Consider the following 144179-nt stretch of genomic DNA (forward strand, 5'->3'; position numbering starts at 1 on the left):
GAAAAAATGACACCAACTGGAGCTTCATTTTGTTTTTTTTTTAATCAGCCCCAGAGTTTTCCTTTAACATACTAAATGTAGAAAATTATTCAGAAATGTCTGCAGTACCATCTATGTCACTCCTTTATGGTGCGTTCACACCTACAGGATCTGCAGCTGATTTTCTGCAGCAGATTTCATTTAAATAACTGAACACAGCATCAAATCTGCTGCAGATCCTGTAGGTGTGAACGCACCCTTAAACTAAAAGGAAGTATACAAGCCAAATATTATCAATATGTTGCTAATTCCGATCAATGTCTCATTTGAATACACCACTTCAGTTATGTAAGATATATTTCCCTGTTTACTGGCTAACAGGAGGTTTTCTATTGGAGCAACACATGCAAAACAACGTCAGTGCAGCCCAAACATATAGTTATAGTACATAAAGGTAAATTGTAACATGTTACTCTCTGGAGAGTTATGTCAGGTGGTTAGCACTGATGTCAGGGGTCCGCAGTTCTAATCTGACCAAGGACACCATCTGCCAGGAGTTTGTATGTTCTCCTTGTAGTCTTTTAAACTCTAAGGCCATGTTCACACTTTGTAAAACACAGGCCGTTTTGTGACCCGACCAGGTCACAGAACTACCGGTGTATAAGATCATCGAGATCAGGAATGAAATAAATTAATAGTTCGTCCGATTACACATGCGGCGATACCAAATATATTTATTTATTTTTATTTATAAAATGGGGAAAGTGGGGTGATTCAAACTTTTATAAGTGGAGGGGATTTTTTTATTAATATTTTTTTTTTTTACACACCTACTAGAAGTCCCCCTGGGGTTAGGGTTATTCCCCTTCCACTTCTAGTATGACTGCTCTGATCTCTCATTAAGATCTATGCAGTGTAGATACACTGCATAGATCCATGAGATAGGCATTCTATTGCTTTCAGCTGCTGCAGCCGAAAACAATAGAATGTCGAGCCAGGATTAGCGCCATTATGCCGCAGACCCTGGTTGGTGAGGATGCGGGGAGGCGATCTCCCCCACTAGACACCAGGGAAGGGGAAAAGCTGCATTTAAAAGTCTTATTAGGGTGCACGGCAATCGTACTGTGCCCGCTAATTGCCGCAGTCCCAGGCTGCATATAGCACCCGGGATCACGACGGTTTAGAGCGGGGTCGCCACTTTGAACAGCAGCCCCCCTCTGAACTCCCCCACTCGCATGAGGACGTACAGTTACGCCCTCATGCGGGAAGGGGTTAATACTATATGTAGACACAGGGGGCACTATTACTGTATGGGGGCACAGCAGGGGGCATTATTACCATATATTACAATTAATACATGTAAAATTTACAACGATGTAAAGTGCTGCGGAATCAGTTGGCGCTATACAAATACCAGCAATATTACTGAATGGGGGCACAAGGGACATTATTACTGAACAAAAGTACATGGGGGCATTACTACTGAATGGATGCAAAAAGGGGCATTATTATTGAATGGAGGTACTGAGGAGCACTATTACTGTATGGGGTAACGGGGTATTATTACTCTATGGAGGCACAGGGTATTATAACTGTATGGGGGTAATATTACTGTATGGGGGCACAGGGTATTATTACTGTATGGGGGTATTATTACTGTATGGGGTCATGGGGGTATTATTACTGTATGGGGGACATGGGGGTATTATTACTGTATGGAGACGCGAGGGTATTTTTACTGTATGGGGGCATGGGGTATTATTACTGTATAGGGGATATGGGGGTATTATTACTGTATGGGGGACATGGGGGTATTTTTACTGTATGGGGCCATGGGGATATTATTACTGTATGGGGGCATGGGGTATTATTACTGTATGGGGGACATGGGGGTATTATTACTGTATGGGGGACATGGGGGTATTATTACTGTATGGGGGACATGGGGGTATTATTACTGTATGGGGGGCACAGGGGTATTTTTACTGTATGGGGACATGGAGATATTATTACTGTATGGGGGACATGGGGGTATTTTTACTGTATTGGGACATGGGGATATTATTACTGTATGGGGGACATGGGGGTATTTTTCCATGCACATACACACACAGCTCTGCTCCATGCACATACACACACAGCTCTGCTCCATGCACATACACACACAGCTCTGTTCCATGCACATACACACACAGCTCTGCTCCATGCACATACACACACAGCTCTGCTCCATGCACATACACACACAGCTCTGCTCCATGCACATACACACACAGCTCTGCTCCATGAACATACACACAGCTCTGCTCCATGCAAATACACCCATAGCTCTGCTTCATACACATACACCGACAGCTCTGCTCCATGCACATACACCCACAGCTCTGCTCCATGCACATACACCCACAGCTCTGCTCCATGCACATACACCCACAGCTCTGCTCCATGCACATACACACACAGCTCTGCTCCATGCACATACACACACAGCTCTGCTCCATGTACATACACACCGTTCTGCTCCATGTATACACACACAGCTCTGCTCCATGTACATACACACACAGCTCTGCTCCATGTACATACACCCAGCTCTGCTCCATGCACATACACACAGCTCTGCTCCATGCACATACACACAGCTCTGCTCCATGCACATACACACAGCTCTGCTCCATGCACATACACACAGCTCTGCTCCATGCACATACACCCACAGCTCTGCTCCATGCACATACACCCACAGCTCTGCTCCATGCACATACACACAGCTCTGCTCCATGTATACACACAGCTCTGCTCCATGTACATACACACACAGCTCTGCTCCATGTATACACACACAGCTCTGCTCCATGTACATACACACACAGCTCTGCTCCATGTACATACACACACAGCTCTGCTCCATGTACATACACACACAGCTCTGCTCCATGCACATACACCTACAGCTCTGCTCCATGCACATACACACAGCTCTGCTCCATGTACATACACACAGCTCTGCTCCATGTACATACACACAGCTCTGCTCCATGTACATACACACAGCTCTGCTCCATGTACATACACACAGCTCTGCTCCATGCACATACACACACAGCTCTGCTCCATATACATACACACAGCTCTGCTCCATGCACATACACACAGCTCTGCTCCATGTATACACACACAGCTCTGCTCCATGCGCATACACACAGCTCTGCTCCATGCACATACACACAGCTCTGCTCTATGTACATACACACAGCTCTGCTCCATGCACATACACACAGCTCTGCTCTATGTACATACACACAGCTCTGCTCCATGCACATACACACAGCTCTGCTCCATGTACATACACACACAGCTCTGCTCCATGCACATACACACACAGCTCTGCTCCATGTATACACACACAGCTCTCAGGGGCGGATTAACTTTACCATAGGCCCCGGGCTGTTCACCAAGCCTGGGCCCCCCAACCCACTGTAACTATGGCGGCACTAGCCTGGCGTTCATAGTACAGGATAGATAATGTCATGATGTCCTGATTTATGCAAAATTGCCATTAAAAAAACTGTGATTTTTTGCAAATCATGGCGGAAGTGTAGCCAGGAGACAGTACACCACTGAAAGTATAAGTCTTTTTGGGTGGTCATGGGCCCCCCAGGAGCTGAGGGCCCCGGGCTGCCGCCCGGAACGCCCCTGTTACAATCCACTACTGACAGCTCTGCTCCATGCACATACACACACAGCTCTGCTCCATGTACATACACCCACAGCTCTGCTCCATGCACATACACACAGCTCTGCTCTATGTACATACACACAGCTCTGCTCCATGCACATACACACAGCTCTGCTCCATGTACATACACACACAGCTCTGCTCCATGTATACACACACAGCTCTGCTCCATGCGCATACACACAGCTCTGCTCCATGCACATACACACAGCTCTGCTCTATGTACATACACACAGCTCTGCTCCATATACACACACACAGCTCTGCTCCATGCACATACACCCACAGCTCTGCTCCATATACACACACACAGCTCTGCTCCATGCACATACACACAGCTCTGCTCCATGCACATACACACACAGCTCTGCTCCATATACATACACACAGCTCTGCTCCATGCACTTACACCCACAGCTCTGCTCCATGCACATACACCCACAGCTCTGCTCCATGTATACACACACACAGCTCTGCTCCATGCACATACACACAGCTCTGCTGCATGCACATACACCCACAGCTCTGCTCCATGCACATACACCCACAGCTCTGCTCCATGCACATACACACAGCTCTGCTCCATGCACATACACACAGCTCTGCTGGCGGGATCCGATACACAGGCTATCACCCACTATGCTATTTCCCTGCTATAACATCACACTCCGCTCTGCGCTCTCGAGCTGACACTTCCACACCAGCGCAACTTTCCGCCTGACTCCTCCCAGGCATGTGACTGGTCACATGGCCCTGACGTCATCAAAGGTCCTTTAGCTGCCCAGGATCTAGCATCTACCGAGAGTTCAGGCAGGGAAGAAGAAAAAAAACCAGCCAGGCGCTGGGCGGTCCCCATTATCCGCGGCTGCAGCAGTGAGGCGCTCCGGAGTTTCACTTTGTCCGCTCCGCTCCCCCGGCACCAATGTGCTGACCTGGACCTACAGCCCCGCACCTCTCCGGACCTGGGACTGGGATTGCAGCTGTAACCCCGCGGCCGGCCTGGGAGGAAGGAGAGAGAGAGAGAGAGAGACATTAAATATTCAGGCGGCTGGAGAAGACGAGCGACATGAACAGCAACATCATGTACGCCAGCAGGAAGAGGCGCAAACCCGTGCAGAAGACGTGAGTGCGACATGTCACTGATCCGGGCCTGACACCGTGCGGAGCCGCTGCGGCTTCTAGCTGCGGCTGTTGTGTAATGGCTATGGGGAGGCTTGTTTACATGGCTGTCAGTGTGCACAGGGCTGAGGGAGGGGGCACGGCACTTGGCACTGACAGGGGTGCTGCATGTTATCTGTCTGCGGGACTACCACTCCTATCAGGCTGGGACTTGTAGTTCTGCAGCCACAGGTTGGAGAACCCTTCATTGTCTCCATCCATGGCTCTCCATACAGCTGTCAGGGCATGCTGGGAGTTGTAGTCCTGCAACAGCTGGACAGCCACAGGTTTGGAGAGTGCTCCATGCAGAACATGCTGGGAGTTGTAGTCCTGCAACAGCTGGACAGCCACAGGTTGGAGAGCGCTCATTAGAAACAATGAACTCCATCCATGGCTCTCCAGATGTGGCAGAACATGCTGGGAGTTGTAGTCCTGCAACGGCTGCAGATTCTTAGGGTGTAGAAAACTGACGTAAAGCAATAATCCCCCAACCCACGGCACTCCAGTAAGCTGCCAGGACATGCTGGGAGTAGTAGTCCTGCAGGTGAGGCACACATCAATGGTCTAAGGTAGTAATCTCCAACCCAAGGCTCTCCTGAAGGTTGTCAGAGCATGCTGGGAGTTGTAGTTATGCTGATCCAGAACATTGTGGCGTCTGATCCCATAGATTGTAGATGACAGTGATAAGCGGCGCCCCATGCACGTGCGGCTGCTGCCGGAGATGTGACCTATTTCACGTTTTTCACATCTGCATTGGGATGCTGAGGCTTTGGCTGCAGCCTGACCTGTTATGTAATGGGTTGCTGGGTGGCCTTAATAAAAAAATAAAAAAATTGCTGGGAGTTATAGTTCCACTGCTGGGTTGGAGAACACTAAAGCAATAGTCTTTGACTTGTGATTTTCCAGAATACTGATTGGCGCATGCTGGGAGTTGTAGTTCTGCGGCAGCTAGAGAACCACATATTGGAGACTCTAATACAAAAGTCTCCAACCCATCGTTTTAGATAACAATAAGGGCATGCTGGGGGTAGTAGTTCTGCCCCAGGTTGGGGGCCAGTGCTGTAGTCACGCTATGTCCCTTACTGACATTTTCAGCATTTTGTCTGCTGTTTTTCTAAGCCTGCTCCACCCCTTATTGTTTGCAGCCACCTTTTTTTTCCCTCTCCCTGTTGTACTCCAGTTTTTCCACCTTATTCCCTTACAATACACGCTGCCTTTATACTATATATTATTTAGCGTCACGTCCGCAGCAACGTTCAGTCCGACAGGACGTCGCTGTATTAGCTAAAAGTTGGTGACCTATTTGGAGGTTTGGGCTCTTGGCTATCTCTTGTGGTCAGTCGTCCTCCTCCGTGCCACGCTGATAGAGGAGTAGCCGCTACACAATGGATCCCTGAGAGGAGCAGGGGCGTAGCTGCTGGGGGGCATGTGCCAGGGTGGGTGCCAACAAGCCATTGCCTTGACCGGGCTCTCTAGATACTAACTACAACATTGCCTAGAGATTGGCCGCAACGGATAGTGATGTTTGGATGTAGCCTTTATGCTGCATATGGGGTGTGTGTGTGTGTAATATATATATATATATATATATATATATATATATATATATATATATAATATATATTATATATATATATATATATATATATATATATATATATATAATATATATTATATATATATATATATATATAATATATATTATATATTATGTATATATATATATATATATATATATATATATATATATATATATATATAAAATTTTTGTTTTTATTATTATATTTTTTGTGTGGTTTTCTTGAGCATTTCTCCGACTTTAAGATGAGTCATGTAAATATCAGACCAACGACACAAAGTTCCGTAGTGTACACGCATATTTTGTCTATGGTCGGGAGATTGCATCCATTCCAGTCTCAGATTTCTCACAACCAAAGCATGGAAGCAAAACCCGCTCCTTCCCCTCTGACACAAAACATTGCAGGAAATGGATGCAGCGGGGACGTCTTTCCTTGTTAAAAAATTATACTAAAGCGCAGTGGTTTATGTCATGAAATACAGACGTTTGGGGGTCGTTGCTGTTGCATTGTGGGAAATTCCAAATTTTAGAATTTGGGAGAGACAAACAGGCGAGGTCTCGGGGAAGAGACAAAACTTTAGGAGCGAGGGGCCTCCTCTCTGCTATTCCGTGCCACTGCTGCAGACGGTGGTGGGAGCGCTGCTTGTTGGGACCTGTAGGATGATACTACTTGGGCTGTTTGTCATCCTAACATTAGGGATGGTGTGTCGTTTTATGGGAGGTGGAGGGGGGGGGCTGACGGGAAACGTGACAAATCCCCCTTCATTCTCCTACATCACTGGAAGTAACAGAGGCAGGAGCCGAGCGCTGAGATGGTGTAAGGCACCGTCCTGCCCCCCACCACTGCAGCCTTATGGCTTTTAAGATATTGCAAAACTACAACTCCCATCATGATTGGTCCAACACACCGGTGTAAGGAGTATTATACACCTAGATGATGGTGATGAAACATAACAAGTATTTGTCTACAGATGTAAATATTTAGCCAAATTTCCCAAATAATGACATTACTAGTAGGATATATTCACACACCGCATATACGCTGCTGTTTTCTATTATACTAGAAGAAAAAAAAATGGTATAAATAAATAGATGAACGCATCCTAAAACAGCAGTGTATATGCATGTGAACTTACCCCTATAGGGATTGGATGTGATCTGATAATGGTACAAGAGAAAAAAAATCACATTCAGAACACGGTGCTTAGAAATCTGCAACAAATAAACCCACATGTGAACGGCTGCCTACAGTTCAGTCAGGGTATTGGATCCGACCAGACTAGCTTCTTCTCTGTTAGAATATGTTCTCGTTCAGGGGTAGGGAACCATGGTTTTAGCTTTGGCTGTGCAAGCATGATGGGAGTTGTAGTCTTGCAACAACTAGAGAGCCTCGGTTCTACTACTACAGTACTGCTGTATTTTCCCATTAGCTGTCGTTTTTCTATCTTCTGGAACACAGACTACCACTGATGATGATTGTTTTATCTGGTTTTTGTGTGTATGTATTCTGATAGATTACATATGGATATTTTTTATCTTTAATTTTTCTTGCTTGAACTGTTAAACTATTGCATCTATGTTTTTTTGTTTTTTTTTTTCCTTCTAACCTGCGGCTGGCTCTGACGCTGCTGTAGATTATAAAGCAGCGATTTTAGGTTGGGTGTGGGGTCACACTGTTTTCCATTTGGATCCACGCTGCTATCATCATCATCATCATCATCATCATCTCACATACACTGCTCTGTGTGTATTTGCTTGATACATTATAATGATTGTAGCATCTGCTTTTTGCTCCAGGCAGCGAGGGGGTTAATGGTGACTTAGTGGTATGTTACAATGCAGCAAGGGTGGGCTCCATGCCAAATCATATGTCAGAGGACAGTGGGAAGACCTTTGGTCTTTATTTAGAAAGATCTTCAGCCTTTAGAGCCTTAAAGCAACAATGACTCTTATACATTGTATCCTGCACTAAGCACAGGAGCTTTTCACAGGCTTCAGACCCGGCGTCTATAGTGCCTTTTCCTGAGTTCCTGCACTCCATTTATTCAGTGCCTTGACATTGAACATGACATGAACTTGCTTGATGCCGAGAGCCCCCCCCCCCCCCTTATAGAATGAGAGGCTTTGCTTTGTGGCTGGCTAGTCAAGGGTGTGGGCAGCAGCCGAGCTTCCACATAGGAGATACGTGCTGTTTGATAGTTATGCACGCACATGACTATTGCTTCTTCATGGTGGCGTAACTGGGAAATCTAATCGTCGCGCTGCTTACGGTATATAGATGCATAGTTCTCGCCGCCATTGAATGTCTCCATTCTTTTCTGATGTGAAGTTTTATGTACTTGTTGCAGGAACTGCGCGGTGAAGAGGCTTTATATTACGGATGGAACGAGTTAAAGGGGAATAAACGCCATAATGGTGTATAATTTATGTTTAACTGAGAGTGATTCAGTTCACACCCCTATCCGGGATGAATTATAGATGAGGTTTATATGTTGTGCCGACAGTTTACAATCATTGCAGAGAGATGTGTGCGGCGGCAGCGCTCCGCTCCCTCTCATACAGGGTTTCGTGTGACTACAAATGTAGGTGGCCAAATCACATTATCCCCGTTAATTGGTTAAACGGTGTCACCTCTGTGGACTCTCTAAAACTGTCCAGCTTAGTATTGGGTTAGAGGTTTCCAGCTTTACAGGTTAGGAATAACCCCCCCCCCCTTCTCTCCCACTATCCTATTTGCCACAACACTTATGGTGAAGATGATGATGATCCCCGTCTATGTGCTGTTTTCATTGGAAGCAACTGTTTTATTACATACGCCGTATTATTATAAGTGACAGGCGTGTTGTTTTGTTGGAGAGCCTTATAATTTTTATAACACCCTAATATGCATTGTAAAACTCACCTTTTATAGTTTTAAAGGGGTTTTCCGTAGTGCCAGTTTGTATATGTTTGTTTTACTGTATAGTAAACAATTTGCCTTAATTTTAATATGTTAACATTTTTTCCAGGATATCTAACTGTTCTATAGGAGCCTTACAGCCGGGTGTGATCATGTAGGACAATGTAATGTCACGGGACTATAATGTTTACTGATGATGTCACACTAGATGAAGTGTTATTGGATATGGCTACATACGACTAGGGTTCTATAGGTTGGTTAATGCCATAGTTCACTATAAGGACACAGGTGAATGATTGTGTAAATAAGCTTTAACCCTTCAGGCTGCGTCTTGTGTCTTTTGTTGTGATTGGTTATTTCATTGAGATACATGGGAATACATCAATTAAAATAGGCTTCATTCATACTGTGGGGGGTTTTCTTTTTCTTCCTTTTACAGTGTGTTTTTTTTTTTTTTTTAGTTCATGTTTTAACTTTAACAGTTTACATTTTTCTGTCTTGAAGACATTTAGCCTTTTTTTTTTTTTTTTTCTTGTCTCTTCACCAGAACCAAAAACATAAGAGCAGAAAATTCTTCCTCCGTGTTTGTGGCCAGTTATTGGCTAAATACTACAGATTTAGAGTACGTGCACACTATTCACTATGGAATTTCCGCAGAGGCTCCAAGTGGATTCTGCCGGATGGCGTCCGCTTGAAGTTCCGCCCGTTTCATAGGCTCACTGATATTTTCTGGCGAATTTCGCTGTCTGCCCAAAGAATTGACATGCTAATTCTTTGGGTGCACTGTGGAATTCATTGACAAATATTGAGTCTATGGAACGTGCGGAATTTCAAGCGGAATCCACTTAAAGTCTTTGCTGAAATTCTGTAATGTGTACGTACCCTAAGGCTATATTGATTTCCATTCTTAGGTCTGTAGTTTCAGCCCCCCCCCCCCCCCCCCCCAAAAAAAAAAAAAATAAAAATAAAATAAATTTAAAAATAATGTCATTTGGTTTGTTTTTGGCATTATTCTTTAAGGGCCAAAAGTGTGAAAAATGTTCCAAATGAGAACAGAACATCAGGGGGGAGATTTATCAAAGGGTGTAAAGTTTAGACTGGTGCAAACTGGCCACAGCAACCAATCACAGCTCAGCGTCCAGCTCTGGTGAAAGGAAAGCTGAGCTGTGATTGGTTGCTGTGGGTAGTTTGCACCAGTCTAAATTTTACACCCTTTGATAAATCTCCCCCCTGATGTTTTGGGCCCATATATGGCTAAAGAAAAGGACCCTACACCGCTGTAAAATGTTAAATTGATTTCAACAGCCCTCAATAAAAAAAATAAATAAATAAAAATATCATTACACACACACAAGCCCATTTTGGGACGTTTTCTAAACCGTAAAACCTAGAAGTACTGGACAACAAAGACTGAAAATATCATTATAAAATAGTAAAAATTCAGATCAGCGAACCGGCGGAGGTTCGGGTTCGTATGAACCTGAACTCTCGGCTTCTGACTGCCGCTGTCTGCCCGCTCCGTGGAGAGGGTGGATACAGCCGGAGGACCGCCTGGAAAAAACTGGGATACAGCCATAGCCATAGCCTGTATCCCAGTTCTCCAGGCGGTCCTCCGTCTGTATCCATCCTCTCCACGGAGCGGGCAGACAGCGGCAGTCAGAAGCCGAGAGTTCAGGTTCATACGAACCCGAACCTCGGCAGGTTCGCTCATCTCTAGTAAAACTCTAAATGCTGATGTTAATTTTTAAAACTTAATTAACAAAAGTGTCTTGTGAACCGTCCGGCAGTTTTGCTCTACTGTATATGATGAAATCTACCAGACATGTTTCACGATTTGTTGGGCAGACTAGACTGTTTCATCACCGGAAGATTTACTTTATGGTGTTCATTTACAGACTGGAAAGCAGCTTGAAAGACTCAATTGTGCTTTCCTTGCAAAAACTTGGTGTGGCTACCTCAGAGCAGTGCTCTCCAGCTGTTGTAAAACTACACCTCTCATCATGCCTTGATTTAAATGGGCACTGTCACTACAAATAACCTTTGTCATGTCATCAGTCACGTGATCGTGTGTCATGCGTCAGTGTCATGATAGCCGCACTCTTATTCCAGTTTTTATTCTTCATGATCTAGTGTGATGATTGGTTGATGTGGGCAGCACTGATACGTTTTGCATGAAGGCTTTTCACTTAAAGGGGCACTCTAAATCTTTCAAATGGTGTCTGGCTGCTGCAAAACGCCTTAATACCGGCTGCTCCAACGACAGCGTATTCCCCGCTATTACTTGACCACCGCCAGTGACGTCATCTTGTCACTGTCATTTTTTTACTTTAATGCTTTGCTTACTCCCATCCTGCACTGCGCCACAAAGTGTCCATTAGTGTCCCTTGTGCCGTGAGGAGTCAGATTGTTGTAAAGCCCCTATACCTTTAGGTTAGGACTACATGGTGTCATGTAAGTTGCGTGACCAAAATAATTGACTTGTCTGTGACTTTATCATAGTTGCAGAGAGATGGTTAGAGGGTCATAGTTACACATGACTTGCATTTAGGCCATTGGTGGCAAAGTCAGGTGCAATTTGTGACCTGCGACTAATAAGCCATCAGAGATGGATTATTTGCGACTGTCACATAAGTCACGCTATGTTACAACCTGGCACCATTCACTATCATTGTGTACAAAACAGCATCCTTCATGTGAAGTGAGCAAAGTTACCATGTAGCCCCGTCTTTGTTCGCTTTAGGGCCATTTAGAATGGATCTAGGCTGTGGTGGTGGCGACACTGATGCAGAAGAAGAACATGAAATACAGGGAGATCTACACAGTATATATTGGTGCACGCCACATCTTATCTCAGCAATGGTGATGGTTGGAAAACCCCTTTAACAACCTGTAAATAAAAAATACCTATGTAATGGTTGCTCCTTCAGGACTGGAGGAAGATGCTGTGTGTAAAGGGTGTGTGCAGAGCTGAGGAACAACACAGGCGGCTGAAGATAAAATATGACTAATTCAAATGAATTATTCATGGTATCTTCATATCTCCAACAGACGCATGTTGGTAGGCAATAGTTTTATATGTGCAGTAAAAACTATTTGCAGAGACCACCAAAAAATTACATTGAGAACTTTGGGGGGGGGGGGGGTCTTAACAAAGAAGGTGATGAGTATTCTTAGTACAAGAGCAAGTCAAGGTATCGTATTCGCCGGGCAGCTCTGGGATAGGTGGGAAGGGGCTTTAAAGCGACTCTGTACCCACAATCTGACCCCCCAAACCACTTGAACCTTCAAATAGCTGCTTTTAATCCAAGATCTGTCCTGGCGTCCGCTCGGCAGGTGATGCAGTTATTGTCCTAAAAAACAACTTTTAAACTTGCAGCCCTTTGTCAACTGGCCGTGGCCTAGAGTGTGTATGCATTAGGCTGGCACAACCTCTCTGTCCCTCCTCCCTGCCCTCTTCATCATTAGGAATGCTCCAGGCAGATTGTCTCCTATTCATCAGTTGTGTGAATACCGCACATGGGCTGGATCGTAAAGGCATCTGTGCAGTATTTACTGCAGAGGAATAGGAAAAATCCTACAAGTGGCATTCCTAATGATGAGGAGGGTGGGGAGGAGGGACAGAGGGGTGGTGCATAGTTAGGGCACATATACTCTAGGCCACAGCTGTTTGGCACAGGGATGTAAGTTTAAAAGTTGTTTTTTAGTTCAGTAACTACATTACCTGTCGAACGGACCCCGGGACAGATCTTGGAGTAAAAGCAGCTATCCGAAGGTACAAGCAGTTTGGGGTGGGACAGATTGTGGGTACAGAGTCGCTTTAAATACTTTAAATACTCAAATGAAAAAAATCCGCTGTGAGTATGTAAACCCATAGAAAATGACAGTACCGGGAATATTTGCGGAACTCGCAGCGTGAATTCCACTGTGATCCGGTACGTGTGAAGGTGCCCTAAGTCTACATTTAGTCTAGTGGTAAGAAAAGGGTATCGGGCTGTGTTCACACAGTGCAGGTTTAGTTTTGATGAACTCATTTAGAGACCTGGAAGTTCACCAACCAAAACAGGAAAAAAGTTATCAATGTAACAAAACCAGACCTTAGCAATGAAGTAGGAGACAGCACGTCCAAGGATAAAGTTGAAAAAACGTATTTAATGACACACCAGTGCGCGACGTTTCGGCTGATTAAGCCTTTCTCAGCCGAAACGTCGCGCACTGGTGTGTCATTAAATACGTTTTTTCAACTGTATCCTTGGACGTGCTGTCTCCTGCTTCATTGCTGGATTTTTCACCACCCTGGGCCAGGGTGGAGAGACGGGCACCCACTTCTACCATATTGGGTTTGTGCTGTTGTACAATTTTCTTGTTTCTGGTAAAACCAGACCTTAGATACTGCTGTGAATGATGTGATGTTATATGCAAGGGGTTTCACTGTTGTAGCAGGGATATTCAGGGACAGACATGTAGGGATTCCCATCCACCCGCCCACGTATAGTGGTATGAGGCTTCATCTCTATGCTTGAGTTGCTGTAAATCCACCCATTCAGGACAAAGTAACATAACTTCCTGATGCCATCATCTTCCTTTGTGGAGCCGGCTTCCATCCAGTAGGATTGCACCCCCCCTCCACCAGGCCCAGCTCACATTACATTCATAGTATAGGCTTGTTTCCCTTTAATCCATCTCTAACGTGTCTCTGCTTTCTTGGGTCTATTTTTTGTTCTTTAATGTGTTAATCCTTGTTTCTGCCTAGATAATAAGACCTTTTGAGGGATGGAAAAAAAAAATCATGTTGCTTCTTGCCCAGTAGATCCGTAACTTGCCCTAATTTGCTTGGGTGCAATTTAGAGCCGGGAACAGTTTCATTAGTCTTTTAAGAATGTTCTGTGTATTTAGGGATATTTGCAGCATTGTCTATAGAGGTGGAATAGTGACAGTATTCCTCAGCAGGATAGAACAAGTGCCACCATATCGATCAGAGCCGAAGACTTGGATAGGGTCTCTTACAATCAATAGAATTATACACAATATCATAGTGTCCATGTGATTTATGTTATCACATAGTAGGAATGGATAACAAGAACATTTAAAAGGTTTTCATCCATTTTGGATGGCAGCATCTTAAAGACGATCCCTTTTCATGGGTTGTGTATAAATGTTTTATATGGTTGTCCTTTACTGACAATTACAACAGATTCTATAGCACGCTGTCAGAGCATGGAGGTCATTATATGGCAGTACTGAGCAGTGTAGCTGTGGATTCAGTATAACAGTAGGGGGAACATCAGCGTCTGTGCTGCTTTCTTTCTCCGCAGTTGCTCTTTCCTCCTCTTCATAGACCTCTGTAACCTGATTTCCTTGAGCAATTCATCTAGTCCTTGCCAAAAACACATTTTACTAGTAACTTGATTGACCACCAGGTACATCCTCTTTAATCTGAACCAACGGATCGAATGGCGCTGTCATGGGTAAGCCGGTGCTGCGGTTTTTCAGGCCGCGGCCCGGTTTCCGTGCATGGCGCCGTTCTATGCACCAGAATCGACCGGTGCTCAAGCACTGGAAGCCGGCCTGCCCACCCTCAGTGGGAGGGAATTCCCTCCCCTGTATGACGCGGCTCCATTCATTCTAAGGGAGCCGCGTCATAGAGGGGAGGGAATTCCCTCCCACTGAGGGCGGGCAGGCCGGCTTCCAGTGCTTGAGCACCGGCCGATTCTGGTGCATAGAACGGCGCCATGCACGGAAACCGGGCCGCGGTCTTAAAAACCGCAGCACCGGCTTCCCCGTGACGGTGCAGTTCGATCCGTCGGTTCAGATTAAAGAGGATGTACCTAGTGGTACATCCTCTTTAATAGTGCATGAGGCAGAGGGGGCAGGAGGTGGTCATACACCTTCAATACCTGATTAGTTATCCCTCCCATCTTCCCTATGTCCAGGAAAGTTCAATACGGCCTATATCTATTGACTTTGGTAGAGTTTTAGGAGAGCCCCTTGACAGCCGAAATTTAAAGTGTTAAGGGGACCTGAAAGGGGTACTCCAGTGGGAAAAAGTGTTTTCAAATTAACTGGTGTCTGAAAGTTATGTACATATCTGAATTCTTTCTATTTAAAAAAAAAAAAAAAAAAAAAAAGTCCTCAGTACTTATAAACTGCTATATATCCTGCAGGAAGTGGTGTATTCTTTCCAGTCTGACACTGTGCTCTCTATTTCCATCCCTGTCAGTTTCAGGAACTTGCAGAGCAGTAGGGGTTTTCTATAAGGATCTGCTCTGGACAGTTCCTGTCAGGGACAGCAGTGGTAGCAGAGAGCACATATATTACTTCCTGGAGGACATGCAGCAGCTGATAAGTACTAGAAGACTTGAGAATTTTAAATAGAATTAATTCAAAATTATGTGTAGCTTTCTAACACCAGTTGATTTTGAAAACATATTTATTCACTGACGTACCACTTTAAGACAAGTTTGATAAGTAGAGAGAGGAGTTTTTGTGAAAGATATATTACTAGAGATGAGCGAACCTCGAGCTAAACTTGGATAAAGCTCTAAGGTTGTCTGGAAAACATGGATACAGCCAATGACTATATCCATGTTTTCCACATAGCCTTAGGGCTTTATCCAACTTCAGCAGCCACCGCTAATCAAATGCCGAACAATTTGATTTGGATGGACTCGAGCATGCTCCAGGTTCGCTCATCTCTAATTACAAACTCTATTATCGTTACTTGTACTTTTGTATTTGCACTTTAAGAAAATATAAACAATGGTTATGTGCATTAAATGAGACAATCTTGCTGGAGTATTCCCAACTGGCAAAGTTATTTCCCCCCCCCCCCCCCACAATCCCCAGCGGGCAGACCCCCATGTACTCCATAGTTTACGTGGCTATCTCTGGCAGGATCCGCCTGCATGTGCCAATTTAGCCCACAGTAGCCTTTTTATGTTTTTTTTTTTTTTGACCAAAAATTGCTGTCAAAGACCCTGTTACCCTGAAGAAGCAGTCTAGACTTCTTTAGTAAAAGCACCTGCACCGAAAAGTACACTAAGGCCTTACTTACACACCCTGTAAATATGGGTGCAACGCAACAGTGTTGACGGCATTATGATTTATTATGATGCCGGGAGTTCAGAAACTTTAAATGTTTGTGCTGCTGCACTGTAAAACTAAAGGGGGAATTATGATGGCGCTCAAGCAGTGCAGAGGGCAAATAGTTGTATAATATATGTTGCACAAAAACTATGTGAATATTTGTCTTTTGCGCCATAGAAACGGGGAGTGAATGGGGCCGTGGCCGCTGTATGCCCTGCATTTACAACAGAAAGAACCTTGAACTTAGTTATATGGCTATTTATTAATGGGACTTAGTCTATTTTTCAGGTCTATGGGGGAGATTTATCGAATATGGTGTAAAGTGAAACTGGCTAAGTTGCCCCTAGCAACCAATCAGATTCCACCTTTCATTTTCCAAAGAGTCTGTGAGTAATGAAAAGTGGAATCTGATTGGTTGCTAGGGGCAACTGAGCCAATTTCATGTTTGATAAATCTGTCCTCTATGTCCCCAAACTCCGAGTGTGACCATGGTCTAAAACAAGGATGGGGAACCTTTGGCCCTCCAGCTGTTGCAAAACTACAATTCCCTTTGGCTGTTTAGGCATGATGAGAATTGTAGTTTTGCAACAGCTGGAGGGCCCAAGGTTCCCCATCCATGGTCTAAAAGCTTATACTTGTAGTATAATGACTGAAGTGCTAATCTGGATGGTTAGTCCCATTGTCCTGTGGCTCCATGGTTACCTGTAGAGATGAGCGAACCTGGAGCATGCTCGAGTCCATCCAAACCCGATCGTTCAGCATTTGATTAGCGGTGGCTGCTGAAGTTGGATAAAGCCCTAAGGCTATGTGGAAAACATGGATATAGTCATTGGCTGTATCCATGTTTTCCAGACAACCTTAGGGCTTCATCCAAGTTCAGCAGCCCCAGCTAATCAAATGCTGATCGTTCGGGTTCGGATCGACTCGAACGCGGTTCGCTCATCTATAGTTAGGACATATCTGTCTGCACAGAGGTTGTAAAATGTTTGTCTTTACTATGTGTACAAAATGGACAAAATGTCAGTTTTAAGCCAAATCTAGAGCCGTCCTGGCATGATGGGAGTTGTAGTTTTGCAATAGCTGTAGGGCCGCAGTTTGACCCCAACTTCGAGACTCTAGTATCAGAAGTATTACCAAATCCATCCGAAATAAACTCAGTTGTGAGGTGTATTGTTGTGCTGAAGCCCGTGGAATCGGCATGGTATGTTCATGTTGTTCCCATCTTTGTGATTACATGAATTCATCTGAAGGCCGATCAGGGCGCATCCCTTGAAGATTATATAACATGAATAGCATTGTGAGCAGTGGTCCGGTCTCCATCCTCATCTGTATTGTGCCGTCTAGTGAGTTACCAGCTCGCTGTAGCCTGCGTACAAGTCTTCCATGTCTGTTCTGTCAGTCACTAGCTGGGCGCCACTTGTATGAGGTGGATCCTCACTGCGTCTTCATCTCTCTCCAGTGCTGGTTGGCACTGTCATTTATAAACTAGTACACACTTGCAGAAGAGCCTTGTGAAGCCCCAGCTCATACTGCTCCTCCGCGGTGAGTTCTCTTCATTTCTTCATGCTGTACTTGCTGTGTGGAATGATACATCATCTATGTACTGTAAAACTAACTATGATATAAAGTGCCCATAACACGGCTCTATGGATGTCTGTGTACTCTCGGGATGTCGAGGCGATTTCCTTTTGTGTTTCGTTCAATAGGACTCCATGAAAGCTAATGTAAAGATCTGTACGCAAAGGTTTTTTCCTAATCCGGAATGCCTGCCTTGGTTTACAATTTCTTTTTTGTTATATTCTTTTTAATGTTTTCTTTTTTTTCTTGTTTTCTTGACTATTATATGTAGCAATTTTTATTAAACTTTTTAAAATTTAGTGGGATTTTGTCTTAAGTTTTTTTTTAAACAAAGTACAGTAATAACTTTTGCAGATTGTTTTATGGGATGCCATTTTTTTTAACACATTTTTTTGAAAAATCTGTATATAAGTAATATCTCTAATGCTTACAAAGTCTTGGTTTTCCAGTTTTGCTTTTAAACGAAGCTCTAACTTTGGATCCACCTTGATGTATCTGCCAAGCTTGGCAAATCCCAGGAGTCAGGTAGCCAATGAGTCTAGACATTTGCAGCAGGTCTCTATATTTTGTTTTCTATAGTTAACCCATTAATTCCTGAATACATTATACTTGCTATATGTTTGAAAATTACTTTGTTGACCAAAGTTACTTCTACATGGATTTAACCACCTTGCCCCTCCTTCCGACTAGGAACATGGCAATGACTGTGTGTCACTATCTCTCACTGTATGACCATGTGTTTTCTACAGAATACAAACCTTGGTGTTTAGATCCTCTGGTCCCAATGTATGACTCCAATTTGGCAGCAATACAGAGCGAATTGGCTATTTTTACACTTGCACCGTGACTTTTGTTGATAAGAGAAGCTTTAGTGCTCTACAATGGATATGACGGAGCCCATTGACTTAAAATGGGGTGTATTGTGTTCAATTGGCTGTCTTGTTGTTTTTATGGGAAAATAGCACTGCCTGCATCACTGTTATTCCCATCCTATATTGCTGGAAATGCGATGGAGGCTCTGTTTCAAGTAAGATGTGAACATAGCCGCAAGTAAGAGTGGAGAGTCGCAACCAGAATCCATTGATATAAATGTACATCTACAGGTCTGCTCACATATTGATCTTATTTAGAGCTCTGTACATTTTATAGGAAGCATAGTACTGCATAAAGCGCCGTCCTTCCTGGCCGATATGACTGAGCTTCTACTTGCCAGTGACCATTGTATTGTTTTACATCATTATGCGACATTAATATAAATACGGTGATCGTTTTAGGCATCACAGGGGGAAAAGTCTAGGAAATGGTAATATTTATTTAGCACCATTGCATGCCGAGGACCCATGGTAGTGGTTGCTTGGTTAGTTTTTGTGCGTCTTTTAGAACTTTTACTTGCAGCCATCCTAACCAGACTCGAGCATGCTCAAGTTGCATTCATCTCTAATCGTTCGGCATTTGAATACGGGTGGCTGAAGAAGTTGGATGCAGCCCTAGGGAGCCTATATCCTATGGCTGTATCCATGTTTTCCAGGCAGCCTTATGGCTGGATCCAATCTATTCAACTACCGGTAATCAAATGCTAAACGATCAGACCTGAGCACACTGAAGTTGTGCTCATCTCTAAACCTAACCACATGGATACCTGTATATTTTTTAATCTTTGGACATGGCTACCTTTTGAAAGCTTTGAACGTCGGATCTCAAAGTTGTGTACGGTTGTGTCACATTTGGTTAGAAGTTGTTAGCCCCAGCGTGAGATGGTTTCGGTATTCCCAGGGCTGGATGTCACTCGGCGGAGCGGATGTATTCTGTTCTGTAGTTACGTGCAGCTTGCATGTGTGCCGGAGAAGGGGGGAGACTTATTTCATAGTTTGTTCAGAATCATTTCTTTAATCAGACAAGTGCGCCAGGATTCATTTAGGCCATTTAATTGAGCCCTTCAAAAAATAAAGGAAAAGGCCTTTGCGCTCCTAGAACTGCACTTCAAAGGCCAGAAATAACTGCATTGGCCGCGGTTTGTTCTTATCAGTAGGCCTTTTCATCTCTCATTATGTTTTCGCTTGGTTGACTCTTGCTCTCGGTAGCCAGTTTTGACTGTCCTTAAAGTACTTCTGGATGAAAAAAGTGACTAAAGCAAACTGTGTACAGAATAAATTGGGCCATGTAATTGAGGGCACAGTTTGTTCTATAGAGTGTGGACGATTAGCACCAACCATGTACCCGTCTGGGAGACGAGACGAGTCTGTCACAACTCATCACATTAGAGTAGGCACAAGCTATTTCTTGCTGGCAGGTTCCAAACATTTAGATTTTGTTGCCTTTTTTTTTCTAATTTTTTTTTTCCCCCCTTTGGAATAACTAATTTACTATTTATTTTAATGGTCTTATAGTGGACTTGATGGGAATATGGAAATATATATTTCACTTCACACATTTTCTTGGTCATATTTTTTATAGGTTAAGGTAAGACTTAAAAGGGTATATAGAAGAGAAGTCTGTTTATTTTTTTTTTATTTATTATTTTTTTTCCCCTCACATCTATGAGGACTGTAATATCAGACGCACCCTCGCGCTTCCTGTATTGTATGAATGGACGCTTCAACAGTGTGTGTGTGTTAGTTATGGTGGCTGCTGTGAACATTAGTTACAAAAATGGCCATCACCCCTTACAGTATCTAGGACAGGGGTGTCAAACTGGTGGCCCTCCAGCTGTTGCAAAATTACAGTTCCCATCATGGCTGAACAGCCAAAGCTTTGGTTGTCCAGGCATGATGGGAAATTTAAGGAGACTCTGTACCCACAATCTGTCCCCCTCAAACCACCTGTACCTTTAGATAGCTGCTTTTTATCCAAGATCTGTCCTGCGGTCCGTTCGGCAGAGGATGCAGTTATTATCCTAAAAACAACTTTTAATCCTCAAGCGCTGTGTCTAATGGCCGGGGCTTACATTTGTATATGCATTAGGCTGGGACCACCTCTTCGTCCTTCCTCCCCACTCTCCTCATCATTAGGATTGCTCCAGGAACATTTACTGCTGTTTGAGCTTTGCACAGGTGTATTAACGATCCAGCCTATGTTCATTATACACACAGGTGGGGACTATGAAGCAATCTGCCTGGAGCATTCCTAATGATGAGGAGGGTGGGGAGGAAGGACAGAGAGGGTGTGCCAGCCTAATGCATATACAAATGTAAGCCCCGGCCGTTAGACACAGCGCTGCAGGATTAAAAGTTGTTTTTATGACAATAACTGCATCCCCTGCCGAACGGACCCCAGGACAGATCTTGGATTAAAAGCAGCTATCTGAAGGTACAAGTGGTTTGGGGGGTCAGATTGTGGGTACAGAGTCGCTTTAAGTTTGCAAGAGCTGGAGGGCCACCAGTTTGAAACCCATGATCTAGGAAGAGTCCTCCCCCTCCCCTGTAGTTTGGGGAGGGATGGGGGACATGCATGCAGAGCCTTGTCTGTGTATTCATCACTTTATTGATTCCGTGAGGTTTGTTTGTGTTTTGTTTTTTTAATGGCTACTGAAAATAGAAACTGATTAAAAAAAAAAACAGAAAAACTGATGCAAAGTGACATAAGTTTATGCATCAGTTGTGCAATCAGTTTGCATCAAAAAATACAAAAAGAACAAGAAGATGGTGTAAACACCTCCTGTCATGCAGCCAAAGTGAGCTATGTGTGGAAAGGCTTTACACGCTAAACTTATTCCCAATGATTATGCAACATGATCGTTCACTCCGCGATACACAGAAATTGATTTATTGGGTTTAGTGATGCAAACGACATTAGTCTCATGGCTGAGCAGGCATGGGAGAAATATGAATGTAGATGGGTATGGGGGATTTCAATGACCTTTTTTTATTTTATTTTTTTTTTGGGATCACACTTTTGGTGTAGGTGAGCATGTATGAGTGCTTGAGTCTTTGGATTTTACCGCGTATAAAAAGAGTCTGCTTTTAGGGTTGTGGGGAATACATACTTGTGCACAAGGCTGTTGGATTGGTGACCCAAGCGTCACATATAATAACAAATTCACTGCAATTGAATGGTAACATAAGGCTTTTTGTTGCTGCTGGGAAAACTAACTTCAAACTCCACACTTTAAAGTTGTGTGCACACTCAGGTTTTTGGTCCTTCACCCTCGAAAAGGTTATTTTTCATGTACAAATGCCTGAAATTTTTCGAAAATTTAACATATATATATATATATATATATATATATATATATATATTATATATATATATACACATATACACATATACACTCACCGGCCACTTTATTAGGTTCTAATCAGCCAATCACTTGGCGGCAACTCAGTGCATGTAGACATGGTCAAGACAATCTCCTTCAGTTCAAACCGAGCATCAGTATGGGGAAGAAAGGTGATTTGCGTGCCTTTGAGCGTGGCATGGTTGTTGGTGCCAGAAGGGCTGGTCTGAGTAGTTCAGAAACTGCTGATCTACTGGGATTTTCACGCACAACCATCTCTAGGGTTTACAGAGAATGGTCCGAAAAAGAAAAAACATCCAGTGAGCGGCAGTTCTGTGGGCGGAAATGCCTTGTTGATGCCAGAGGTCAGAGGAGAATGGGCAGACTGGTTCGAGCTGATAGAAAGGCAACAGTGACTCAAATAGCCAACCGTTACAACCAAGGTAGGCAGAAGAGCATCTCTGAACGCACAGTACGTCGAACTTTGTGGCAGATGGGCTACAGCAGCAGAAGACCACACCGGGTGCCACTCCTTTCAGCTAAGAACAGGAAACTGAGGCTACAATTTGCACAAGCTCATCGAAATTGGACAGTAGAAGATTGGAAAAACGTTGCCTGGTCTGATGAGTCTCGATTTCTGCTGCGACATTCGGATGGTAGGGTCAGAATTTGGCGTCAACAACATGAAAGCATGGATCCATCCTGCCTTGTATCAACGGTTCAGGCTGGTGGTGGTGGTGTCATGGTGTGGGGAATATTTTCTTGGCACTCTTTGGGCCCCTTGGTACCAATTGAGCATCATTGCAATGCCACAGCCTACCTGAGTATTGTTGCTGACCATGTCCATCCCTTTATGACCACAATGTACCCAACATCTGATGGCTACTTTCAGCAGGATAATGCGCCATGTCATAAAGCTAGAATCATCTCAGACTGGTTTCTTGAACATGACCATGAGTTCACTGTACTCAAATGGCCTCCACAGTCACCAGATCTCAATCCAATAGAGCATCTTTGGGATGTGGTGGAACGGGAGATTCGCATCATGGATGTGCAGCCGACAAATCTGCGGCAAACTGTGTGATGCCATCATGTCAATATGGACCAAAATCTCTGAGGAATGCTTCCAACACCTTGTATCTATGCCACCAAGAATTGAGGCACTTCTGAGAGGCAAAAGGGGGTCCAACCCGTTACTAGCATGGTGTACCTAATAAAGTGGCCGGTGAGTGTATATGTATATATATCTATATATCTATATATATATAATATTTTATTTTTATTTTTGGGACAATAATTAATAAAATAAAAATCCAACAAAAGTGTTAGGCGCTGTAGACAGCAAGAAAGTAAAACTCTATTGAATGGGATTTTTATTTTATTTTTATATATATATATATATATATATATATATATATATATATATTTAATTGGTCGGAACTCAGTACCAAAATAAAGTGTCACTGTCGTTATAACTTTCAAAATGTAAATCAACAGTAATTTGTAAAACAAAGCTATACTTACCAGAAATCCAGGTCCAGTCTCCTGAAGGCAGATTTTTAGTCCTGTGTTCTTTTAAAAAAAACAAAAAAAAAAAACTAAACACATAAAATCTGACCAGTACTGATAGTCACGGCTCAATGTGTCCATCAGTCACATGACTGCCCTCTTTGTGAGCACAGATGACCTGGGGAAAACTGGACTTCCTGTGTTTAGTCAGAACACAGGAAGTGCCGTGTTTTCCATGATAAAAATGAAATGACTGTAAACTGCCAACGTGCTTTATGTCACGTCACAACAGTGGCACTTTAATAAAACCAGACAGACCCCATTAAAGTCAGTGGCATCCATTGGTGTGCATTTTGCAGCAGACGGTCTGGCTTGGTTTCTATACGCTTAATAAGGCCTCTTTCACGGATTAAAAAATCCACAGCAAATCTGCGCTGAAATCCTCATCAGGTCCTAAATGCGTGAACTTATTATATAGTGTTTTTGTTGCATAGAATTACCCATCAGCTTAGCTCCAATCTCTTTATTATACAGTACATGTTATAAGAGCAAGAAAATTAGGAATTTTATTATCGATAAGTGCAATTCATTCTACACTTGGTGACACATTTTTTTATCTGTGATAGGTCTGGTTATATTCTCTTTAGTGCCATGTATTATGGTATTGTGTACTGTGTTGCCTTCTGATACCAGTATGGCTCGTGCGGTAATTTATACTGCTGTACACTTGTGGTTTTCATGTTGCTATATGGCTTGTCTTTAGGGACTGTGCATTCTCTTGTCAAGGGACCGCTCTCTGCCATGGTGTAACAGTTGCTAAGTTTCCTCCAATTATATAGCATGTATACTTTCTGAAGTCCAAAGTCTACAGTAGAAATTATTTACATATAGATGCTTGTAGGCATGCTTGTTTCTATATGTGTACTATTCATTTAAAAAAAACTTTTTTCATAAGTGTTTTATTACCATGAGACGCATGTTTATAACCTTATAATTATCGTATGTGCTAAGATGGACAGCTCTGATTGAACTAGTATTACAGTACAGTAGAACAAGCTGGAGGAAGGGAGATCTCTTTACTGTAAGAGCTGGGAGACCGTTAGAGGAAGTGATCATGGTAAACAGGATCCTAAATACATTTTTTAAAGTGTACTTGGAATCACAACTTGGAATTGGAATTTTTTATTTTTATTTCAAAGATAAGAAAAATTGTCTCTTGCCTTATGGGGTTTTTTGCCTTCTGGGTGAACCTTACAAAAAAGAACTCAATTGGATTGGTTTGTAGTTTTTAAGAGTAAATAGTATTTTAGGGTCTCTTAGATTCTCCTCTTCTGGACCTAATAGTCTGATATCTATCAAATATGATCTTTTAAAGAGGTTATCAGCGTGTAAAAATGTTATACTTACCTCTCGTCGCTCCCACGGTGTTCTTAGGTGGCCTCTCTGGTGGGATAGTACCATGGCCATTGACTGTCACTATCACTCCCGAGACAAGTTAATCTCGGAAGTAACGGAGCTGCATTCAGCAGGGCACCGGAGAAGCCACATTGGGACACCGGGAGAGCGTAGAGAGGTAAGTATAAGAGGTATATTATGTTTACCAAGAGTCCGGCAATATATAAAAACTTTTTAAATGCTGGATAACCCCTTTAAAGTTTACTTTTATACAGAAGAATTAAACCAGAGCATTGGTATGGCTTTAAAGAAGTAGTCCACTGCAGTAAAGTACACTATACATCAGGTGCGGAGAGTGTTGTAAAACACACCCAAGGGATCCAGATGTCCTGATCAGCAAGATTTTATTTTATAGTCTCTACTCGAGACAAAGTATGCATTTTGTGGTCTAAGAACCCCTTTTGTCAAGTTACAAGAGTTTCTTGTAACTTGACAAAGGGGTTCCTGGACTTGCAAATGTATAGATTGTCTGGACGCTGTGAAACAAAATCTTGCAGGTATATAGACATCTGTTTCACTCTTTTATGAAGCTCTGTGCCTGGAGTATACCCCACTTTTCTGCAGTAAAATACTGCTTGGATCTGTACTAGTTCCGATATATTACTGGCATTCATACCTGATGCTGTTTGGAGTACCAGAGCAGTACGAGCATGAAATTAAAAAAATAAAAATAAAATAATAAAACATGTAGTCTTTCAGCTGTAATTGTAAGTTGTACCTTCACACTGATGCACTGTTGTCTGTGGCCCTTTTGCCAGTAATGACATCACTCCTTTTACATAGGGGCATAGCTGTAGCATTGCCTTATGAACAGCTTAAAGCGAGTACCCACAATCTGCCCCCACAAACCACTTGTACCTTTGGATAGCTGCTTTTAATTAATATTATATTTGGACAGTTATTGTCCTAAAAAAATACTTTTAAACCTGTAGCCCTGTGCCAAACGGCCATGGCCTAGAGTGTCTGTGCATTAGACTTGCACCAGCCCTCCATCCCTCCTCCTCACCCTCCTCCTCACCCTCCTCAGCATTAGGAATGCCCCAGGCAGGTATTCTCCTATTCATCACCTGTAAGAACACGGCACATGGGCTGGATCGTTAAGGCACCTGTGCAGTTTTCAGACAAGTGATGAATAAAAAAAATCCTGGCCAGGGGTATTCCTAATGATGAAGAGGGTGGGGAGGAGGGACAGAGAGGCGGTGCAAGCCTGGGCACAGACACTCTAGGCCATGCCAATTTGACACAGGGCTGCAAGTTTAAAAGTATTTTTTTAGAACAATAACTGCATCACCTGCCGAACGGACCCCAGGACAGATCTTGGATTAAAAGCTGCTATCTAATGGTACAGGCGGTTATGAGGGGGCAGCTTTCATGCTGACCATAACAAATCGGAATATTGTAGAAAGCTGATATGAGGTCAGGGCGAGGCTGACTGCTTAGGTCTGTAGCTGTTTCAGGCTTTATTGTTGTCAGGAATATAGTGGTATACGATGGAGAGAAGGGAGGTTATAGCGCCACTCCTGAAAGGAATTACAGCATGACATGATTTGATATAAAGCTATTAACCATACATTAGCAATACAGAAACTGACACTCTTTTATTTTTTACCATCTTTTGTTGACAGCTTGACTTGTCAAAACCTCAATCATTGACACCTAGTTCTAAAATTATACCTCTACCCATGTAAACTAATCCTTTACTGCCTGTGAGTAGATCTATGACTCTCGGTTATGTATCTGAGCCAGGTTCTGCAAAGCTGAACTTCCAGAATTGCAGGTTACTATCTGAGCTATGATATCTGCTATGGCAAACCTCTATATAGTGCAAAGTGGGCCTCAGGTTGGAGAACCAGGTTGTACAAATCTGTACAGCGTCCATTGCCTACTATGGGCCCCCATACTGTGCCTTTTTTTTTTTTTTAATGGAATCACATAAGTATTTCTCATGAGCGTCTAGATAATGTATATGCCATATTACTGAGAAGCTTAAGTAGTATGAGGAGACTAATCATAACTACAATAATGATAAAATCCTCACTATCAGAAGACTGGGAAACCATGTGGACAGCTGGTATGTAAAAGTGCCCATATACCATCTGTAGCTGTCAGACGAAGGTTAGTTCAGTTTACACCTATCTCTCCCAATCCGTCTATACATATGAACATTCACCTTGGGGAGGTAAGCTGCTGCCAGCAGATCCAGTGGTGGGTTATGTCCGGAAAAAAACAAAGTTATGCATTGACATCCAACATGCATAATCCTTCTCTCACCCCAAAGTTCCTAGTTTTAAAGAATACCTTATGTTTTTAAAAAGGCTTTTGACATGTCCTAGATGGGTGATAAAGTTTTCATGGTTAACGGTCTTAAGGGCCTCTTACATGGGTCGATTATTAGCCGGATTGTCGCTAGAGACGCTCCTGTGGTTGATAATCGGCCCACGTAAAAATGATGGCGATCGGCTTTACCGACCGCACATGTTCCTGTAAGCAGGGGTTTGTGCACCCGATAAAGAGAAACTGACAGCACGGATATGTATATATCCATGCTGTCAGTTTCCAGATCATAAGCAGTGTATATTTACCAGCCATGCAGCTTGTGATCCACTATCTGGTTCTCTGGACCTCCGGACACTGCTGTAATTTCAGGCCGCTGCCTCCTCTGGAATGATTGAGTCGAAGGAGGCGGAGCCTGAAGATACAGCTGGCGCCAGATACTGGATCATAAGCAGCCTGGACGGCAAGTATAGACTCTAGTGATCTGGAAACTGGCAGCACAGGTATATGTATATCATTGCTGTCAGATTCCCAAGCTGCACAAACGATACATAGATCATTCGTGCAGCCTGGCCCCTTTATATTTTGGGCCCTGTGAAAGCAATGCAAACCAGCGCTGATCTTGCTGGTCGGCGCTCATGTGAACGCACACGGCTGACAAATCTTCATGTCTAAAAGAACCCTTAGTGTTCAGACCCCAAGGAATCACGAGAACAACCTGGAAGGAATACAGGCACCTGCACACATCTCTCCCTGCTCTGTCTGTAAGACCAGGACTAATATGTGTCATTATGACATTATGAGTCTATCCTGTCATGTGATACAGAGTCGGAAGAGAACGTACCTAAGTGTGGACTCCTTCCGGCTCCTGGTAAGTCGCGGTGTGAACTCTCAGACCCTGACCGATCCAAACTTCTGATATGACATATGAAAAGTATAACATGACAGCGCCCATTTAACTTTGCTGAAAATGTCCATCACAATGTGGTAAAGTAGAGCTAAAATCTCGGGCTTGCGGTCTTCTAGTTTTGGGGTATATGTTTCTAAGGCTTTCCGAGGCCTTGCAGTGTATCTGTTGTTGGGTAATGTGCAGCACATTTCACGGCTCTGTGGTTGCTACTTCCCTTCGCCCACATGAAATAGAGTAAAGTTCTTCTCTATCTGGTGGGATTGGTTGCCAGGCGAGGGTATTTCTGGAGCTGTCGCTTTGCTTGTTAAAAATTTATTAAAACATATTTTATATAGTGTATTTTTTCACAGTTTTTTTTTTTTTTTGTCTTGACTAAATAAATTCCCTAACTGCAGATCTGGAGAGCTGCTGTCGTCTTTGTGTAGCTGGAAATTCCCCCATTTTCGTGGAAGTCCCTTGGAGGACGTTATTTTACAAACATAAATGAGGACATGAATAACTAATCTTTGTTCAAACACCATATTGCTGTGTCATTGCTCACAAGCGTGTGAGAGGAGGATTGCAGCATATACCATAGGCCTCAGTACTGGAAGGAGTTCTGTCCTAGTTCACTTTAAATAGTAAAAATATGGTGGCTTTTTGATGGTGTTTTATAGTGTCTATAATACTGCCCCTATAGGCTCTCCACCACTTTCCCCCTGCAAATCTCTATGTGGCTTCATAGTGCATAGACGTATAACAATACTGCTCATTGTCGGCAGAAAAAGACCACCTGGTCCATCTAGTCTGCCCTTTAGGATACATACTGTATGTTTTATCCCAGGCAGGTTTAAATTATTAAATGTTTAAATTATTGTAGATTTACCAACCACATCTGCTGGAAGTTTGTTTCAAGCATCTACTACTCTTTCAGTAAAGTTATATTTTCTTATGTTACTTTTGATCTTTCCCCCAACTAACCTGTCACTGTGTCCTCTTGTTCTTAAGTTCAGTTTAGGATATTGCGTAATAATATGAAAATGTGCCTGAACCTTTCTAAATACTGGTAATTTAAAGGGGTTATCCAAAACAGTCCCCAAACTGGAGACAAGTGGTGCTGTTTCCGAAAGAAAGTGGCCATATTTTTTCGAATCCTGGATAACCCCTTCCAATGACAAGCATATTTAGATTAAAGGAAAACTACCCATTCTGGTTCCCCCGCAGCACAGTGTCACAGGCTTTAGGTCTCTGGTTTCCTGTTTCATCACTACCCACTGAGCCAGTCAGTGACTGCAGAGCTGTCCTGCCTCAGTCACTGATTGGCCGAGCAGGCATTTATGAGTCCGGGTCGTGACGTCCTAGCATTGGTAGCTACAGGAGGCCAGCGAGGGACTGTGAGCGGTGACTCTTTGCTGTGAGGGCACAGGGACAGGTAAGTATCGCTGCTTTATTATGTTGCAGATGCTCATTGGTCAACTGATTGGGGCCGTTTTGGCCTGTCAAAAAAATCATTGAGCATTTGAGGCACCTCTCCCCATGTAATAGTGGTCATGTGGCTGACAGTTGTTTGCCGTATTACTGATCGTTTCTGCCATCCTTTCCATCCAACGGCCAAGCTATGTAAAGACTGTAAATGAGATCAGCATGTCTAATGGGGTCCTAAGGAAGCCCAGCTATCCAGTGCTTGTATCTCACCTTGGGTTTGGACATTGGCAATAATGAAGCGTTTCTGTAAGAGGAGTAGACGGGTCTTTCTTGATTTCTTAGTAACTTGATCTATGTGAATTAGAAACCTACTATGACTTATAGCATTGTACCTTTACAGTTTTTATTTATATATATTTTTTTTCTTATACAGAGCGAAGCAAACGCCACCTGAAGGGGTTAAGTCCAACCCATCGAAGAGGCACAGAGACCGTCTGAATACAGAACTAGACAGACTGGCCAGCCTTCTGCCCTTCCCACAGGAAATCATATCTAAGCTTGACAAGCTTTCTGTGCTCCGGCTCAGTGTCAGCTATCTCAGGGCCAAGGGTTTTTTTGAAGGTAAGATATGAATATGCTGTTTCATTTTACGGGGAATTTCCTTACTGATCAGAATATTGAAAGTCTTCACGGCCCTTGTTGTGGACTTTGTGATCATTATGTTACAATTTAGATTGATTCACTGTTTCCTGTGCATGTGCTTTAGCTATATAGCTTGAGTTTAAGAAAAGAGGAATGATGGCATGCTGGGAGTTGTAGTTGTGACGTTGGAGAGCACAGATGCCAAACTTGGGGCCCTTCAGCTGTTGTAAAACTATAATTCCCATCATGCTTTGGCTGTCCGGGCATTATGGGAATTGTAGTTTTGCAACAGCTGGAGAGTTGCAAGCTTGACGCCCATGACATAGAGCTTGGGTCTTCAAGCTGCGGCCCTCCAGCTGTTGCAATCCTACATTTCCCATCATGCCTGGACGGCCAAATCCAAAGCTTTAGCTGTCCGGGCCTGATGGGAAATGTGGTTTTATGGGCCACAGTTTGCTGACCCATGCCGTAGACTAACAGGTTGGAGGCCTCTGACGGCAGCTTTCATTATTAAACCTGTTATTTGCTGATGGAATCTTTATACCTGACTGGTTGCCGTCTTGTGGGTTTACTGAACAAATTGTTACTTGACGATTAATTTAAAAATGAAAACAAACATTGGTTTATGGTGTTATGTTTGCATCTATGGGTGTATGAATCCTTTCTAATAGGGAATTTTGGATATTTCACAATTGTCTTATCTGGAAGTTTCTTATCAGACTAAACCTGCCTTAAAGATCAGGTTCAGCTTCTTTAAAGGGATTCTCTGGAGAAAAAAAGTAGTTTTTAAATCAACTGGTGTCAGAAAGTTTTATACAGATTTTGTAACTTTTATCTAAAAATCTTGTCTTCCGGTACTCATCAGCTGCTGTCTGTCCTGCGGGAAGTGGAGTTTTCTTTCCAGTACGACACAATTCTCGATGCCGCCACTTCCGTACATGACAGGAACTGTTGAGAGAAGTAGCAATTCCCCATAGAAAACCTCCTACTCTTCAGACTAGAAAGAAGTGCTCCTTTAATGGTTTAACAATGTAATGGGTTTCACTTGAATGTATTACATGCACATTTTTTAATGGAAAAAACGCATGCAATTGTGTGTCATCTGTTTGGATCCATTTTCAGTTGACTTCCATTATTAAAAAGAAACGGATGCCTTTTTTTAAGCGTACAGAGAAGTAGTGTTGACACTACTTTTCTGTATGTTAAAAAAAAAACGCATCAGTTTCAATCCTTTTTTTTAATAATGGAAGTCAATGAAGAACTGATCCAAACAGGTGACACACTTTTGCATCTGTTTTTTTTTTGTTTTTTTTTTTGCATTAAACGTATACGTTAAACAGATTGCTAAAACGCAGTGTGAACCAAGCCTTACTAGAAAAATTTTGCGGGACCTAACAGGAAATTGGAAAACTGAACAGAATCATGTGCGAATGGTTTTTTATCACTTTACTATGATTTGTATTTCAGCTGTGCGGCATCTGCTACAGCCTACCCCTAGACTGTGCTTCTACATCAGCAGCTTTGTTGTGTTTCTTTGTTTACTTTACGTTATTGTTAAAGTATCTGCTGTCGTCCGCAGTATTGCATCTTACTCGTGCATTGCTTGTCGCTGCAGTTGTAGCTCAATAGTTAAACTTCGTAGCACTGCAGGAAGTTTTAATGTCGCCAAAGGCTATGTTCCCACACATTATTCTGGCCTACTTTCTGTGCTGTAAAAAAAAAAAAACAGCTGAGGAAACTGCATAAGGACATATCCTGAGACTGCATGTGATTTTTTTTTTTTTTTTTTTTTTTTTTTTTTTTGTAGGCCAGGTTCACACGTCTGTAATTTTTGTTTACCCATTTATTTGTATGACCCCATTCACACACCCATTGGAATTACGGGGCCATGATCTGTGCTAAAAAAAACAACAAAGGCCAGCTCTAGTACGACACTTATAAATGCACATCTGTCCATAACTGTGCGTTTGTGGCTACGGAGAGCCCTACGGATGTGTGAACGAGGCCTGATCATAGTGCTAGGTAGGGGTTAATAGCCCCTTCACAAGCTTACCATCAGATGTGTAACCTTCTGCTTGTGAGCTGCTCGTTTTGCATTTCTCATAAATGCAAATCTGTAATAAGTGTTTACAGATCGCCTCAAGTACTCTGCATTTCCATCCCCTAAAGCACAGAACTGTCCGTCATGTAGAAGGAGGAGGAGGAGGAGGAGGAAGCAATTGGCAACAGGGTATGGAAATCATGGACGTTTGAAGTGAAGGGGCTTTATAGTGAACCTGTCATCTGAAGATTGAGTACCAAAGTGCTGATGGTGTTACATAGTTCTTGGAGACAGGATACATAGATTACCTTTCTGTGACTGCAATGTGCTAAACAAATGCTTTTTTATGCTGCAGTGATGTGTCAAAGTGGCGTGGCCCAGACAGATCAGGGCTTTAAACTTCCTTAGCCACTCCTCTTTGACACTTTGATGCAACATCAAATTGTGTTTTAAATTTTTTTTTTTTTTGTACTTTACAAAGCGAAATAAAAGGTAATACATGTATCCTTTCCCTAAGAACAATGTAAGAGTGTTGGCACTTTGGTACTCCTTTTCCAGGTGACAGGGTCACTTTAACCCTTACTGTTGTTAGTTACATTATGTAAAACCGTCTGATTCCCTTTGAAATGTCTACTGTAAGGTAATTTTATTAAGGTCATATTCTATACCAGGGGTAGGGAACCTTGGCTCTCCAGCTGTTGCAGAAGTACAACTCCCATCATGTCTGGACATCCAAAGCTAAAGCTTTGGCTGTCCATGCATGATGGGAGTTGTAGTTTTGCAAACAGCTATAGAGCCAAGGTTCCCTACCCCGTTCTATAGTGCAATTTTACATTCCGTATAGCTTATGTATGTTAGGTATGCGAATAGGAAGGACAACATACCTTATGTAATAGGAAGTATCCTTGAAGGAACTGGAAGGCATTACCCTACGTCACATGTATTTAACGCAGTGTACTTATGTTAAGTATCCTTATGCTTCCCTTGCTTTGGTGTCTCCTGTGAGAAAATTAGGATTGTATATAAATACAGATAATAGTAATAAAACTATGGCTGGTGCTATGAGTAAGGTATAATTACTGAAACACGTTGAGTACTCTGGAGTGTGCTCTTTTGCTGTTCTGAGCTGTTTTACTGTGGATTATTAAAGAACCTTCCGGGACTTTCACAATGTCCTTTGTGCTGGATGTTTCTCTTAGTATTAAAGCTGTGAAGGATAGAAGGTAAATGGTATCCCTATTCTCTTTACTTCACTTCTTAATAATACACCACATTGTACAATATACATTGTAGATTTTAAAAGGAGTAGTTGTTTGCAGCATGTGGACTACTTCTTCAGATGAAGATAGTGGAGGGGACTTGTCAAGGCAAAGAGAAAGGGAAGCCATTTCAAGCAGACCCTCATGCAGCGACGATAAAGGGAAAATAAAAGCTATGGCTACTGGAATGTGTTGGTTAAAATAACAAAGAAAAATAGCTTGATCTATAAATGGGCGCTGTCACTTTGTCTCTAGGACATGTCATTTATTTTTTTTATTTTTTCTTTAAGTTATGGTTTGGATGTTTAAACCCTGATTGTTTAGAACAAGCCTGGAGAAGCTCTTGGCTAAAGGTCTCCATACACCTTTTATATCAGTCAGCCTGAAGACCACAGATGTCTGTGAAGGTAGGGCTTGGACGTCATGAAAAATCCTGTCTGACCTCTTTGTTCTGGGAGAGATAAGCCGCAGCCAGAGATCTCCCCATAGGGAACACAGGAATGCTCGGCCGTGACAAATGTTCCTGTGTATGGGGAGGACGGAGGCCGCGCAGGGGAGATAACTGAAGGGGTATGGCCACCGTAAGCAATTTCTTTTCCCGCCTCACTCCCCTTTCCATCTTGCTGCAGAAGAAGTCTATGGGTCTGTCTTCTACAGAGAAGCGCTCATCCCATCGCCTCTCCTGAGTGCTGGATCAAAATTGACTGATCAAAATTAGGACACTCCATAGTGACAGTGTGCACAATCCCAGCACCTGGCAATGTTCAGAATTTCCATAGATGAACAGAATGATGGCCACGCGTGGGATTTGCCAATCCATTCCTTTGGGGGACAGTTGTCCTCTGTTCTCAGGATTGGAGGGTGGGGGGAACTCCCCATCAACTAGCTAGTTCTTCAAACATTTATTCACTTAACACACGTTACAAAGTTATACAACTATGTAATGTGTGTTATTTAAGTGAATGGCCCCCTTCCCAGTGTTCCCCCCCCCCCCCCCCACCCCGGAAATGTTGGTGCATTATACTTACTGAATTGCTGTCGACCCAGCTCCAGCCGTCCCTCATTCCGGCCCCCCTCTGCCGCGTCATCAGCTGCTCAGCCGCGATTGGCTGAGCATATTCCGGTCAACAGCAATTCAGTTCGTATACTGCAGCACAAATCCGGGGTGGGGGGGACACAGGAAAGGGGGCCATTCACTTATATAACATAATTACAAAGTTGTATAACTTTGTAATGTGTGTTGTTTAGTGAATAAATGTTAAACGCCGCACTACCCCTTTAACTTTCTGCTTTGATGTGGGCCCCTTACCCCACCCCCCAAGCTAGCTGCATCACTTTGAACACTAGAAGTAAGTTACATTTGCATAGTCAGCATATCCTCTGTAGGCGGCTCACAGTAACATGGAACTGGGTGGACACTGTACTCGTACTTAGAGCTATAGAAATGTTGTAACATCCTGTAATCTGGACGGAGTATGCAGAGTTTTAAATGGAGCTATTATGTATGGGATCCCTACAGAAAAGCCCTTATAGGAGGCGGCCGATAGCCCTTAGAGGAGGCGGCCGATAGCCCTTAGAGGAGGCGGCCTTAGAGGAGGCGGCCGATAGCCCTATAAGAGCCAGGAGGCACCTTTTGGCACTTTTCGGGGTTTGATGGGAATCTCCTATAAATAAATGCTATACATTACCCCTAAGTATAATCCTTTCCCCCATAATTGCTGCCATGTTATGTAAGGGTCTGTGTATGGGGATCCACTGAGTAAAATGTTTAATTTGTCAGTCGGAGCGCACTGCTTGGATGACTGCCTCTATTTATTGCTAAAACCGTAGCTGGAGTTAAGATGAAGCAGTCTGTGAATAACAGGATGCGAACAGGGGGTGTGTGAATTCCTGAGGAAAGTAAAATATAAATGTGCAATCATATCATCTGGCTTGGAAGGAAGCGGACTTTTCTGCCAGTAACAATAGATATCTTTAAAAGAAAAACATTAATCCGAGTTGAAATAAGTTGAAGGCCGTTATTTAACTACCTATTATTTGCATCGGCGGTGTTGGTGATGTTCTTTAATGGATTGCGATCACTACCGTCTATATTCTGTATGCTTTCATAGAAGGGAATGATGCCGGCTGTGTCTCCTTACCTAAGTAAAAAGTGATAGCAGAGGGGGAAGAGTCATCTGGCATTGTACCATTGCCGGTGCAACCACGTCTCGGCTGCGGATTTGTAATGCAGATATATAGACTGAAAATCCTTATTGCAGTACAGCACAGTACTGGAAATCTAAGCTGTTATAGCCGCACCTCCTGTAGACATACCTTCTGTAGGTAGGCTTTGCAGACTGGTTGTACAATCTCTTGCAGGGAGACAGAAAAAGCAGCAAGTGGGGGAGAGAAGTGCTCCACTGTGCGCTTCTCCCAGCTCATTCAAGTGATCGGTGGGGGGTCTGAACACCCAGCCCTTGATTGATTGATTGATTGATTGATACTTTTGACATATGTCAAGCTTCAGCAAGACAGCAGTGCCAAGTGGATTCCTTAATACATTTTTTAAAGGGGTTCTCAATTTTGGGTAATCTCTACTAGTAAGCTAGTAATCTGTCTTTCTGCAGCACCTCCAGAGGTGAAATGAAGCATTACATCAGCAGGTTGTCTGTGTAGTGCAGGACAGGTCCTCCAGAAAGAGATGCTCTTTATAGCCACTCTACACCTTGGTCTTGCAGAAGACATTTTATTTGTATGAATAGGGGTTTTCCAGACTTGACAACCCCTATAAGACCTAGGTGGAACATTATTAATAAAAGGCATTGTTCTACAACTTCTTAGCAGTTAGACACTACCTGTAGAGAGTGCCACTAAATCCCAGTGTGTACCACCACAAAGCATCCTGGTCCAGCTTCTATGAAATATATATATTATGTGTCACCCATAAGTTCAATGTTTATAAATGCTCCTAGACCGTTCCTTCTAACAATAGACGTATTGTTGGAACAACTCCGGGTACCAGCTGCAGACTGTCCCCTAGATTTACATGCTTGCCTTGGTTGTTTCAGTGACATTGACATCACTGCAATAGATGTCAGCACTGGAGAATTGCTCTCTGTTCCATGGGCGCCGCTCATATGCAGCTGTTGACATCTCTGCAGTTACATGTATAAAACGCACAACTCGCCTTTTGTTTCCCGGCTCCAAATCAGCAAACTTGCTAAGCCTATGTGTCGTCTGTGCATACAGTGAATATTATTTGTCTGGTAATGTCCGTACAGAATCAGAAGCCAAGTCACAGGGAAGGACTTGCAAGTAACAATTTTCTAGCCTTCAACTTTCTCCATTTTCATTTGGTAGCAGCTGCCTCTTAGCCAGAGCCTCCAGAGGATACATGACCTGGTTTTCTTTCTCCTGCTGAGAGCTATGAAACAGACTGGTGGCGTTTCGGAGACTTTGAAGTACAGTCCAAATATTTATCAATGAAAGCTTCATTTCTGAGCGCCGCTCTTTAGGTCCGTATGAAGCGGAAGAAATTTGCAGTCATAACTTGACATTGTTTGACAATATTTAGAATTTTTTTTATTATTATTTGGTGAATCAAACTGTGTTCACGTCTGAAAATTGTCTACATTTGCAGGATCCATTGATTTTCAATGGACCGGACGTAGTCTGGTAGTGACTGCATTGAGTCTATTAATTTCAGTAAAAATTTTTGCAAGACTCAAAAAGCGTAGAACAATAATGTGAACATCATACTGTGCATTGTTTAAACTAAAACCTATAGATTATACCCGTGTTGCACAGCCATCTCAGTACCAAATGTAAGGCAGTGAATAAGACCTGGTAGGGATTTCTATACCTTTGACCTGGTAGTGACGAGGCTTCTCCTCTAAGGAAATGAAGAGTGAAGTATAGGCATGATCATATTATGTTGTTCACATTGTCCAGTAGTTTTGCCTGCGTTGGGCTTGTGAAGTCATCGAGCTGCTTTAATCCGTGGAAGCAATTTACGGCATGAGTCATAATAATCTCAGGAGGTCATCACATCTCCAGCCTTTACAGGATCTAACATAAAATGAGTTAGTCCAATGTAAGTATCGGATGTTTTCATTCTGGTTGCCATGGCTATGCCCAAGGTCATATATATGTGTGTACATATAAGTACCAAAGCTCCTGTAGCCTATTTTACTTATAATAAGGTCCAAAACGGATTCCATCTGTTGTGGGTTTTTTTTTTGTTTTTTTGTTTTTTTTAGTAAGTTTGGACACAAGTTTTATTTTTTTTGGCATTTAGCTTATTCTTCAAAACCTTGCAGGAAACACAGCGAGATTATGTGATGACCAAATGTAGCAAAAAATAAAATAAAAATTAAAGGACATGTTCCACAAGATTTAAAAAATCAGAGGCAGGCTGGGGGTGTTGGAGTATAATAAAGAAAGTATACTTACCCATCCCCATGCCCCGTAGCACTGCCTTACTGATATCTCCCCGCCTGCAGCAGCTCCTGCTGCTGCATCATCATTTATCCCCAATCGGTGACTGCGGAGGGACATCGCTACAGTCCCTGAGTGGCTTAAAGGGCGATCCATCAGCGGAGCTGTAACGTTTCAGGGTCTGGGTAAGTGACATACCTAGATGCAAAAATGGCGTGATGTGGCTGCCACGGACAGAAAAGAGCAGTGCTACAGAGGCACCCGAATGGGTAAGTGTATTTTTTTTTTCATTTCAGTGATTTTTTTACATTTCATGTGAATTCTCCTTTAAGTATTGTTTGTTTTGCATTCTTTAAAGTAGATGCTTATGCCCATTCCTGAATATGTGCGAGTAAGCATACAGGCTCGTAGACCTTCTATAAAACTTGTTTCCTGATGCGCTGACAAAGCCGGGAGTGGACACACTTAGAGTTCATTTACACAGATTATCTGACAGACTATCTGCCAAAGATTTGAAGCCAAAGCCAGGAGTGTAAATCTTAGGCTTTCCTTTATGACCTGATCACTGTTTATAGTCTGTTCCTGGCTTTGGCTTCAAATCTTTGGCAGATAGTCTGTCAGATAATCTTTCTGTGTAAATGGACCCTTACTGTGCCATTTTTGTTTTGAGATCAATAAGAGTCTGAATGCCCAGACACCAACCAGTCTTTTTTTTATTTATTTGAAATAACTATGCCCATTTACCTTTAGTGACTTTAAGCCTCTAATAAATATGTCCTTGGTAAACAGTGCTAAGCCAGCAGATCCTAATATTACTGAACTGTCCTAAGGTTAGGTCTAGCTCGTATAGACTCTCCTGAGCAGGTGATATGGAGATGTCTGCTGCATAAACTCACTGAAGCATTTATTGATCTCTAAACTTAGGGGCTTTTAATAGGCGATTTGTCAGGCTGTTGACCTAGTTAACGTTATCCTGTACAACACATGTAGCATTGCTTTTCCTTTGGGGAACCTCATGAGATTTTACGTACAGCTTTTAGGCTGGATGATCTTCATTTCTGCCGAATTCAGAAGCCGGCGCACCCACATGTTCTGTGCTGCCACTATTCAATGAATAGCAGCCCCAGAAAACTGACATGTCAGTTTTTCGTGCGGCTGGATGGAATCCCGGCCGGAGCATATACTATGTGCGTCCGCTCCGGCCAGGATTCCATTCATAAAAATGCAGCGTATGTTTTGCATAAATCCTGGCCGTTGTTGCAAACGGATACTTACCCCTTCTAGCCAAGTCCCGCTCCTGGAGACTGTCCTGGGACGGAAATATCCTTGTCGGAAGCCCGGCGCGCACTCTGCAGAGGTGAGTCCAAAGCCCATAGAGAATGACTGACTGCTCCATTTATTCTCTTTGGGCATCAGACTCCTCTATGCAGCGCACGCGCCGGGCTTCCAACAAGGATATTTCTGTCCCGGGACCGTCTCCAGGAGCGTGACTTGGTGAGATGGGGTAAGTATCCAGGGCTCTAGCGGGTCGGGCGGCTCGGGGGTGACATGTTTCCTTTAAGGTATTTTGGCACAGGAGTTGAAGAAATGTTGAAAGTTGATGCCCTTCATTTCTAAAAGTGAGGGTGGACCGCCATTTATCTTTGTGAGGTCTAGGCTTTTTTTTTTATTTTCAAAGCCATAACGATTTTGGACCTACCCTGCCTTCTCATAAAAGCATTAACAGGCAACACAATCCCATAAATGACCTTTCAAGAACACACATGTACCATATGTGCTTGTATAAAGTGATGACCTAATCTTTACTCTTTACCATCTTCCACCTCCCAATTTCACTAAAGATCTTAATCAAAACTCCCCTGAAAAACTAGAAAGCATAACAAAAAATAACATTGTTACTGTGCATTCTTACTTTTTTTTTTTTTTATCATAATTTAACCGATTTTTGTTCGTCGCCACAAAATATTGCATCTATATCCAGAACAAATCATTAGGGGGCAGCCACCAATGTCTCCAGGCTTCATTACCTCTAACTTTCTGTATTGTTGGAAATGGTTCTTGCCTTTCTGGGGTGTCCTTGGTCATCCTCTTATACTTCACTTTACAATATCCCTTACCTGTCCTCCACCCCCCCCCCCCATTCACAATGTAGCCTTCACAAGCATGGCTTCCCCTTGTCCTACTTGTCTAATCCTTTAGGCCAGTGATTTTCAACCTTTTTTGAGCCGCGGCACACTTTTTATACTTAAAAAATCCCGGGGCACACCACCAACCAAAATGGCACAAAATGACACTAAAAGTACATATTATACATATAGTTAATAATATAGATTCTAAATGTATTTATACTCACTCAGTGTGAAACCTGGGCCTGTTTTCTTCTCCCCCCTGTGCTTCTCTCCTGTGCTTCTCTCCACCATACTTCTCCCCCCTGCTTCTCTCCTGTGCTTCTCTTCCCCTGTGCTTCTCTCCTGTGCTTCTCTGCACCATACTTCTCTCCCCCCTGCTTCTCTCCACCAAACTTCTCTCCCCTGTTTCTCCCCCATCCCCATGTTTCTCTCCGCTGTTTCTCTCCCCCATCCCCAGGTTTCTCTCCCCCATTGTTTTCTCCTGTTTCACAGGGGCACCATAGTTTGGGGAACTTTCCCCGCGGCACACTAGTGTGCCATGGCACACTGGTTGAAAATCACTGCTTTAGGCTATGTTCAAAAATATGACTGTAATTTTGAGGTATGACCGTATTTTTTGTGGGTTCCATTGAAGTCAATGAGAAATTCGTCAGCAGTGCACACATCGTATAGAATAACGTCTGTAATTGATTACATGAACATGCTCATTATTTACCCCCTGCTTTTGCAAAATACAGGTGTTTTTTCCCCCCACCTATTTGCACATCGTTTTTCTTTCATTCAAAATTACCACTGTGTGTTAGCTTTTATTTTATTGTGTGAACATGGCCCAATAGTAAAACGTTTTTCAATGTTCAGTGCTTTCTTTGAAGAGACATAGTAGTATATGAAGACTTCTTTTCAGGCAGTTCTTAATGGGGGAAGAGAGCTCTCTATTATAAACACATTGCAGATAGTTTGCGTTAAAATTTATGTAAGAATTCTGAATTATTTTTTTGTCATGTAATTCAGAGGACTGTTCTAATGAGAGACGTCCTAAATACTATGTAAAGCATTAAAGCCAGTATTTTTTCTCTAATTTCAGACGACCTCTATAAACCCATTAGTTCACACTTTTTTTTTTTTTCCTAGCAGACTTTAGAGTTGACTCCCCTGAATCGGCTTTAGAATTCCAGTTGTGATTTTCGGGTTGGACACATGATGAGATGGTTTATGAAACGCCATGGCTTTGTTCAGAAATCCCACAGAATGCGTCGCTGAAGGAGCACTTTGTGCAGTGAACCGGAAGCGCTGATTGTGTCTAGGGATTGCTGTTAAAAGAAGAGATGAGGAATATGGAGTTATTGACCTCGGTGCACAATACTTTTAAATGCTTTACAATCAGCCCTGTGTTCAAGAAGAGACATTCTCATACAGGCATCAGAGAAATCTGAGAGATCTGGGCAAACAGCAATGAGTTGTTTCTTGCTGGCAGTGAGCGGCCTGCACTTCTGTCTGCGGAGAAGTCATTACAAAGAATTCTTTGTTTAACATTCCTCCTTCGCATACTGTAACTGCACGTTGTAGCATGTTGGTGCTCATCACAGGGTTTCATTTGTCTCTAGGACCACTACAATACTAGATCTGCCACTACACCGCGTTTTACAGCTTCTGTCCTTCCCATAAAGAATGGTCTCCTGCCGCTAAGTTGTCCGCCATTAGCTGGATGTGTGACGCTGCTAGTGGGCTTAGTCATCTTTTATCAGCTTCATTTGTGGACCTGTTATTATGGTAAATCTACTCACCCATAGGTTAGTCATGCCTTTAACAGAAATACATGCAAATATCACGTATGAAAAGCAGCCCGACTGTATATTTCATCTAGTCGTGTTTCCTGCCCACTAATCCGCTTTATAGAGGTGCACCACATATGTAAATGCTTTATTCAAAAATGATATATACGAAGCTGTAACATTAAAACCACCTGTTTAATAATGTGTAGGTCTCCCTAGTGGCATGAGAATAGCTCTGCCTCACCAGCATCAAGTCATGGACTCTATAAGACCTTTAAAGGAGTCCTGTGGTATTGGCCACCAAGACATTGGCAGTAGATTGTTCAGGTCCTGGAAAATGTGTGGTGGGATATGAAATGAGAAAAAATAATTTCAGCATGTCCTACAGATTGGCGCTATTGGATTGAGGCCAAGTTGCCACCTTGAGCTTGTTGTTATGTTTTAGCTTTGAGGCTCTGCCATTTGGGCATACTGTGCCATGAATGGGTTTTCTTGTTCTGCAACAATGTTCAGGTAGGTGATACATAAACATCTATATGAATAGATTTCCCAGCAGGACATTGCCTAGAGCATCACTCTGCTTTTGTCACCTTGCCTTCTGCCCTTAGGGCCCTATTCCACCGGACGATTATCGTTTGCATAATCGTTAACGATTAACGATCTCAAACGACCGCTATTGCGAAAGACCTGAAAACGTTCGGTCATTTCCATGGAACAATAATCGTTACTTATGATCGTAATTGCGATCGTTTCTCTTCGCTATTTATTCGCTATTGCGTTCGTATCTATTGCGAACGACCGAACGATGTCTTATTCAATGCGAACGATTTGCGAACGAGCAACGATAAAAATAGGTCCAGGTCTTATAAAGCGATCAACGATTTCTCGTTCGGTCGTTAATCGTTAACTGCATTTCAACCGAACGATTATCGTTCAGATTCGAACGATTTAACGATAATCTGAACGATAATCGTCCGGTGGAATAGGGCCCTTAGAGTTGGCCACTTTCTTCCATTGCACAATGGTCCAGATGGATTGTCATTGGCTTTTGGTAGGTGCGTTCGGTGGTGTACAACACCGCTGTCAAACTTGTGGCCCCCAACTTGTTGAAAAACTGCAACTTCCATCATGCATGGACAGCCAAAGCTTTAGCTGTTTAGGCATAATGGGCATTGATAGTTTTCAACAGTTGAAAAGAACCCTAAGCAGTCCGGGAAAACATGGATCCAGCCTGTGGTTGTATCCTTGTTCTCCAGACAGCCTTAGGGTTCTTTTCAACTGATAAACGATTATCTCTTAAATTCGAACGTTTTAACGTTTTTTTGCATGATGATTTTCCCGTGTGATAGGGCCCTTAGGGCTACATCCAATTTCTTTGGCCACCGATAATCAAACGCCGGATGAACCCCAGCGTGGTCCGGATTCCCTAATCCTTAGGGTGGTATTACACAGGCCGATGGGGGCCCGATAATACCTGTAAATGAGCAACGATCTTAAACAAGTTGCTGCAGGCACATCGTTACCGATGTCCTTGCAGCCCTTGCTTAACTTTATACAATACCTATCCACGTTCCAGGGCTGCTGCTGCCGTCTTCTTCTCCACGGGTCCTGCGCGCTCTAACTTCAGAGTGGCCTGTCAGCTGGCAGGCCGCTCAGCCTATCAGACCGGGACCGCCGCGGCCCGCGGCCTGTCACCTGACAGGCCACTCTGAAGCTAGAGCACACAGCACGCAGGGAGAAGAAGCCCGCAGCAGCAGCCCTGGAACGTGGATAGGTAATGTATATCGTCAGTCGCCGGCCGCACACTGATATTACATGTAGCGGTGCGTGGTCGCCGCCCGGCGAAAATAGGTCCAAACCTATATCAACGATCAGCCAATGATCGTTGTCATCGGCTGATTGTTGTATTTATTACATGGAGTGATAATCGGCCGATCCGGCCGATTATCGTTCCATGTAATAGTACCCTTACACTTGTCCATTTCCCACCTCCTAACATACAACCCTCAAGAACTGACTTCTCATTTTTTGAATAATATATCTCCGACCTAGGCGAGTTAATGGCGACGTAATTTTATTCACTTCATTTGTTAGTATATATATTTATTTGTGTGTATGTATATAATAAATATATTGCACTAGCCTGTAGGTCATCCGCAGTAATATATATACTGTATATGACAGGGCACAGCTGAGGTCATACACATATCAGATGCTTTAGGTAGTGAATGTGTAAATGGATTGCAGTGAAAATGGAATGACACCATTTTTATTTTTTTTTAAAACCTTACTTGAAGTCTCCATTTGGTCATGAAGACCTTGCTAAACGTAATCATTACTGTGTCCTTATTATGGATTAACCTTGGGTTTTTGCATCGTGTCATGTTTTTTTTTTTTTTTTTTTCTTGTTCATCCAGAAAAAGTGGATGAGCAGACAAAAATCTCGATTGGCTAGGCATCCTAGCTAAAACAGAAATTTGGATTAAAGTATCACCTTAATATTGCAAGGCTTTGATGTAAAATAATGAAAAGAGGCATTGAGAAAGATACCCTGTATTTCACAGCGGCCCCTTGTAAGTCGTGCTTAGACTTCTTCTTTGAAGGGACACTCATTATGGCTTCCTGTGTATAAGTTTAGCTTGATGATGGAGAAGTGTTGCCATTTTCTCTTTTGAGGTTTGTGGAAAGATGTTGTTTTCTTTAGCTATAAATGTGCTGGGAGGAGGATTTGCTGAAAATCAATCGCCCTATGTGCCTCAGTACCCATCACCACAAAAGTGACTGTTTGAAGGGGCAGTTGACTTTTTTTTCCCTTCTCATCTGTTATTTTTAGACAGTTGTCCATTTTGTACTCTTATTCTATTTCCTTGCCATTTAATATAGGGGCAGCTATCTACGTGGACTGCTGCACTGCATTCAGAGCCATCCTTTACAGTACACATGGACCATAGAAAACTGCGGGGGGGTTAAAGGGTGGGGTCACATATCCACAGCGGAAAGAAAATTAATATAGAAAAACAAAAAGAAAACTATATAGGAAAACAAAAGAGCATGATAAACTATAAAGCTAAATAAAATGTTGTACAATAATAATATAAAAAGTAATATGAATGGATAAAGCGAATCTGTACCCACAATCTTACCCCCCCCCCCCCCCCCCAAACCGCTTGTACCATTAGGTAGCTGCTTTTAATCAAAGATCTGTCCTCGGGTCCGTTTGGCAGGTGATGCAGTTATTGTCCTAAAAAAATACTTTAAAACTTGAAGCCCGTGCCAAACCGGAGTATCTGTGCCCTAACTTTGCACACCCTCTCTGTCATTATGAATGCTCCAGGCAGATTGCCTCCTATTCCCCACCTGTGGCAGCCCGGCACATGGGCTGGATCATTAAGCAGCTGTGCAATGTTCAGCATGGAGAAAATGTTCCAGTGGCATTCCTAATGATGAAGAGGGTGGGGAGGAGGGACGGAGGGGTGGTGCAAAGTTAGGGCACAGATACTCCCGTTTGGCACAGGGCTTCAAGTTTAAAAGTATTTTATTAGGACAATAACTGCATCACCTGCCGAACAGACCACAGGACAGATCTTGGATTAAAAGCAGCTATCCGAAGGTACAAGTGGTTTGGGGGGGTCAGATTGTGGGTACAGTCGCTTTAAATAAACATTTTAATATGATATAGCAGCCATTAATAATAAAGATTGATCCTACTGATCCCTTAAAGCATGAAAAATAGCTTGGAACAACCACTTAACAGGGAATTTTTTTTTTTTAATGAAAGCTTGTTCCCATCACCCCCATTTATTTCTATGTTGAATTCAGTTATGACGTATTATGATTTTCACCAGTTGTTAGTGTTGTATAGAAAATATAGTAATAAACACAAATGATCCTTGTATATTGTAATTATCCTGGGTAATATCCGCCCTTGAACACTATTATGTATTTTTACTTGCTTAGAAATTAACGCTGACTAATTTTTTAACTATCTCTTTATAGCAATTGGGATTGTTTTGCTGACGCGCTGCTCAGTGCTTTCCATAGGATGAGGTTAGGTTCTCCTCCTGTTTAGCCTCAAAAGGGCTTTAGTTACAGGCAAAAAAGTCAGCCTTTTATTCCATATGGGTCATGGAGTGGCCCTTTTTCTAATACCATTTTCTCAGTTGTGTTTGTGGTTATTTTTTTTATATTTTATTTTTTTTTTTGCAGCAAGAGCTATAGACCAAAATATGTTTTTTTTGTTGGAAGTTTAGACTTTTTTTGGGCCACCTAAAAAAATCAGGTCGATCAGACCAATTATTTTAAATGTATTTCTATCTTCAATGTTCAATTTGTACGATTCCATTGAAAAACAAATTTATATAATTTAGAAGGGGGGGTGTCACAATTATGAAAACAAAGTTTTGCTTTGTTAACACCCTCTTATAACTGGGCATGTGGTTGTGTTCAGAATTAGCCAATCACTTTAAGGGTGTGTGCACACTACGGAATCCGCGCGTATGACCTGTGGATTCCGTCGCTCGTACCCGCACGCGGCGGTGCACATTCCGCTGAAAGAATTGACTTGTCAGTTCTTTCGGCGGAATTCGAAATTCACCCGTGCATTGAATAGTGTCTATGGCACGGGTGGATATTTGCTGTTATCTTAAAACAACGGCTGTTGTATTGAAATATTGGCAGTTACTTACCATTATATGGCGGCCATCCACTCAATTTCAACATTGTGTGAACAGATCCTTTCTGTGATTTTAATCCACTCCTGGTTTTGGTTGCCATGAGGACCTGACATGAAGACCAAATGCTGCCTGAAATATACTGTGTGTGTGAACCCAGCCTAAGACTGTGTACCCACATTTGCGATGTTGGCCTGTATTCACACAATGTAATTTTGCTGCCATGTTTTTTGGACAGCTGTGATTTTGTGGTGATGCTATTATGGCAGTGATTATCAAAATTCTTTTTCCCCCAAAAATTCCCCTTGATGAAAAATTACATTGTGTGAACATAGCCTTGTGTTTCTATGATTAAAGCCTAAATGATTGTATGCTCTGCGTTTTGACTGCCTGGGCTTTGCTATGTGATTAGCATTACCAGGTATAATCAAATTGTTTAGAATAAGAAAAACATCTGCAATGAAGCCTGGTAGTGTTAAAGCCCAAACAGGTAATTCAGACATTTGGGGCCATTTTGTAGCCATAAACAAATGAGGGGGCAGGGAACAGCAAAAGAAAAAAGCGTCTGAAAAAAAACTGCATGGGAACAGATCCTCATGCAAAAAAAATGGCTGAAATTACAGACCAAAAGACTAAATAGTAGCATAGCTGTAATTGAAAATGTAAGACTAGATTCAATAAAACGCATAGATAGATAGATAGATAGAAACAAGATAGTCCACGGCACTCAGAGTTAACTGTGTAAAAAGGTTCAGTGATGTATTAAGTCTTCATAACACAGCACGCCAAACAAGACACGACTTTTCGGTAAGCTCACACTACCATTTTCAGATAGATAGAAGCATACTTACAACAATAGACTCAATAATAAAACTGTATGCAATAAGCCCCTAAACTCCTCTTATTGGGGGCTGCAAGCAGAGACAGTGTTTTATCATTTACCTCTGTGCAGGAACCAGGGAGTATTCAGGCAGCTTGACCCAAATTTATCACCTATTTCATATAACCAATCCCAGCATGTTGTATTTAATTTAGAATTATATTGTCATTTGTTGTGGGTTTTTTTTTTCTTCTTTTTACATTTGTACTATAGCAAGGAGTGGATAGAAAATAGAGCATTTTTTTATGTTGCAAGCGAACATATTCTTCCAGTAGGATTAATAATAAAAAAATCATATGGAATGTGCCAAGGGTTTTTGGACATGTACCTGCAGCCTAAAATCTGCCTAGTGTTGCTTTTTTACAATAAAGCAGTACATTGTCTCCATGTATTCTATGATGTTTAGCCAAATGCGCGGCTTCTGATCCCTCCTCCATCTCTAGTGGCATATCACAGTTGTTTTTTCCCTGTATTTTGCACATTTGGTTCTTGGTGTTCTCTGAGCAGGCAGCGGTGCTTTAACTATATGTAACAAAGGAAATGCCATAAGTCATAAAGTCATTTGCCAACACCTATAAAACATGGACTCATAAAGGCAACATCCGTTACAATAACAGGAACTCATTAGGATAGAGCTTCAGCAGGACAAGTAGATACAAGATATATTATGGAGTGTTCCATAACACTGAGATCATATGGATCATTTTGTGGCTTCTAAGTATGTTCTAAGGTGACAGAACAAGGAAATATTGGAATAATTTTTTTTATTTTTATTTTTTTTAAATCTAAACTATTTAAAGAGAACTCATCATGTTAAAAATGCCATCCAATCTGCGGGCAGCATGATATAAAGCAGGAGGAGAGCTCAGCAGATTAATATACAGTTTTATGGAAAAAGTTTCAAGCTAGGCCAAGTAGTCAAATGGGAGGTCCTGCTCAGTGATGGCTATCTCTGTGTAATCAGTGACAAGAGAGCTGTCAGTGAAGGGGTAGGACCGCCCACGTGACAACTTGGCCCAGAATGAGCAGAGGTTTATATGATTGAACTACAAGTTTTCATGGAATTATTACCACAAAATTCTACATCAATCTACTTCATTTTTTCTGCTCTATTACAATGCTGGTGAAGTGGAAGCATTCTCATGAAGACAGATTCCCTACTATGTGTTCTCCTGCCATATATACAATTTTTTTCTTCTTTTTTAGAATTTTAAACATTTTGTAAAATTGCATTCGTGAGCATTGCAATGTCAAAAACAAACCTCATGTGAACATGGACTAAGGCAGATGCTTGAGGATTAGCCAAACAGAGCTTTATTATAGCCGTGACCTCTGACATTACAGATGTCATAACTCATAGCGTACCATCCAGGGTTCACCTCTTCCTGGTTCTTGTCACTCCTCCTGTAATGTGAACCGTCACGGGCTCCACTAGAACTATGTCTCACTTCCCGGAGTCAGCGTTACCTTTATGACACTGCCGCTCGTCTCGCTCTGATGTCACATGACCTTAAAATGAGTGGAAGCATAAAGCAGCTCGTAAAAATGTCAGTGCATTACTTAACATATGTGGGTTTATGTTTTTGTAAAGACTATAAATATGGTAGATGTTATTACAACCCGTCTTCTAAAGTGTGGAGCAATGACTGTTTCCTAATAGAAGGGAAGATCCCCTTGTGGTTTAGTGCATAAACCCTCAGATACATGTGCTATAAACCTGATTGGGAGCTATGAGTGTCTATTACATAGATTTTACAAGCAGTGAATAGAAGCCAAATTTCCGATTTATACAGGAGTATGGTATTCTGGGATTTATCCGTTCACACGTTTTATATTGGTCACAATGAATTCACACCTGGTACAGGCTTACAGGTGACTGACGACTTTCAGGTTTTACAATTCCCCTTTAAATGATACTCACTTTTTCATTTTTTTTTAAGGGAGCGGCCATTTACTCGTCTTTTGAAGCCGAAATAGAAAAAGGAAGCGTATTAAAGGTCTATATAAAGAACGGAAAGCAGCAATGCTATATGTTCCTTTATAACCTTGGCAAGGTTAGCTACTGCATATAATGTAGGTCGAGTGAGTTCAGTGGAGTAGAAAAGCACATTTATTATTTATAGGACACAACCAATGCATACTCTAATGTTAGAAAGGATTTTTTACAGAATTCCTGATTCAGAGAACTGTCTAGCTGCCTCCCTTCTTTTTTTTTTTTTTTTAATTCCTTTAGAACATAAAATTGTCCTTTTAATGTGGAGGTGTCTATAGAGTATAAGATTTCCCAAGGTCAGATGAAACGTCAAATGTGATTCTGATTCAATGTGGGCAAGCAGGACATTTTATATAATTCCTTTACATTTACAATTGATCACTGGCAGGTGATCAACAATACAATCTTCCAATAACATATACCCATAATACAACTCGTACACCACCCATTCCCTGAAATCCAAAAGGAAATAAATAGGTCCCGAGATTCGATAAAAATTCAATATTTTCCTTTAAATTACGAAGCTTCACATGAAGTTTAGCTTGAAAGCTGATCAATTAGTTTTTGGACAACTATAAGTAGCAGAGTTGAATTTATTTTTTAGGATCTATTAGTAGACATTCTGGGATCTAAAGGAACCACTATGTAACATACATCTTTTAAACATAAAGGAACATATTACAAGAACATTTTAGGATATCTCTGTCATAATGGGAACAGAAAGCTTCTAAATCATTTGGGAAGACTATGGGTGTTCCATTTTCCAGTCTTAAAGGGGTTATCCAGCGCTACAAAAACATGGCCACTTCCTTCCAGAGACAACACTGCTCTTGTCTCCAGTTCAGGTTTGCAATTAAGCTCTATTCACTTCAATGGAACAGACTTACAAAACCCCACCCAAAGTGGAGACAAGAGTGGGGCTGTCTCTAGAAGAAACTGGCCATGTTTTTTTAGCGCTGGACTGTGTGATCCTTTGGTTATAAAATACCAGTTCTTGGTACTCCTCTGAGGTCCTCAGCCCATAATAAACTGGAACAATTCTGGAAATTGTAGACACAGCCCCACAACTTATTAGCTATGTATATAATATAATTTGTCTAGAATTAGAATTGCATATATTGGCATGTAAATATCTTACATATATTGTAGCATATTGGTACAGAAATAACTTCAGAAATGATTTGCATAGAAAAAGAATGAGAAAGGAAGAAAACATGGAATGAGTGAAGTATAAGGCTATGTTCACACTACATATATTTCAGTCAGTATATTTCATTCAGTATTGCAACTAAAACCAGGAGTGGGTTAAAAACAGAAAGGATCTGTTCACACAATGTTGAAATTGAGTGGATGGCCGCCATATAACAGTAAATAACTTCCATTATTTCAATATAACAGCCGTTGTTTTAAAATAACAGCAAATATTTGCCATTAAATGGCGGCCATCCACTCAATTTCAACATTGTGTGAACAGAGCCTTTCTGTGTTTTTAATCCACTCCTGGTTTTGGTTGCAATATGAGGACCACAATACTGACTGAAATATACGTAGTGTGAACCCAGCCTAACAAGGGATAAATACAGGGGTATGGAGGAAAGCTGCCTCTGCCGCCAGTAACCCTTTTATAATATGGCTTACACGTAAACAGCCTTTCTTTTTCTCATTGTGTAAACTTCAATCTAATGAACTCTAGTTACAGACTTTTTATGTTTATTTTGGCCTTAGACTGTATAAAGTTTTTCAGTGCATTAATTCAGAGATAAACCGCATATATGCCAAGGATTGGTTGAGGAATGTGGTTTACGACTATTTGGCCTCGCTTATGGTATTAGTGTTATTCATTGTCTGCCCGGTAACTGCAAATAACAACAAAACAACATGTTATAATGACATATTGTAATTTATACACAGGAGGTACTGTGTTCAGGACATGCAATACTGGCATAACAGGACAGCCCAGAGTTTCCGGATCTTTAGTCTACTACTCATACAGTGTATGACTGACAAACAGAAGGGACCAAGCATCAAAGTACTTGCAGTGCAAACAGTGGAAAAACAAACATTTAGGTTCAAGTCACTTTTATTTAGCAAAAATGACTGTTTTTCTACATGATTTATTGACTGTATTTTGGAAACGGGTAGCTTGTTACTTTACAGGCAAATACTGTAATTGCATTATATACAGCGCTATGCAAATTCAGCAGCGATTTATTGACTGTGCATTGAATCGTACAGTGTTTGAAAAAAGCTCTTACAGATTGTTTTCAAAGGATACTTTTCTGAAAGTATATTATTTTAGTAGGTCTCAGAGATATAGTGAACTTGGTTATTCAGTCCCCCAAGAAAAAAAAACAGGTAATGTAGCCCAAAATATTCGAATGGTGCCTTAATATTTTGCTACATGGTTCTGGAAAGTCCTCAAACTCTGAAGAACTGTTCACTGCTGTGCCAGATCCTGAGCAGGTAGTTCTCCTTATGACAATGGGCACAACAACAGCTGTTGCCCTATGTGAACATACCCTTTAATTGACTAATAAACCAGATACAGGGCATTTATAGCAAATTGTGGGGAATGATAAAAATTCTCACTAGTGTGTACGTCTGCGGTGCTGTATTTGCCTTATATCTTTTAGTACTTGTCTCCGTTGAGTCTACAGAACAAAAACCATGTGATGGGGCATTGATTATCCTCGGGTTATAGAAGCAGTCATCGTTCCTGTTTCTAGTAACCTTGCCTAACCTCATGATCTCAGGGCGTTAGACCAGCTTTCTATTTATGTTACTCCAGTAACCTTGGAACATCACTAAGATAAGAGGGGGGGGGAAGCCTATAAATCGTTCAAACAACTCGTGTTCTCTGGTTCAACTTTTGTGTGGCTTTATCCAAGTTCATTTTACTGGACAATAGGCTATATATATCTTTAAAGTGTTTTTCTACATCCTTTTCTTTTCTCTTTATACAATAAAATGACATGGTGACACATTGCCTATAGTAATTAACAGGGTGTAAATAGTGGAATAACATTAATGTAAGTATGCTATCATCTTTATTATTATTTTACAGGTTTTTAATCCAAACCCCAAGTTTAATAGAAAAGGAAAAGCATAAAGTAATACTTTTGTATCCACCAATGCTCAAAATACTGAACATAAAACTAAACCAAAAACTGCAAAGAGTGCCTTCTAAAGAGGTTCTTCGAGGAGCAGAAACGGTCCTGTCCCTGGCGCCTATTTCCACTCTCTGCTTGTCTTGGAAGTACACCTTGCGAGATGAGAGGGGGGTGATTGCATGTCATGAGCATTGCATGTGGAGAAAACCACGCCTACACCCTATGTCCTATAGCCGCACAATGTTGCGTCCCTCTATTGACTTTTTTCTGTTCCAACTAACAGATGAGTATTTTGCAGAAGGGACTGTTGTCTGTCCAGTCAGGATGTCCTTATAGCATACATGAAACAGTTTTTCTAAACTAGATGGCCCCATGTAGTGAACAGTGCAACTATGCCAGCTGAACATAATCAGGGCAGATTTTCACAGACCATCTTAAATATCCTATTTTTGTAATATTTTATTTACCCTCTAATCTAAAATAAACTTGTTCAGGTAACAGGCTTTCTCTTTAGGGTGCCTTTACACGTAAAGGATCTGCAGTGGATTTCACTCTGCAAGTTCCGCAGCAAAATCCGCTACGATTGCCATTTTCTGTGGCTTTACATACTTGCCGCTGATTTTTCATTCTGCTGCGAGAATGTACAGCCCCTTCCCACTTAACCTGGCAGCTGCCAGGCTAATACGTTACCTGCCCATGCTCCACTTGCTTCTCAGGCTCCTGGTTTCCTGGTTTCCCGATCTGCCAATCAGTGCACTGCCCTGCCACAGCCACTGATTGGCTGACTGGAACTTGGGCAGGAACTTGGGCATGGGCAGGTAACGTATTAGCCTGGCAGCTGCCGGGTTGAGTGGGAAGGGACTGTACATACTTGCTGCGGAATGAAAAATCCGCTGCGAGTATGTAAAGCTATTTAAAATGACAGGACATGGGGTCGCAACAGATTTCACCGAAGAATTCCTGTCTGAAGTAATGGCAACTCCATGTCCCTCTAGATGAATGGAGCGGTGGTCGACCAAGTGCAGTACCATAACCAAAGAAACAAGCGTGGGGTATAAAAAAGTATGCACATCCCAATGTAAAATTGTAATATACTTTATTGAAATAGCAGACTAAAAACAAACTGTATACAGAATGTAAAAACGACCTGAGGAGGGACACAATATCAACCCTACCTGACTAGGCAAGAACACGCTTACATGCCGTGTATTGCCTCCCCCAACCTTCTCCCCTCAATATCAGAAATTTAATGTTGTGTGTTCTTGCCTAGTGAGGTAGGGTTGATGTTGTGCCCCTCCTCAAGTCGTTTTTACATTCTGTATACATTTTGTTTTTAGTCTATTTCACTAAATTTTCTTACAATTTTACATTGGGATGTGCATACTTTTTTATATCTTAGGCTTTTTTCTTTGGTTAGGAATATATAGCTTTTGTAAAATAGTGTATTAGGTGAATATACATGCGTATTACCCAGGGGCGGATTAACTTTACCATAGGCCCCGGGCTGTTCACCAAGCCTGGGCCCCCCCACCCCACTGTAACTATGGCAGCACTAGCCTGGCGTTCATAGTACAGGACAGATAATGTCATGATGTCCTGATATGTGCAAAATTGCCATTAAAAAACTGATTTTTTTGCAAACCATGGCGGAAGTGTAACCAGGAGACAGTACACCACTGAAAGTCTTTTTGGGTGGTCATGGGCCCCCAGGAGCTCAGGGTCCCGGGCTGCCGCCCCTATTATAATCCACTACTGGTATTATCATTTCATTTAGAGCCTATGGAAATGCCTGAGCTAGCCAAGTGCTGTTTGTGTCCTTTGGCAGGGTATAGTCTTTGAATGGGGAAGTGGTACACATGTTCAATTGTAGCTGCATTTACATGGTGGGATATTTGGGTTGGGTTGGGGGAACCAGAAGTCGAAATTATACAGTTAAGCTGCCCACACAGATGACTTAGCTGTCGGACAACTCTGCCATAGCAGGTCAACTAAACATGAATGCGTATGTCAACAGGGTAAGGTGAGCCAGTGCAAGACAATAAACCTTTCCAGTTCTTCTTTACACCAGTGGTAGACATTGGATTGTTCTGCCTGTGTACACAAATTAAGTTCACCAGAAGTCATTGTGTAAATTGTTCTAAAGGTATCCATAAACTAGGCTCTGTGCGCTCTGTTCTGCACATAACTAGTTGTCAGGAAACTAGATCCATAGCCACGTTCAATACATAGCCAGCAATTTCATAACCCAAGTGATGTAAGTGCTGCTAACCCATGTATGTATGCTCCATTTCTCATGAACAATCCCGATTCTCCTTCATTGCATTGCAACAACTCATGTTTCCTATTAGTGCAAAAATTGTGCATTGTATCAGGAGATTGTGAGCTGGTGTCAGGAGATTTTTATTTGTTGGAGAATTCCACATAACCTTTGTTTAACATTGGTCCTCTGATCTGTTTATTAATGGAGTAAGAGGAAGGTTGCGTGCTTTGTCTAGAACACATTTGTACATTTGTTGAACTTTTGACTCTGGAAATTTTATGTTTGCAATGCTAAAAGTCCAATGTGTTTTGGCAGAACGGTCAGAGCTATGCCCAGTGTTAATGTAACCCCCTTTTTCAATAAATGCAAATAGATATTGAGCAACTTTATTACGGGTTCTTCCAGTTTTTCACTTTTTTTTTTTTTTCACTTAAATTTTTTACAGTCTTTACAAGCAGTTGTATATCTTTTGGATACGACACTTGTGATCACCCATGATGATCAGAGCTATTGATCTCAGTATAAACCTGATTCAGGAGTTTTGTAAACATTGTAAAGTTTATTACAGCCGTAATCACTGTACTACCTGTATTATGGAGGCGGAAACTTTCCATACTAGAATTTATGAATTCGAGCTATAAACTATTGTTATACTAATATTTCTATATTTTCCATATATTATATAGTTTCCATAATCTCAGGATATTAGAAATATAACTTCAGCCTGGTTCTTAGAAAGGGAACTCTTACCTGTAATCCAACAGTCTGTAATACATTACACAACAGGCTGCTCCAGATTATGGCACATGTAATTCCAACTGCTGTATTCTTAAAGAGGATATGACAGCAGACACGTTTTATGTTAAAAATAGCCTATAAGTATCTTAAGTGATACACACACACACACACACACACACACACACATTTTTTCATTTTACTATTTATACATTTTAAAATCCTGCAGTTTTCCTTCTGGCCACTAAGCCTAATATAAGCTGACACTTCCTGTTCTGTTAAGATCATCTATATCAGTTAGGGTACCTAGTCACCTTTATTGCTTCCTAGGCATGTTGTATGATTGGGTAGGGGCTGTTCCTGTTATGGCATTGGCCTAGATTTGCCTAGATTTGCTTTATGGTGTCTGGCAAACAATGGGAAGGTGACAGGAGAGAGATCTGTCAATTAAGGCTGGAGGTACGGGGAATCCCCTTAGAAAACCTCACTTGCTCTGGACAGTTCCTTTCTCGGCCAGAGATGTCAGCAGAGAGCACTGTCTGAATTAAAATAAAACAACACTTTCTGCAGGGCATACAGCAGCTGATAAGTGCTGGAAGACTTGAGAGTTTTAAATAGAAGTAAATTACAAATCTATTTAACTTTCTTATGCTGCGTTTACATGTAACGATTATCGTGCGAATTTGCCCGATAACGATCGAATTCAAACGATAATCGTACGTGTAAACGCAGCGAATGATCAAACGACGAGCGAGAAATCGTTCATTTTGATCTTTGAACATGTTCTCAAATCGTTGTTGATCGTTCGCAAAAAATCCGCAGACCGTTCCGTGTGAACAGTCGTTCGCCGATTTAACCAATGTGTTAGATAGGCTTTAGCGAACGCAAAACGAATTTCCATACGATATATCGTACCGTCTAAACGCTGATCGTTATGAAAAACACATCGTTACTTCGACATCGTTAAACGTACGATCGGGCGAATTATCGCTTCGTGTAAACGCAGCATTACACCAGTTGATTTGAAATAAAAAGATTTTCATAGGACAACGCCTTTAAGTAGTATGGCAGTACCCCAGTGATTGGATAGTGCTCGGTAAATTTCCTTACTGCTCTGTGCACGTTCTTGCATCAATAGCGAATAAATGGGAGTTCCCAAGTTATCTTAACTCATGCTAGGTTTGTTCTGCTAATACCAACTCTTTGAGTTCTACGAACATGACGGAACAGCTCAAAAGGGAAATCTGAATTGCAGAGCTGGAGGAAATATCTGTCATTTATATTATATCTTTGCAACGTTTCAGATAATGAGCAGAGTTAAAATCGGAATTCGGAAATGTAAGTTTGCCTTGATAGTTGTGGAGCTTTTGTATTTATGCTGCACATAGACTACATTACAGGAAATGTGGTGGTTTTTTTTGTTTTTTTCCCCCTGAGGAGAGCCAAGTAACCTTTAACCCCTTCACAAATCCATTTCTCTCACTGTGTGAATGTTTACGGTTTCCTCTCGCAGTGCTATGCACCACTTATCTACTATGTTGTTATCTGGGAATATGCATGGAACACACCTTTTGATTTCACTTCCGTATTGACACAGCTACGGGCTGATCCTCTATTATTGTATTATTTCGAGAAATTGTTTAGCGTAACATATTAAATTCAGAATGTTTTAAATATTGCTTTTCAAAGATGTCTATAGCCTTTATGGGTTAGCAGGGTTTAGAAGAGCATGGCTACTTTCTTCCAGGAACAGCACCACTCTTGTCCTAAGTTTTTGTAGATCATTCAGAAAAATATTGAACCATATTGAACCATATTGAGTGTATAGTGCTGTGCAATATATCTCTGCCATATAAGCAAAATAAACTTGTATGTGTGTGTCTTTCTGTGTTTTTCATGCAAAAAAAAATATTATATATTTATCTAACAGATGATAACCCCCATATGACTCTTAAGACCCCATAGGCATAGAATGTACATGTAGCTCACAGACTTTGCAGTGGTTGTATGCAGCTCTAATGTGTTTAGCAATAATTATTTTATAGAATTAACAATGGTTACAATGTGGGTGGGGTTGTGACTGGTTGCATAATTTTTTATTACTGTGTAAAATTATTATCTTTCTTGCTCCTATGTGTTATTACAAAACCAGCTTTGTTGTAGCTGTAGAATTTATTCATAAAGTATCTTCCAATTCCGCTATTTTTCATAAAAATTTCACTTTACTTTATTTCACTTTACTTCTTCAAAATATGATTGTACATATAGTGAGTGAGTCTTAATCTACATCCCCCCACCCCAAACTCACAGGTACATATATATAGCTGCCATAAAGTCCTTTCCTGTTATGGTGCTCAGGTTGGTCCTGATGCCTTCTTTAGAGTAAAACCCCCCACTCATTTGTAATCTGGAGGAGTGGTGTCAATGGGGCGGGGCCTGGAGCCTCTGTGCCCTAGGCCTGCAACACCTCTTGAGTCTTCTTTCCACCCTCCTTATCTTCAGCAACGCCCCTGGACGGGATTGTTTTCTCTGAAGCACTGATTGCTTTGGCACATGCGCACAATTTTAAGTACTTCAGAGGAGAAATCCTACACTGGTGTAGAGGAAGACGCCAGAGGTGTCTAAGGCCTAGGGCCTGGATGTTCTAGGCCCGCCTCATTGACACTGATCCTCCAGATTACAAATGTGTTTTTTACCCCAAAGAAGGCACTTAGATCAATTAAACCCCACAACAGGAAAAGACTTGATGGCAGCTAACCAATGGTAGCTGTAGTTTGGGGAGGTTCTGGTTGGGAACATACAGATTAGACTTTAAAGATAAATATTGAGGTGGAGATTTATCAAACATGGTGTAAAGTGAAACTGTCTCAGTTGCCCCTAGCAACCAATCAGATTCCACCTTTCTGTCTGTGAGTAATGAAAAGTGGAATCTGATTGGTTGCTAGGGGCAACTGAGCCAGTAGCACTTTACACCATGTTTGATAAATCTCCCATGTTTGATAAAGCTTCTAATGAAGCTGCGTCATAGAGGGGAGGGAATTCCCTCCCACTGAGGGCGGGACGGCCAACATCCAGTACTTGAGCACGGCCCGGTACCGCTGGATAGAACTGGGCCATACACGGGAACCAGGCCGCGGTTCGAAAAACGGACCGCGGCATCGGCTTCCCCATTGCGGCGCCGTTATATCGGTCTGTTAAATTCAAGAGGATGTACCTGGTGGTACATCCTCTTTAACACTGATCCACAATCACATGACTAGCGAGCTAGGGATTTTTCAAAGGAACTGATTACTTAATAAATGTCTAAAACATTACGTCCATTATAAAGCCAAATATGAGAAATTACAGCCTCATTTATGATCTATAAAAGAACTGCTTAATTCCCAGCATATTTTATGCAGCGGTTTCCAACATTACAATTTCCTGAGTGGAATATGCTGTTGGAAGCTTGGAGGAAGGCTAAGCTTATCTTTATTCCCCTAAGTCTTAAATAATTTATAGTGTTGATACAACAATATTAAGAGTCTGTCGCTGCTACAGGCCCCGGCTACAAATCTTTTAAGTCTGCCTCATATAATTTTCCAGCTATGTTGGCACACTTCAGTCTTCTATATTTTATAATCTGTGGTTCCAGCTGAAAACAAATGAAAGCAAATTCTATCAAGCAATGGATTTCTGGAGTGAGTAAAAAGCTCTTAACGGGGAGCCTACAACCTGGAGAGACGTGTAGCCTGCACTTTATCCTCATGACAGGGCCCTCTAATTGACACCTGGCTGTCAGGCCTCGAGGGTTATGGGATCTTTCACTTGGTTCTACCGTATAAAAAAGAGAAATCATGCTGTTGAAATCAAATAGATGTCACCCCCCCCCCCCCCCCCCCTTTAATTTAAGGCATTCTCCTGCTAAATGTATTTATTTCTAGTAATGTGGTGTAAGGTGTTGTCCAGGCTTAGGAAAACATGGCTGCTTCCTTCTACTCTGGTCCTTTGTTTGAGTTAGGTTTTTGGAGCTTTGTTCCATGAAGTTAATGGAGCTGAATTGTAAAACCACGCACAACCTGAGGATAGGTGTAGCGCTGTTTTTACAAATAACTTTTGCAAGTGTTTTTTGTAATCCGGGATAACATCTGTAATACAGCAGTTAGATAGAGGCAGCACTTAAAGTGGTATTCTGTGAAAAATTTACTTTATCTTGTAGGAGATCGCGGCGTGGGAGGAAGGGGTGCGACCCCTAAACCCCCTTGGCGATCTCCGTATCAGACCCCGCCGGCTTTGCTATGGGTTGAGCCCTGGGTCAGCACACGTCCTGCGGCTCTATTCATTCCTATGGAGCGACGGGAAGAGCCGAGTACATCGCTCTTCTAGCGTATTCGGCTCTTTCCGTTGCCCCATAGGAATGAATAGAGTCGTGGGCCGCGTGCTCATAACAGAGCTAGTGGGGTCAGATACAGAGGCTGGACGCACCATAATCTCCTACTTTTCCCCTGTCTTGTGGATTCTCCACCCTTGGTTTAAGGGCACAGTTAATTTTATCTGAAGTTTGATCTCAAATTGTTTATAAATAAAAAAAAATGTATATTTTTCCTTGATTTGTTTTTGCTATATTCCCCTCCTGCTGGCTAGAGTTGCTATAAAGTACTAACCATATTGTGACAGGAACAGTATTTCAGTGTGCAGATTTAGAACATATATAAACTATACTATGTGTGATCAGCTGTTTTTGTATTTTTTTTTTTTTTTTTAATCTGTTTATTTTTCAAATGTCTATTAGTACATTTTCATAGTGTGGTAAAATACTTGCCAAAATGCTTAATTTTCTTATAATTTTTTCTCATGTTTATGGTATGGATCCAAAAGTATGTTGGATAGTCTTCAGTTTCAGTGGTTAAGACTGAACAAGTGCCAAAGCCTAGTGGACCAAGCCCACTGTCCATCCCCTTTTCTTAAAGGGGAACTCTGGATAAGAAAAACTTGTTTTCTATTAAAAGTACATTAAAAGTTAAATATATGTGTCTATACAATGTATTACCGTATCTGTACGGTTCTGCCACACTGGTAGCTGATAGAAATCCAGGAAGTGAAAAAAAATGGCCCCTGTGCTAATCCACTACTTGTCTCCTGCTCCTTCTGCTCTCCCCCCTTAGGAGACAAATCTTCCATGCCTCTGTCTCACATTGTGTGTGTGTTTGCTGAGCACAGGCTGGTGATGCAGACAGCGGGGCAGGGTGTGATGTCACAGGAGGCTTGGCTGGATCCTCCAATCCCCTGAGTGATTCGCCATCTCTGACCAGCCAGAAGCAGGTGTTGCACTGATTTCTCTGATTGTGCAGAAGTGTGCAGTGAAATTAGGGCAGTACTGCAGCGTAATTACAAAAATGATGCAGTAACACGAGTATATGATGCTAAACGGCAGAGAGGATCAGAGCCTTATTGTGCGGCTCGACTTCAAACATAACAGATGCTTGATCATAATATGTGCGTGGAAATGGAAAGAAAAAAAAATTCAAAAAGGTTCTTTACTTTATTCCAATATCAGCGTTACAGGTAGAGAATACAGCGTGCTGTGTGGTGTTACAGGTAGAGAATACAGTGTACTGTGTGGTGTTATAGATAGAGAATACAGCGTGCTGTGTGATGTTACAGGTAGAGAATACAGGGTGCTGTGTGGTGTTACAGGTAGAGAATACAGCGTGCTGTGTGGTGTTACAGGTAGTAACAGTGCGCTGTGTGGTGTTACAGGTAGAGAATACAGTGTGCTGTGTGGTGTTACAAGTAGAGAATACAGTGTGCTGTGTGGTGTTACAGGTAGAGAATACAGTGTGCTGTGTAGTGTTACAGGTAGAGAATACAGCATGCTGTGTGGTGTTACAGGTAGTAACAGTGCGCTGTGTGGTGTTACAGGTAGAGAATACAGTGTACTGTGTGGTGTTACAGGTAGAGAATACAGCGTGCTGTGTGGTGTTACAGGTAGAGAATAGTGTGATGTGTGGGTGGGACCACAATGAAATCATAAATTACTGCAAATAATTCAGTAACACAATGAAACTGCAATGTGTGAACACAGCCTAGATGTTCTGCAACAGCTTTGGGCGGGGAATAGGCAGGGTGGAGGACTGTGATGGAACAGCTGAGGGAAAGCATTGCATTCTGGAACCTGTAGTACTGTGTACAACTGATTAAACCAGGAAGTGCAGAAACACAGAACAAACCGCCCCAAACAAATGGATTTTTGGTAGTTTCAAAAATGGTATAGATAGGTAAGTAATGCTTTATGCTTCTGCAGAAGTTTAACTTTTTTAACCTCTACCTGGAGTTCCCCTTTAAATGGTTGATGCGATTTCTAACAGCTTTCCTCCATTCAATAGCCTATGTCATTCTTAGCATTTTTTTGTAAATCACTTCATTTATGAACAATGACTCCTCGCCTTACGCAAAATGCTGTCCACTGCTGGGGCTGTATTGGAGATTGCTGTCCAGACCAGTTGGAGTGGCGTGGTGCTTTTTCTGGATGTACAGTAATACCTCTGTTCTCAAACTTATTGGTTCAGGGGAAGCAGTTTGAGAACCAAGCAGTGTCTTCCCATAGGAAATGTTGTAAATTTGTTTAATTGGTTCCAGCACCCACTAATAATTAACTATAATACCCATTTATTTAATTGGTAAGTGCTTAGTTTAATCACTACGGTACAGTACAGAACAGCACTATACTGTACAGCACATTATACGCAGAAATAGTTCAACAAAACCAGCAATTATAGTACAGTAGTCACTAAAGGCCCTTTTCCACAGCACGATTATAGGCCATTACGACTGATAAACGTCCCGTGGAATAGGAGGCAACGATCAGCCGACATCGTTCATGTCGGCTGATCGTTAAAGTCGTTTGTCTTTCAACATGTTGAAAGACAAACGACTTATATAGCAGCGATCTGCTGCTGTCACACTGTGGCACAGGAGCGGTGGAAGCAGACCGCCGCTAAATCCTATGGGCTGCCCGGACGATCAGCAATCATCCAGGCAGGCCCCCCCCCCCCCCCCCCCCCCCCCCGCAGCTCCCCCCGGACTCACCCTCTCGCTGCTGCCGCGTGGAATAGCGGCAGCAGCGTGCGGGGAACGAGGAGCAAACAAGCGCTGACAGCGCGCGTTTGCTCCTCATTGTCGACCTGTGGAATAGGGCCTTAACTCCTAACTCATCCTTTACTGTATAGTGCCCCCCCATCCCAGCACTGTAATAGATGGGAGATGGTGGTGCACTGACTGTACTACTACTGTACTGTACCTGCACTCCAGCCGTCTTATACAGTTCTTTACTGTATGTAAAGCCTCTCCAGTGCTAAATTGACCAGGTACAACCCACCTTCAGATACCAAGCAAAATTTTAGTTCTGAATTCTACTTTTGGGTAAATTTTTGTTTGAATACCGAACAGTTCAAGGAAGCGTTCAAACAAAGATGTGAGCGACTTCCTTTCCTTCCGTATCAGTCACATATCAGTTTTATATTAGTTCCATAAATATATCTGGGTTATCTGCTTATGCCGCTGATACAAAGATATCTGTGGTGGCGCCATATGCCGCTATTACACAACTGTATTGATGTTATCGGCTTATGTTGCCATGAAACATTAGTATAAGTACAAGTACACTAGTATAAGTACATTACAAAATTACAAAAATAAAATTTGTTGTGTCAATAGCTTGAAGTGTCTATTTTGTTTTCACTCTTCGGAGCTGTAAGCGGCTTTCACACCTTATTTATGGTGTATTTTACACCAATCTTCAACTTCCCCCAATTTCTATCCACTGTGTTTTACACCAGTTTTCACTTTCACAAAAAGCTTTTCACTGTTTTTATACATATCCTGTGAATCGAGTCCTTTCACATAACAAGGTCAGTTGTGGATGTAACTTTAGGAGCGGCTCATGTTAGGGGAAACCTATTGTAGGCATTTTGTTCACTTGCGTCTATCACCTATAAAACAGAGACGTCTTTCTTACTTAATGAGCCAAACTAATCATTTATGAGCCGCTTTGATCTTCTAAGACCTTGTGAAGTTGTCAATAGTCACAGTCAAGTGACACATATAATTAATAAAATATGAGGTTCAGTAAGGCTAAATACATTAACTGGGTTTTCCCCCATCTACCGTGTGTTGCCAGGTTTCCTGAGCTTTTCCGTATGTATAGCAGTTCCTTTTAATAGGCTCCTCCAGCTCCATTACATTCTTTTACAGACAGCTGACAATGGTATAAAGAATCGAGAAGAGGAAAACTGGCCACACACATAAGATAATGGAGCTTTTAGACAGAGAGCTTTATCTGACAGATTTTTGAAGCCAAAGCAAGGAATGGATTTGAAAAGAGGTGAAATCTCAGTCTTTCCTTTATGACCTGTTCTCTGTTTATAGTCTGTTTCTGGCTTTGGCTTCAAAAATCTGTCAGCATAAGTCAGCCGTCTCTTCTGATACTTATATACACACACACACACACACACACACACACACACACACACACACACACACACACACGCACGCACGTTGGACTAGATGATTGTCTGGTTTGGCCAACACATATCTAATGTGCATGGTTAACTTTATACTCTCCTTAGCAGTATTGTGCCACCCTTAGGATGGGCTCACACTACGGAATCCGCGCGGATAAGTTCCGTTGCTTGTACCCGTTTGCGTCGGCGTGCATGTTCATCCATGCCACAGACCCCATTCTATTGCTGGGCCGATTTCGCCGTCCGCCGAATGAATTGACGTGTCAATTCTTTTGTCGGATGGCGAAATCGGCCCAACCATAGAATCGTGTCTATGGCACAGGCAGAGATGCGTGCCAGTACGAGCGACGGAATCTGCCGGAACTTATCAGTGCGGATTCAGTAGTGTGAACCCACCCTTATACTAGGCACCACCAGGCTCTGGTGGTGATGGGGCATGTTGATATGTGACCTGCAGGCTATCACTGGCTTCAACCTTAGGTACACTTTAAGCCACAATCGCGGCAGTACCCAGTCATGAAGCAGGCTGACCCAATCAATGTGAAATTCCTTCTACCGCCTTAAGTTTAGGTATCCATGGTTATGACCATGCTGAGTCGGTATTGCACATGTCCCACATTGCGCTGCTGTTCTCACAGCGTCTCTTCGCACTGAAGAATGAACATGTTCATTCTTCAGCGCGGACAGAACAGGAGCCGGCGCCTCCATTCGGAATTCCGCTAGTTTTGTTCACTGTGAACCCGGCCTTATAAATAGATTATAGGTTATTCCCTTATCACATTGTTTCCTTATATTTCCCTATGATTCCTTATCTAATAAGCTTATTATAAATCTCCTAGATGTGATTTAATATTATTTGGTTGGGTAACCAAATATTCTGATGGTTTTATGCGGTAGATTTGCGCTATTTAAGAATTTCTCAGATTATATAATACTGTATCTTATTACAATATATATGAACAACAACACCCATGATTCTTCATCTGCTTTACTTGTATCGTTGTTCCTTTTTACTTCATTTGTGGCTAAACAGGGTGAGCAGTTGGCTATGGCTTAGTTTTTGCACTTACATCTTTATATGATAGACCTTTTATGAGTGATCGGGTGGATATTTATATACTTCATTACTATTCAAGAAGTTGCTTATAAGTTATTCTCGGTGTCCCCCAACCAGTTGTTCTCCAGATGTAAGCAATCGTAGGTATAAAAAGTTTATGTAAATGGTCAATCTGATTAAATTTGGACTTGATCATAATGTTAATGTTTTATTTTGTTTTTTATATTTGTGGCAGTTGCACTACAAAATTCCAAGAAAGATGGCAATGGAATCAGCGACAATCGAAGGCCAATTAAGATGGGAGAGGACTTGCGTTTACTGGAAGGAGAACTTCTGTTACAGGTATGGGAAACAGTGATCCATTTAGAGCAATTGTCTAGTAAATAGTTTCACCCACTTGGTGGTGATGGTTCTGAAATGGCTACATTCGGAAACAAAGATGGTTTCAAAATGAAGAGAGTAGAATACATTATCAATAGGAAGATGCTGTTTCTATGTAGAAAAAAAAGTCTTCAATCAACCGGTGTCAAAAGGTTATACAGATTTGTAAACTACTAAATCTAAAAATGTAAAATTACTTTAAATAATAATTTTTTTTAAATCCAGTACTTATTAGCTGCTGTATGTCCTGCAGGAAGTGTTGTATTCTTTCCAGTCTGACAAAGTGCTCTCTGATGCCACCTCTGGCCATGTCAGGAGAGGTTTTCTGTGTGGATTTTCTCCTGTTCTGGACAGCAGCTGATAAGTACTAGAACTGGTACTTCTTTTGTTGTGTTCTATTCCCTTTGTATCTTTATCTACTGTTAGTCAGTCATGTTTTTGACCTTTTTAATACATCATACATTTATCCATATAAATCCTTATCAAAGAAAACACCAGCAAGACATGTCTTACCACATCTTTACTTGGAGAGGAGTAAAAAAGACAAAAAAAAAGCCTTTACATACCTGTCTGCTCTCAATCAAAGCTCTGATTTTTTTTTTTTTTTTTTTTTTAAATTACTCCCATGATGCCCCTGAGCATTTGCTGCAGGCTCAGATGTTCAGTGGACATCATTGGAGCTTTTCCACTGGTGGAATTTTGGAGCAATGGCACATAGATGGGGGAAGACAGGTCACCTTTGTCCTCCTTTTCCCTGCCCCTCAAAAAATTTACAAAACAATTGAAACCCCTTAATGTCTCATTGCTGTGAGGTTTCCATCCCACCATGGAGCTTTTCTTCATACTAGTATAATGTTTTTCCCCCTCCCATTGTGCTATTCTGTTTCTTTACTACATCCTGAGCAAACAACACTTAAGTGTGTAGGTTATTTTTTTTATATAGTAGTCAAGGCTCATATTTGGCAAAAAATGAAATTAAGACGGGAACAATGGATTGTATGGGTCCCTTTAGACTTCTCCAATGAGCCACTCTGGTACATGTTTCAACAATTATGAGTTGTATGTCATTAAAATATATGGTTTATGGGTACATTTTCTTGTGATGGCCACATCAAAGAGTAGGCTTTCCTTTTATGAAGTTCAAGAAAGCCGTTGCCCGTCCTCTCCTACCCGTGTAGATTCGCTCAGTATGGTCGCACTGTATCAAAGACTTTCAAGTAATTAAGGAGATTGCAGTTTATATTTGTCCTTGACGCAGCACACATTAGTTTTAACTTTTTTTTTTTCCAATGACTTCTTCATGGAAGTGGTTACAATAAGCAGCTTATTGTAAGTAAATTGGCATATTTAACAGGGTCATGTGCCCCTGGGCAAGTTTAAAATGAAGAAGATTGCTGCTTTCTAAGTGGCTGCCGAGTTTTCCGAAGCTTTATGGGAAAACAAGACTATATAGATCATAGACTCTGTGGTCATTAAGTGGTCTGGCTGTCATAGACACTGAGGGGTTTTAAAGGTCTTCTGGATGGAGACTACATTTACAAGATGTCTGCTCTTTTGCAGACTGTGATTTTGATGCTAACTAAAACAATCAAAAAATGTATTTCTGCAGCTTAACGTTTGAAGCAAACCATCAGATACACAAAAAGAAAATCCATGTCACTACTAATGGGAATTCGGGATCAACAAAGTTCTAGAACAATGGTATCCATTCACGTATCCATGTAACTACATCCTCAGAGCATTTTAGTTAAATATGTGGAAAAAGTTAATCCTTCAAACAAAAACATAAAAACTATTGCAAAGTTTCAGCCCATGCAGAGTTTTTTGCTAAAGATGTACACCTTTTTATATGGAGAGATAAGCTTTTTATCACTTGGTTAATTTAAATTCCTTGTGGATGCAGTTACATGCAGGGGCGGACACAGACTACATAGGGCCCCTGTGCAGAAAACTTGCCTGGGCCTTCTCAGCAAACCATGCCACCACATTCCTGGCTGCCCCCCATCCCTACACTACCCATCCTGGCTGCCCCTTATCCCCACACACAATACTCCAACCGGCCCCCGCAGTGGTCCTCCAGGTCATCAGGATGCTGCGATCGCCAATGTATGACCGTCAGGTGACGTCACTGGTGCACGCGTCCCAAGACAGGGCAGGAGAGTGTCACCACTGCTCACATATCCAATAGACGATTGTGGTATGTGGGGCAGGGCCGCAGCTGTTGGCATCTTGGTGCTGGTCGGCCACAAGTGGCAGGGATGGACAAAACATATCACCTATGCGGGCTAGGTTGAGGCTCAGAGTCCGAGCCTGAATGTCCCCTCTGTTTGCCTGTGCCCCTGTGCAGGGGAATCGGCTGCACAAGTGATATGTCTGCCACTGGTTACATGTTTTACAAAAATAATAAATTGGTGCACTGTTCACCTATTGTTTTGGTCTTTCGCTGGGGTGTATGTTGTGAGAATCCCCAACATATTCTTCTAAGCTGCAGCTTATCCCACTTTAAAGGGGTTGTCCAGGGAGCTGGCCAAGATTACTGAAGGCCTTCTGCTTCCCAGTGCTCACTAAGGGCGGGTTCACACTACGGAATTCTCGCGGACAATGTCGGCGGAATTCCGTCAGCTGTTCGCCCGCACATCTGGGCGCCTTTCCGCCGGCTCCAGTGTCATGTCACTTCTTTTAGCGGATCGCAGAATACGCCGGCCCATAGAATGGTGTCTATGGAGCCGGCGGAAAAGCGTGTGCCCGTGCGGGCGAACAGCTGACGGAATTCCGCGGACATTGTCCGCGAGAATTCCGTAGTGTGAACCCGCCCTTAGAGATCCCAGGTCCTAAAAGTGAGTGCCAGGGAGCATAAAGCTTCAGCCATCTTCTGTGCCCTGGACAACATAGACTCACAGATTGTTGGCAGAAAAAGACCTCTGGGTCCATCTAGTCTGACCTTTTTAATATTTCCATTCTTATCTTAGGATAGATATATGTTTATCCCAGGCAGGTTTAAATTCTGTTATTGTAGATTTAACAACCACCTCTGCTGGAAGTTTGTTCCAAGCATCTACTACTCTTTCAGTAAAGTAATATTTTCTCACGTTGCTTCAGTTTTTTCCCCACAACTAACCTCTGTCTGTGTCTCCTTGTTCTTCAGTTCAGCTTTTTATTAAAAACACTTCACCTGTCCCCTATTTCGCCTTTTAACATATTTAAAGGTATCTATTGTGCCCCCATTGCCTTTCTTTCCTCCAGACTATACAGGTTCAAATCCTTGAAGGGAAACAAGCAGCAGTTTGACGGCTCTAACCTGCTGGTATGTCCCAGCTGCGCATGGGGCGCTTCATCCTCTGTGCCATTTCTGTGCAGTTTGTAGTTAGATTCATAGACTAATAAGGCGGTTTGGTCCAGTGGGGGTGGGATTACCACCCCCATAGTACTGATCTAGACCGTCCCGCTGATGTTCAGTAGAAGGGGTAGGCCGGTCGGGGGTACCCACCCCCAGTACGCCAAAATGCTTTATTAACCTACGGATTTAACTACAAAGTGCATTGACAAAGCACCAAGGCTGAAAATAAGAAACGTACCCTAATCCTCAGCGCCTCGTGCACAATCAAGACATATCAGCATGTTAGATTCGCCTAACCTGCTGATAGTTTCCTTTTAAGTCTTTCCTGATATCTTTTATGCCTCACGCTGTCCAGCCCCTTTAAAAGATGCCTTCTTCTAAAAGGAAGCCCTTGTGAATCTCTGATTGAAGTCTATATGATTACATCATTGGAGCTTTTCCGGAGAAGACATTTGGTCATCTCCTTTTCCTTTGTAAGCTCCCTCCAGAATGGTAGCACTCGTAACAGCCACCCAACACACGTTGTAATGCAAAATGCCTCTCAAGTGTCCGTCTGCACTACCAAACCCTCAAACAAGCTCACGAGAGAACAGGCAACCTCTTAGGGTATGTGCACATAGACATATTCTGCCCCGTGTGCTGCACTGCACCGCGGCCTTCTGTTCTGTGCAGTTGAAGTCAATGGGAGCCTTAGAATGATGCGGTGCAGCACTGCACACAGGCGTGGAATATGATACCGCATGGTTTTTATATGGAAATTGGCAAGATTTCTGCACCAAAAAACTGTATGGACATGCCCTTACTGCTTCATGTTGCATTAATGTATCTGTAGGGATCTATGACAAATGCCTTACATTCACTCTTCTCTCACCCATAAGTTTATTTTGTATCCATTTAATAACTATGCATTTTTATGCCATTGTGTAGTCTACTGCCCTTTTCTGTACACCGGGTGGAGGCCAGAGGGCAGTGTTTTCACCTCTCTGACAATGTACTTCTCAATGCTATGGGCAGCAAAGACCACCTCAGGTCTCCATAGACTTCTGTAACACTTTCTGACCCCAGTTTCATACCGCAGTTTGTTTCTGTTGGATTTTCTATTCTTACCCATATGTAAATGTGGCCGAAGTTTAAGACGTGTAATAAACATAGAACAGACAATCTAGAAAGCGTCTCTTGTTTTTGTGGCCATGGTTAAATGTGTCGGTATCCATAGTAGTGATAAATATTTGTAGCAGGTCTTTTCCCACAATGCAGCGGTCTCTGGTTTGTGGTTGGGCACCTCTTTTGTTCTTTTTCCAGTCATTTGAGGAATGTGTCCCATTAACTAGGATCCATGGATGTTTCGTCTTAAAATGACTGTATTCTCAATTCATGAAAATTGTGTCAGACACACTTAAAAAAGCATGAACATTGGCCACGCTTGGAGACCGTTTCCCGTGCATGAAAAACTTAACATTTAGGTACTTTTAATCGATTTTCTAGTTTCACACTGAAATCCTCCACAGTCATCTCTAAAGACTAATAGAAATGACCATTGTTCTAGTGGTATGGATTACATACAAGTGTATTATATGGAACAAGTGCTACAGTATATAGCACCAGTGAGAGCTTCTATATGCTCACATGACCTGCTCTTTCATCTTTTCTGCATCTAGATGCTGATGCTTTCATATACAATATATTGTATTTTCTGGCTTATAAGATGACTTTTTAACCCGAAAAATCATCTTAGAAGTGTGAGGTCGTCTTATATGCAGGGCCGCATCCACTTTGTATGGGGCGACCAGTATAAAAAACAAACAGTTAACTCACCTGGGGCCTGTTCCCGGCAGCCGCGCGTCTCCTGGCCTGGATCTCCGAAGCTCTCCCGAGCAGCCGAGTTTCTCATCGGAGAAGCTCTGCTGCCGTGAGATCTTCGGGAGAATGACAGAGGCTCTGGAAGTCCCCGAAGCCTCTGTCATTCTCTCAGCTCTCCCGGCAGCCAAGTGTCTCCGAGCTTCTCCGACGAGACGCTCGGCTGCTCGGAAGAGCTTCGGGGATCCCCGGTGCAGTCAGTGTTTGTCCCACTGCCTGCGCCGTGAATGGGCTAGAAGATGCGCGGATGCCAGGAACGGGCCCCAGGTGAGTTAACTTTTTTAATTTAGCTGCGGTTAACCCCTGCCTGACCGCAGCAGGGCTGCAGTCAGGCAGGGGTTAACATTTTCTAGAGTATAAGGCGAACCCTGACAATCATCTTAAAAGTTACGGTTCGTCTTATACGCTGGAAAATACGGTAATAGTAACATAATGTAATGTATTGTGTATTGTACCAGCCCAACAGCTTGTACCATCAGATAGCTGCTTTTAATCCATGACCTGTCCTGGGGTCCGTTTGGCAGGTGATGCAGTTATTGTCCTAAAAAACAACTTTTAAACTTGCAGCCCTGTGTCAAATTGGCGTGGCCTAGTGTCTGTGCCCTAGGCCTGCGACGCCTTCCCACCCTCTTCACCATTAGGAATGCCACTGGGTAGGATTTTCTAGGGCACAGATATTCTAGCCAATTTGACACAGGGCTGCAAGTTTAAAAGTTGTTTTTTAGGACAATAACTGCATCACCTGCCAAACAGACCCCAGGACAGATCTTGAATTAAAAGCAGCTATCTGACGGTACAAGTGGTTTGGGGGGGGGTCAGATTGTGGGTACAGAGTCACTTTAAAGCGATACTGTCACTAAATAAACCTTAGATATGTCGCATAGACATGCCAAACAGTAGTCCCAACGTATAAAATCAAGGAAGTCCAAAAGCACCCAAAATAGGGCAAGAAACGTCAACGCTTTATTGCATTATCCAGTTTTTTGGTTTTCGTACTACTTTAGGTGCTGTTGGACTTCCTTGATTCTTTATGTCGTACAGACATGTAACAAAGTTAAGGTTATTTGGGGCTCTGTGCTTGGACCCCATCCACTTGTTAGATATATCATAGTCAAAGCCTCGACTGTGGGCTTCACTCCTCAGATCTACGCTCTATCCTAACTGCAGGATACAGTTTCCATAGACCTGCAATGGAGCTCATCACCTGCAGTCACTTGAATTATGTGCGCAGCAGCTATATCCATCTGAGGGGGTCTCCCCATTGAGACTCCAGTCAATACGTTTTTTTGATGTGTCTGTGCATTGGAAGCTCCAGCGGGCAGCTGATTGTTGGCCTGAAGTCTGGAAACCCCTTTAATAATATGTTATTAATTTCTATTCTTACTTGCTCCTGCAAACCTTTCCCTTTGTCTTTATTGTCTTATATTCTGAAATGGATGATGTTTTATGTCTAGACATAAGCACTTCTGTAATTGTTGCTTCATGCTGGGGAATCTTAACTACCTTGGCAAATGATTATATTCTGTTCACTGAAGCTATAGACGTAGTTACAGTACATTCTGATCAGCTATTTAATTTCCCAAACAGCCCAGCTCCAAGTTACAAAGTAAAAGGCAACCCTTTATACAAGCTGTACGTCTGTTTAGCAGTGTAGCCTATTCTCTATCTGGCAGAACAGCCACCATCGGGTTGGAGTCAATTTTCCTTATTTAAAAGGGAAAAATTATGGCCAGACTTAAAATCTGGCAATCGGCATAAGTCCCCAGATCAACAATCCTGTGCCAGTAATCTAGTCTGCGGCCTGTAATAGGTCTAGTAGTCTAGACTACAACCTGTAAAATATTGTGTGGATGGCCGCCATTTAAATTACAGCTGCTATTTCAAAACAAAGGCCGCTATTTGCCATTAAAGACCAATAAAGAAACAACTGAACCTCTGACATATTATAATAATGATATGTAAATTTTATTGTTAAAATTACAAACAAATGACGAAATAACAAAATACATACACAATGAACCATGGCTGACAAAAAATGTTAAAAACGGAAAACATACAATGAGGGGGCTGCTGCAGGTGGACACAAGTAAATAAATAAGTAGTTAAATAAATAGTTAAATAAATAAATAAGTGAATAAATAAATAAATGGTAGGCTAAAAGTGCTGAATATAATACCAAGAGAACTATGCGTGGATAATATATGTTGGATAGACTAAAAAAGTGCAATAATTAATGCATAAATCTCAATAAGTACAAAGGATTACTAGATATCCTACCATAAACAATAAGAATCAGAATCAAGGTGTCCACCGGCGGCCCCCACCCCAACGCACGTTTCGGCGTAGCCTTTTTCAAGGGGTACCTATCTGCTGGAGGGTCACACTATAAATACCTAAAATGCCACTAGGAGGACCAATCACCCACCTGCCCCGCATGTGTGGTGAATTGCATGGAATCGATGCGAATACCGCTTCCGGGTGCGACAGACGTCCGCGCAAACGGCGCGATATGATGACGTCGTCCATATAGCCGGTCACATGACACGCTAGTCACACGTGACACCTACATGACGCGAACACGCGCCGGTCACATGCACAACGTGGCGACGTCCGAACATGGTGAATCACATGATATGCAGATCACATGTGATGCCCGTGTGACGCGGACGTGCGCCGGTCACGTGGTAAAAGTACACAGCGTGCCCGCGCGCATGCGCGTCACACCGGCAGAAAGAAGAATATAGTCTGCTGCCATCTACAGACAAAGCAGACACATAGCAAGTGGAGAATAATACAATATAATAGCCAGTATATGGACACAAGAATCAATGGGCCATCTATGTTTAAACATGTTAAAGGATATACAGACAAATGGACAAATGGACAAGTGCAAAAAGAAAAAGAAGGAAAAAATGTATAAAGGAAAATATATATAGCTGAAGAGTAGTAATAGAAAATAATACAAAGATTAAATACATAAATAAATAATAATAAAAATAGTTGAGGAAAAGATAAAAATAAATATAAATAAAAATAATAAATAAAATATGAGAAATATAAAATCAATAAATAATCAAGAGAATATATATTAGAAAACATATAAAGAAATAAACAAAAAATAAAAAAATAGAAAAATATAAAATAAAAAATAAATAATAATAAATAAAAAATAAAAAATATATATATGTATATGTGCAAAAAGAGACAATGAATGAGTGAATAAATAAATATATGAATGAATATTATTAAATATTAATTAAATATTAGTACATAAGTACATCACCACCCAAATACCCAATGCTAATATAAGTAAATAAATAAATGAATAAATAAACATAAAGTGCGAATATGTAATATAAGAAGAATTAAATATACATAAAACATAAAACATAGACACAACCTCGCTGGCCATAATATATATAGTGCACGTACACACAAAACATATATACACAAAAAATAATAATAATCAATGAGAATAGCTGATGAAAAATAGTTAAGAAATAATTATAAGAAGAAAAAGAAAAAGAAAGAAAGAGAAAAAATATATATAAAAATATATAAAAATAATGAATATGTAAAGAATATATGAATATATAAAAAAAGAAGAATATATAAAATTTAAAAATAAAAAAATGAAAAATAATAATGGAAAAAGTAAGGTAGTGAACCTGATAAAGAGAGAGAAGCATGATTGTGAACCAGAATCTGTAAGTGCCAAATAAACATACAATGACAACAAGTAAACAGCATAACAGATGAGATGATAATCAGTGATCAAGTGCCAAAAAGGTAGAAGATACATACTGTACAAAAAAGTGATAAGTGATGAAGATAATGAGTGATAAAGTGCAAGTGCAAAAAAGTGCAACACGCGTGTACTACAAAATATAACACACCTTCTGATAAAGCGATGAAATAACATCACGTATCAGAGGAGTGATGTGAAAACCGTGTATACAAAATATGTAATAAAAAAGGTGCATCACAAAATGCAATGGGTGTAAAAAAATTAGTAAACACAAAACAGTTTAGATACAACGAAAATATCTGTATATGTATGTCGTCCTATATACGACCAGCGAGGCCCCAAATGAAAAAATGTACACAATATGATTATACAACAAAGACAAGAAAAATAGACGACCCAAAACATGTTAGCAAAAAAAGGTGGTTTGACAAAAAGCAACAATAATGTAGAAAATCACAACCGTAGAATGAGCGTCCACAATGGTCAGGTTATACAAAGGTGTAACGGTACTTAAGAGAAGTCCATGTAGGAATATCGCAGCAGATGTATCCCATAGTATAGAGGAGTCAAGGGGCGATGTGATGGACGGACGAAGCATGGCAGAGACGAAAGGACTCACAAGCGGCAGATGTAACCAAATGTTTACATGACAAAATCTAGAAAAATCACAAAATTATAAATTAATAAAAATAAAATGAAATAACAAAACACAATACAAATGTAACTATTAAAATTAAAAACAAGACCCACTCCCGGGCGCAGCGGTCAGAGAAAAGGTGCATAACTCAAAATTTCGTTCAAGCCATTGGGAAAAACAGTCCTGAGTTTCCAAATCCATCGACTCTCACATTGGGCGAGGCGTTTTGCGTAATTGCCTCCTCTCAGTCCCATTTGTATTCTGTCAATGCCTCTTACTTTGAAACCCGTGGGGTCGCAACCATGAAAGCGCCAAAAATGTTTTGCCACGGGTTTCAAGCCCTCTGGACTCTCCATGTCTGAAGCTCGTGAGATATCCCTCACATGTTCTCGGACTCTCGTCTTTAACTCCCTAGTCGTAAGTCCGACATAAATTTTGTCACAGGGACATGTTGCATAATATACCACCATCTTAGTTGAACACGTTATATGTTGTGTGATCTTGTAATTACGTTCACCTGAACTATCCAAAAATTCGGTTGCCCTCTCCATGTTAGGACAGGCAATACAGTTGCCACAGGGAAAAAAACCCCATTGAGGACCCTTGGACCCAAAAATCTTACCTGGAGGTTTTGCTTGATGTTCGCTCTTGACTAGGATGTCCCTAAGGCTCCTAGCTCTACGTGCAGTAATTGCTGGTTGAGGGGGTAAGTAGACACGAAGTGTAGGATCTGCAAGTAGAATAGGCCAATGTTTAGCCAGACAGTACCTCATTCGCTCCCATTGACAATGATAGTTGGTAAAAAATCTCACCACTGTATCCGATGATTGATGACTGGCTGGTGATAGAAGTGTGTGTCGAGGGGTATTTTTGGCCCGTACATATGCTCGTTTTAAAGATCGATGACTATATCCACGATTCAGGAAGCGCTCCTTCAATTCTTTTGCTTGTCTCTCGAAGTCCTCAGTGGAGGAGCAGATTCGTCTTATACGGAGATATTGCCCCACTGGAATGGCTCTGATCGTGGAAGAGGGGTGTGAAGATGAGGCATGCAGATATGAATTCGCTGCAGTTTTCTTCCGGAACACATCAGTCTGTATGTACCCATTAGTGTCTCTGCGGACAGTAACATCCAAAAAGTCAACGGAATCATGACTATGTGTGTATGTGATTTTGATGTTACGGTTATTATTGTTCAGATCTTGAATGAACGAATGTAGTTGATCCGCACGCCCTGCCAGATCATGAAAATGTCGTCGATGTAGCGCGCCCAAAAAAGGACGCGGTCCATCGACGGCAGTCCATGATCTGACAGGAACAGGTCCCTCTCCCACAACCCCAGGAACAAATTTGCATACGAGGGCGCACAAGACGCCCCCATAGCAGTGCCCTGGAGCTGTAGGTAGAGGGACCCCAAAAATGTAAAGAAATTGTGGGTAAGTGTGAACTGAAGTAGTTGACTTACCAAATTACCCATCCGTCTTTCGATGGAACTGCTCTCCAAGAAGAACTCCACAGCGGCTATGCCGTCTTCATGTCTTATACTTGTGTAGAGAGACTCTACGTCACATGTAACCATCAGCATGTTGTCCTCCAATTGGATCCCTTCTATTTTACAAAGGAAATCAGATGAGTCCCTAACGTATGATGGCAAATACTCCACAATTGGTTTGAGCAGATGATCTATATACTTACTCACATTTTCAGTGAAACTGTTGTTCCCCGAAATTATCGGTCTTCCCGGCGGTTTTGTTATACTTTTGTGCACCTTCGGAAGAAGGTATAGTGTAGGAATGGTGGGGTTCTGGACTGTTAAAGCAGCATGAAGGTCCTTGGAGATAATCCCCTCATCCTCCGCCTGAGAGAGAATCTCTTCTAGGCTGCAAGTATAAGACAGCAACGGGTTAAAAGTCAATTTGCGATAACACGTATTGTCACGTAACTGGCGAAAGGCTTCAGCTTCGTACATATGTTTGGGCCATATGACAGTGTTACCGCCCTTGTCGGCTGGCTTGAACGTAACATCGTCCATTGATCTAAGTTTTCGTATACTGGTTCGTTGATCATGAGACAGATTATCATGCTGAATACTGGTTGGAATTTGTGATAGTTCTTGCTATTTCAAAACAAAGGCCGCTATTTGCCATTATATGTCGGCCATCTACTAAATTTCAACACTTTGTGTTTTTAATCCATTCCTGGTTTTGGTTGAAAAACTGACCAAAATACTGAGCAAAAATACTGTGTGGGAACATAGCCTAAGGGGTGCCTTTACACACACAGATAATTGACCAATTTACCTGACAGATTTTTGAAGCCAAAGCCAGGAATGGATTTGAAAAGAGAGGAAACCCCAGTCTTTACTTTATGACCTGTTTATAGTCTGTCCCTGGGTTTGGCTTTAAAAATCTTTCAGATAAATTGGTCATTAATCTATGTGTGTAAACGCATCCTAAGACAGCTGGTAGATCAAGCAGACACATGGTACCTTTTATTTATCCGTCTGTGCTTCCACAATGTAGACAATTAAGTCAGTATCGGTCACTGCACAAAATTGGGATTTTTAACATGTTGAAAGACCACGATCAACCGACATTGTGCATGTCTGCTGATGGTGGGCTTTCTACATGCGCTATTACGACAAACTATTATTGGCCAGTATTTAGCTAAGGGTCCATTTACACAGAAAGATTATCCGACAGATTATCTGACAAAGATTTGAAGCCAAAGCAAGGAATGGATTTGAAAAGAGGAGAAATCTCTGGCTTTCCTTTATGACCTGATCTGTTTATAACCTGTTTCTTACTTTGGCTTCAAATCTTTGGCAGATAATCTGTCGGATAATCTTTCTGTGTAAATGGACCCTAAGTAAGGCCGATAGTGGTTTAATGTAATCGGGCCTTCAGACCTAGTGCTGTAGAATTACATTATGCAGGGCATCACGCCAATTTCAGGTGCTCTGTCTCTATTGGTATTTCAGTGCAAATTAAAGTTGCACTAAAGTAGTTTTTCATAAACCTTTTAGGGTGGGTTCAGACGTAACGGAATCGCAGTGGATTTTACGCTGCGAGTTTGCAGTGAAATCAGCTTTGATTCCCCCTCCTGTCAGTTCCAATAGGATTACATCCTTGCAGTGGAATTCTCATCCTGCTGCAAGTAAGTGAGCAGCCCGGTGCATATATTACCCGGTTTTGTGGTTCCTAGAGTCCTGACATCCCGCTCAGCCAATTAGTGCGCTGTCCCGCCACAGCACACTGATTGGCCGAGCGGGATGTCAGGACGTTTGGATCCACAGAACAAGCTGGGGTGCGGACAGGGTAATATATGAACCGGTTAAGGGGGCTGCCGCTAACTTATTTGCAGCAGGATTACAATTTCGCTGGGAGTATGTAACCCTATTGGAACTCACGGGAGGGGGAATCGCAGCGGATTTCGCAGCAAACTCGCAGCCTGAAAACCGCCGTGATTCTGTTATGTGTGAACCCACCCTTAGAGCTACACTTTTGCAAGTGCGTTCCTTGTGTAAGTTTTATATGAATATTTATTATATATTTTTTTTTCTCCATTTCTACTTACCCTCATCCTGCTTTTGGCATCTCAAAGACTAAGCCGCGATTCATGTATTTGTTGTTGTATAGTCCGGACACAATGTACAGTCATATACAGACTAATTGTAGATTATGTTTTCCTTTCTGCTTTGTATAAAGAAGAAATTGGATCGCGAAACAGCTTCATTTATTTTGGCTTTTGTTAATTCCTTTTACTGGAAGTTGATCTGTACAAGTACATGCGCTGCCAGAATTTACATGTTTTGTTTGTTATCAACAAGGCATAGGCCATGTTGATTGTACGAGCAGATAAATGCACTTTCTGTGAGTTATCACAGAAGGAGGCGTTTTGTCTGCTTGTTTACTGAGCGATGGTCCCATCCAAATCAGATTTTTGTCATTTTGCTGTTAATTAGGCAAATGAGACTTTTAGTAGCTTCACCTTTTTTTTTTTTTTTAGACATTGGTATATAATTTTACCTGATGTAACACTAGTTATATTCATACATATTTTTGTCCGCAGTAGAAATATACAGCATATAATCTCTCTGATTTGTGCCTACACTCAAACCCAAATTTTATCCTACCTGACCTTAACCATGAACCTAAGAACCTTTTGCCCCTGTGGCCACAGCTGCCTGAGAGCCCTTTTATAAGGACTTATCCCTGTGGCTGATCCTTGAGATCCAGCCCACATTTACTGAACTTTTAGACTGCTCAATTAATCAATGAACCATGCGTCTCTAGTGGTCGCTTAATTGTCCTTGCAGCCATTCAAAGGGAATCTGTCACTAGGTTTACGCTGCTTTAAATGAAGACAGCATTAACTAGTGACAGGTCTATTACTTCTATATTTCTGTTCAGCCGTTCTCCTAATATGCAGGAGAATAAGATTCTTGCCACACCCCCAACCCCCACCCTATCAGCTGGTGGGTGGAGTTTTCTGCTTCTCATGAATGTCCAGGACTACTGGGCTCATGCACATAATGGAGAGGACTACTTATTGTCCATGTTATTCAGGAGGATATCTTTGGATCAGCTGCACAGAACAATGTAAGTGATACATCATTCTGTCAAAGGGAATGTACCATCAGGCCTGGGCTGAAGCACTAGAGGCGGGCCGACTCACCCCCAGTGGGAGGAACCCCCCACCCCTCTTTGACGTGGCTCCAATAGAATCAATGGAGCCATATGATAGAGGGGCGGGGGTTTCCTCCCACTGGGGGTGAGTCGGCCCGCCTCCAGTGCTTTAGCCCAGGTCTGATGGTACATTCCCTTTAAGCTTCTCGGTCACTAGTTTATGCTACCCTTAGACAGGACAGCATAAACCTGCTGTGATAGTCTCTTTAAACATCATGATCACCTGTGCATCCCGTGTTTTATACAACAGATGCAATCAGCTGACAAACAACCATTTCTTGTTCATATTACATGGGCCAATTGTCGGCAACGAGCGCTACTACGAGCGCTTATTTAAGCAATATTCAGCCCATGTGGAATTTGTTGTTTTTGAGCACATATGTGCCTAGAATGGTTTCCACTTTCCTTTAGTTCCATCTGATAAATAAATGCTCGATTCAAAATGGTTAAAATGTGAAAGGTCTCTTCTTCTTGCAAAAAGTTATATAAATATTTTTTTGTCAAAGTAAATTTTTCTTTTAGGAATCACATTTGAATTTTTCACATTTTTGTTCTATCGATGTTCCTATGTTCTTTATGATTCTTTAAACCTGGAAAAGGCATTGTGTCAAGACAATATCTTATTACATGGAAAAGGCTCAGCATAAGTCTATAAAACCCATACCTTTATGTTGTGAAACATAAAAGTCAAGTTTTTAATCCATGAAGTAAATGTGATAGAACATTCCAATAAATGTAAGGGGTTTATTGACCTTTTCCACATGACAAGTCCTTTTCTCATGAAGCCTACGAGTGGTCCAGACATTTGATACTGTTGTGGAGATGGAAAATTTATATTGGTTGAATACTTTTAGTACCTAGATTTATTGATGCTATTAGATGCTTTATAATGTAAGAGATCTTATTGTTCTCCATTTTCCTCTTTCAGGCCCTTAATGGATTTGTCCTGGTTATTGCCTCAGATGGACTTGTCTTTTTCGCTTCATCCACTATTCAGGATTATCTTGGATTTCAGCAAGTATGTATTTCTCTACCATAAGTATTAAGAACATAGGAAACTATCAGCATCTAACCTTCTGACATGCCTCTATTGCACACAGAGTGCTGAGGATGAAGGTAATTTTCTTAACTTGATCCTCAGCGCTATTTTGGGGATTTTATAAGCTAATGGGTCTTTTTGTGCACTGGGGACAGGGCTACCGCTCACAGTGCACTGATCCGCCCCTCCCAGCCAGTCCCTCCTAAAGAATATTGTGGTGGCGCTCTGTTAACATTCGTTAGAATGGGCGGGACGGCCAGGGTGGATTAATACAGGATGGAACCCCTACACACAGTGCATCAAAATGTTCCATTAGCATATCCCGAAATATCCCAAAAATGCCACTGGGCGTCAAGGTAAGTAAATTACCTTCATCCTCGGTGCCCTGTGCACTGCTGCTAACATGCTGATAGTTTCCCTTTAATTAATTACTTAGTATTATTAAAACATAAATATGGTGCCTTTTCCCCCCTACTTTTGGGGTTGTCTCATAAATATAACATCTGTCAATTTCCAGTATATGGACATCATAAGTTGGTATGTGACATCTAAAAGTAAAAACCTCTTCAGATGCGGCTTACCTATATAGTACATGCTTGGCTATTTAGTGGGCTGGCCAGTAGTCTTGAGCGGAGAGCCAAACCCGAACAGTTTGGCCTTTCCGCCCAACACTACTGGCCAGTATGTAATACTACATTACAAACAGATGACCAGCCAGTGCTTCCTCCGCTAGGGACAGATGATCTACCGGACTATCTGGAGATATGTTGCTAGAATCATACAACACCCTTAGGTGGTTAAAAATCTAATTGACATTTTTGCCAAGTTTGTATATTTATTAGAATGTTGAGAGAGCCAAAGTTTAGTAAGCATGGCCAGCTTAGAATTTTATACAGAATTGCCTTGTGTGAAAACACTTTGCAGCCTAAGGCCCCGTTCCCACTGAGCGCGGACAGGGCAGGAGCGCGCGCCTCCCATAGACTCCCATTATGAGTGGGAGGCTAACGGCTAACTGGTATAACCAGTAAGAGGGACATTGTGATCCCGCTGTATAGAGCTCCAGTGAGACCACATCTAGAATACTGTGTCCGGTTCTGGAGACCTCACCTACAAAAAGAACAAATCCAAAGATGGTGGAGGGTGTCAGGCATAAAACATATCAGGAAAAACTTAGGGATTTAAATCTGTATAGTCTGGAGGAAAGAAGAGAAAGGTGGACATTACAAAAACCTTTAAGTATGTTAAAGGACTAAATAGAGTTCAAATGGGAAGTGTTTTTAGAAACGAAAAAAAAAAAAACTTGGAAATAAGAGGACACAGTGAGCGGCTAGTTGGGGAAAGATCAGAAGCAACAGGAAAAAATATTAATTTACTGAAACAGTAGTAGATGCTTGGAACAAACTTCCAGCAGATGTGGTAAGTAAATCTACAATATTAGAATTTAAACATGCCTGGGATAAACCTACATCTATCCTTAGATGATAAGAAGGGAAATACTAAAAGGGCAGACTAGATGGACCAAGTGGTCTTTTTCTGCCAACAATCTTCTATGTTTAAAGGATGGTTCATGGTTTCCTGTGACTTTTTTTTTAAGATCTATATACCCTGATGTGAAAAGGGATTGTCTAGATAGGAAAAACCCCTTTTAAATCAACTAAGTATGAAGGCATCTAGAACACATAATTCATGAAATCATGAGAATTAGTTGCTTTTTTCTGGCCTGATATTTATAGTTGGACTTTCCTTTGTTTTGCTGGCAGACCTGCGATTATAGGGTTAAAATGCTTCGTGCCCTATTATTCTTCCGGCTGCAAGGTCCAAGGCTTGCCGGAAAAAAAAAATAATTTGCGTGTGAAGTTCTAATTAAATACTATGACTTTGATTACTTTGGTATTTCCTTAGTATCAGCTGGCACAGATGATGCTTTCACAAGCCAAACACAACAGATTATTTGCTGGTTTTGTTTCTATTATATAAAAACGGTGTCGGCAGAACAAAAGGGATTGAAATGTTATACTGTGTGGAGAGTACCGATCCCATTTAAAGACCTCAGAACTAAAGCTCCAATCTAAAAGAATTATTCACTAGCCGAGATGTAAGGGAAAAACGTGATCTGTTTATTAAAGTGGAATCTATTTTATTATTTCTCGTGGTATAAAACAACAGACAGAAGTTATTATAGAAGATGAGTTCTGACCAAAATCTACTAATAAAGTAGAATACGGAGAAAAAAACCAACATTTAGTGATTTATAAATACAAAGTCTTTTTCAGTTATTAGGATTTTGGTGTTTATGTTGTGATGGTTATTTAATGTTAACAATAGGCAGTGCAGCCTTGTTGGCTGTCACCTTTAAATGGGCTTTTTAGAAATGGACATCTTGGGATTTAATACCACATTCACACCTCCGCTCCTCCCTGCTGTGTTCACCGCACCATAAAGATAAAACCTGTAGTGGGCTGATATATTACGATGGTCAAACTTTATTATGCACAGCGCGTTTCTAGCCCCCACCAGCTCAACACAAGCTGCAGGGGAGGGAGGAGTGGTAAGACGATGCACAGTAGGGGACATTGAATATGGGGGGACGGAGGGTACATAGGCCAACTACAGATGGGAGAGGAAGGTATACAGTTTGGGGACTACCTGGATAGGGAGGAGGTGTACAGTACAGGGGAACAACTACAGGGGGGAGGAAGATATACAGTATAGGGATTACCTACAGAGGGAGGGGGTATACAGTACAGGGAAGCAACTACGGGAGGAAGGTATACAGTATGGGGAAACAACTACAGAGGGGGGAGGAAGGTATATAGTTTGGGGGTCTTTACTGCAGATGGGGGATGTAAACAGTATGGGGGACCTACTACAGAGGGGGGAGGAAGGTATAGAGTATGGGGACCTTGCTACAGAGGGGAGATGTTTACAGTATGCGGGAACAACTACATAAGGGTGAGAGGGTGTACAATACTAGGCCTAACAACAGTAGGTCTAATAAATACCATTTAGAGTTGAGCTACAGTATACCACATTTTTCTGAAAATAAGACCTACCCCAAAAATAAGCTGCAGCCCATTTTTTTTTAAATAAAAAAAGAATATAAGACCTTGCCTTATTTTCAGAGAAACATGGCACAGAGATGGATTTCTAAATTCCTGAAGTTGCAAAAATACCTGTTGATATTAAGGAAAAAATAAATAATCTTTTCTTTATTCTTTTCTATATTCATCCAATTGTAGTGACTTCATCCAGGCTCTGAACAGGGTTAGCTGGCTCATTGTAATTGTTATTGTAAAATATATATATTTTTTTATTTTTACATCACTTTTTTTTCTTTTAAGTTGAACCAAGACTTAGCTGCATCCAATAAAGTTTTATATCCAAGTATTAGCTCACGCTAAATAAACCACCACATAAGAGTTCCCTGTCAGCTCTCACCTCTTTCCATATGTTTGCTCAGTGTTCTACAGTTGCAGTTGCCATAATAATAATATGTCTACATGGAACACCCCTAAACATGCAGCACTATTTGGCTTTAACAGGGGGAGGAGCTTTACATGATTGTTTTAAGCAATTTACAATATAACTGGTAGAAAAAAATGGTTTTATAGAACCTCTTTATACCATTTACCAAACTGTAAAGAGAAAAACTGTAAATGAATCATCTCTGTCTTGGAATTCTACAAATCAGCTGATTGGAAACCCCTAATATTTCGGGGGTGGCAGTATCCATCTAGGGCAGAGATTGGGAAACTTTGGCTCTCCAGCTGTTGCAAAACTACAATTCCCATCATGCCTGGACAGCCGAAGCTTTAGCGGGACTGCCCGGGTGATCGCTAAATCATCTGGGCAGCAGATAGCAGCGGTCTGCTGCCGCTGCTCCTGTGGCGGGGAGCGATGGCCGCAGATCGCTGCCTTATGAGTCGTTTGTCTTTCAACATGTTAAAAGACAAACGGCCTGCCTACATTGTTAATGTCGGCTGATCGTTGTGTTCTCTTACACAAGACTATTATCGGCCGTAACTATTTTGTGTAATGTAACTTTTTGTGTAATAGGGCCTTAAGTGCAGACTCACTGAAGACTGGTTCTATAGTGTAAAGTTTTCAGAAATGTAAGGGTAATAGTAGAAAGAATTGGTAATTCAAAATTTTCCCTTAACATTGCACAATTTTTTTTCTTCTTTATTTTGCCCTCTATAAAGCTATTTGACAACTTTTTAAAAAGTTTGCGATTTTAATAACGTTTGTTTTGAATTATTTAAATTGGCGCGTATCTTGCTGAAATGATGATATGTTGTACTACCCTGTAACCACTCCAGCCCATGACAACAAGAGATGCGAGTGTGCACAACACATGATTGTTACGCTTATATAATACTCCTGTGCACAATGATCAGAGAACAAAACTATAAAATGTCTTTCTGTTTTTTCACCAGTCTGATGTGATTCACCAAAGTGTTTTTGAGCTGATTCATACAGAAGATCGGCCTGAATTTCAGCGTCAGTTGCACTGGGCTTTAGACCCTGCCCAACCTTCAGAGACTCAGAGGTCCCCAGGTAAAGTATTCCTCCAACTTGTGGAATGTGATCACTGCTGTAATTCTTGAGGATACGTTCACACTTACCGGATCCGCAGCTGCTTATCTGCTGCGGATCCTGTAGGTGTGAACGCACCCTAAAGGGGTTATCCAGTGCTACAAAAACATGGCCACTTTCTTCCAGAGACAGCCCCACTCTTGTCTCCAGCTTGGGTGGGTTTTTGCTGCTCAGTTTCATTGAAGTGAATGGAGCATAATTGCAAACCGCACCTGAACTGGAGACAAGAGTCGTGTTGTCTCTGAAAGAAAGTGGCCATGTTTTTGTAGCACTGGATAAGCCCTTTAACATGTTTGTGTCTATGGGGTGTAGTTGGTGTCTATGTAGAACTAGCAGATCAGTGTAAATGATCTTAAAGTGTATTTTTATATATACAGTGTGTATATATATATATATATATATATATATATATATATATATATATATATATATATATATATATAAATAAATAAAATAAGAGCAATGATGAACATAAAGTAAGTTTTCATCTTACAAATTCAATTTAAAATGAAGCAAGCTTGGCTTTTCCAGCATAATCCGGTGTGGATGCTATTTTTATGACAGTCGCTGAAAGTCTACATGGTAATTGTGGTTAATTACATGCAGCAAAGCCGGACTCAAGCCCCGCCCTTTATGTAATCTCTTAATTTGGTAATTAGACACTTGCATAGGATGACATCATACGGGCAGTTAATGGATAATTGTTTGCGGCCTATTTCTCCTATGGGTTTTATGTGTCTTCCGTTGTTTAAAAATGTGAAGAGAGACACAAACATTAGAAAAACACAGTGCTTATCCTGTAGTCCTGATCATGCTGCATTATGGGAATACCAAACCTTCCAATAAACAGGAGAAATTGTCTCCAGATTCTGTCTACAGAACAAGCCCTATGTTCAGTTCCAATTCCAAAGCAATTGTAGAAAATGACCCATTGTTTATATCATGCAGTTGTGAGCCTAATAAGAGGCTGCAATTTCATGTTCTGTAAGGAAAACTTTTAATCTCAACTTTTGGTATCACCTTATGCAAGGAAAAAACTCAACATTAATATGTAAATAAAATAAGATTGCACCATTCACAATGGGTTATGGTCACGGCTCACCTCCTTCCCTCTGTGCACAATGAACTTTGCACAGGTCACAAAGTATGCTTGCAAAACTTTTTCATAGATGTTATCGGGTCCCCTCTTGTCTGTTTATTCCTATGTCAATGTAGAAGCTGTAAAGCCTCTACACTGATCAATGATCTCTGGGAGACCAGCCAAAGATAACGCTGTTGGTTGCCAGCTAAAGGCCTAAAGTGCAGTAAAATCCTAAGTGCATTGCTCCCTGGGAAATATGAAAATGCAAAAAAGAGCTAGTGGAGCCTCATTTAGCGCTTTAGCCGGCAGCTGACAGTGTTCTCTTTGGCTGGTCTCCCTGAGATTGGTGACCTGTTTCTCTTATGGCTCTACAAGGCATTGCTCCCACCTAGCCAGAATCCTGCTCCACGCTGATGAGGGGTAACATTCCAAAACAGCTGTCTGTGGATCGATATCTGGCCTTGGTTTTTCCCTTGTCATTACATTGACTTGTAGGGCCATTTAATATGGTGGTTTTGGTGGTTTCCCTACAGGAGCCACCCCTTGGCTAGTCCTGTGTTTTGAGACTCCTACATGAGGCTCCACGGGCTCTTCTTTTTGCATATTAATAAAAGAACATGGTATCTAGCTCTTATCTGTAAGAATAAATATATCCCCTCTGAAGTATCTTGGAAGAGGTCAAAAGGAGATCAGTCTCTTTGTTTTCTTTTCACTTTGCCTTGCAGACAGTTTTTGGGGTGGGGCTTAGCTAAACAGGAGGAGCTTAACGTTTAGGTCTCTTATTACAGACAAAGCCGGGTGGGGGGGGGCACGGGATTGTAAAGGAGAACAGAGGGAAATTACTAATCTACTGGGACGCTAGAAGAATTTTATATCCATGAATGATTTATATTTTTGTATCTGTTTTGGTTGAGTGTCTTTTTATGTTCCTTTTAAATGGTAAATATTTACTGTGCCAGAATGTCCTAACAAAGCTCTGAATACACTTCTCACCCTCTAAGAATTTGCTCAAGAAGAATTGATTGAAGTGTGAAGAGAGTATTCCTTAGTGGTTATATTCCTGTATGACAAGCACAGATTTATCCTCCTGCCTTCTTAGTACAGGTTGTTCATGTGTCTTGGCTCATACTGATAGTCCATTTGTTTAGTCTGCTTGTGCCTCAGTATACAATAACAGATTTGCTTCACCTCTCACACCTGCTGTGCTTAATATTGAACACATTTTCCTTCTCATGTTACGGCAAGAAGTCATGAACTTGGTCAGATTTTTGTGAACCTGTGTGGTTACGTAAACACAAGCTTCGTGGCTCACATGTAATGTATTTAGCACTAGTAGTCATATTATATTTATTACCATTGCTTTCAGTGATCTGTTTCACAATCCAAAATATGTAATCTTCACTGTTAAAGGGTGCTTACCCATATTTTTTAGAAGAATGGACCCAACTAGAGAGTTATCAATTAAAATAAAGGATAATAAAACTCCTTTCAAGATGGAGAACTGACAAGAAGTATTGCAAAAGATGTTGGTTGTTCCCTATCAATTGGGTGTATGACATTGGTACACCTATAACATGGCAGAAGAAGATAAGTTTACAGTGGGGACGATTGGATAAAGGTCATATTCAATGACCAATCAAAATTGTCCAAAGATATAATGCTGGAACTTTTGTTCTAATGAAATATATATATGAACATGTCACCTAAAAAATAAAAATTCTTAAAAAAAAAATCTTGGTTAATATTTGGGTGTACACGTCAAGTTAAGGACCAGGAGAGAGTACAGTGTTTATGTCCGCAGTTAATAGACAGATAAACATATAAATATGGACTAGAAATAAAGTAAGTTTATTATGTGCGGAAAGATAATAACCAGACTATAGATCAGTTTAGCAAAAGGCTTATATATAGTCAAGGAGGGTGCCCTGTTAGGCCCTCCCTATCATAACTGGAGATGGCGGGGTTAGGCATCCCTATGCTGGGAGATGTCACTTAGTGTAGGGTCAGAATGAGGTAGAAGAAGAAATGGAGTCTGCCACCCATATTGTGTACACAAGTGTATGTTGGGGGTATTGGGCATCGATATCTGCCTAGGTTCAATACCTATCAGTGATATGACTGGGCAGTTGGTATCACATGCCGATCACGGGAGATGTGTCAGTGCTGATGTCAGTCGGTGTGTGGTGAGAGCATGCGATGAGCGGCCTGGACGCCAGTAATGTTTTAAGATTTGTCTACCACGTCAGTCATTTTTTGGAGATTTACCTTTCTTTATCTTGCAAGATGCATGGGGGACCATAGTGTCATCATGTCTGTCGGTATATCTCTCCCTATAAGATTTATCACACTGATGGAGCCTCTTTGTTACTTTTGGTGTATTCTTGGATTCTATGGTTGTAGTGAAGTCTGGAGGAACCTTTGAGAAATCTCCTGGAGCCAGATGGATTTTATTAGTGACTAGACAACAATAAAAACAATTCATAAAGTTACTGCCAGTAATACATCTCTATGGCAGTACTTTAGTATCCATAAAACAGCCTAACCCCCGCACCCCCTACATTGCTACTGACTGGAACTTAGATCATGATATTGATCTGATTTGAACTGAGGGGGGGGGGGGAGTTTATGGCTTTATCATAGCCCTCTAAACCAGGACCTGGGTTGTATCTTGGTAAGATTGCTCGCTGTATTTCTATTTTCCAGGCAGTCCTGCCGTCAGCATCCATCTTTTCCAGCCACCAGGAGACAAATGCTGAGCATTCAGGGTGTTGTGAACCTGAATTTACTGTAAATTCGCTCATCTCTATTCCTAATGGTTCTTGGTTCTGTGGCAGAAAGCATAATGCTATGAGGTTGCACTTGTGTTTTTGCATTGCACCACTTATCTCATTTCTGTTAATGGTACCCAGCAGCGTTTAGAAGAATAATATTTAATAATATTTTTTCCCAATATAAATACAGCGTCATAGATAGAGACTATAACTATATGAACAATTAGGTCAATGGACGCAGCCAAATTAAAACCTACATAACTATATATTTATGGCCATGTACTTGAGCCTTTAGATTTAGTTGTATGTACCGAGCTTTCGGTCTACACAGAGTGTAATGTTTTACACTAGAGGTGTGCTTCAGTGCCTTCGGGTGTCTATGGAAAAGCTGAACACAGCCTTGTGTTTTTCATCGATTAGTAAAGGTTGCAGGCGGTAATGTTACTATATTATCCTGGAATTTAGTCAGCACTACAAGGAATAAATATTTTTCCTGGGTGGTGACTGTTTATAGCTGCTGAATGTCAGATAATTGTGCGGTGAGCCAGCGTGGGCGTTATTTGATCTCCGAAAATATATAATTTGCTAAGCCAATTTTACTGAACTTTAGAAAATGGTAAATATTTATTCCCCCTGGAAACTTTTTCTGCAACTTTTTCTGTTTCACACAGATATATATGTGTATATGTGTGTGTTTATTTTTTTGAGAGGTGTGTGAGTGTTCAGTGATTTCAGTATAGGCCACTAGTTTTTCAGAACGGAGAGCAGTATCTGATATGATGAGTAGTGTTGAGCAGAGAGGCCATAGGCTGTATCCATGCTTTCCTGGACTCCCTTGGGCTGCATGGAGGCAAATTCAGAGCATTCCAGTTTGGAGAACGTTGCTGATCCCGAACAGTTTAGCCTCTCCATTCAACACAAATGATGAATGGTTCCTTTTCAGACACTAATGTCTCACCTGTGGTCGGAATCCATGCCAAATTTAAGAATTTTAGTTTGTTTAGTTGAATCCAGTGTATAAAAAAAACACAAAAAGGAGTCCATTATTTTGCTGAAAATTTGCTGGACATTTACTGCAGAGACTTTTTAAGCAGCATCCATGTTGACCATTTAGAGGGTCAAGCTAATAACATCCACAGGATAACTGATGGGTATCTTGTCAGGGCAACTCTATTGACATCGATAGAGGAAAGTCCATTAGCAAATGTGGTCTCAGCCAGGATGCCACCTGAAGATGGGTCTAACCCCTTTAGTTATACACTGGCTTTAAGGGTGTAACCAATCAAAATACAACTCCAGTTGGTCAACTTTAAGACATTGCTTTTGATTTGCTAATTTTCATTCCATTCTTTACATAAATGACTAGTTGTCACCATGAGCACATCCTTATCTTAGTCCAACAGACAGGTTACATAAGGCTAAGGCTACCAATTTCTGTACTTTTGCTAATCATCCATGTTGGCAGGCACTCAGTCGCCATCTTCTTATCTTCCTTCTACATACTTTTACACAAATTCACACTTAGAAATTTAAACACAATGCAGTCTGCAACTCAGTCCATAACTATAGGGGTTTTAGTTCACATTGTAGGACTGACTATTTGCACTTTGAGCAGACTTCATTGACTTCAGATGTGAACATAACATTAACGTTTTTGTTGTTTTGTTTTTTTAATGGGGGAAAAAAATTACTTAACCCATTGTTTCCCAACTCCAGTCCTCAAGGACCACCAAGTTGTCTTTTCAGTGTATTACTTCCCTTTCCATTGTAGCAAGACCATGTAAATTTAGAGGAAATATAAGAAATGTTTTGCGGAATTTATTGAATCTTCCTACTTTTTCCCACAGAAGGCAATGAATTTGCAATGGTATCATCCTGCTACAAACCTGAACAACTTCCGCCCGAGAATTCCTCTTTTATGGAAAGAAATTTTGTCTGTAGATTGCGATGTCTACTGGATAACTCCTCTGGATTTTTGGTATGTGATATATGTCATGTATATGTGGAATATCGGGGGAAACCTATAGTATTATTAACTTTTATGTTTGCTTATCCATTCTAAAACCTTATACCTGTGAAGTTTCCTTTTACTATCTTGATGATAGAAGTCACATCCCTGGGCCCTCTGGAGATTTGTTTGGTTTCTATAAAACCCATATCGCATAAACCCACAGTGAGCAGCTCCGAAATGCATCAAGTATAGGGGAACTGGTCACTGTGTTTGGGTTGCAGCATTTAGTGTGCAGTGAGTTACATTTACCTTGAATATTGACTTCACATTGCTATGAATCTCTGAATGTGGGAACAATATAAAACACCCAATAAAACAAATTATTTGGCTATGCCATCACTTTTATGATTACTGGGAGTCCAACCTCTGGGACCCCTTAATCATGAGCAGGAAGGGATTATAGCATTGCATCCTGTTACATTGAGGCCACATTCATGTGATGACGAACCATTGTGCCAAAGTGGGCCCATAGCCACACCAGTGCTGTGTTCCTGCTATTCTTAGTCGGTCACCAGTGATAAAGTGATGGCATACCCTAGTAGTACGCTATCACGTTATGCAATGAAAATACCCTTTTAATACATGCAAATGGAATGCATACATCTCACATGGTTCTTGTTCTATTTCAGGCCATGAATTTTCAAGGGCGTCTGAAGTTTCTTCATGGACAGAATAAGAAAGGAAAAGATGGATCCATAATACCCCCTCAGCTTGCACTCTTTGCCCTGGCTACTCCGTTACAGTCTCCTTCCATCTTGGAAATCCGAACCAAAAACTTCATCTTCAGAACGAAGCACAAACTAGACTTCACACCTATAGGATGTGATGCAAAGTAAGAGCAAGGCACATGTTCTCTAGTTTAGTTGGTGCTAGATAAAAATGTAGTGTATTTCAGTTACACCCTAGAATACATGTTTTAGATTAGAAACAAGGTAGTTTTCTGTCTGCCCGTATCAACCACAATAACCACCTTCAGTCTTGTTTCAGTATGATTTGGCTTATTATAATAATTCATCTCTCTCCACAGAGGAAGCATAGTGCTGGGATACACAGAGGCGGAGCTGTGCATTAGAGGAACTGGATATCAGTTTATACATGCTGCAGACATGCTGTACTGTGCAGAGAATCATGTCCGAAGTAAGTCCTAGCAAGCGTTACTTTCCTTATATTGTAAGGTGAGGTACGTCTTTAACTGTTTAGGCGCAGTACTCACTAGTATACCTTAGGGCTTCTGTATCTATGTTTGCTATATTTGCTCGTTGTAACTACACAAAGTGATTGCAACCATCTATTTATTTCCGCTGTACAGTGTTATCTTACAGACAGACATTTTATATATATATATATATATATATATATATATATATATATATATATATAATTATTTTATTATAATTTTATTATTATAATTAATTAATTTATTTATTTATTATGAGTGTGTTCTTATTTTTCTGTTCTTGTATGCCATACTAAGAAAAAGAAAAAGTCAGAGAAAGTGGTGAAGTAGTTGGCAAGGTAGGCGGCAGTCCGGTCAGCCTTGCTTAGGACTGTGTGAATGCAGACGGCTGGTTGATATAATGACAGCTAAGCGCTTTATCAGGGTGGGGATGTGAAGTGTGTTCAGAGAGATAATACTGAACTAAAAATATTAGTCAGTTTAAGGTGAGTGTAATACTCTCTTGCCTTTGGACCTGTTGTCTTGGGTTAAGGCTAATGGTAGTCAATATAAAGATATGACAACAAGTAGGGTCCCTTTGTCCTTGATAAATTGTTCTTTACTCTTAAAATACAGTGATCAAGACTGGAGAGAGTGGCATGACAGTTTTCAGACTTCTTTCTAAAGATAGTGGATGGATTTGGGTTCAAGCAAATGCACGGCTTGTTTATAAGAATGGAAGACCCGATTACATCATTGCAACACAAAGACCTCTTACGTAAGTTATTCTTCTATGCGGTACTTTATGTTCAGATGTTATGTTGCTTTATGAAGAGTCTACTTTACAGGCTATCATAAGATCCATTCAAGGAAACCCTGGTATTAGACATGAAGAAGAAGTGGGGATCAGCTTTGCAGTGTTTTTGATATTTTGCTGCATGTGATCATAGTAGTGAGTCATTTTTTCTAGGGCTCCGTTCTCATCATACAGGAGCCTTATATATAAGACATATACAGTGTCTACAAGTAGTATTCAACCCCCTGCAGATTTAGCAGGTTTGATAAGTTGCAAATAAGTTAGAGCCTTCAAACTTCAAACAAGAGCAGGATTTATTAACAGATGCATAGATATTACAAACCAAAAAGTTACGTTGCTCAGTTAAATTATAATAAATTTTAAACATACAAGTGTGGGTCAATTATTATTCAACCCCTAGGTTTAATATTTTGTGAAAAAACCCTTGTTTGCAATTACAGTTAATAATCGACTTCTATAAGACCTGGAGTTATCTTGGCCCACTCCTCCATGCAGATCTTCTCCAAGTTATCTAGGTTCTTTGGGTGTCTCATGTGGACTTTAATCTTGAGCTCCTTCTACAAGTTTTCGATTGGGTTAAGGTCAAGAGACTGACTAGGCCACTGCAACACCGTGATTTTTTCCCTCTTGAACCAGGCGTTGGTTTTCTTGGCTGTGTGCTTTGGGTTGTTGTCTTGTTGGAAGATGAAATGACGACCCATCTTAAGATCCTTGATGGAGGAGCGGAGTTTCTTGGCCAAGATCTCCAGATAGGCCGTGCTATCCATCTTCCCATGGATGCGGACCAGATGGCCAGGCCCCTTGGCTGAGAAGCAGTCCCACAGCACGATGCTGCCACCACCATGCTTGACTGTAGGGATGGTATACTTGGGGTTGTAGGCAGTGCCATCCAGTCCCCAAACGTCACGGGTGTGGTTGGCACCAAAGATCTTGGTCTCATCAGACCAGAGAACCTTGAACCAGTCTGTCTCAGAGTCCTCCAAGTGATCATGAGCAAACTGTAGACGAGCCTTGACATGACGCTTTGAAAGTAAAGGTACCTTACGGGCTCGTCTGGAACGGAGACCATTGCGGTGGAGTACGTTACTTATGGTATTGACTGAAACCAATGTCCCCACTGCCATGAGATCCTCCCGGAACTCCTGCCTTGTTGTCCTTGGGTCAGTCTTGACTCTTCGGACAAGCTTAGCCTCGGCATGGAAGGAAACTTTCAAAGGCTGTCCAGGCCGTGGAAGGCTTACAGTAGTTCCATAAGCCTTCCACTTCCGGATGATGCTCCCAACAGTGGAGACAGATTGGCCCAACTCCTTGGAAAGGGTTTTGTACCCCTTGCCAGCTTTGTGACCCTTCACGATCTTGTCTCCGATGGCCTTGGAATGCTCCTTTTGTCTTTCCCATGTTGACCATGTATGAGTGCTGTTCACAAGTTTGGGGAGGGTTTTAACCCCTTAAGGTCAAAGCCTATTTTCGTTTTTGCGCTTTTGCTTATTCCATTTTAAGTTAAAGCGCTTAAAAGTCCATAGCGCTTGCATTTTTTCACCTAGAGACGTATATGAGCGCTTATTTTTTGCGAAACCAATTGTACTTTGCAATGACAGGCATTATTTTTCCATAACATATGCTGCGAAACCGGAAAAAAATCATTTGCGCTGTCAAATTGAAAAAAAAAAACGAATTTGTTTTGATTTCGTGGAGTTTTGCATTTACGCCGTCCGTCCTATGGTAAAACTGACTTGTTATGCATGTTCCTCAAGTCGTTACGATTACTATGATATATAACATGTATAACTTATATTGTATCGGATGGCCTGTAAAAAATTCAAACCATTGTTAACAAATATACGTTCCTTAAAATCGCTCCATTCCCAGGCTTATAACGCTTTTATCCTTTGGTCTATGGGGCTGTGTGAGGTGTCAGTTTTTGTGCCATGATGTGTTCTTTCTATCGGTACCTTGATTGCGCATATACGACTTTTTGATCGTTTTTTATTACATTTTTTCTGGATTTGATGCGACCAAAAATGCGCAATTTTGCACTTTGGAATTTTTTGCGCTGACGCAGTTTACCGTGCGAGATCAGAAATGTGATTAATTAATAGTTCGGGCGATTACGCGCGCGGCGATACTAAATATGTTTATTTATTTATTCATTAATTTATATTTATAAAATGGGAAAAGGGGGGTGATTTGGACTTTTATTAGGGGAGGGGATTTTTTATTAATAAAAACACTTTTTTACTTTTTTTTTTTACTGTAACTAGAAGCCCCCCTGGGGGACTTGTATATAGACAGCACTGATCTCTCATAGAGATCAATGCTGTGTATATACACAGCAAAGATCGATTAGATCGGTCATAGATTACTATGGCCTGCTGCAGGCCATAGCAATCTATTGCCGAGTCGGGATCAGCGTCATTCCGACGCTGAGGCCCGGCACGGGCAGAAGAACGGATCTCCCCCCCGCGATCGCATCGCGGGGGGGAGATCCGTCCCACTAGACACCAGGGACGTGCGGCGCAGTGCCTCTAAATGCAGCTGTCAGGTTTGACAGCTGCACCTAGAGGCTTAATTAGCCGGTGCAGCAACGGGACCCGCGCCGGCTAATAGAGGCGCTGCACGTGTCAGCCGGGATCAGCGCCGTTCAGAGCGGGGTCCCGGCGGGACCCCGCTCTGAACACCCCGAGCGGCACCATGACGTATCAGATACGTCATGGGTCGCTAAGGGGTTAAATAGTCAGAAAAGGCGGGAAAAACAGATAATTAATCCAAACATGTGAAGCTCATTGTTCTTTGTGCCTGAACTACTTCTTAATACTTTAGGGGAACCAAACAGAATTCTGCTGGTTTGAGGGGTTGAATAATAATTGACCCTCTGAATAAACTTTTCTCAATTTTAAAAAACAATAAACAAAGAAATGACATTCTTTTTTGCTGCAGAGCATTTCACACTTCCAGGCTGATCTACAGTCCAAATGTCACAATGCCAAGTTAATTCCGAATGTGTAAACCTGCTAAATCTGCAGGGGGTTGAATACTATTTGTAGGCACTGTATGTATATGAGCAGATTTCAGTACCATAGCATGTCAATTTTGGTGCTGAAAACTATTGCTTGCCCCACTGCTCAAAGTCATTGCAGCCATTTGTTACGTTTAAGTGAATGCAGAATGCTCACAAGGAGCTGGTAAGCAATATCGTCAATATGGATTAGTCTAAATATTGATAACGCTTATTGATTGGCCTCTTTTTCTAGCTTTAGAGCAGAAATCTCCTAGCTTTCTCTGCTGGCACTCTGACATGTAGATACTCTGAAGGCTGAGGACCCTATTACACGGGATGATTATTGTGCGAAAACATATTATATAGTCCACGATCTTTTGTGTGTCGTTGACAACATCTTTTAAGCTGACTATGAAATCATCGCTAATCGTTCCCTAGTCATTTGATAAATGTGCACATCATTCATACTTTTGCTGATATGAGAAGGAGTTAAAGATCTAACTCACACCTATCATTCTGTGTGTTATGGTGAATGATTTCAGTTTGTTTGAGATAGTTTATCGTTATCGTCTAATGGACCATTACACTTTCCCGGCAGTATGGGATCTCGGCTAAGCTTGGGGTGTGTCTCTTAAAGCTTTTTGGCTGTTACCAATTTCAATCAGCAGATGTGTAAATGCAGCTCTGGAATATAATCTAGGTAATAAATCATGTTCCTAAGTAATGTAGTTACAAAGTCATTGATCTTTTTGTACAGTTTATATCTATATATAAACTGTAAAGCGGTGGTCATATGCTTTAGATTACCCGTTAACATTCTGAGGTCGGTGACGCATATTACCTAACATATAGATTATTAGATTATTTTTTTCTTCCTTTGCCAAGTACAAGATTTCCATTTCTTTAGATTTCCTCGACTTGTTTGCATTTGTACATTTTACATATCCAAAGCGCATTATGCCTAAAAATGAAAGAATTCAGAATAGGAATGGAGGATCTATATCTGGGCAGCCACATAAAATAACTAAGAAATAACTAGCCTTGTGGCTTTTTTTTTCCTCGTCTTAATCCACTTTGATTTCTCAATATGTCTTTTGTTTGTTTTTACTCGTAGAGAGGAGGAAGGAGCAGAGCACTTAAGAAAGCGGAGTGCACAGCTGCCTTTCATTTTTGCAACCGGCGAGGCGGTTTTGTATGAGTCCTCATTTCCCTTCCAAGGTCCAATGGGCCCCTCACAAAATAAACCTAAAGGTTCCTCAAGTAAAGGGCCCACTGCCAAAGCAACTGTAAGTGAAGCACCTGTCAATCCTGCCTCCCTCCTGGGTGCCATGCTGAGGCAGGATGAAAGCGTGTACATTTGCCCTCCAGCTTCAAACACCTTTTCTTTCGAAGGCTTTTACAAAGATAGAAGTGAACTGAGCAATAACTTTTGGCAAGACACTCAGGTACCTGTGGCAAATAATATGAAGCAAGAGGAAGGAGCTTTTTCCCAGGTAAAAAGCGCAATGCAGTCTTCAGAGCGCACAGACGTTTTGCCAGAGGTTAAAAACAATGAGCTTTACAATATCATGAGAAGTCTTGGCATCGACTTAGACGATTTGGAGTTGATACAGCAAGACGAAGAATTCTTTAGAAATGAGTTTGAATATTCCGATATTGGGGATATTGATGTAGCAGATGAAATTCTCACTTATGTGCAGGATTCCCTAAACCGGAAACCAGACTGTATGTATATGAACTCGCACCCACAAATGGCTTGTGTGCAGGACTCCGGCAAAGTGACCCAAGAGAGCTTGGAAACACCACAGATGCTTCAGCAGCAGCCAAACCAAATGATGCCGCAACAGCTGTGCCAGAAAATGAAGCACATGCAGGTCAATGGCTTGCTGACAAACTGGAACCCTGTGAGCGGGGTGCCTCTCGCTTACCAAGAGCAGCAGCCGACTGAGCAATATGTACCTAGCCTCAATAACGTGGCTCAGGAGTTTTATAAATCTGAACTCAGCAGTGCTCCATATACTTGCAAACAGGAATATATGCCTTACCAAGAATCATTGCCTGCGGTGCCACTGCCTTCTAACCTTACACAGATGGACTTTGATCTGGGAAATGTGGAACAGTCGATGTACAACTCTTCCTCAAACTTGGATGGGTTTATGGAATGTCTCCAACAGACTCCTTCTGAGCTCCAAGAGTGTAGCCTGAATGCTCAGAGCATTATGACTTCCCAGCCCTGCTATTCTGGTGCAGTGTCCATGTATCAGTGCCTCCCGGAACCTCAGCCATCCTGTCTGAATCAAATGCAATATAATGCTGTGATGTCCGGTCAGCAACAGATGATAAACAAAGTAAGCATAAAAACACTCGTAGGGTAGGTTCACGCTGCGTTTTTGCTGTCCCTTCAACGGATCAGTTTTTAAATGGTTATGCAAAAAGAAAATTTTGTTTAGTGATTTTTTTTTTCTTTTTAAATAATGGAAGTCAATAGATAAATAGATCCAAACAGATGCACATAATTGCATCTGTTTCTTCATCTGTTTTTTTTTTTTTTTTTTTTTTTCATTAAGTGGGTACCTAAGACCAAAAACACAGTATGAACCTACCGTTACATGTAAACGAGTGTTACCATGTATGTACTTGTATATGTTATATATGCTTTTGTATGCAGTTCTCTTTTAAAGGGACTGCCTGGATTACAAATCCTTTGTGTAATTTTCTATTACAGCAGTTACAGGGTGCCTTTTAGGCTGGTTTCGCATATGTATGGCAATCTGGAATCACCCTTTATGGCAGGGATGGGGAACCTGTGGCCCTCCAGCTGTGGCAATTCTATAATTCCCATCATGCCTGGACTACAAAAGCTTTAGCTTAGTTCTGTAACAGCTGGAGGGCCGACTGTTCTACATCCCTGCTTTATGAGAACACCGGATGTAACAAGATGGAACTTTTGTATCCAATGCCGCATAGGGTGAAATGGGGCAAAGCACCAAACCTATGGACAATCTGGCATGGTTGCCCTCTTACCATGCCAGACTAGATGGACCCTGTGGTCTTTTTCTGCCGACAATCTTCTATGTTTTGCCAAATCAAAAAATGCTGCATACGGATCTGGTGCCTGTACGCAAGATGGTAGCTATACTGAATCGCCAGACATATGTAAACCTGAAGTTACTCTAAAGGATTCAACATGTCTGTGCATAGCGCTATTAGTCTATACTGTGTAAAGCGTCATTTAACCTTTGGTTGGATTGTGGGGTAATTAAACTTTTCCTGTAGATTCCCCACATTTTACAGGTAATCACTAGGGAGCATTTACAATGGGCTAAATGCCTTCAGTTTTTCTTCAGAAGATGAGACAGAGAAGGCTGAAACATAATAAGTTTGGCAGAAGAGTTTATTCTAGTTTTCAAAGTAGCCAAATAATTGGATATATCAGATTGGTAAAACAACGGTATAAAGAAAAGGCATTTAACTACATGGCTGTGTAAACCTGCAAGGGAATGTAAAAAGCTTCCATCACAATGTATTAACACAAACAAATTTGTAATGAAATGAGATGTTAAAGGGGTACTCCAGTGTATGTGTATTTTCAGTGTACGGCCGGGGAGGTGGTGGATATAGAAGCCACCGGTCACTTACCTCCCCAGCGTCGGGTCCTGGATTGCGCCACCCTGTTTTCCCGTCCGGCTTCCGCTTCCTGGTCTAAACTGCGGCTTGAGACGTGGCGTCGCAATTCGGGACCCGGCGCTGGGAAGGTAAGTGACCGGTGGCTTCTATATCCACCCCCTCCCCGGCCATACACATAGCCTGGAGTACCCCTTTAATACACTCTACACATTCAGAGATTGTCTCTTTTATGACAACTCTGGACGTTGATTTAATTTGAATGAATAATGCAATTTGAGGAGAAATTGAAGGTGACAATGCTTTTCAGCTTGATATGACGCAGGAACATCATCTTAGCAGGCTTCCCATGATCAACATTTATAATCCATATAAATCCATTTGTAATACATCTTCGATTTCTGGGGACTGCACAAATCACAGGGCAGGACGCTCTACTCACTGGTTTCCCGAAGATCCTACTCTTGTACGTCACAGACTGTAATGAAGCAAAAAAGTCAGATTTGATTGACAGCCGGGGAGGGATGCCCTCTGCTGCTCTCTCTCCCCAGCTGGATCTTGGGATCACAGTGAGTCTCAGCAGTGAGACCTTCTACGATCAGTAAGCTATGACATTTCAGAAGGTAGTACAAACGACACAAATCTTTATTGTAGATTTCATGAGAGGCATGTAACAACTAAATGATCCATCTTTGACACCATGTCGTGGCAAACTAACACATTTTGAGATTGTACAACCTTTTTTTTTTTAAATAATAAAGATAAGGGAAAGCTTCATTCTGCCTCCCTGTAATCTCAGAAAAATAACTTTCCAAACTGGCCCGAGATTGATCATGAGTGCAAGAATTTCCATTACATAATTATTAGTGTATGACTTCGGACTAATCCGTTTTTTTTGTGTGGTTTTTTCCAGCAGTTTCAAAATGGTTTTGGTGGAGGAAATGTGAACAAAACATATACAGCACCTATGGATGTGGCGAACAGCACCCAGACTGCCGCCCTTCTACCTTCACATCATCACCGTCATCTTCCTACAAATTCCAAAATGTATCCTGACTTGCCGTCAAGTGGATTCTTGTAAATGTGAGGATAGCAGCCTCTGTGCACACTATGACGTGTGTCCATGTCGGCCTGTTGTAAACAAAGACTTGATGCTGAAAATGCTTTAAAAGCCACCTTACATCCTAAAGAGTTTATTTGGGCTATTTGCACTTGGTAGACCACCTACGGCTTGCGTATTGGATTGGGCTGGCCAGGCCACATCCTGATGTAGAGAGAGCTTATTTTGGAGAAAAGGAAAAGCTTTGGTTTTCCCACCTTATTAAAAGAACTTATAATTTTCCGTGGAATTTTAAGGCAATGTATTTTTGCAATACAGTTGTGAAATATATAACAACCTAGGATAAATAACAAGATAAGGCAAGCATTTTATTGCCCCCCCCCCATTGAAGTTTCCCCCCTTTAGAGCACTTATGCCCCCTTTAAAATACTAATGGTATGGTTTTACCATTTTATAAAAAGAGAGCGTTTTCTTACCTTAATAATTTTATGCCTTTTTTTAAAAATGAAAAAAAAAAAAAAAAAAAAAAAAAAAAAAAAGTCACCTATTGAAAGCACTTACTCTTAAAGTGGCAGTTCCATTCACTGTGTCTTGACCACTTTGCACTGTCTGATAGACTGGATAAATTAGAATGTGTCACTTTATTGCCTATATCTGTTTTTTTAGGTGATATTATTAACAGATGGTGAATCCCAAAGTAGTTGTGATGTATTATTCCACCACTGGAATTTAATTTGGACAATCTGCTGGATATTTTCATTCGGGACCTTCGAGTCATCCAGTTGTGTGATGTAGTTATAGATTCAATGCACCTTTTTTTGGCTGTACTTATTTAGAACCTCCCTTCATCACAGACCTTGATGAAAGGCCCATAAAGCACAATGCTGAGATTGATGTTTATAGAACAAGTTCTGGTAGACGCCCCAAGAGAAGAGTACTCGTGTGTTACCCGTCCATTTTTATCTGCCTCTAATTGACACCCATTAACTGGACCCTTATATTCCCAGTGTACTAGTATCGTTCACATTCTCAATTTTGCAGAATAGTTATCTTTTTCCAGTTGCTTGTTAAAAACTTGACCCAGGGACAATAGAAACGCCATGCTTACATGTAAAAATAATAGTATGCATATATTTCATGTAGTTATATGGAGGTTAACAATTTTTGCCCATATTGACTTGTATGCGAGAAAACGACCACACAGTCAAACATAGTATATTCGAAATAGCCACATGCTATCGTGCAGGTAGGTTTGATATACACACATGATGTATACCGTGATAGTCCCGTCTGTCAAACAGATGAGTAGTTTTTAAGGTCTTATTAGTGGTACCGCCACTTTAATATACAGAGAATTATGCAAGACTTTTATTAACAAATTTCACTCTTGAAAACTGTTAATATGGGTTAAAGTAATTATGCATTTAAGTCAATCGTAGGAAAGGTACAATAAGGTTCTGTTCACATTGGCATCATCATTGTGTCCCTTTATAATGGAGCCATGGCCTAAACTGTTGTGATCAAAATGGACCCCATAAAAGTAATGCTATAGATTGGGCAATGCTTGCCATCAAATGTACCAGAATCCTTGCTGTAGAGAAACTATAAAATGCAAATGTGAGCAGCACCAAAGGACAAAATGTTAAAAAAACAAACCAATTTCCTTCGCGATAGACATTGCACGTCTCCGTGAAAGACGCATAATCTTCTAACAAAGACTTAGGTCATTTATACAAGATATAGGGACAGTTTCCCCTCCCATTAGAAGACAATCACTTTCTACAAGTTTGTACAGTGTAAATTTCTCTCACTATTAGTTTTCAATATCAAATTTATTATTTTAAATTAAAATGTCATATGGTTATTAATCTGTTTATTTTGTTGTCTAATAGCACTCTATAGACCGCCAACTGTAGGATTTAGAGTGCACTATACTTAAGTAAAAAATTTAGTATAGAACGTCTAACAATGCTTCTCCCAAGGATAGAGCACATTTTAACTTTTAACAAGAACGGCACTGAGGGTGAAAGTAAGAAACTTGCCTCCCCCCTCAACGACTCTAGTGCTATAAGGACATATCAGCAGGTTAGATTAATCTTTCCCTTTAAGTCATTGAGTACTTACTAATTGTCTTCACTATATCCAGGTAGTAACAGTAAGTCATGGCAGCATAATCATTAATATTTTTTTACTTCTCTTGACACTTTAAAAGTGGCAAGAAAAATGGGTAGAGCTTAGTATTAGAAATGAGCGAACCGACTGAGGTTTGGGTTCGTATGAACCTGAACTCTCGGCTTCTGATTCCCGCTGTCTGCCCGCTCCGTGGAGAGGGTGGATACAACCTGAGCGCCGCCTAGAAAACTGGGATACAGCCTATGGCTATGGCTGTATTCCAGTATTCCAGGAGGTCCTGGAACAGATGCATCCTAATTTCTCATATTACTCTTCCAACCTTATGTTAAAGTGACACTGTCACCCCCTTTGTGCATTCTGACATCTCTACACAGGTGTAAAGGGTAAATTTAGCATTTTTCACACCTTTTTTCGTATCATACGTCATGGTGCTTGTTCAAGTAAAAAGTGTCCTTTTATCAACTGCAGATTGTATTAAGTGGGCGTAACCTTGCAGCATTAGTACCACTTAGCCCCGCCCACAAGGGCACAGTTGGCACCGTTCCCTTGACATCCATTGGTTGGTCGACGTAAAGGGGGTGGGGTCTAGACCTTTCGGCCAGCCTGTTCCAATGGCTGACGAGGGGGCGGGACCAACTTTGGCATTGTGGGTGGGGCTAAGTGGCGCTAATGCTGCGAGGCCCCGCCCACTTAACAAAATCTGCAGTTGATAAAAGATGACTTTTTACTTGAACAAGCACCATGACGTATGATATAAAATAAGGTATGAAAACCGCTAAATTTACCCCTGTGTAGAGATGTCAGAATGCAAAAAGGAGGTGACTGTGTCACTTTAAAGACTAAAAGAAACGTAAGTCTTAAAGCGCCCTCATTTTGCTTTCTGTCCATTCAATTCAGGTTTTCCCAGACTTGCAGAGGTAGTTTAATATTTGTAAACCCATCTAATTTCTGTGATGGAAACAATACAGACTTCCTCTCTGATAGAATAAATATTGGCGTACCCCTAGCCTGATAAAATGAACCCCGTTTTGGATTCCTATCTATTAGGCAAAGTGGAAAACGTGTACAAAGAGCATGTCTCTCACAGCTGTGCATGAGATAGACAGCCCATTGATTTGCATGTAATGCCTAATTTCCCCTGTGGTGGCGCTGCAGGGAAAATTGAACACTAGCTGCCATATTGCCCAGCACTTTACAGCTACTTCTTCAAACAGTAAGCATTGTTCATCCTCCTATTTGTCCATCAAACCACATTTTATATAAGCAGGTTTCAGATACCGATTTGCCATAAGGAGAGCAATGTTTTGTAATATATGAATCTTGTACTCCTTGTGAGGCTGGGAAGCCAATGTTGCATTGATATAGTGAAAGTCTTTCCAAGCACTAGGAAAAAAAACCCTGTGCCTTACCTTGTTTTTTTTCTTATTTTATTTTATATAAATATATATATATATATCTATATATGACTCTATGCAATGTTTTTCATGTCAACCTGTCCAGTCACCGAGGATGGCATCTGCATTAGGGTTTGTTTGTTTGTATAGTAGAAAATGAAACAGTATTGAGATTTTTTTTTCTTAGCTTAGAGTGTAATGAATGAAAGTAAATGCTTTGTGTTATGTTTTTTGGGGTATTTTTTTTTTATTAAAAGAAGATAAAAAAAAAAAAAAATCAGCAGTTGAGTTTATGCATTATTAAGATACGGAAACCCTCACTAACTTTGCACTTGATGGAGTCCATGCTTGCTTGGAATGAAGGATTCCTTGGTTGCATATAGTATGCATTATCTTCCAAGCTTCAGTTATATTGTATTTGCAGCACTGTTCATTTTTGTCTGTTATGAGAGCGTCACTATGGTGGACGATACTCTGTCCTCAGCCTGTTACACTAAAATGCCCAAATGCAGGACTATTTAACAGATTTAGAATAAAAAAATCTCTTCTAGCTGTTATACTTACCGCTTGCATTTGACTTATTTTACCATATGCAAACCACAGTGATTGCTAGCACAAGAAAGGTCTTAAAACAAACAAAAACATCATACTACAAATCCGAGTCCTGAACAAAAATCCAAAAAAAAAAAAAAAAAAATCACCGTGAAGGCTGCTTTGTAGCATAACCAGTGTGCGCATTGTTACATGTTATTATACCTGCTGAATTATATCCTTTTTATTTCTAAATAAGATGTAAAGTGTATACACAACTATATGTTCATATATCGTCGCCTTTTGTGATCTCAAGACTTGCCCTACACATTTTTTTTGTTCCAGTCTTGTCGAACACAAAAGTTTCAAAGTCTAATTTTTAAAGGAAAACTTCTTTGTATTTTTTTTTTTTTTTTTTTTAAATCTCAAAGGCTTCTTTAAATTGTAGATGCATCAATACTGGGTGCAACAATGTTTGAAATAATAATAAAAAAAAATGTATATGTTAAAGTGATGACATTGTGTGTGCCGTGTAACTTATATGTAATGAACAAAAAAAGCAGCTTTCTATGTAAGAATCTTATAATACTGAAAGTTTATTTGCCAATGTATGGCAGAAGAAAATCCTTCAAATTGTGTTCTGTGTAATTCAAAATGAAGCAGAAAACAATGGAAAAAAAATGTCACATTTGTGTTTTTGTTTTTTTATATTGTTTAATAAAAAGACAATCGTATGGACTGGAATTGGTTGGCACGATGTCGGAGTTATTCTACACACGTCAAAAACATGACGTGCAGAAGCGTTTGTGGAAAATCTTAATGGCTGGTTTTTCTATGCTCCATACTAATAATACTACAGGTCTTACTAGGCAAAGAGAGACTGTGAAATCCCTAAAAGACCATTTCTTTGAGTAGACCATTTCCTGTCCCTTATCCAAACTGTCCCTCTACCCATTGCAAAAAAACAATTCCCATCATGCATCAGGAATATTATAGAAATTGTAGTTTTGCAACAGGTGGAGGGCCAATAGTTTACTACCCCTAGACTAAGGGAATAGAGGTACAGTGGCCCAACAACCATTCTATGCAGAGGACTATGAATCTCTCATGCCAGGGTATGGACTCTTCCTTCAGTCCATGTGGCGCTCTCCCACCCATAGCATGGCATGATAAAACCGTGCTGGACACATTCCCTACTCCATCCAAGGGTGAGTGTTAAGGCCAAAGACAAAAAGGAGAAGAGTATTAGGAAAAACGGTACAACTGAAAGAAGCTCTAGTACCCTGTTGGCGCCTCTAGCCTGTGTCCCCCTCCATCATCCTCTCTAGCAGCCACAGCCTGCACAGCTCTGGGAGTCGGGTTGTGACATCACCATGTTATCCAGGAAGTGAAGCCTTGATGCAGTAGTAAGTGCAGGGAAAAAAGCACTTTATAAGTATTTCCCGTAATAAGTGTATATTGGTAATTTGTATAACTTTTGGGGGGGCAATACAATACTTTAATAAAAAAAATTTCCCTGGACTTTTCCTTTAAGGCTGTGGCGTTTAGTCTGTTGTTTTTAGGGCATGTCCTTGCAGGGACCCCCTAATAATGTAATAGTGCCAGTACGTTAAATGCTACAGCTACCACACCCACCGCCTCCCCTCTGTTAGAATACGTACCACCGGAAAACAGGACAGGACCAGAAAGATTGAGCCCGCAGTTTCTACGAGCCTGGACCAAACCATGTTGCACCACCAGCACCAAATGCCCCCCTTACCACTAGAGGGACTGGTCATGCACACTGGGCGCTGAGAACATGCTGCCAGCATTTGGTGTGACCCTCTAAAAAAATTTTTGGGGGTGAGAGCCTGCATAAACTGTGTTCTTGTTCTCCCTCAGCAGCAGGCTCTGTTTCAACACGCCTAGGCCCATGGCTTCTTCCCACATCCTCCTCATCGTCCCTTTTTACTAGTTTTTTCCATGTTTTCTGTTTTCAGGTTACACACAGTATACAACGGTGTATACTCAGTGAGCATGCACTGTGACACTGGTTAGACTGTAAAAAACTAAACTAACAATGTGCTGGAGTATGATTCACAATATAGAACTATAGATGGTATGTTGGAGTGAAGGGATTACTGATGCATTGGCTTTGCAATGTGCTATGTCACCAGAAAGGAAGGGGTTACGCTAAACACTGAACTACTGTTGCAGCTAAGATGAAGGGAATGCCTTGATTTACCTTTCAGGTGTTCTGATCTCTTGTGAGAAGACAATTGAGCTTACAGGTCTTTTACCTGCACATAGCACTAGTTAAGCCCTGCCCCCTTCCTTTGTTCTGCATTGCTGTATCTGTTACTAGAGATGGACTAAGCCTAACAACAGCCAGTGAACAGCAGATTTCAGAAAAGGGATACACCTAGTGGCTTTCAGCAAATTTATCAGGGAAATTTCTACCAGCCAAATCTGTGTGTGTAGACTTACTGTTACAGTATGGTTTTCTTGTGGCAATTTCTAACAGTGTATAATTTTATTAACATAATTTTTTATAATTTTCCACATTTACAGTATTCTGTTTCTTTGCATCAGCTACTCACAAATTTACAGCTAGAACATTGGTAAAATAATGGGTATATAACAACCAAACAACACATTCATTACTATATAGTGCATCCATCTCAATTGTTCTGCAAGCGCTTGCCAAGAATCAAATTGTATAAATCCTCTAGAACCCTGAGCCATTTGTTTTTCCAATTTACAGACCTCCCATATCGCAAATGTCTGGCAGGGCTATGCTAGTGTCTTGTACTGTTATTACTTGGCTACATTACTCATTAGCCTAGTAAGCCGAGCGTAAACATTATTATTAGTGAATGTTAATAGTTAAAGCTGGATTCACTTTGTACGTCATTTATAGAAACCAAAGGGATCTATGTTAATGCATCTATTTCTAGCCAAGCAAATCAATCAGGTTTGAACATTATAAAGCAAAAAACAACAGTTTTGTTAACAGAACCCCCCCAATACAACTAATTAACCCACCATACAACTAATGTACCCACTATACAACTAATGAACCCACAATACAGTGGGTGACAGTGGTGACACAGCCATGGGCTCTCAAGTCTTATGCATATGAGAAGTGAAGGCTAGTCCATCTGGTCTGATCCCACAGAAGAGCTATTTAAAGGGAAACTATTAGCAGATTAGAAGAATCCGAGAAGCAGAAGCAGATTGGTTAGTGTGTCCATACTGAACAATGGGCCTACTATGAACATGTGAGGATTAGGAATAGACTATGGAGCAAGGGAAGAAGGCGGCAGAATCTGATGATTCACTTTTTCTTTTAGATTATATGGATAGCCTGGTCCATTGCATTGTGCTTAGCTCAGGAAGGGATCTGACCAAGATGTACTAAAAGATGAGCCTGTATATGCCTATGGAGGAAACTGGGGGCAGGGCATGGTCACATGTTCCTCCATGTCAGCCATCTTATGGACAGACTCGCCACAGAGCAGGACAGCACAGCCTGGGGAGGGTAGTCTAATTTTAGTTCTATGAGGTACACAGGGAGCTACTGTCAGTATATACAGTGAGCACAGTTACTAATATTGTATACTGAACTATTTCATTATAAAGTGGCCTTCAACAACTTTCATATATATATTCTTCAGCCGATGGTAATCAAATGCAACATGCTCCGACTCCAGGTGCGCTCATCCATAGCATGGGTCTCCAAACTGCGGCCCTCCAGCTCATGTGAAACTACAACTCCCATCATGCTTGGACAGCTAAAGCTTTGGATGATCTATAGCAGCGTTTCTCAAACTGTGAGGCGCGCCTCACTGATGAGGCGCAGCTCACAGTCTGGTGAGGCGCAGGGTCCCTGTCTGTGGCCGACATCGGCACACAGCAGGGACTCCAGGATTTGTCACCAGCGTTAAGCTGTGCGGCGCACGGCCGCTGAGCTGACAGGGAGGCCCCACACACTTCCTCCAGCCACCCTCTCAGCCCCCTAGTGGCGCCGCCATTTCTTTTTAATCTGGTGCACTGAGGCTCCATACAGCCTCAGCGCACCGCTGCTCCTGATTGGCCCGCCCACCTGTCCATCACCGCCGTAGCCGAGCTCTCCCCCTGGGTTCCGAGGAACGTACAGTGACAGGAGGATGGAAGCCGGATGTCCGTCTCCAAGCCAGTATTGTGGTAAACGGCGCTGGGGGACATCACATGTGCAAACCAGGGGAAGGGGTCAGGGGACATGTGTGTGGGAAAACAAGGGGAGGGGGATGTGTGTGGAAAAAGGAGAGAGGGGAACATATGGAAAACAAGGGAAGGGGGGATGTGTGGGGAAAAAGGAGAGAGGGGGACATATGGAAAACAAGGGGAGGGGGGATGTGTGTGGAAAACAAGGAGAGGTGGACATAGGGATAACAAGGGGAGGGGGGATGTGTGTGGAAAACAAGGAGAGGTGGACATAGGGAAAACAAGGAGAGGGGGGATGTGTGTGGAAAACAAGGAGAGGTGGACATAGGGAAAACAAGGAGAGGGGGATGTGTGGAAAAAGGGGAGAGGGGGACATATGGAAAACAGGGGGAAAGGGGGAGGGGCAGATGGGGATGAGGGGCAGGTAATGTCGTGTGTGTGGGGGGGTCAGGTGGGGTAGTTTGTGTGTAGAGGGGTCAGGTTAATTGCAGGCAGAGGGGGGAACTTAACTGAGGGATACAGCACGTGTGTTATTACTATGTAGGGGGGCACAGCACTGGACATTATTACTATATGGGGGGTACAGCAGTAAGCATTATTACTATATGGGGACACAACAGGAGGCCTTATTAGTGTATGAGGGTCACAGTCGGGACATTATTACTATATGGGGAAAAGCAGGGGATCTTACCCACAGGGGGAAACCCACATATCTAATCTGGGGGATTTAACTGTTTGCGGGGCACTACAGGGAAATTAACTATTTGTAGGTCACTAGTGGGGTTATTAACTGTTTGTCGGGCTCTAGTGGGGGAATTAACTATTTGTAAGGCACTATTGAAGGTATTAACTACTATAGGGGAGCTATTATGTGAATACCTACTACTTTGACAGTGCCAGGAACACTGCACATCACTCTGACAGTGTCAGGAATGCCAAATGTACAGAAATGGGGAAAGGAGGGGAGAGGGAGCTACCACAGGAAGAGGAGGGTAAGAGTAGAATCATACTAATGTGTGTGTGTGTGTGTGTGTGTGTGTGTTATGGAGAAAGAAATGCTGCACTGTGGGGCTGGTATACAGGTGGACCAGTATGTGGTAATGGGTTACTGCAGGTGGAGCAGTATGTATTTTCTGCACTGTGTTGGTGGTTTACTAAAGGTGAAGCAACATTTATTTCTGCTCTTTGGTGTTGTCTTTAAGCTGCTCTGGGATATTATGTGCACTACATAGCGGTATCTGGCGCTTCATAGCTGTATATGTTTGTTGGTGAGGCCCGAGCATCAACATGGATTGCTGGGTGAGGCCCGAGAACAAAAAGTTTGAGAAGCACTGATCTATAGTATCAATACAATAAAGTTTATGACAACCTGTGGCTAGGAGGATGGGATATATGCGACGCTTGTAGTACTGCAGCAACTGGTGAGCCACAGCCTGTGCATATCTGTGCTGAAATAATGGAATGTAAATGTAATCTTTAGGCCCTATACACTTTGTAACTTTCCATTCTGGTTTTACTGGATTTTACAGCTAAAATCTTAGGAGGAAATAAAATTGAAGTTAGGGTTGATTTTCTTCTTTTCTGACTTCATCATTGAGTTATTTACCGATATTATTAGCTAAAAGCAAGTGGGTGAACTGTCTACAGTAACACAATGTTTGTGAGTGACCTGAGGTTTTTTTTTTCATGAAATAAGTAGCAGTTGAAGGGAAGGGATCAGGGAAGCTGGCCGTTCTCCAAAGCAAACACGGGAGAGCTGAAGACTACAGCGCTAAGCTGCTCTCCTTTTGTTACTAAAGCCAAACTCAGTGGGATGTTATGTAAGCATTGAATTGCTGGCATTTACTCAGTGCCATGTTTTTTCCCCTCTGTACCAGGCACATCGCACTTGTTTGAAGGCAAAAGAAAGCGTTGTTATTAAATAGGGAAGAAAAACTTTAAAGCCCCCACTATTTATCTCAAGAATAAGGAATAAAAATGAGGCAACTGACCCTGGATAGTGACATATAAATGCAATGTTGTTGAGTTAAAGTATCTGAGATCTCCATTATAAAACAAGCTTCATGTTTCATACATAACTTGTACCTGCAATATTTGCTCAGTTTTTTCTAATATTGATCCTCTATGCATATTCTCATCCAATCCTCTCTGGAAATAATGCTGCAATACAATGTGCATCTAAATATAATACTGCAACACACTGTGCCTCCTAACAATACTCACCTGTCCCAGTTCTGTTCCAGTTCTGTTCTCTTCTGGCCAGGCCTTGGCGCTGTCGAACAATGCAGGAAATGCAATTGGCAATTACCCCCTTAAAGGGGTACTCTAGCAAAAAAAAAAATTAAATCAACTGGTGCCAGAAAGTGCTAGAAATTTGTAATTTACTTCTATTAAAAAATCTCAGGTCTTCCAGTACCAGCTGCTGTATGTCCTGCAGGAAGTGGTGAAATCATTCCAGTCTGGAGAGCAGGTTTTCTATGGGGACTTGCTACTGCTCTCTACAGTTCCTGACATGAACAAAGGTGTCAGCAGAGAGCACTGTGTAAGCTTGAAAATAATATACCACTTCTTGCAGGACATATAGCAGCTGATAAGTACTGGAAGACTGGAGATTTTGTATTAGAAGTAAATTGCAAATTTCTGGCACTTTCTGAAACCAGTTAATTTGAAAGATTTTTTTTTCCGATGGAGTACTCCTTTAACAGGCTGTTTAAAAATAGGTTTCCCAAAGTATAGTTCTCCTTTAAATGCTATTACACACATGTGGATGAATGGAAAGCTGTTTTCCCAGGTATTAGTTATACCTTTTTGTGGCTGGACAGAATACTCCCATGCTGAGTATTACAGGAGCTTGGCTGTGTCATGACAGTTGTGTTTCCACTAAGAACAGAGAATCCCCTGATCCTTGTAGTTTAACCTCAAATTGTGACCATGGCATCTAAGTGGCTTGCGGGATATTTGTAACCCCCACCTGCACCCCTTTGATCACATTATGCTGGCAGATAATACACCACATTACCGTATTTATATACGATAAAATGAGTTTCTCAAGTTGAGCAGCTCAAGTTGCTCTGTGAAGTCAAAAATAAAGTTTAACAAAATATCAAATAATCCACCGTCTCAAAAAGTAATAAAATATTCATTTTCATCTTACAAAATTATTATATAAAACATAAAAAAAAAAACTTTTCTGGTATTGCCCCATCTGTAACAACTTGAACTATAAAGCCATATAATTATTTATCCCACATGGTGAACGCTGTAAAAAAATAAATCTAAAGACTTTGCCAGAATTATTAGATCTTGTTACTCTGCCTCCAAAGAACACGACAGAAAGATCAATAAGTCATAGGTTCCTGAAAATGGCACCAGTAAAAACTAAGGCTGCATTCACATGTCTATAGATTTGTCGACCTATGGATGGTGAATGCATGCAATGGATTCTTTCTCCGCCCAGCATCATGTATCAATATCATGACGGCGGCGGGGAAACTCTTTGAATTGCCACAGCACTGTAAATGACAGAGCTGCGCAGCTGTGTCAGTACAGTACTCCAAGACTTTCCCGCTGCCGGCATAATATTGATACATCATGCCGGGTGGGGAAAGAATCCATTGCATGCATTCACCATCCATAGGTCGGCAAATCTATGGACATGTGAATGCAGCCTCTGGTTTTCAACAAAACACAAGCCCCTGCACATCTCTCAACAACAGAATATAGAAAAGTTAGAGGTCTCGTCATTTGGTAGCACAATTCTTTTTTTTTTTTAAGAAAAACAGGCATAGTAATCATTGTTTTTGTTCCATTATTCTAAATAAAATTTAAGGCATCTGTTATTAAGCCGTTTTTGAGCAATTTACATCAACTGCATAATTTTTTTTAATTTTTACGCTTGGAGGGGCGTGTTGGGGTGTGGTTTAAGTTAGTTACTTTCTAAAGTCAGATTTATCATGTGCAATTTTTTATTTTGTGTGTCTAGTCAGTCCCTGCCGTAGTTTTTTAGCCAATTTTTGAAGCCAAAGAAACCGCTAAAGAAAAAAATTGACAAGCACAAAATGTGCTAATTCATCAAGGCCTGTGCAACTAATGATAAATTTTGAGTAAGGTCTGTGAGTTTTTTTACGCAGCAAATGATCATTAGGCCAAAGTGTTTCTATAGTGTTAAAGTGGGAAGAACACAAAAAGAGAAAAAACATAAACATTTGGTATCTTTCTGATTATGCCATCCCAGAGAACACATGGATAACAGGTATAGACAGGTAGCCATAGATAGCAAAAGAAACCCCCAAAATTCTTCAAATATATTAATGCAAAAAAACAAGGACAGAGCATGTAGGACCCCTAAATAATGGCGACGGGGAATTAATAACTGGGGATCAGGAGAAAGCTGAGTTACTTAATGGCTTCTTCAGTTCTGTATATACAAAAGAAGAGGATGGAGCTGTTGTGGGTGGGGCCAGTACTGAGGTGGGTGGGGCCAGTGCTGCTAACACATGTAATGTACTGAACTGGTTTACTATAGATATGGTCCAAGATAAATTAAATAAACTCAATGTAACCAAAGCTCCAGGGCCTGATGGATTACACCCCAGAGTTCTTTAATTTTAATTTAATTTCTCTACCCTTGTATGAAATATTCCATGATTCTTTGCTTACTGGTGTTGTGCCGAGGGACTGGCGTAAGGCAAATGTAGTGCCGATCTTCAAAAAGGGCTCTCGAACTTCCCCAGGTAACTATAGACCTGTAAGCTTAACGTCCATTGTGGGGAAACTATTTGAGGGGCTTATAAGGGACTACATCCAGGAATATGTAGTGGCTAATAGTATTATAAGTGATAACCAGCATGGTTTTACTAAGGACAGAAGCTGTCAAACCAACCTGATATGTTTCTATGAAGAGGTAAGTAGAAGCCTGGATGGCGGCGCGGCTGTGGATATCGTGTACCTGGATTTTGCAAAAGCGTTTGACACAGTTCCTCATGGACGTCTGATGGGTAAGTTAAAGTCTATCGGTTTGGAAAATTTAATGTGTAACTGGATTGAAAACTGGCTTAAAAATTGTACCCAGAGAGTGGTGGTCAATGATTTCTACTCCGAATGGTCCCCGGTAATAAGTGGTGTACCCCAAGGGTCAGTACTGGGCCCTCTTCTGTTTAACTTGTTTATTAATGATATTGAGAATGAAATTAACAGCAATGTTTCTATCTTTGCAGATGACACCAAGCTTTGTAGTACAGTACAGTCTATGGAGGATGTGCAGATGTTACAGGATGACTTAGACACACTGAGTGTTTGGGCGTCCACTTGGCAAATGAGGTTCAATGTGGATAAATGTAAGGTTATGCACCTGGGTACTAATAACCCGCATGCATCATATGTCCTGGGGGGAGTTACTCTGGGAGAGTCGCTGATAGAGAAGGATCTGGGTGTACTTGTAGATAATAGACTACAGAACAGCACACAATGTCAGTCAGCGGCTTCTAAAGCCAGCAGGATATTGTCATGCATTAAAACAGGCATGGACTCACGGGACAGGGATATAATATTACCGCTTTATAAAGCCTTGGTGCGGCCTCATCTGGAGTATGCTGTCCAGTTTTGGAACCCGATTCATAAAAAGGATGTTCTAGAGCTGGAGAGGGTACAAAGACGGGCAACTAAACTAATAAGGGGAATGGAGCATCTTAGTTATGAGGAGAGATGAAAAGAATTACATTTGTTTAGTCTGGAGAAGAGACGTTTAAGGGGAGATATGATTAATTTATTTAAATATATAAATGGCCCCTACAAGAAATATGGTGAAAAGATGTTCCAGGTAAAACCTCCTCAAAGGACAAGAGGGCATTGCCTCCGCCTGGAGAAAAAAAGGTTCAATCTCCGGAGGCGACAAGCCTTCTTTACCATGAGAACTGTGAATCTGTGGAACAGTCTACCACAGGATCTGGTCACAGCAACAACAGTAGAGGGCTTCAAAACAGGGCTAGACAAGTTCTTAGACCAAAATAATATAAATGCATATGTATAGAACCTATCACCCCTCCCCCTTCCCTGTATCCATCCCCTCCTTGGTTGAACTTGATGGACATACGTCTTTTTTCAACCGTATTAACTATGTAACTATATGTTACCCCACATCAACTGGCCTAAATTTTAAATACATAAAAAACCATAACACATTCTATTTGTTTCCATAAATCCCACAAAAAAACTGTGAAAAAATTTAAACACTTAAATATATGAACCCTGAAATTGGTAACCTATATGGTTTACATTGTAAAACTCTACATTATTGTTAAATTTGCACTTCATTTGCATTAGCTTCTATTCACTGTACTTCACACTAATAAACCACAGTCTCTGAGAGTAACTTAAGGAATTTAACTTTTTGCCTCAAGAACACACATTTTTATCCGGCATTCCAGCATGGTGTAGTTGTATGAGGCCTTTTTCTTTACAGCTTGTGCTTTCTCTAGGTAGCATTTTAGGTGTATGTTTTACATGAAGACAGTTCTTGGTAAGACAGAACATCATGCAACCTTTCACAGCATGGGTACAGCTGCATTACACATCACTATAGAACTGGCTCAAGTATACTAAATAATGGCATAATAACCATGCCATTCTCCCCTAACCTTGCTCACCCTTCGGGGCTAGTGCTGAACGATCCTGCTTCCACTTCCAATATGGACTCCTCTCGGCAGTGACAGCCCGCTTAGCCAATCATTGGCCACAACACAGTTCCATCTCACTCAATGATTGGTTTAGTGGGCTGTCACTGTTGAGAGGAGTCTGTCTCTCTTTCTGGGGGAGTGGGGTGAGGTAAGAATGGCATGTTTCTTATGTTGTATGGAAGGGCAGCAATATATAAAAAAAATTCTATGGCTTGAATATCCTTGTGTGATAAATTTATTGTAAATATTACTACAGTTATGGGTAGTTTATCTGAAATTATTGTCTGGACCAACATATCTGTATTATTATTATTATTATTATTATTATTATTATTATTATTATTATTATTATTTCCCATTTTCATCTTGTATTAATATTTTACTTACTGAATTTTTTACAGTAATGTTCTAATGTGTTTAAACTATAAAAATAGCTAGTCATTAAGGCATACCTGATCTTGCGGGCACATTTACTTTCCATATAGGGTCATAATATGTCACTATATAGGAATGCTAATGTTAGTGGGGTTGATTACAAAAAATAATAATAATAATTACAGTCAAAAAGTCCAAGTATTGTTATAACAGCTTTTGTTTACATACATATTTCATTCCAGATTATATGGTATTTTTATTGCAAATATTGCCCAGTATATTAAAATGCTGTTCTCCGTTGTGTAAGCAGCTTAATACGAATAGAACTTGACTGAAAATAAACATAAATCATCACTTTTTTCTTCCTCTTGCCTTTGATGATGATATATATGTCTCCGGATACAGATTCTGCCTTCAGGTCAAAAATTAGAAACTATTCTTGGAAATTCTCAAGACGAGACATGCCACACCTGAAACAGCGAGAGCGCTGTAATTTCTACCAGAATGTCTAAGTATAGACACGAAAAAAACTCATTCTGTAGCTCAGGAAACAACGGTCAACTCATATTTACACAATAAGAAGCGCTTAATGTTACACATAGAAGACACTTCTGTGCCCCGAAAACATGAATTGTTCGGACAAGTTCACCCACAACAGAAATCGAGATGTTCTTACATTGAGTTATTCTTTATTCTAGTAATCTTGTCTTTCAATAACAGAAACACTAAGAACAACTTAAAAACGTTGGGAATACAGTGCATTTACCAGGAGCAATGAAGATCCTCTACTTAGTCCAGGCCAGTTCTTCTAATCCATTTACAATCTACAAGATCACCCTGCAAATCCACAGCAGAAATCCACAGCTCAGCCTCAGATTTTTAACATGGATTATCTTGTAATCCATGTAGGATTTTTCACATACAAATTCCATTGTGCAAAAATACCCTATGGGACTAGCGGGAGTAAGTCTCAGTAATTCCCATAGATATCAGTGGTGTGACCACCCTACCTACATTTGGCTGTGATTTAAAGTGCTGTGGCTCTGGGTCCTGTGGTAGATTGGGGCCCCACCAGCCTTCATTGTCACTTTAAAAAAACTTTTGAAATGCCAATTTTGCTTGTTATAAAATCCACCATGTTCAGCAAGTATTGAAAAGAGCAGAGAAGAACGTAGCCATGTCCCTCGTCCATCTTATTCTATTACTTGGGCATCTATACATTCAGACCCGACTAATCGAAAAAAAAAAAAAATTCTTTGTCATGTCAAAGGTTTCTTGAAGTAACAGTGAGACTTTAATCCAGTCCTACATTCTGCACTAGAATTGCCTCCAGAAATGCTTAAAGCTCTTCACCAACTCTGATCTGATCTCGGCTGCGTTCCAAAGACAAAAGAAAGAACTCTGTCTTTTCACTTTTGTAAATATATCGTATAGCTGAAACTAACAAAACACCTCAGCATTGGGTCGTGTAAGTTTTGCAAGATCGAAGTGTTTGTGTGATGAACATGGTGCAAATCTCCAGAGACAGTCCTTAAGGTCCTATTACACAAAGTGATTATCGGCCGTTATGGCTTATAATTGCTTGGTGTAATAGAAGGCAACGATCAGCCGACATCAACGATGTCAGCTGATTGTTGTATGTCGTTACCTTTCAACATGTTGAAAGACAAACGACTAAGGTAGCAATGATCTGCTGCCGTAGCTCCGAGTAACAGGAACGGTGGCAGCAGACTGCTGCTATTTCCTATGGGCTCGCCAGTCACTCTAAAGATCGTCTGGGGACACCCCTCACGCTGCTGGCCGCGGCCCCCCTGCACTTGCTCGCTGTCGGTGTGATAGTGCCGACAGCGAGCAGGAAACGAGGAGCAAGCGAGTGCTTACTCAACAGGCCCGCACTCGTTTGTTCCTGGACATTGCCCCATGTAATAGGGGCTTTAGGTCTTATTCCAATTTTATAGAAAACACAAGATGCCCAAACACAATGTGATCCTCTAATATGCATGGCGCCAAATATGGCATACTCTTATGATGCAAAAATATTGGGTTGCTATAAGAATCCTTGATGGGTTTTTTTTTTACTGTCTCCATGGCTATTTTACAGATTTTGCTGTAAAAAAATGTAAAAACATAATTTTTTACTTTTGCATAATCCATACCAAAACCAGAAGTAAACCTCAAAAATGCTTTACATTTTCTTTGGATGAAAATTTTTAAAATTTATAGTAAGTGTGGCTGTATCCTACTTACATGATAAACTTTGTTATCATTGCACACACAACTCATCAATAAGGCCAAATTAGGTGAGGTAAGTTGAGCCTCTTGCCTCATGCAGCGCTGACACAGGATTACAGGGGACGTCGATTTAACTTTCAGACCCTGCAATCCTGCACATCACTGCATACAGATCTGTGATTTTACATTGTGGTTCTGTTGTGGGTTTTTTTGGTTGAGAATAATACAACAAATAATAAAAAGTACAGTGATCCCAGTGAGCCACAGATCTGTGTACAGGGTTGTACAGTACAATCATCACATGACTGCAGGTCATCAAGAATGTGGAGTTGTATGACTGCAGAGGAAGATGACGGACAAGTAAGGTGTGTGCATATACGAGGTGTTTATGTATAGCTATCATAATATAGCTTTTTCCTGTACAGCTGCATTAAAGCTTTTATTATAAACATAGGGATATGTGACCAAACATATATGGTTCCTACCATTATTATATCACTGCCTGCTGATTAGTAACAAACTAGATGGCTGCCTCACTTTTCATTAACAATACACCTACCATTTACTGTGTTTAATGTTAAGAAGTTGTCTATTAACCCCTTAAGGTCAATGCCAATTTTCATTTTTGAGCTTTTGCTTTTTCCACTTTATGTTTAAAAGGCCATAGCACTTGCATTTTTTTCACCTAGAAACCCACATGAGCCCTTATTTTTTGCGTTACTAATTGTACTTTGCAATGACAGGCTGAATTTTTGCATAAAGTACACTGCGGAACCAGAAAAAAATTAATTGTGTGGTGAAATAGAAAAAAAAAAACATATTTATTTTTTTTGGAGGGTATTTGTTTTTACGCCATTCACCCTGGGGTAAAACTGACCTGTTATGCATGTTCCCCAAGTCGTTACGATTAAAACGATATATAACATGTACAGTATAACTTTTCTTTTATCTGACGGCTTGCAAAAAATTCAAACCATTGTTAACAAATATACGTTCCTTAAAATCGCTCCCTTCCCAGGCTTATAGCGCTTTTATCCTTTGGTCTATGGGGCTGTGGGAGGTGTCATTTTTTGCGCCATGATGTTTAATTTCTATCTGTACCTTGATTGCGCATATACGACTTTTTGATCACTTTTTATTACATTTTTTTCTGGATTTGATGCGACCAAAAATGCGCAATTTTGCACTTTTGGAATTTTTTGGCGCTGACGCCATTTACCGTGCGAGATCAGGAATGTGATAAATTAATAGTTCGGGTGATTACACACGCCGCATTAGCAAACATGTTTATTTATTTGTTTATTTATTTTTATTAATAAAATGGGAAAAGGGGGATGATTTGGACTTTTATTAGGGGAGGGGATTTTTTTTATTAATAAAAACACTTTTTTTTTTTTACATTAACTGTAAGCGCCGGCTAATAGAGGCTCTGCCCGGCTGCAGATTGCAGACGGGAGCAGCGCCGTTCAGAGCGGGGTCCTGGCGGGACCCCTCTCTGAACACCCCCCACGGCACCATGACGTACCAGGTACGTCATGGGTCGCTAAAGGGTTAAACAATAGTCATGGTGGCTCCCTAACTGACGCTCTTAAGAGTTAGAGAATACCTGTCATTAAAGAAGATGTCCCTGTGACATGCCAAAGTTTTGAAAGGTCCCACATACAGTATAATACCTACATTATTATCTTATTGCCATCATACAGTGATTACATATTGCCTCATACTGCTACTAAACCAAACAGAAAGACATTACCAATAATACCACTACACAATGCCTAAATGATACCATCACATCATGACCACAAATACTACCCAAACAGACCCAGTGACATCCAGAGACTCACTTCTCTAATCAAAGGCTTTCACTTTTCCTTTTTCTCTCCATCCAGCCAAGGCCACCTTGAAGTCTTGTCCTGAATATGAATCCTTTTTCCACAATCTGCCAGAGAATCTGCCATTTTAGGGTCCTTGCTCCAGCACATATAGTAGTTAGGTCCTATGTGCCCATATATAGTAGTTAGCCCCCTCTGTGCCCCCATATGGTTTTACGCCCCCTATTATAGTTAGGTATGCTCTGTGCCCCTATATAGTAGTAAGATCCCTATATAGTACAGGCCCCTTTGTGCAGTCCGCAAATAGTATAGATCCCTCTGTGAAGTCCCCATATAGTAAAGGGCCCAATATGCACTACCTATATAGTAAAGGCACTGTGCCTATATAGGGGGGACATTTTAAAGCCAGGGGCAAAAAACTAAAATTAGAATTAGAATGTTCATTATTTTGACAAGAGCTCAATATAACAAAACCAAATTATATACAAGTAGTAGTATAACATCATTGTAATAGAGATTTGCCTACCACCACAATACAGCACTGCTTATACATGAAAGCACAATCTATTGTGACATTTCAGACAGTATATAAAAAGACAGGGCATTATCACAATAGAGAAAAGATTTGTGACGACATCAGAATAAATCACAATGAAATACGGTGACAGAACCAGGACAATCACTATTTTGACATCAGCACAATAGAACAGTATAAGAATGAAGACAAACACTACTGTGACATAATAAACCAAGAACACTTTACTGGTTCTATATGCCAATCAGATGAAATAGTTCTGAGGTCCCACCCTCAAGCTATGCAGAACATAGACATAACTACTATTAACTGCAGGGGAAAAACATTGTTGTTGTAATAAATATAATCTTCAATGAAGCTAAATAGATTATTTGTAAATTGGCCCATAACAAAAAGAACCCACTGGCAAGTGTTTGGATCCATTCGACCCCCTTCACACATCAGGAAAATCTCTCCAGATTTCTTATCAGGAATTGGCCAGGGACACTATTCAGGATTTTTCCTAAAGGGTGTCTGTTCTTCTGGAAAATTGAAATTCTGAACGCTTTCCTGATGCGTATCTGGAAATCATCTGGAATTCCGGATGCTACAGTACATTTTTTTAAATTCCTGACCAGGAAATCCTGAAGACACCCCCATTTGTTTCCTGAACATAAATATTGATTACTGTCAGGTAATCCTGGTGGTTTCCTGAGGCGTCCTGATCAGGATTTCCTGACAGTAAAAATTAACATGGACGTTTAGGACCCAGTTCTGTGTCAGAGCCTATATCCACAAGAAGATTTACAAGTGGGCATGTCCAATTCTATGGGGTAGGCATAATAATAAACACCGACATCACCATAGAATGCAACTAATTAAAATCACAATAGAATACAACTAATTTAAATCCTGTTTTTGACATCATCAAATTAGAACACAGCATATAAATAATGACAATATTGTAATTACATTAAAATAGAAGGTTTAACACGATTGTGGCATAAACAACTAAATACAGCCTAAGGCTATGTTCACACTACGTATATTTGAGGCTGTATTTGGTCCTCATGTCTGGTCCTCATAGCAACCAAAACAAGGAGTGGATTGAAAACACAGAAAGGCTATGTCCACATAATGTTGTCATTAAGTGGATGGCCGCCTTTTAATGGCAAATATTTGCTGTTATTTTAAAACAACGACTGTTGTATTGAAATAATGGCAGTTATTTACCATTATATGACGGCCATCCACTCAATTTCAACATTGTGTGAACAGAGCCTTTCTGTGTTTTTAATCCACTCCTGGTTTTGGTTGCTATGAGGACCTGACATGAGGACCAAATACAGCCTCAAGTATGGGCTGCAACAGTTTGCCATTACAAAGAATGCATTGCATGTACAACTTCTGCAGTCAGACCCCCCCCCCCCCCCCCACACACACACACACACATTTCTGTAACACACCAGGGGAAACTATGTAGGCTTCCTGTATATATGTGCACAAACCCTAAAAGACTACAAAAGTCTCTGAAAAGGATGGATGATAAGACAATGGGGACGATTTATCAAACATGGTGTAAAGTGAAACTGGCTCAGTTGCCCCTAGCAACCAATCAGATTCCACCTTTCATTTTCCAAAGAGTCTGTGAGGAGTGAAAAGTGGAATCTGATTGGTTGCTAGGGGCTAGGGGGTTTCACTTTACACCATGGGGGAGATTTATCAAACTGGTGTAAAGTAGAATTGTCTTAGTTGCCCCTAGCAACCAATCAGATTCCCCCTTTCATTTTTCAAAGCATCTATGAGGAATGAAAGGTAGAGTCAGACAATTCTAGTTTACATTAAATCTCGCCGAATGTGTCCAAAGGGTGTTACCTCTGTAAAAATACATATATATAGATAAAGGTGCAGGTTATTCCAGCTTATAGTATACTGTTGGTCCAAAATGCCCATAATATATCGGTCCAAGCCAATGCAGTGTATGACTAAACAGAATGCTGTGCTCTGGGAAAGGAAATATTGAACTGCTGCCAAAAGTGGATGTACATTATTTTTTTTTTGTGAAAAATTACATGAGGAAAAGGCCAATAGTGACCTCAACATCTATGTGGTTAGAGAGAGGGGGCGCCTCAGAGTTTGCCATTGCATGGACTAATAGTGTGCCTGTTCTTAGTATCTCAGTTCTTAGTTATCCAAAGGTATTAGGGCCATTGTAAAAATGTCCCAAACCAAACTTTCCATAAAATTGGCTGATCTTTTAAAAAGTTTACTTAAGGGTCTGTTCACACGTACAGACTCGCTGCGTAAATCTCGCACAGAACTCGCATGAAAGTAGCTGCGTTTTTTGTGGTGTTGAACTTGCCTGTGAAAATCATGTGAAAATCAAAACTCGCATATAAAAATCGCACCAAACACGCAGCGAGAATACACATACATTGACTTGATAGCAATCAGTATCGCTGTGAATTTACTGTATGTGCGAGAAACTCACAGCGATAAATACGCAGCGAGTCTGTATGTGTGAATAGACCCTAAAGTGTACCTGTCGCAAAACCCAAATCAAAGTAGATGTGAAATAAAGCAATTTACTTTTTTTTTTTCTTTTTCTTTTTTTAGTTTTCATTGAAAACACAGCACTTCCTCGGTTCTGGCTCTTTTTTTTTCTTTTCCAAAGAGCCTAAGCAAAGGAAGTCACATGTTTCCCACGTCATCTGCTGACTCACAGAGAAGCTGCCTTCAGGAGACTGGACCTGGATTTCTAATAAGTATAGCTTTGTTAAGCGTAATAACTAAAAAAAAAAATAAATGCAAATAAATTTCACATCCACAGAAACACTTTAATACTAATATTATACAATAATAATAATAATAATAATAATAATAATAATAATAATAATAATGTCTTAGTAATAATCTGTACAATAAGATTGGCATATTAAAGGGGTAGTGCGACGCTAAACAATTATTCACCAAATAACACACATTACAAAGTTTACAACTTTGTAATGTATGTCATGTTAGTGAATCGCCCCCTTCCCCGTGTTTCCCCCCACCCACACCAGACCCGGAAGTGTAGTGCTCTATACATACCTGCTTCTAGCCAACCCCCGTCCACCATCTTGTACCATGACGGCATCTTCGGCCAGCCAGCCAAGCCGCTCCGACCGTCCCTAGTGCCGGCAGCCCTCTGCCGCGTCATCAGCTGCTCAGCCGCGATCGGCTGAGCACAGTTATGCTTAGCCAATCGCGGCTGAGTAGCTGATGACGGTCGTAGCGGTTCGGCCGGCTGAAGATGACGTCATGGCACAAGATGGCGGACGGGGGTTGGCTAGAGGCAGGTATGTATAGAGCACTACACTTCCGGATACACGTGCGGGGGTGGGGGAAAACACGGGGAAGGGGGCGATTCACTAACATAACATACATTACAAAGTTGTATAACTTTGTAATGTGTGTTATTTAGTGAATAATTGTTTAGCGTCGCACTACCCCTTTAAGTTTAAACTTCATATTAAGGGTCTGTCCGCACGTACAGACTCGCAGCATAAATCTTGCTGCGAGTCTGTCAGGTCCTGGCAGTTCCCTGTCACTACACACTCGCAGCTGTCTGAAAGACTGCTGCGAGTATATAATTCTGCTGCCCCCTTAACCCCTTCGGCTGTGTGTATACATTACCCCTCCTTGCTGCACGGAGTCCCAGCGTACTGCTCTCCCGCCCAGCCAATCAGTGTGTTGCCCAGCCGCAGCCACTGATTGGCTGGGCGGGAGAGCAGTTCGCTGGGACCCCGTGCAGCAAGGAGAGGTAATGTATACACGCAGCAGAGCTTTCAGACAGCTGCGAGTATGTAGTGACAGGGAACTGCCAGGACCTGACAGACTCGCAGCGAGGTTTATGCTGCGAGTCTGTACGTGTAGACAAACCCTAAAGGGGAACTCCAGCAAAAATATTTTTCTTTCAATTCAACTGGTGTCAGAAAGTTAAACAGATTTGAAATGTACTTCTATTTAAAAATCGTAAGTCTTCCAATACTTATCAGCTGCTGTATGTACTGCAGGAAGTGGTGTATTCTTTTCAGTCTGACACAGTGCTCTCTGCTGCTACCCCTGTCTAAGACAGGAACTGTGCAGAACAGTAGAGGTTCTCTATGGGGATTTACTACTGCTCTGGACAGTTCCTGTCTGAGACAGAGGTGGCAGCTGAGAACACTGTGTCACGCTGGAAAGAATTCAACACTTCCCCCAGGACATACAGCAGCTGATAAGTACTGAATGACTGGAAATTTATAAAATCAAGTCATTTACAAATGAATATAACTTTCTGTCACCAAAAATTCACTTGAGTACCCTTTAAAATGTAAAAAAAAAAAAAATGTGCGAAATTGCTTTTTTTTTTATTGTGCAAGAGTAGTAAAACATTCAATATAATAATAAGGGTAAACAGTGCAAAATTAAAATAGTCATTGTGCAGGTGGCTCATAAATCATATTGGTCCAGAAAGCTTGGGATATGTTAACCTGGTCATCCTGGTGTTTTTTATGTTAAAAATTATGGGGGGGCATTGCCAGGACTGCAGAGGGAGGCAACTATTCCTGTGGAGGCTGGATCTTTTTCTGGTTTCTCATACAGGTGAGGCCAGGCCCACCAGGATGATGTGATGTGTTGTCAGCAAGATGGTGCCAGCTGCCAATGACACAGAAGATCCAGGCCTTTGAATCCTGGACGTCTGATCATAGCACAGTACCAAAAGTGAACGAAATCCCTCAAATGTATGCAAGATAACTGTTGCCACTACATAATGAAACATAACCCCTTTAAAAATAAAATTTCAATTCCTCTTAAAGACTTAATAAAGAAAAAAACGAAAAAAAAAAAAAAAAAAGGGCAACAAAAAACACTAAAATGTGGTAAACAGCAAAATAGGAGCTGTTCATAAGGGGTTAAGGCATGGCCCAAAATCCACTTATCTTCTCAGTGTCAACGGAATGCAATAAAATCAGTGTAGCTCCATATCTGTGCTACAATAAAAAACATGTGTTTTTTTTCCTCAAGAGGCGATTTAATATCCAAGATTTAAAAGGAATTTATTCAGTGTTTATAGATTAATAATCTTAAATGTCAGATCTGGTTCTTGGCATTAAAAGGGTTTATATCGGTTCGGCTTCTTGCTGGTTTAAATTATTCCAGTTTTATTATCTAATATGACTATGGTTTGGCTCTCCATACATGAAAGATTTTTTTTATGAAATATGAAATACACTGTACGTCATGTTGCTGAAGTGGGTTACTTAACAGGGCTGTCCGGGAAACATTTTTCCTGTAAACCTAGAGCTTTACCCTGACCTTTTCTTCAAACGGAATGCAATGGAGATACAGGATGCAGAAACGATGATTGAGAGATATTACTGCATATAATATTATGCATATTTTATCATTGACTTCAATAACCAAGAATACTTGGTTACCTTAAAGGGAACGACTACTGTGCAGTTCCCTGAGGCTACAGTGGTACATTGGGGAAAAAGTTTTATTCCAACAGGTGAGGTCGGTAGAGGGACGACAACTAGTCATCTGGGCGGGGAGCTGTCCGTGACTAGTCATGGCTTTCTGTCTGTCAGCGAGCAGTGCGGGAATGACTGACAGGCAGAAAGGCCACTAATGAGTTTCTAGTCACGGATAGCTCCCTGCCCAGATGACTAGTTGCTGCCCATCTACCGGCCTTGCGGGCCAGAATAAAACTCCTTTTTCCCCAATGTAAAGCTACTGCTGCAGCTGGTAGCCTATGGCTAGGGTATTATTGGTGTATTTGCCCACTAGAGGACTCTCTGTTTTATTTAAATGTGTATTGTCTCTATGAGCACAGCTGAAGGAAATGGGTTAACCTGGTTACTGTTTGTTCACCGTTCTATCCAATCACAGGTGCCTCACACAGCTGTCCACCAACTACAGTTCTTCTCTTTCTCTCTCCTAATGGGACTTAGCCTTAGTTTTCCCCTATAAAAGGATGGTTAGTTCCTGGTGGGAGGTCTTCAGTTGGTAGATGGTGGTTGGAGAAAAAGCCAAGAGAGAGAGAGAGACCCCAGACAAAGCTAAAGATTCTTCTCATGCAAGAAACCTATCTTAGTATGTAGTACTAAACCCTCAGGAGGGGTAACCATTCTCTAGGGTACACCTTGTCCATGCCAGGGGTTATCCAGTGCTACAAAAACATGGCCACTTTCATTCAGAGACAGCACCACTCTTGTCTCCAGCTCAGGTGTAGTTTGCAATTAAGCTCCATTTATTTCAATGGAACTGAGCAGCAAAACCCCACCCAAACTGGAGACAAGATTGGGGCTGTCTCTGGAAGAAAGTCGCCATGTTTTTGTAGCGCTGGATAACCCCTTTAAGTATTCTCAGGACAGTTACCACAACAAAGAACTGATCCCTAGTAAGACAAAGAGAAGAAAGCTGAAGTATTTTACTGAATAACGCACGGATCTCCTTGAAGGTCTCATAAAGTCTGCTACACCCAGCAGTAAAGGCATTGACCTCGTACTACCCAAACTGGCATTTGCTGAACTGATTGGGCAGAAGATGGTCAGATAGTGAAGTATCTTAACGTGGGTATGAGTTTTCTTCTACACTCTGCACCTGCTGACTTTGCAACTGTTAGCTTGTATTGCACTGAAGCTTTTCAAGTAAAAGTCATCTGTGGTTAAGTGCTGAACTTATTTTTGTGTCACCACAACTGCACCTACACTTAGACTTGGGCTACCCTTTTTCAAGAACAGTGCCCGTGTGTCCGGGGTTGGGTCATACCACTCCTGGTCACCGTGAGAAGTGCCCAAGTTAACCCAAGCCCACCTTGCTGTACCACCACCACAAAGCACCCCAAGCCACAGCATTGGGACTATCCACTACCCACGCCGGTGGTCTGACCTGCTGTCCTCTAGCTGCAGAACTCCAGCTTCCCCATCCTGGAGCAGAATAAAGGGCAAAACCTATAAGGCACTTAAACTCCCCCACCCCTCCTGGTGTGGCCCAATGCCAAACGGATTTAATAACGGTCCACGTCTGCTTCCCGCTCCACACTATGTATTCAAATACTTATATAACCAGGCCTATACCTAGAGATTAGTGACAGCTTTCTCCTCACTCAATACAATAACTACAGGTAGTTTAGCTTTACGCTATATGGATTGCCAAGATGCCATCTCTCTAGTGTTAAACTGTGAGAAAACCTTCAGGCATCATGGTTTACAGGCTTTTACCCGTCTTCCTGTTATGGTCCTTTTACACGGAGCGATAATTCGCCCAATCGATCGCTGATGTTTTTTTTATAACAATCAGCGTTTAGACAGAACGATAGATCGTTTGAAAAAATCGTTATTGCAATCGTTTTAAGATCGCTTAAGCCCATCCCACACATAGGGTAAATTAATGAAAGACTGTTTACACAAAGCGATCTGCGAATTTTTTGCGAACAACCAACGACGATTTGAGAACTTGTTGAAAGATCAAAATGAACGATTTCTCGCTCGTCGTTTGATCTCTTGCTGTGTTTATACGATCCGATTATCGCTCGAATGCGATCGTTATTGCAAAAATTCAAACGATAATCGTTCCGTATAAAAGCACCATTACTTTTGCCATTAGATCTGCTAGCTACTAATGAATTTTTTGCAGGAGAGCTCATAGAGGGCATATAACCCATCTGTCATTGCACTAATGAACCAAAAGATGATTGATTCATTTCACTGACACAGACTTCCAACAAAGAGCAAGAGGACCATAGCCCCCCATAGCTCATAAACAGATTTGTCAATTAAAAGGAATGGAATGCATTGATTTTTTATTTATTAGATAGATACCCAAACATTTTTTTTCTAATATGTTTTTATTTTTCTTATTTTTTTCTTTTTTGTACCTTTTTATAGAGAAGCCATCTTGTCGGAATTGTTTTTAAGAGCATTTAAACATATGCCTTACAACAAGCCCCATAGACATGAGCTGTGCCATTGGCATAAAAGGAAATGGGTTACTGGGCATGCTCTATGACCTTTGCAGATGTCATTTCACAGTTAGGGGGAGTCTGAGGTGTGAGCTGCATCTATTATCCTTATTATCTAACACCTTTCATTGTAATGCTGTACAACTCTCTCATTTTCATCTCAATAAAACACAAAGGGGGAGATTTATCAAACTGGTGTAAAGTAGAATTGGCTCAGTTGCCCCTAGCAACCAATCAGATTCCACCTTTCATTCCTCACAGATTCTTTAAAAAATGAAAGGTGGAATCTGATTGGTTGCTAGGGGCAACTAAGACAATTCTACTTTACACCAGTTTGATAAATCTCCCCCAAAGTCTCAGCTTAGTTTTAGGCTTTAGTGGAGAAAATTGAAACAGCCGGAGTGTGGACCCGTAAGGCAGCGTGGTTTTCCTCTGTTGAAATCAATTTGAAAGCTAATTATCTACTCATGGTACATTTGTTTTTGTGTATTTTGGTGCCAAAAATCACCAAGAAAGTAATTCTTTTGCAAAAAAATACATGAATATAGAAGCAGATTTTTTTTAGGTGGTAATCTACAGAGGTAGCTAGATTTTTGTCCATTTGGTCATGTTTCTCACACAGCATTTTGTAGCAGATTTTCTTTCAGTTTTTTTTTCCCCCCAAAACCAGAAGTGCATTTAGTAGTATACCTCCTTCCTTAATATTTTTCATTCCTTTTGAATCCACTTCTGGATTTAGAGCAAAAAGACAAAACAAAACAAAAACTATATGAAAACATTTCCAGAAGAAATAGTGCATGAAACCCCCTACCATTAATTAATAACCTAAATTGGTGGCTGAATTATACAGTAAAATCTGATGTGGAACTTATTTCAGCCCCAACCCTAGCTACTAGTTAGTGATACCCAATATACTGGGACTATGCTGAAACGGAGATATTCATATAATAGTAATGCAATTAATTTAGAAAAACTGAAAAAAAGTAAAGGGAACGTGTCACCTAAATTTTCCTTTACTTTTACTGATTAGAGTCAGATACAATTTTTTTTTCTTTTTTTCTAATCTGTTTTTATTTTCTGTATGTAATATTTTTATTTTCCTTTTTGTACATTGTTATGGGGGCTTCCATCTTGCCTGGGCATTTAGTAACATGCTTTACAGCAAGCCTTTTAGACATAGAAAATAGACAGACTGTCTCCTTTAGATGAATGTGAAACATTACTGAGCATGCTCTATGACCTTTGAAAAGGCCACTCCATAAGGAGCTGCTATTGTCTCCTCTATCTACTGGTGTCACATGTTGCTGCAATGCTGTACAGATCACTTTACAGCAGCCTCCTCTTATCACCATAGACAGATCAGAAAGTCTCAGCTTAGTTTTAGCCCCAGTGGTAAGAATGAAAACTGCAGGAGTTCAGGATTATTTTATAATAAAGATAGAAGAATAGAAAATTAGAAAAAAAAATCAATTATTCTTAAAAATTATGTTTAACATAAAAACATTATTTAAACAACAAGTCATTTTCTGATGACACATTCCCTTTAAATTCTTCTACTTCAGAATACTATTTTGCAATTTTAATCCAGGCCTGGATATGAAAAGATCATTGACAGATATCTATGATACTTTTGATATATTTCTGCATTGTGATAACGTCATTCGCCTTTGCTGCAGCTGCCTGGCACTGGAGACTATAAATAATTTCTGTTTATTCGGTTTTCATTAATATAAATCACAGGTTGTCTGTAGTCTCATTGAATCAGAATCTTAATGTGCATCTCATCCAGATGATGCAAAATACAAGCTCCATGACTGCCGCCTAGTCACACAATCCTTCATGCAATCCCTAATGAAGACATAAGGTAATGTTTGAAAGATTCACAATAGAGGAGAAATCTTGGAATAAAAAGCCATCATACATTTTGCTTAAACAATGACCACTACTTGCAAAACTTATGGGGAACGTTTTAATTCAGTTTACACTCTAAAAGATCTGAAGGAGTGGACAAGGCAAGATCGTATGAGAATAGAAAACATCCCATGGGTAACGTTTAGTCATGGATTGAATCTACAGTTACTACCGGTGGAAGCCTATGCTCAGATGTCTTCTGAAGTATCAATCTGTAAAGAATTTACAAAACTTTCCATCATCTCCTACAATTTGTCATTGCCACCCATGAGGATATCAACAAAAAAGCAAGAGCTTTTTTGGGTACATGCATACTGTATTGATCCAGATAATTGTTGATCATCTGTTGAGTAGAGATGATTGAACAGCGCTGATGTTCAGGTTTGTACGAACTCGAACCATCGGTATTTGACTCCCGCAGTCTTCCCGTTCCGTGGGGAAGGTGGAGACAGCCTGAGTCCCGTCTGAAAAACAGGGATACAGCATGGGCCATAGGTTGTATTCCTGTTTTTTAGACGGGACTTGAGCTGTCTCCACCTTCCCCACGGAACGGGAAAACTGCAATAGTCAAACGTCGAAAGTTCGAGTTCGTACGAACCTCAACATCAGCGCTGTTCAATCATCTCTACTTTTGAGTCAGTATTAGATAAGCTTAATAACACATACTTATGTGCTCTCTATTGGGGTTGAAAATCCTACCTGAACTGTGGGTCTAACTCGAACTAGGGATCAACTCCCGATCAGCTATAAATGATATTTTTGAATAATAATATTTGATTTAAATAATAATAAAAATAAATAAATAAAAGTGTGTGTAATTCACTGTATGTTTTCACACTGATAGCAGCCACAACAGATATAGTCATATAATGATGGATAATGTTTTAGAGGTAGTTCAGTAAAAAAAACTTTTTAAAACTCTTTCAAATCAACTGGTGCCAAAAAGTGACAGAGATTTGTATTTTACTTCTATTAAAAAATATTAAGTCTTCCAGTACTGATCAGCTGCTGTATCTCCTGCAGGAAGTGGTGTTTTCTTTCAAGTCTGACACAGTGCTCTCTGCTGCCATCTCTGTCCATGCCAGGAACTGTCCAGAGCAGAAGCAAATCCCCATAGAAATCCTCTACTGCTCTCCAGTATGGAAAAAATACAAAACTTCCTGCAGGACATACAGCAGGTAAGTACTGGAAGATTTTTTTAATAGAAGTAAAAAAAAAAGATTATAATACAACCAAATTTGTGCAGGCAGGTTTTCCCCTATTTATCTATGCCAAGCACGTACCCAACCCCAATGTGTGTATCACATACAAGATTCTTTTTTAGGGGGCCATACACAGTTCCCTGTGGTGAATGTACTTGAGACATTATTCGTGGTCAGGTACATCACAATTCCCTAGTGTGTAGAATGTGCGCAGGACAAGATTGTGATGCTCAATCTACATAGCACTAAATCCAGCCGCAAGCCCACAATGAGTTCAGTGACTATAGAAGAGTCCTTGCTCAGCTATTCCCTCTTCTGACCAGACAAATTTCCCACAGAATATGAACAGGATTTTAGATATGATCCCCCTGGATACCTTCTAAATGCCACATGGTGCCGTGATCACCGCGATCCGATCCAGATCTAACTTTAGCAACTGGCTGCAGATGACTAACAAAGCCAGGACTTGTCACCTTCATCTCAAAAACATCTCCAGAATCCGCCCATTTCTCACCACTGACACCGCTCAGACTCTGACTGTCGCCCTGATCCACACCCGTCTTGACTACTGTAACTCCCTACTAATCGGTCTTCCTTTCTCTAAGCTCTCCCCTCTCCAGTCTATCCTGAATGCAGCAGCCAGACTACTCTTCCTCTCCAGCTGTTATACTGATGTCTTTCCCCTGTGCACTGCACTGGTTACCAATTAAATATAGTACACAGTTCAAACTTTTCACCCTCACGCATAAAGCTCTCAACAACTCTGCCCCTCCATACATCTCCTCCCTCATCTCCACCTACCATCCTTCCCGTGCTCTGCGTCCTGCTAATGATCTAACACTAACCTCTTCTATAATCAAAACCTCCCACTCCCGCCTCCAAGACTTCTCTCGTGCTGCACCAGTCCTCTGGAACTCCCTACCCAAAGAGCTCAGACTAATTTCCGATACCCCCAGTTTCAAGTGTGCCCTTAAGGCTCATCTCTTCAGGTGTGCTTACAACATCTCCCTCTGCTATCCCTTCTGCATCCTCTCTATAACCTCTTCGGTGCCATCTATACTGTACTTGCTGCCCCAGCTCAGAAAATGGCGTGTGACTGGCTCGCCCAATCACCTATAGGCACTTTGAGATTCTATGTACAATGACTGGAACATTGACAAACAAAGCACTTGTTGCCTCTCGTGTCACCCCCAGTCATCCTAGTCTGTACGCTCTCGAGAGCAGGTCTCTAATTCTATATTTTAATTTATTCATTGTATAATTTAATATAAAGATAACCTGTAATGTATTTATATATTTACATAACATCAGCAGAATCTGTTGTCGCTATACAAATAAATATTATTATTATTATTATTATTCCCTTCCCCATGTCCTCCCCCCCCCCCCCCCCCCGACTGTGGACCAGGAAGTGTTATACAGTATACCCAGTTGTCTTCTGTTATGCTCAGCCAATGGTGGCTGAGCAGCTGATGACGTGCTGGAGGGGGGCTGGCATGGGGGAGGGCTGGAGCAGTCAGGCCGGCCTCCTGAAGATGATGTGATTGTCCCAAGATGGCAGCCGGGGTTGACAGTGATTATACTGTATCACACTTCCGGGTCCACAGTCGGGGGGGGGGGGGGACATGGGGAAGGGGCCGTTCACTTAAATAACACCTATTACAATGTTGTGTAACTTTGCTTTTGATTATTGCAGTATTATTCCATCACATTCTAGACTGACTGGAAGTTTGATTGGAGGTTCCCTTAAAAACCAGGTGGGCCACCCGAACTGCGTAAGTTTTTCACAATTTTTGAAACCTGGTGTTCCTGGTGACTAGTAAGATTTCTCCAGCTAATTTGCAGAATTCTCCGGCTATTTTTAGCAAAGCTCAAGTTCATCAAAAATGCATTTACAGCTGTGTCAACACGGCAAACATCTGACATTAAATCCAGATGTTTAACTCGCCTTACATATTGCTTCATGGTGAAGGATTGAATCTTTAGGGAGATACGTATACCGTACTTTGTTCAGAACTGAACTACATCATAAGTTCAGTTGTACTCGTGTTTACTTTAATAATGACACATGAATCATTTGCTTTTGTTTCTGTTTTGTCAGCATCATGACCGTATTACAAGAAAACAGGCGTCTAGTTTTCATCTTTACAGTTAACTAATGGAAATACAGCTCGGTCCATTTCCTTCGATAATTCTTTCTGTATTTCAGATGACGTTTCAAATTTGTTTATTCTTCTTGTCTTCAAAGAACACCACATGGCTTTTTATTAACTTTGATGTCATATCCCCCATGTCACTAAATCATCAACATACTAGTCGTATTCTGTGTCGCACAAATGTTTAGTTCTTTTTAATAAACATCTCCAGATTCTTAAAGTGAATTTGTGGTCATTAAAGGACAAGTACCATGAAAAACTTTTTACCAGTAATTGAAGCACATTAGAAAGTTATATAACTCTGTAATATGCTTCAATCACCTATCTGCCTCCCCTCCCTGTCTTTTCCCCCCTCCACCCCCCACCAGGAAGTGTCCTGACTCACACAGACCTGATTACTGTCGTCACCGTCACCAGGCAGCTCCTTCTTGTGAGGATGAGTCATCAGCAGGGGGGCTGCTCTAGCTCCTGTTACACCAGCCTCCCCTCCCCTCCTTGTCAGGTGTCTCTGCTTGCTCAGCTTATCTTCTCTAGTGACATGACTCCTTCACTGAGTCCACGGCAGCAGGAGAGAGGGTATGAGGGGAGGGGGGAGCTGCCTATGTGCCGGAGTCAGTCTGAGGGAAGATAAGCATGACATGTGACAAGTGATGGCTTGCAGTTGTTCAGCCAATGGGAGCTGAGCAAGCTGTCACCTGATAAGGCAGGGGAGGGGGGAGGCTAGTGTAACAGGAGAAGGAGCTGAGAGAAGAGCTTGGTGACAGTGACGACAGTAATCAGGTCTGTGTGAGTCAGGACACTTCCTGGTGGGGGGTGGAGGGGGGAAAAGGCAGGGAAGGGAGGCAGATAGGTGATTGAAGCATATTACAGAGTTATATAACTTTGTAATGTGCTTCAATTACTGGGAAAAAGTTTTTCATGGCACTTGTCCTTTAAATACTCAAGCTTCTTTATTTATTATGTAGCACTAGCAACCAAAAAAAAGGAATTTTGTGATACATTTGAATATGAGAAGTTAGATAACAATTTGTACTTTAGGACTGAATAGTTTGACACTAGAGGAGAAGAGGAGAAGTTTCAGTCTTATTTTAAAGGGCCCTTTACATGGGTGGTTATTGGCCAGGAGCATTGCTAGAAACATTCCTGCAGCCGATAATCGGCAAATGTAAAAGTGACACCGATCAGCTGTAATACAGCTTCTATAATCTCCAGAGGAAATAATAAATACCCTTCAAAAATCTAGCACCGATAACAAGAAAGGTAACCAGGCCTCTCTGATCTCATATTCTATCAATAAACCATCACAACAGCATGTGGCAGATAGTTCCATAGTCCCACTGCTCTTACAGTAAAGAATAACTGTCCGTGATTATATTGAAACTTTCTTTCTTCTACAGTACATGTATACATGTACAGGATGCACCCTTGTGTTTATGATGCACTGCACAGCAAACTACCAGGGCAGCATGCAAAACAGCTTATGGCTATGTTCACACAACGTATTTATTCAGTTAATACCGGCCATTGTTGCAGATTGCAACACCAGTCATTATTAATCGAATAAATACATTACATGTACTTCTATGGAATCCCGGCCGGAGTGTATATACTCTGTATACACTCCATCCAGGATTCCTTGCAGCCGCACTGAAAACTGACATGAGCAGACAATGTAAAGTGCGGCTGCAGCCGCACTTTGCATTGTCTGCTATGGTTAACTGGAATATATGTATATATATATATATATATATATACAGTGGTGCCTTGGATTACGAGCATAATTCGTTCCGGGACCGCGCTTGTAATCCAAATCCACTCTTATACCAAAGCAAATTTTCCCATAAGAAGTCATAGAAATGTAGACAATTGGTTGCACACCCCAAAGATAATGATTTATTATTCTGAATAAGATGTAAAACAGATGAAACAAACCTTCAGAAATAGCAGAATATGTGATATTATAAGTTACTGTACAGTAATGGAGAGGATGGGAAACATAAGGGCGGACAGAGACTGCAGGGAGCAGGAAGGAATGAGCAGGACAGATGTGGGCACATACATGCAGCGCTCTCTGTCCGGGGAGAGAGGGGTTACAGCTATGGAGAGATTACCTCCACAGTCCTGTCCCCTGATGTAAGCCTCAGCCTGAAGTGGATCCGCTATGATCTGGAAGGTGAGGGAGACTTTCTTGGTCAGAGTACAGAACTGTAGACCCCGCTATGCAGACCATGCCCCTCCCTAACTTTCCCTACCACCCAGTACTGGGAGCTCTTAAACCAAAGCAATGCTCTTAAACCAAGTCACAATTTTGAAAAAATGTGAGCTCTTAAACCAAAACGCTCTTAAACCAAGTTACTCTTAAACCAAAGTACCACTGTATGTATGTATATATATATATATATATATATATATATATATAAAAATATAGGAAGAGGCGGCACTCCAATTTTACTGAATAAAAAGTGGTTTAGTTTATTCACCCAACATGCAACGTTTCAATCTCCTCAATGGGATCTTTGTCACGCAAGGTTGATTGCTTGACAAAGATCCCATTGAGGAGATTGAAACGTTGCATGTTGGGTGAATAAACTAAACCACTTTTTATTCACTAAAATTGGAGTGCCGCCTTTTCCTATATTATGCTAGATTGCTGTCGGGACCTGGGTCTGGGACCGTGAGGCTGCGCACCCTACCCGAGCCTTTGAGCCGCACAGTGCCGTTCTGCAAACAGTTATCTGTATATATATATATATATATATATATATATATATATATATATATATATTTATATATTTATATATATTTATATATGACTTGCATTGACTTCTGGCAATTCTGTAAGCCGCTTTCTTTAGAAGCAGACTACAGAGTGGCCAGCAGTTTGAGCTTGTATTTTACGGCTGCAAGGAAACTAGAGTTACCCTTTAGAGGAACCTTATTTGAATGTTCTCTCTGGATCCTGATAGCCAGTACTACTGAGATTTTTTATACCTCGTAGGGTTTATGGTGTCCTATAGTCCTAGAAGATATTCAGCAGTAATTTCAAACACTAGACACTGTGAAAACGGGTACAGTTACCCTCCATTCCAGAGGGATCTGAGGTTGACCCAGCAATCCCACATGACCTTCCTGGTTTTGCACTGTACTGACAGCAGGGGATGGGAAAAAGCAGATTGACAGCAGTCACCCCTGTCACTGCTCACATCTGGCTTCAGTCATAATCAAAATTTTCTAAAGCGGATTTAGGGGGAATCCCTTTAAGATATTCTTTGGCTTTAATAAAAATGAACCTGTTATTTCTTACCTAGAATTGTTTCATTATCCAGTAATCTCACTAGTGGTTCCTAGCCTGGATTCCCCATCAGTTATTTGGTTGTAGACATAATATTTATTTGTACATTTAAAAAAACTTTTTTTTTTCCTTATTAAATATTACATATTTGTTGAGCATATTATAATAGTTTGGCTTAGCTGTCATTTATCAAAAGATTTGTAAAGAGGGTATCAGCTAGATTCTCTGACAATCTCTGGCATTAATTAGGGAATAGAACATCCCCGCTAGGAGCGTTTAAGTGTCTGATTAATTCTGTCTATTCTCCGTTATCATAAAAAGTATATAAGAAAACATATGACTTAAGGGTAAACACATGGACCTTTACATGGTTTCCATTACAGTAGGGTCTAGTTTAGTAAAATGAACCAGATGCTCACCTAAGGACATACGTTTGTATTTACTGCTCCATTAATTTCTGAATAGTTGAAATATCATCCTATGATATGTATCAGGATGAGATATGATCGGCCGTCGGATGTGCTAACAAAGTGGCCATTCACGTATGTGCATTGTGTGAGGAGTAATCCAGGATGATTGAAGTAGAAATAGAATGAATTGGTGTTACCTATAGCCGGGCTATAAAGTGATTTTGGCCATGACTGTGACCGTGACCAAACAGTTGCAAGAAATCCATCCATCCATGTAATATGTAATATGACCCTACTCAGCGTTCAGGGTGATTTTTTGTTGCATGGCCCAATAGACATGTAGGCCCAGCCATGCATTTTTTTTTCAATTTTCCTATTGCATTAATATGTTAGCAAAGACAGCAGTATATGATAAAGACAATAGAGAAGTTTTACCAATAGTCTCATGTCTGAGTCTACAATAGCACAATATGGTACGTAGACACAGGAAACAAAAACAAAGACAGAGCGCATCATAGGATGAAATCGTTCGATATAGTGCAAGGTAGGGTGATAACAAGAAACCTGTTCACCTTTTGGGGTTGTGGAAACCTGAGCCACAACACCCAACCTTGCATATAAAATGGTCTATACAACACCACCTGATTCTAAAATTTCGCCCACACGGATCTAGTCCCAAGTACCCCTTTGGGTTTGGTGTCAAATGGATACAATGTGGAAAGAAACAATTATCTGGAAATTGTGCTCCAATGATCAGAGTATCAGGTAGCCAAAACTATGTAACGTGTTTCGGGGCTAGAGTGGCCCTTCCTCAGACAATACTGGCGTTCTTCATACTGCTTCCTTGACCCTGCTGTTCCGTTCGGCCAAAAAATGAGCAAATTTGAAATTTGATATTTTTTCAAATATTAATATTTATGGAGTGAAATAGATCTAAATTGGAACAAAAATAAACTGTATAAAAGAAGAATGGGAATTTTTTTTTGAGGAATTGGGAAAATCACTGGTTAGCCCATATATTGAACAAAGAAAAGTAACACCCAGAGGTGATGGAGCTGCAGCCATTGTCCACAGGATCCAACAGCATGCTGAAGAAAGTGAACCAAGGGCTTCCACTAGCACTGCGACGATGGCCACGGCCTCCACCAGCAGTGCAACCAGCCTATAACGGGAATGATGCGCCTTCTTTCCAACATCAAGTAATCACAAATCAAATGTCATATGTTGCAAAGTGCAAAGTACTTGTACATGCAAAAGACATGTAAATTATACTTGTGACAAATGCAAATAGTAAATTTAGCACCTTGAACCTTATTTCACATTTTATATAGAAATTAGACTTATATAGAAATTAGAATTAGACTAGACCTTTTATTTATTTATAATTTTTTTTTAATAAAATATATTTACATACAGTTTGATGTTATACTTTACAGTTTTATAAAGACTTTTTTTTGTGCAAATGTGCAATATGCATGAATAATGCAATAAGGCCATCTAACATTTTTTTGACCCCAAAAAATATATAAATTCAGTTTTTTTAATTTCATTTTTCATTTGTTTATAAACAGCCATGTTCACATACAGTATATGGCTATGTTCACACTGTGTATGATTCCGGCCGCATTTCGTACGCCGCCGTACATGTGCGGCTGAAACTACGGGCATGGGAAAAATCGACATGCGTCCGGATACGTACGAACCGCGAACATACGCCCGTAGTAGAGTTATGCTTCCCTAGCTTGTTTCGAAGCGATCTGAGGCAGGTCATTTACTTGGAAATCTTCGCCCAGCCCAGTAAACCACACAGAACCTTTCGGATCGAAAAATCAAGTTAAATTTGGCTGAAATAAGTACTCCGTACGGGACCGCATGGAAATCCACGGCCGTGAGTTGGAACATTTCCGTCCTCAAACAATGGTCTTGTTAATTTTTCACGGCGCCGTATACGATCCGCCCGTAAGTTCATACATAGTGTGCATTGTGCGGGCGTATATCGTATACTTTCAAGCGAACGCATCAACCTCAAAACTACAGGCGTATATTCGCGGTTTGCACTACGGCCGGAATCATACGCAGTGTGAACATAGCCTTATAATGCAAAAGATATTCAAATAAAACACTAGTTAGTTAAAAATCCAGACCTTAATAGGCCCGGTTAAAATGACCAAAACATTATATGTGTATAGTAGAACCCAACAGAACAGCAGGGATAAATGTTAATTAAAATTTATTTACATAGTTTTCTCTATCCAATACTCTGGTCAGTTGTGGCATCTATCAGTGGTTGATACATTACTAAATGTCACTCTTTTTGATGGTGATTGGAACCCCATAGCCAGCTTTCTCAATACATCACTTTATACTAATATTCCTGTAATATAATATTGAGTGAAACATCTGTTTTTGTTTCTTGCTTTCGTTTTATGACCATTGCCCATCTCATGTACTTATATGTTTCAAACAGCCAGTGATATTATGTGTCTGCATCTGAGAGTAAATCCAGATGAGTGTTGAGTGTTTGGGGCGGATATGTAAAGTTATCCTTCACATTGCAGAAGAAGTAAATGACTTCAGGTCGTTGATATAGTTGATTTATCGAGAGATAACTTACTTGTCATTAGTGCTTTAAAACAGTTTATAATGATAATGTACAGTGCTGTTCACCTATACTATAACCAGCTACTGGGATTTGAAAATTGAGATGCTTGGTTTCCAATTTCTCTTAACAAAAAATAATTATGCTATATTATAACAAATCGGTTTAAAATGTGAAATCTAGATAGTCAAAGAAGACAAGTCTACATTTAAAGGGGTACTCCAGGAAAAATAAATTGTTTTCAAATCAACTGGTATTAGTAAATTATACAGATTTGTAAATTACTTCTTTTTTTTTAAAAAAAATCTCAAGTCTTCCAGTACTTATCAGCTGCTGTATGTCCTACAGGAAGTAGTCTTTTCTTTCCAGTCTGAAGAAAACTCTGTGCAGAATTTGGTGCTCGTCCCCGTACACTCCCACTTCCCTCTCCACCAGCTCCATAGACTCCATTATATGCTCTGGTGGATTTCGCTGTGCGCCCAATGAATTGAGGTGGCAGTTCCACCTGATTTAATCAGTATGAAAATACCCTAAGGCTGCTTTCACATATGGCAGTTTCAACCCAGAACAAGAATTGGATCCAGTAGAGGTATAAGTCCTTCCTTTATAGTTCCCATTTTGAATCCACTTCTAGCTGTGTCTCAAGAGCTGCAGTGGTAGTTTTCCAAACAATGGCCGTGTGTGATAGCGGCCTAGGACAATTTTATAATTTTCCTGAATAATGGAGATTAAATTAACTAGCTTAATAGAAAGATTGAAGCTATGTACGTACATCAAAGCATAAACCCCAAAATGTATGATAAACGTTCAATGACATCAGATGAAGTATAAAGAAATATTCTAAAAATGTTCCAAGAAGTTTCCCTTCCATCTGTAAAGGAAAGATCTTTCTTGAACAATCTTTTGTCCAACTGTAATGTTCAGCTGATGAATGATCACTTGGAATCATCCACTTTAATAAAAAAAAAAGGGGGGTATAGGCAATCAAAGCTCAGCTTTCATTTCACCAAAGCCTAGTAATATATGAAAGCTGAGCTGTGATTGCCTAACCCTAAGGGGCCTATTACACAAACTGATTATCAACCAAGAAATGTTCCTGCGGCTGACAATTGGCCCATGTACAAGTGACAGCGATCAGCTGAAGACGGGGGGACAATGTCCGCTCCTCGGCTGATCGTGTCTTTAGAGCACGCTTCAAAATTTATCGTTATTTGTCGCCCCCGTGTAAACAGGGGATAATGATACAGGCAAACTGACAGTACAGATATGCCTATATCCGTGCTGTCAGTTTCCAGATCAAAAAGCAGTACATACTTACCTAGTGCGCTCCTGCTGTGATCCGGCTTCCTGTTCTCCTGCTCTCCTGTCCACCCCTCTATCTTCAGACTTCTACACATGTTTCGTGTTAGCTTGCCTCCTCAGGGAAGCAAAATAATCCAGCAAAAAATTTTAAGAAAAATTTGCACACCCCTAAAAATAATCAGTCAGGAGTAACCTTCTCTACATGATGTCCAGATGTCTAGATATCAGTATTTCAGTTTCCCTCCCATGTGGTCATCTGCTAATTGGAAACAGAATGAAGGTTGACTTGTGACCCTATTATACAGTGGACACAATGAAAGGATAGCTTGAGGTGGTAGGGTAAAAGACAAGAAGGATATGTGGTGAGATGCAAAGTTTTTAGGAAATATCTGTTTTCTATTTTACAGTGGACCGCTGTGGTACGTACTTTATACCACTTTGTATGTGAAAACAAATTAAGTAAAATAATATGTACTTGGTTCACAGAGCGTTCTGTTGTTTTCCTCATATTGAGGCAGAATTGGACCTTATGAGTCACTATAGGTTTATGTTAACTCATGTAAGTTTGTGAGTTAAAATAGATTCCTTGTTCCTACCACGAACCTTCTACAAGGGAGCATTTGTTTTGCTGTAAGTAAACTGCAATGGACCTCCATAGAGTTTGCTTCCTTATGATGAAACTGATTACAAAATAATAGATGTAGACAGTATACACTGGAGACAGTTTCATGGCCAGACACTTGAGCCAAGATGTTAAAGGGGTTGCCCCACAAAATGAAGTTATGCCATATTTTCACGATAGGGGATAGCTAACTGGTCACAGTAGGGTTGCAGCGGTTGGGTTTCCCATGATCAGTTAGTTATCCCCTATCCATGGATTGGGCATAACTTGATTTTGTGGAACAAACTCTTTGAGATCTCTCTTGAGGACCCGATTTCCCACTGAGAATGGAGCTGTAGTTACACATATTTAATGCCACTCCATTCATTATCTATGGAAGCCTCCTTTGATCACAGGGGTCCTACTGCTGGGACCACCCACAATCTTGAGAATGGGGACCTGACTTTCCCTGCCGAATGGAGCAATTGTGTGCATACAAAACTGCCTCTCTGATCATTCTTTATGGGAGATGGCTCTTTAATCAGCCTTGACTAATCAAAGCAAGTCCTGTAAGTTGTGAGATACCACCTACAGATGCTTGAACTTATTTAGATCTCTGGAATTTTGGAGGCCAAGTCAACACTCTAAATATTCTGTCATCTTCCTTGTGCATTTTTTGGATCATTTTGGAAGTATGGCAGAGCATCTCATATAAAGAAAAAACGGATTCATCAGACCAGGCCAGCTTCCATTCCTCTATGGTCATATTCTTATGTTCAAATGCCAAGAGCTTTGTCAGTGGGCAGGGGGCAGCTTGGGCATTTTGATGGTTTTGTAGCTTACACAGGTATGTAGCCATAGCGCATAGTCGTGTATATAATTTGGACAGATGTCTAACATTTTAAGAGTTAGCACTTCAATAAAGCTACTAAGATAACATCGAAGCAGGATAATATTTTTGCTAGGAGATCTTATTGTAGCTGTGTCAAGTTTTCATTACTTAGTATATACTTTACTACTATATATGTGGTATCCTACCACGGGTGTTACTATTATATACACCCTTCGTAAAAGCCTGTACTTATTGTACTTATGTGGTGATAAAGGTAGTGATAAATTTTTGCCACTAGATGTAGCTGTTATAGAAGTATGTGTTCAGATGCTGCACTGCTGAAGAGTGTAAAGGGTTATTGTTTGTATGTCATATGGATCTGTGAACCTACGGGAATCTTATTTTCTTTTGTCCTATCACCTCTCTCTTTGCTTCTTCTATTGCACTCTTCACCCACTCACAGCGCACATTAGTTACGCTGAGGAAGGAAGTCACATGGGTAGAGGAAGTGTGAAGGTCTTTCGTGTTGGACATTGTAGAGGAAGGACACAAGCTAGACAGCTATCTGCAGTGACTTCCCCAGGCCCTGACACTCTGCCAGGTCCCCTAGTCGAGTCTGTCTTAGTCAGAACCCGGTATGGGTAGGACACCAGACAGGACACACCTAACAGTTTTCTTCTCAGTAGAGACCCCTTCCAAGAGAGGACAAGTCAGAGATAACTTCAACCCATGCCGTAGACTAGGAGTGTCACAAAGCAGGACAGTATTAACAGACAGCAGTAAGCTAGGAACTGATCTGGATAGAGCAAAGTTGCGCAAAGCCTAGGAACTCTATCTCGCAGCGCGGTTGTCAGCAGGAAATCCTCAGCATTTCGCTCATCCCAGGTAACAAGGTCTGGGCCTTGTGTCACCCCCCTAGGACAAGTCCCCTAAATCTAGAGGGCATAAAGTGGTGCGAAGACCCA

The 144179-nt window shown here is 41.2% G+C and overlaps 1 protein-coding gene across 2 annotated transcripts; it reads left to right on the top strand.

Moving 5' to 3' along the window:
* The first annotated feature begins 4490 nt into the window (after positions 1-4490).
* Positions 4491-105851, top strand: AHR (aryl hydrocarbon receptor). 2 transcript variants are annotated; one of them, XM_069958798.1, is made up of 11 exons: positions 4491-4840; positions 30214-30401; positions 65484-65590; positions 80825-80914; positions 85372-85492; positions 91231-91361; positions 92024-92226; positions 92422-92531; positions 93187-93328; positions 97480-98713; positions 100906-105851. In XM_069958798.1, the coding sequence occupies exons 1-11, from the start codon at positions 4785-4787 to the stop codon at positions 101068-101070; spliced, it is 2547 nt and encodes an 848-aa protein (XP_069814899.1). In that variant the 5' UTR covers positions 4491-4784; the 3' UTR covers positions 101071-105851. The 2 variants fall into 2 exon arrangements, with proteins under 2 accessions (XP_069814899.1, XP_069814898.1); XM_069958797.1 differs by having other exon boundaries at positions 4492-4840; positions 100903-105851.
* The last annotated feature ends 38328 nt before the right edge of the window (positions 105852-144179 follow it).

The sequence above is a fragment of the Dendropsophus ebraccatus genome, chromosome 2 (genome assembly GCF_027789765.1).
Source record: "Dendropsophus ebraccatus isolate aDenEbr1 chromosome 2, aDenEbr1.pat, whole genome shotgun sequence".
NCBI lineage: Eukaryota > Metazoa > Chordata > Amphibia > Anura > Hylidae > Dendropsophus > Dendropsophus ebraccatus.

Coding starts and splice junctions, on each gene's coding strand:
- AHR (XM_069958797.1), top strand. CDS start 4,785: ATGAACAGCAACATCATGTACGCCAGCAGGAAGAGGCGCAAACCCGTG. Junction 30,402..65,483: donor GGCCAAGGGTTTTTTTGAAG/GTAAGATATGAA, acceptor TATTTGTGGCAG/TTGCACTACAAAATTCCAAG. Junction 85,493..91,230: donor AGAGACTCAGAGGTCCCCAG/GTAAAGTATTCC, acceptor TTTTTCCCACAG/AAGGCAATGAATTTGCAATG.